This window comes from Perognathus longimembris, chromosome 3 (assembly GCF_023159225.1).
Source record: "Perognathus longimembris pacificus isolate PPM17 chromosome 3, ASM2315922v1, whole genome shotgun sequence".
Classification (NCBI taxonomy): domain Eukaryota; kingdom Metazoa; phylum Chordata; class Mammalia; order Rodentia; family Heteromyidae; genus Perognathus; species Perognathus longimembris.
Genome location: NC_063163.1, coordinates 117,765,657 through 117,902,969, shown reverse-complemented (window position 1 = coordinate 117,902,969; position 137,313 = coordinate 117,765,657). Strand labels below are relative to the sequence as shown.

General features: G+C 57.6%; 6 protein-coding genes across 9 annotated transcripts; 5 read left to right on the top strand and 1 right to left on the bottom strand.

Moving 5' to 3' along the window:
• Nucleotides 1-60,758: 60,758 nt before the first annotated feature.
• On the top strand, nt 60,759-65,963 carry Thy1 (Thy-1 cell surface antigen). Its single transcript, XM_048340992.1, has 4 exons — nt 60,759-60,835; nt 63,774-63,833; nt 64,211-64,546; nt 64,907-65,963. Exons 2-4 carry the CDS (start codon nt 63,797-63,799, stop codon nt 65,017-65,019), a joined length of 486 nt encoding a protein of 161 aa, XP_048196949.1. The 5' UTR covers nt 60,759-60,835; nt 63,774-63,796; the 3' UTR covers nt 65,020-65,963.
• Nucleotides 65,964-71,129: 5,166 nt separating this feature from the next.
• On the top strand, nt 71,130-98,222 carry Usp2 (ubiquitin specific peptidase 2). 3 transcript variants are annotated; one of them, XM_048343992.1, is made up of 13 exons: nt 71,130-71,484; nt 79,059-79,894; nt 92,541-92,591; nt 93,350-93,473; nt 93,910-94,021; nt 94,114-94,224; nt 94,388-94,452; nt 94,651-94,754; nt 94,837-94,917; nt 95,273-95,351; nt 95,539-95,646; nt 95,806-95,926; nt 96,423-98,222. In XM_048343992.1, the coding sequence occupies exons 2-13, from the start codon at nt 79,100-79,102 to the stop codon at nt 96,508-96,510; spliced, it is 1,839 nt and encodes a 612-aa protein (XP_048199949.1). In that variant the 5' UTR covers nt 71,130-71,484; nt 79,059-79,099; the 3' UTR covers nt 96,511-98,222. The 3 variants fall into 3 exon arrangements, with proteins under 3 accessions (XP_048199949.1, XP_048199951.1, XP_048199952.1); XM_048343994.1 differs by lacking the exon at nt 71,130-71,484 and having other exon boundaries at nt 79,052-79,894; XM_048343995.1 differs by lacking the exons at nt 71,130-71,484; nt 79,059-79,894 and adding an exon at nt 88,978-89,368.
• A 3,382-nt stretch (nt 98,223-101,604) lies between these two features.
• On the top strand, nt 101,605-106,222 carry LOC125349658 (membrane frizzled-related protein). Its single transcript, XM_048343998.1, has 13 exons — nt 101,605-102,017; nt 102,106-102,208; nt 102,308-102,421; nt 102,508-102,663; nt 102,770-102,983; nt 103,195-103,325; nt 103,447-103,572; nt 103,789-103,865; nt 104,485-104,633; nt 104,952-105,082; nt 105,194-105,322; nt 105,756-105,883; nt 105,986-106,222. The coding sequence occupies exons 1-13, from the start codon at nt 101,964-101,966 to the stop codon at nt 106,208-106,210; spliced, it is 1,737 nt and encodes a 578-aa protein (XP_048199955.1). The 5' UTR covers nt 101,605-101,963; the 3' UTR covers nt 106,211-106,222.
• A 779-nt stretch (nt 106,223-107,001) lies between these two features.
• Nucleotides 107,002-108,635, top strand: C1qtnf5 (C1q and TNF related 5). 2 transcript variants are annotated; one of them, XM_048343997.1, is made up of 3 exons: nt 107,002-107,076; nt 107,155-107,411; nt 107,750-108,635. In XM_048343997.1, the coding sequence occupies exons 2-3, from the start codon at nt 107,198-107,200 to the stop codon at nt 108,265-108,267; spliced, it is 732 nt and encodes a 243-aa protein (XP_048199954.1). In that variant the 5' UTR covers nt 107,002-107,076; nt 107,155-107,197; the 3' UTR covers nt 108,268-108,635. The 2 variants fall into 2 exon arrangements, with proteins under 2 accessions (XP_048199954.1, XP_048199953.1); XM_048343996.1 differs by having other exon boundaries at nt 107,008-107,411.
• A 1,148-nt stretch (nt 108,636-109,783) lies between these two features.
• Nucleotides 109,784-112,160, bottom strand: Rnf26 (ring finger protein 26). Its single transcript, XM_048343991.1, has one exon. It carries the CDS (start codon nt 111,945-111,947, stop codon nt 110,643-110,645), a length of 1,305 nt encoding a protein of 434 aa, XP_048199948.1. The 5' UTR covers nt 111,948-112,160; the 3' UTR covers nt 109,784-110,642.
• An 11,402-nt stretch (nt 112,161-123,562) lies between these two features.
• Nucleotides 123,563-130,008, top strand: Mcam (melanoma cell adhesion molecule). Its single transcript, XM_048343987.1, has 16 exons — nt 123,563-123,662; nt 125,158-125,285; nt 125,381-125,588; nt 125,678-125,748; nt 125,841-125,928; nt 126,764-126,943; nt 127,054-127,175; nt 127,255-127,417; nt 127,500-127,618; nt 127,691-127,832; nt 127,980-128,101; nt 128,183-128,324; nt 128,413-128,508; nt 128,707-128,854; nt 129,147-129,264; nt 129,714-130,008. The coding sequence occupies exons 1-16, from the start codon at nt 123,596-123,598 to the stop codon at nt 129,741-129,743; spliced, it is 1,944 nt and encodes a 647-aa protein (XP_048199944.1). The 5' UTR covers nt 123,563-123,595; the 3' UTR covers nt 129,744-130,008.
• The last annotated feature ends 7,305 nt before the right edge of the window (nt 130,009-137,313 follow it).

Below are 137,313 nucleotides of genomic sequence, written 5' to 3'. Positions count from 1 at the left end.
CACGGACTATTGCCCCTGACCAGTGAGAGGCCAAGGCGGCCAACTGGCCCCGGCCCCAGGCCTGCCCGGCATGGCCGCCCCGGCCCCGGCCCCTCCATGTGGAGCAGGCTGGGCCCGCACGGGGCTTCCTCACCAGTTCTCACTGCTGTCACCCCACAAAGTGCCTCAGCCACCACCACACAGCCCACCAGGGAACCTCAAGGCCACTTTCACTCTCTGTGTGCGCACGCGCGCCAGCCCTGGGGCTTGAACTCGGGGCCTGGGTGCTGATCCGGAGCTTTCTTGTTCAAGGCTAGTGTTCTAGCACGTGAGCAGCAGCTCTGCTGTTAGCTTTTTGGGGGGCTCGTTGGAGATAAGAATCCCACGGAGTTTCCTGTCCGGGCTGGCTTCAAACCATGACCCTCGGGTGTCAGGCTCCTGAGGAGCTGGGATGGCAGGGGGAGTCTGGCTGACAGCGCCCCCTTTCTGAGCAGAGTGGTACAGCAAACCCCTCCGTGCGCCCATCACCCCGCTTCAAAAGCGATCAGCAGGCTGTCGACCATCAGTATTTCATCTCTTCTCCCCCTTGCATGTTTTCCCCCTGCAGATTTTCAGGCAAATCACAGACATCACCTCACCCCACCTGTGAACGCTTCCCGGCGCGTCTCCGACAGAGCAGGGCTTCCTTTCCTGGAACCTAATTACAATAGCCTCTCCCCGCCCAGCGAAACGCCCGGGGAAGGCGTCCTTAAATGTATGTCATGCCCCAGTTGTCTCAAAAACGATTTTTTTTTTGTTCCTATCAGGATCCACACAGCCTGGAGAGGAACCCCTGGAAGGCTGCCTGAGGGAAGGGGTCCTGGGCTGAGCCCTTCACTGTACCCCCCGCCCCGCCCCCAACTCCCACAGCCGCTTCTGCTTCGAGAGGACCCCGGGGCAGCCCTGCTTTCCAGAGACGGGCTGAGGAAATCAGGTTCTTTGTCTTTGAATAGGTAAAGAAGGAAACTCAGGCTGGACGCCAGTAGCTCACGCCTGTCATCCTTGCTACTCAGGAGGCTGAGATCTGAGGGTCGAGGTTCAAAGCCAGCCCTGGCAGGAAAGTCTGTGAGACTCTTATTGCCAAGGAACCACCAGAAAACCGGAAGTGGCGCTGTGGCTCAAGTGGTAGAGCGCTAGGCCTTGAGCTGAAGAGCTCAGGGACAGCACCCAGGTCCAGAGTTCAAGCCACACGATGGACAAAACAGAGGGAGGGGAGTGGAATTCGGGCCCTGCAGGTGTGACTCCACCTGGATTGGGCGGCCCCTGAAGAGGAAGGAGGGAGACGGTGGGAACCACCACCCCATGGGAACCACCCAGTGCGGTGCGGAGCTGGAGCTCCAGCCTAGGAGAGAGGCCAGCAAAGCCAGCTCGGCCCTGCAGCCGCCGTGCCCGCCCCTTCTCTAGAAGCTTCCCACACACTCTCCAGCTTTCCTACTTTATGGCTTTCGTTGTTTTTAATTTAGACAAAAGACCTCACTTAGCCCTTGGCTGGCCCCATCAAGCCGAGCTTTTTATCTTCTTACTAGAGCTGTCTGTTTTTACTATTTTGATTTCTACCGTTTTATTAACTAATCTTTTAGCTTTTTTAAAAAATCGAGGTGTTATTTATTTTACTTCATTTTTTTATCTTTTGCTTCCAAATGCAGGGAGAAAATAAAATGTAGTATCTCAAAGAAGATACTGAAGTGCCAGACTTTGAAGTCAGGCCCCACTTTACCACGTGAACCCCACTTTACCACGTGAGCCCCATTTTACCACGTGAACCCCATTTTAGAATCAAACCCTGAGCCAATCAGATTTGTACCTGTGTCCTAATCTTGCTTGCTTGAACACCTGATAGCTGTAACCTTGTTCTTTGCCTTTATAAGCCCTGTGTAATTGCAGCTCGGGGCTTCCTCCTAACCTCCACTGTGTCGGTGGGTAGGACGAGGCCCGAGTTACAGCTCGCTTAAATAAAGCCTTGCCTTGCTTTTGCATTTCGGAATGTCTAAGTCTCGGTGGTGGTGGTCTTGTGACTGGGCACAACATTTGGGGTTTCATCCGGGATGGCCCCAGAGACCCCCGAGACCCCAGACTCCGAAGGTAAGAAAATAGCGCTGTTCATTCTGTGTGTCTGTGTCTGTGTGATTTGTAGTTTTGTTTTCTGTTTTGGCCAGCTGCCTGAATCTGAACCTGTAGGTAGTGAAGGACCAGCCGGAGTGGACGCGCTCGTATGGGCAGTCCTGGAGGACTTGGGGGACATCTCAAGCCCTCCACAGGGGGCTCAGGCTTCCCACTACCACCCTGAACCTGAAGGACTGGACCGGGAGGCCCTTCTAACGGGTGCCTGTCTAGTCCACTCTATATTTGGGGTTGTCTGGTCCACTCCTACACAGGAACGGGAGAGAGAGAGCCTCAAGACTGTGTGGTCTGCCTCCTCACAGGGGCAGGAGAGACACAGTGAGACTGTGTGGTCTGCCCCCTCACATGGGCAGGAGAGACACAGTGAGATTGTGTGGTCTGCCCCCTCACAGGGGCAGGAGAGACACAGTCGAACCTGTAAGCCGCGGCTCCCTAAGTCTGTAAGTGTTGTCTGGTCTTTGTGCCTGTGATTATTTTTGTGTGTTTCTTTCTTGCGCTGTGCCTGACTGACAAACGGATGATGGGGAACGTTCCTTCCACTCCCCTGGACTTTTAGCTCACTGGAAAGATGTACAGGTGACAGCCCACAATCAGTCAATCAGTGAGAGTGTCCGCAAAAAAAGAACTCTAGGGGGACCCCCACCCAGCCTTCCTAAGCAGAAAAATGTTTGGTACGCTAAAATGTTTTACTAAGACTAAAAATGTTTTACTAAAACTATCAAGCCCTGGAAAATGAGGCTGGAGAATGCTAAAATCATTTGTTAAAGGTTTTTGTCTTAGAATGTACGGCCGATGCTTATTCTGCGCGCTTTAAGATCTTTTGAAAATGTATGTGTGTGTGCATGTGTGAGTGTGAACATGTTCAAGACTGCAGTATGATGCAAAACTAAGTTTAAGTTTAAAGTCAAAGGGTCATCAAGTTTGGGCATTACCAAATGCTTTAAAGGATTTCTCAGGGTTCTTTAATTAAAATTTAAAAAAAATCAGAGCTAAGTGTCAGAAATTTGGATTTAAAAGGATATATATATATATACTAAACTAATGGGGATAGAAGTAAACTCTCATTAACTCTGTATGTAGGAAGAAATGGCAAAATGGGCCAATGTTTCTCACTAATATATTGGAAAGCTGAATGGATAAGTATTTCTAATTGTAATTCTTGCATTAAGGAAAAATTCAGAGATCTTCATGCCATGCAGTAACTGGGACTGAAGAAAAAAAAAGAGGCTCTTTTGAAACAAGCAGCCTGTAGGCAAAGGGCGGCACCTGGTTTCAGAATGCCTGTGAGCTTCAGTTTTTCCGATGCAGATAAAAGCTAAAATGTTGTGTTAGTGTTAAAAAGGCTTTGGAAATCAAGAATACATTTCGAGATAAGAAATTTGGAAGTAAAATTGTCCTAAATAATTATTGCAAAGTGAGAAAAGGAGAATTATGGCTACCAAAATGTTTAATTGCCATTCCAGCTTCTTTGTAGGTTTTTTGTAACCGTTTCCAGCAGGCCCACAGAGAAGCACAGGTGATTCCTACAAGTTTGTCGAGATCTAATACTGACCCCTAATAAGTTCCAGGTAAGAGAGCATGCTTAAAAATTACTTCTGTGTGGACCACCTTGTTGCTTATAATTGGAGTAAAGTGGCCCCTTATAAGACTCATTGATCTGAATCTGCGGTTCGAAGCCAGCCCGGGCAAAGAAAGGTCCCTGTGAGAGGCTTGTCTCTAATCAGCCAGCAGAGTGCTGGGAACGGAGTTGTGTGGAGCTCAAAGTGGTAGGGTGCTAGTCTTGAGCTGGAGAGCTGGGGGACAGCGCCCAGGCCCTGAGTCCAAGTCAAAAGTCACTCCTCCTGGGACAAAAGTGATGGAGCATCCAGAGGCAGTAAGCCGCTGCTTGGATGGCAGAGATGGTGTCAGATCCTAGAGTCACTCCTGTTTGGCCTTTCAAAAGTTAATCAAAGCCGGGAAGTCCTAGAAGAATAGTTCATAAGCATGCCTTTCCAATGCCCATGTCTATCTACTGGGCAGGAACTTGCCAGTCATCTGTGATAGTGGTTAGTAAGGGTAAGTTTGTCAAATGAGAGGATAGATTAAAATCTCAACCCCCTGCATTTACTCAAAGCTCTGACTGGCAGTGAGAATTTTAAGCTGATACATCTCTTTAGGAAAGAAAGCTTGTAGACCTGAGATTGTGTCCTTATTGAGATCTATCTGTTAAAGGCCTGCAAAGGTAATTTTTTTAGGTCATCAGAGATCAGTTCCCCAGCCAGTCAGGAAAAAGCTTTTACAAACTAGAATGTTAAAAGGCACAAATCTGTAAACCTGAAGTCACCTATCTGGGCTTCATATTAAGAGAGGGCAAGTGTTGGCTGTCAGATGCACATAAAGAGACTGTCCTGAAAAATCTCTGTGCCTAAATCAGCCAGACAAGTCAGAGCTCCTGGGAACAGCAACAGCAGGCTTTTGCCGGCTGTGGATACCTGGGTTTGTTGAGATGGTCAAGCTTCTATGTGAACAGAGGTATTGACTCTAGTAGACCCAGGGCCACGAGCTTTGCCTCCTGTGCCCCAGTATTCCCAAGAAGACTTGGAGTGGATAAAGAAAATTCCCATGGCCCACAAAACCCCGAACAGAGAAGGGAACAATGACTGGTGGAAAACTTGTGAAGGGAAACTTATCCTGCCCCAAGGGCTGGGTAAGGGAATCCTTAAGAGAATACACCGAGCTTCTCACATGGGAACCCGAAAAATGCAGGACTTACTCCAACACTCCAAAGTGAAAATTAGACAAGGAGATCAACTTATTGAAGATATTGTTAAAAATTGCAAGGCCTGTCAGCTCACCAATGCCCCCAATCAACAGATTACTAAAGGAGCTCGCCTCCGTGGGGATAGGCCAGGTGTGTATTGGGAAGTAGATTTCACAGAAATTACAAATATTTGCTAGTTTTTGTAGACACCTTTTCAGGATGGGTGGAAGCCTATCCAACAAAGCATGAGACTGCGAATGTAGTGGCTAAGAAGATCCTGGAAGAAATCCTACCCAGGTATGGCTTCCCATCCACCATTGGGTCAAACAATGGACAGGCTCTCGTCTCAAAAGTAAGTCAGGGAATAGCCGCCGCACTGGGGACGGACTGGAAATTGCATTGTGCTTATAGACCCCAGAGTTCAGGACAGGTAGAGAAAATGAATCGGACTCTAAAAGAGAACTTAACTAAACCGGCCTTAGAGACTGGCGCAGACTGGGTGTCACTCCTTCCTTTTGCTCTGCTTAAAGTAAGAAATTCTCCCTATCAGCTTGGCTTTACTCCTTTTGAAATAATGTACGGGTACCCCCCACCCATTATCCCTAGCCTTCAGACTGAATTGCTTGCTGATTTGGATGATGCTGAATTTTTGTGTAAACTCGATTATTTGCAGCTCGTGCACAAGAATGTGACCCCAACTTAAGGCATTATATGATTCTGCTTCTGTCCCTACCCCCCATTTATTCAGACCAGGGGACTGAAATCCTTAGAACCACGGTGGAAGGAACCCTAGACGGCATCGCCACTTGGGTTCATTGCTTCCACGCCAGGCCAGCTGACCCCTTTGCCCTGGACGACGACTACCGTGGTGGAACATGGAAGGTCTCCAAGCACCCGACTCAGCCGCTTCGCCTTCGCCTCAAGAAAAGAAAGTTAGACTGAATATTGTTATAATTTTCTTTTTGCCTTCTTTCCTTACTACCCTGGCTAGTGTTGATGTTATTTTGGCAGCTCACTCCAAAGTGAGGTGACCCCCTTATCTTAGGTAGTTTTGGGCTTGCTCAGGAATACGGGTATAGCCACCCGACCCTTAGAGCACAGCTGAGAAGTTCATGTATTATTTTGTTGCTTACATTTGGGTACTAAACACTATACAGCTAATGGTAAGTCTGTATAGCTGAAAATTTTCAGTTTGCAGTAATCCTGCAGTCCCTTGGTAAAGTAGACTAAGGTTATAGGTTCCTGGCTAGGTAAGGTCAACGCCCCTGAGTCAGCCTGAAGAAGTTACAGAAGATGGATGATCTTCACCCATCAGCCCCCCTTTAAAACCGAGGGACCAGAGTTGTTTTTGGGAAGGTGAGGCAGGATAAACTAGAGGCATGCAAAACAGAGGTGCAGAGACTGTACTTGTGAGAAATGGTGACAGGCCCTTTGGTTACTACAATGGGCCCTACTGGCCCATGCCTTACCTCTATGTCATCCCCTAGACATGCAAGCCATTGAAATGGACAGAATGGAGCCATGATTGGCTCCCAAGGCACCAGAAAGAAAAAGGGAGAAATGAAGTGCCAGACTTTGAAGTCAGGCCCCACTTTACCACGTGAACCCCACTTTACCACGTGAGCCCCATTTTACCACGTGAACCCCATTTTAGAATCAAACCCTGAGCCAATCAGATTTGTACCTGTGTCCTAATCTTGCTTGCTTGAACACCTGATTGTTGTAACCTTGCTCTTTGCCTTTATAAGCCCTGTGTAATCACAGCTCGGGGCTCCCTCCTAACCTCCGCTGTGTCGGTGGGTAGGACGAGGCCCAAGTTGCAGCTCGCTTAAATAAAGCCTTACCTTGCTTTTGCATTTCGGAATGTCTGAGTCTCGGTGGCCTTCTTGGTGGTGGTCTTGCGACTGGGCACAACAATACTACCAGAAGCTAGGGACTGGTGCCTCACTCCTGTAATCCCTGCTGCCCAGGAGGCTGAGATCTGAGGATCACAGTTCAAAGCCAGCCCAGGAAAACAAATTCTTAAGACTCTTATCCCTAGTTAACAAGCAAAAAGCTGAAAGTGGAGCTGTGACTCAAGTGGAAGAGAGCCAACCTTGAGCAAAAAGACTGAGGGTCAGCACCCAGGCGCTGAGTTCAAGCCCTAGCACAAGATAGATCGAGAGATAGATAGAGAGATAGAGAGATAGATAACCACTTCTCTGTTAATTTTGTTTGTACTGTGTTCTTCCTTCCTTCCCTCTCTCTCTCTCTCTCTCTCTCTCTCTCTCTCTCTCTCTCTCTCTCTCTCTCTCTCTCTCTCTCTCTTCTTTGGCAGTATCAGGCTTTGAACTCAGGAGCTCACGCTCCTGTTCAGCTTGCCACTTGAGCCATACCTCCAGCCTGGCCTCTTTGCTGATCATTTTGGTGATACGCATCTTCAAACTTTGATCCTCTGGATCTCAGCCTCTTGAGTAGCTGGGATTACAGGCGTGAGTTCATCAGTACCCGGCACGTGTTTTTCCTTCCAACAGCAATCTATAATGTCACTGTAAACAAATCATTTATTTTGCACCTTATGGTTTGTGTATGATTTATTGAGTGTAGACCCAATTTAATTTATTTCCAAAAGTGTAGACCATCTTCCCTGAGACGTGCACTAAATAATGCATCCTTCCATCACTGGCTGGTGGTGGTCCTCCATTATCTGCTGAGCTCCCTTGTGGTTTTGTTTATTTAGACTTGTTTGTGTTTATTTATGCATGTCTACATCTGTTTCTGGTCTCCTGCTCCGTTCCTTCAGCCTAGTTGTCTATTCCTATCAGACACACCCTGCTTTTATTATTATTTCTTTGCAATCAGTCTGATTATCAACAGCAGTAGTGTTGCTCTTTGTTCTTGTCTAAATTGGATTAGCTATTTGTGGATCTCAATTCTTCTAGATAGGTTTTTATAATCAATTTAATTCCCCAAAATTCCTACTGGAATTTAATTGAATGTAGAAATTAATTTTGGGTTAATAAGCATCTTTCCAAGATTAAATCACTCCAAACATAGATAGAACATGTCTGTTTTATCTAAGTCCTTTAGTTAATGACCTGCAGAAAAAAATCATTTCCCTTTGTGGTCCTAGGTCTTCTTTGTTTAGTTAATCCCTAGGACTTTTATAATTTTCATTGCCGTTATCGCGTGTGTGTGTGTGTGTGTGTGTGTGTGTTCGCGCGCGCATGCCTGAGTTCCAGTACTCGGACTTGAACTCAGGGCCTGGGCACTGTCCTAGAGTTTTTTTCACTCAAGAATGGTGCTCTACAACTTGAGCCAGAGCTCCACTTCCAGCTCTTTGGTGATTAGCTGAAGATGAGCGTCTCGGACTGTCCTGCTCGGGCTGGCTTTGAACCTCAGTCTTCAGATCTTGGCTTTCTGCATAGGGAGGATCACAGGCCTGAGCCACCAGCTCTCATTGCGGCTCTCAGAGTTTGGTTCACTTCACCTTCCAGAAATCTCGGGGGGGGGGGGAGGGGAGCCTAGAAACACACCCACACTGTGGTGATGCTGTGGAAATAGGGTGGTCTCACCACAGCGGGCGAGGGCTGCTCTCTTTCCCTCCTAACTTCCTCTCCGTCCACCTGCCTGAGGCGGGGCAGCAGCCCGGCCATCTCGGGGTGATCTCAGGTACCCCGTGGCTGCAGAGAAGAGGAATTAGAGCCCCAGGCACTTTTAGCCTGGGGTTGATGGGATGTGTTTATGTAGCTCACGTCGTTTCCTGTACAGCGAAGCCGTTGCCTGGTGTCTTGGAATCTGAATAACTTCTAGGAGTTCCTGAATTCCTCCTTTCCTTCCTCATTCACTGGACACAGGCGCAAAGACAGAGGTCAGTCAAGCGGTGAATGTCATTAGTTAAAAAATTAATGTAGGGGCTGGGGATATAGCCTAGTGGCAAGAGTGCCTGCCTCGGATACACGAGGCCCTAGGTTCGATTCCCCAGCACCACATATACAGAAAACGGCCAGAAGCGGCGCTGTGGCTCAAGTGGCAGAGTGCTAGCCTTGAGCGGGAAGAAGCCAGGGACAGTGCTCAGGCCCTGAGTTCAAGGCCCAGGACTGGCAAAAAAAAAAAAAAATCAATGTAAGCCAAGTGTCTTTTTGTAATCCTAGATACTCAGGAAGCTGAGATCTGAGGATCATACTTCAAAGCCAGTAGGAAAGTCCACGAGACCCTTATTTCCAATTAACTAGGGGAAAAGGCAAGAGCGGAGCTGTGGCTCAAGTGGTAGAGCACCGCCCTTGAGCGAAAAAGCTAAGGGACGGCGCTCAAACCCAGAATTCAAGCCCCAAGCCCAGCACACGCATTTAACAAAACCAGTTCTCCGGGGCCTGCGTCCCGGCAGTGTGGGCCTCCCGGTCCTTTCTGGGTCCCCCACCCCAGCCCCCCGGCTCTGTTCTTGCTGCCCAATGTGAGCATTGTGCGGCTCCTGGGCCCGGGGCCTTCTCACTCGCCACCTCCTTTCCCCTGTCCGGCAACGCACACGCTGGAAGTCCATCCTGAGGTCTGACCCGCCTCCCTCCTAGGACACGCGGCTGTGACCCAGGCGCCTTGACTCCGCTTGCTTCCCGCGGTCTGTGGGGGGCTGGGGAAGCCCCGGCTCCCGCTCACCTCTCTCTGTGTCTTAATAGAGCTATCACCACAGGCCGGGCCGCGGGCAGGTGCCGGGCCCCTCGCTGCTGTCAGCTCCCCAGTGGAGCTTGCCATCGCTTGTCAGAGAAGCCGGCACCGTGTGACAAGCGGGTGACACACGCGCCGCGCCGTCTCCTTCCCGGGTCCCCCGTCCCGTGGCGCAGGGCGGCCGTGTGGCCGCGGCAGTGTCACCGTCCCCGCGGGATCCGTGGCGCACTCTGAGTGCCTGAGACACCCCCCCCCCTTGCATGGGAACACAGTGAGGGGCAAGGTGTGTCCCCCTCTTTCTCCTTTGCTGCCTGATGCCCGGTCCCCAGAACGGGAGGAAGATCAAGACTGCAGGGAGCTGGGGGCGGGGGACGGAGCACAGAGGTCAGGAGGCAGAGAGGAGAGCCAGGGAGACCCGGGTCCAAGGGCCGGCGGCGGGGCTGGGAGCCACGTCCCGGCTGGTTTCCCCCAATGGGTGCCTGTGTGCTTCTGTCTGCCCTCGCCGTCCTGCCGGGCCCCCCAGCTCTCCCAGCGGAGGGGCGTGGGGGGGGTATGATTTCCCTCACTGAGAATGAGCATCAGGCACGGCCGGCTCACGCCTGTCGTCCTAGCGACTCAGGAGGCTGAGATCTGAGGATCAACAATCAAAGCCAGGCTGGTCAGGAGAGGCCCCGGGATTCTGATCCCCAAGGAGCCACCAGAAAAGCAGAAGTAGTGCTGTGGCTCAAAGGGGTGGGATGCTAGCTTTGAGAAAAAGAGCCCAGGGACAGCGCTCAGGCCCCAAGTTCAAGACCAATGACTGACAAAAGGAGGAGGAGGAGGAGGAGGAGGAGGAGGAGGAGGAGGAGGAGGAGGAGGAAGCGGAAGCAAACCCCAGGCCTAGGGTGCTGCTGCAGAGAGGCCCCCCTTGTGACACCCCCAGGGACCCCTATGGCCTCATGAATGCAACACGCCAGGCCCAGGGACTCAGAGGGAGGGTGACTCTGTGCTCCCCCCTCCCCCCAGGGCTAGAAGCCAGCTGAGGACTGGCCACTCCCTGCGGTCCTCGGCAGCAGCCCCAGAACCTAAGTGCTTATTACTTTCACTGTCCAGATAAGGAGGCCGGAGTTCAGGAGGCCACGCGCCCTTCCGAGGGAGTGCAGGCAGGCAGCGGTGGGCTTCTGCCAACTCCAGGCCGGTCCTGACGTGAGCCAGCAGGACCGGCGGATCCGCGGTGAGCCGCTGCCCCAGCCACGTGCGTCAGGAACGAAACCTGGGGAGGCAGCTCAGCGGCAGGACGCTTGTCCAGCCCTGGGTTCTGTCCCCAGCAACACACGCGTGCACACACACACACACACACACACACACACGAGAGTAACAGCGCACATCCAGCCCTTGGACCAGGTATCTCTGAGGGTCCTTTGTTTCCGGCGTGCGTGGAGGTGAGTGTTGACTGACTTAGACACAGTCCCTCGTGAACAATAGCACCGCCCCGCTACACCCACACAGCGTGTGTCACAGCCCTCCCCACCCGCCTCCCCGGGGAATCCATCCCACCGTACCCGGCTCCGGAGAGGAGGAGACCCACCCGCAGCCTCTCCTCCGCGAACAAAAGAGGAACAGCTCAAAGCCTCATCCAGTATTCACGGGGAAGCAACCCGACAAAAGCCGAGGGAAAGCCGTCCCTTTCCAGCCCCGGGTTCCAGCCCCGCCCTCCCGTGCCTGCGAGCGAGCGGCCGGCCGAGCCTTAATTACGATTCACGATTCACGGGGCTGGGAGCTGCTGCGTGGTGGAGATGGTTTAAAGCCACTTAATTAGTGCCGGGATATACAGCCAGAAAGATCCTGAAATATGGCCTAATTAACCTGTGGGAACCTCAGGCCCGCCGCTCCAGAACGCTCCATGAATACACCCAGGCTGTGCTCTGGCACGCTTTGAGGGGGGACACAGGGGCTCGGGGACAAACCAAGAGAATTAGATTTGCCCTGGGTTGGGATGATGCTTCAGAGGACAGGCGTGAAACGCGCGGAAAGAGCAAAACCAGGGTGGCGTTCACTGAGCCCCTAGGAGAGGCCCCAAAGGCCCCTCTAATTTAACCCTCAAAAGAATCCTTTACAACAACTATTGAAGTGCACCTGAGGTCACACCGCCAGGGAGTGGCCAAGCTGGAATTCCTCCTCTAGGCCGGCTGCTCCCAAAGGCCACACTCTGTATTTTTTTGCCACAGAAGACACACACACACACACACACACACACACACACACACACACACACAGAGCACTCCCTGATGAAGCAGGATTTGAGCCCCATCCTCCCCGCTTCCCCCCCACCCCGGACTCCGGTGCCCACAGGAAGCGTCAATGCCCTCCAGGGGGCGCCCAAGAACCAGCCATGCGCTTGCGCCCGCCTGGCCTGCGGGGTCGAGCGAGGAATATTCCAACAACGTCCTCATTCTTCGCTGATCAAAGGAGCCGGGATTGAACCTGCTGTAATCATCCGTCGGGGAGTTTGCTTAAAATCCCCCTAATTACAGGAGAGCAGAAAATTGCTACGCCTCAGACTGAATAGAGAAATCGAAGGCGCTCCGCTCCCAGCTGCCAGTCTGGGAACAGAGAGGCGAGGAGCCCCCCCGGCACGGATGGCAGCCGAGGGAGGGAGATGGCGGTTCTGGTTCCGTGCCAGGGGCGGGAGGAGAAGGGAAGGCATTGGCGGAGACGGGGGCGCCCGGTGGCGGGCTCGGGGGAGACGCCTGGCCTCCCTGCAGCCCTCGCGGGCCGGAGGCTTGTTCTTTAAGAGGTGGGAAGGCCGTTCTTCTGGCTTAGGGAAGAGTATGTTAGCCACACCGCTGGCCCCCGGAGCCCTAGATGCTCTGGAAGCTGAGAGCGGAGGACTGGAGTTCAAAGCTAGCCCAGGCAGGAAAATCCATGAGACTCTTATCTTCAATGAGCCACCAAAAAAGCAGTAAGTGGAGAGATGACTCGAGGGGTAGAGCTCTAGCCTTGAACAAAAGAAGCTTAAGGACAGCTCCCAAGCCCTGAGTTCAAGACTCAGGATCTACACACACGCACACACACACACACACACACACACGAGACACAGGAGTACCTTACAATACCTAGAGGCAGGAGGGGAGATGCTGTTGAAGACAGGAAAGCCACCAGGACCTGGCGATTCTCTCTTGCCTCTCTCCCTCGGCTTCCCCCACTGGCTTTCTCCGGGAGACCTCAGGAATCCCAATGACCACACGTGCATGTAATAGATTAAAGAACTGCACAAAGGGACTGCCCCTAGGCCGACCTTGCACCCCGAAGGTCAAAATCTGTCCAGCCACGTGGGCTAAGATGTCTGTTCCAGGCCATCCCTCCTCCACGGGTCGCTGTGTCATACGGTACAAATGGCTGCCAGTCCCTGGCACCGTTCGTAAGCAAGCAGGACAGATCGGGGCCGAGGAGCGTGAGCTGGTAAGTCTGGCAGTGTTCGTTGAGAAGAGGGGACCCGTGGGCAAGACCTCGGGTAGCCATGGATGGCCACTTGGGCCAGTCAGCGGGTACCTGTGAGGCAGCCGGGTGTTGGGTGGAGCAGGCTCCTCGGTGCAGGTGCCAGCTGTGGCTGACGGCCACCCCCAGGCAGGAACACCAGAGCGGAGGGGCTTCTCCCTGGCCCCCGGCCCTGCAGGGACCAAGATGGCGGGCTAGGCCGGGAAGCAGTGCTCTCCTGGCCCAGGGCCTGCTGGGAAGTGGGGCCGGCCTCCCGGGCTCCAGGGAGGTTGTCTGTGGCTGGGGAAACATGCACTTAAAACGCTGGACTGTGCCGCGCTGTTTGTCTTTTTCTGTAATTGCTTCTCTTTTGTTCTCCCTCAGTGTTTATGGAAGATCTTCGTGGGGGTGCCAGGTGATCTCAACTGTGCAGAGAGGAACTAACCAAGCTATTTATCTCTGTGTGTCTCTCTGAGCTCAAGGTAAAAGACATACCTCCTAGGGGAGTGTGTGTGTGTGTGTGTGTGTGTGTGTGAGAGAGAGAGAGAGAGAGAGAGAGAGAGATTGGAGGCCGGGAGAGGCCGCATCAAGGCTGGGAGGAGGTTCCACCCCCACTCCTGCCCCGGAGGGCTTGCCTTTGAGCCCTCTCTCCATCGCTCTCTCTCCTGACCTGACTCCGAGCTCCTTAGAACAAAGTCCGTTGTCCTGAACGTGACTGGCCCGCTGGCCTACTTCATCCTGAGAGGCCAGGCTGGGACTTGAACTTGTGAGGAACCCACACAGTGCCCCTGAGTGCTCTCTGGGTACTGAGCGGAGCTGGGGGGGGGGGGGGCCTGACCAGGTGACACGGCGCCTGCCCTCGCTCAGCGTGGGGACTTGGGGAGCAGGCCTCAGGTCTCCTGGTCCCCAAGTTCCTCTTCTGCAGCCTGATCTGTGCATCCCAGCCAGGCCCAGAAGGGGTCCTCAGTCCCTCTCCGGGCCCAGGGCCCTACTCTGCGGCATCATGAGAGAGGAGGGGTACCCAGAGCGACCAGAGGAAGAGCCAAAGCGACAGGAAGGACCAGCGACCCAGTCCCTGACTTTGTGATACTAAATTAGGTGTAGGCAAATTGTCGCCAACACATCCCTAAGGTCCTGGTTTTGTCCCCTGCCTCCCCGCCCCCCCCCCACCTCCCGCCATGGCCGTTCCTGGCCAGATGGAGTGGTCCTGGATGGCTGAGCGCAGAGGAGAGGCGAGGTGTCTGCAGACGGAGACCCGGCAATGACATGGGACATTAGGTGCGATGGCTTTGCCAGCGCAGAACTGCAATTAAGGACACGCTCAGCCCCTCTGGGGGCTACCCGGCAAAGATGCAGAGCAAGGGTCAGGAAGCTGAGGACTTAGAGAAGGCTGGAGGCAGAGGGGAGGCCGGGAGGGGGCAGAGGGCAGGCAGGCCGGGTGGGGCAGGGCCGAGTCAGGGGTCTCGGCAAGTCCACCCATCTGCAGCTGCTCCATTAGATCCGCCCCAAACATGCCCACAGGGAGGTCATTGTCCGCACCTTACAGATAAGATAAGGAAGTGGAGCGAGGAGGTTAAGCCCCCGGTCTCCAGCCCTCGAGACGCTGGAGGTGAACTCAGGCCCTGCTCCAGCGGCCAAGTCTGGACTCAGGGCTGCCCGCTGCCCGCACCCGCTTCCCAGGTTGTTCCTAGCCAGTGCCTAGGCCAACTCCACCCCACCAGCTGGAGCCCTTCAGTGGGAAGCCTTGGGGCACCGAGGGCTCGCCGGGACTCCCTGCCGGCCATGCCAAGCATGCCACACAAAGGAGAGGTGCCCTCATCACCCCAAAGCCTGTGTCTGTGCAGCTCGGCTTGCTCAAACCTTCCTCCTTGGGAGCCTCCCTCGTTGGCCTCAGCCATCGTCCTTAGCAAGCTCGCCCCTGTCTTTGCAAGCGTGACTGGAGGAGGGCCACGCCCGCCAGCCATGTTACCGGCCTCCCCCAGCTGACTGCAGAGCTCCGTCCTGGTTGCAGTGAGCTTAGGACGGAAGGTGGGGACGAGATGGGCAGCGAGCGGCCGGGTGCCCACGTCCGGGCAAGGATACTATAGCATGGCCGTGGGGGCGGCTGAATCGAGTGAGGGAATTCAAAAGGAACGGCAGCCTGGCCCCGAACGCTGGTCCTTGCAATTCACTCTCCAGCCAAGCCCTCGCCCACCCTTCACACCTCAGCACACGAGTCCCCCCTCCCAGGCAGCCCTCCGCACCTCCAAATGAGGTCCGCTTCCTCCCTGGGTGACTTATCACATCCACACATGAACCCGGCCACACGCTTCTCTGTGCTGGGTAAACTAAGCTAGACTTGGGGCTCCCCGGGTCCAAGGTAATTGTGGGGTAGAGAGAGAGCTAGAGAGAAATTCATGATGTAGCTGGGCAGAGGACACGCAAGTAGGTCCAAAAACATGAGCCAAGAGAAGGCTCCAGAAAGCTGTTGTTTGCCACCTGAAATCCAGACTGTGTTTAGAAACCAAATGGGCCTGTTTCTATAGAGTCCCAGAGACCTAAGAATACACGCCGCTCCCAGGCAATCTCAGAGCAAGCTCCGGCAGCTGAGGGAATAAGTCTGGGGGGACAATACACCCCCATATTTTGATGACAGCAGCAAAAGAAATAGAATGGTTATTTGTTCCATGCTCTTCGTTTCAGATAATTTATATTCATCTTCATAAAGTCTGTGTTCTCCCATTTATGTCCTCATTGTGTTCACGTTTTTGTCATATTTGAGCACAGGAACATATTTATAATCATTGCTGTCGTGTCTGCTAATTATCTGCTAATTCTGTCACTTCTGTGCTTTGAGTTCTTTTCTCTTGATTGGTTTTTCTTCTGGTTGTCTTATCTTTCTGCTCATTGGCATTACTTAATTATTAGATGATGGGTATTGTGAGTCTTACATTGTTGGGTTCTGGATTTTGTTGTATTCCTTCAAGGAGTACTGGACTTCCTTTCTGGCTCATGGCTATTTGGAATCACTTTGAGCCTTTGTTCTTACTTTGTTTGTTTTCTCCTTTTCGGTGTGTTGGGGACAGCAGTGCCTTTAAGAGGCCACAGCTGGCTTTAGCCTGCCCCCTCCCCTTCCACCTTTAACAGGAAGCGAAGCCCCCGCCCCTGGGGTCGAGCACGTGTCTGATGGCCGGGACCCCAGAACCCAGGCCTTGGGGGGCTGTCTCCGCCCATAGAGGAAGTCCCCCGACATCACTTGAGGGACAGCCCTTGTGGCCAACCAGCGGTCCCTCTCCTGTGCCCGCCTTTGGGGGTCTATCTGTTGGCTCCTCATTTGAATAAACAGAACGCCCCAGAGGCTGTCTCCGAGACTCCCACGCGCCCGTGTCTTTCCTTGGGCCGGCGGGCATGGGGTCTCGCAACCACACGCGAACTGAGGCTACATTGGGACCCCGCTTCCGCGATTAACCTCTACTGGCCAGGAGGCGTGAGAGAGCGAGAATGGATTCCACACGGAAGAGACAGACAAGCCCAGGACCCCCTCCCACGCAGATGGGGGGGAGGTAGAGCGAGGCCCGGCATCGGCGTTGTTTTCTCTTGGAGGCACAGTCTCACTATGTTGCCCGGGTTAGCCTTTAATTCATAATCTTCCTGCCTCAGCCTCTCTAATGCTGGGTTTATGGACATACACCACCACACCGGGGTTCATTTAAGCGTGCATTTAAGGTCTGTAGAATGGATCCAGGATAGGCTGCGGTTTGTGGCTAAAGTGACATCATTTTCCCCCTCGGCTGTCCTGGAGTTGGAACTCGGTGCTTCACCCATGCTAGGTGATGGTTCTACTGCTTGAGCCGAACCCCTCGCCCAACCTACCGTCTTTGTGAGGACCCCACGTGAAGTACCAAATACGACGAGGCCTCCCCACGCACGGCCCTTCCTCAGGCCCCAGGAATTACCCAGCCTACTGCTTCCTGCCACTCGCTTTCTCAAGATTGTGGCGTCTCCCCTAATTCCTCCCGGCACTGGCTGGCTGCATCGCTCAACCATCCTCAAGCCCGGCCTGCGCCTGGCTCCGGCCGCCCCTCTCCGCTGTGCCTCCTCGCTGGTCCCATAGCCCCAGAACCAGAAAGTCCTTCCAGGTAGCTAACCTCTAGCCCTCGCTAGCTTCTGGCCATGTCCCTCGACTTTGAAGCTGGTTCTCGGCAGTGCGTCCGTCCGCCCTCGGGGTCCCTGCGTCTCTTTGTCCTCCAGCCTCCCCCCCCTCCCCTGCATGGCCTCCCCATGGCTTTCTCCCCGCACTGGATCGTGGGTAGGAGGCGTGGCTTAGGAGGGGAGCGAGGACACTGGCTCACTCTGAGAAGACCCGCCCCTTCCTCACCTGGGTGTTCCGGGAGTCACCTCCGCTTCACACCACTGCCTGGTCCTGCTCCTCACTCAGCCTCCTCCACGCCGCCCCCCTCCCTTCAGCTGCCACCCCCTGCTGCCCTCACAGGGACAGAAGGGACAGGCTGGCTCCCCCCAGGGAGACCAGGGCTGTGTAAGACCAGGGCTGTGCCTCCACCGTCACACACACACACACGCACACACATACACGCACACACACGCACACGCACTGCTTCTTAAGTGATGGTCAGGGCAGTGGCCAAGTGATCCACAGCTCCTTTTTCTTCTGCTGCTTCGGTAAAATATGGACAGCAGGAGCCAGGAGAGAAATGAGGCATGAAAATTAATCTGCTTTACAATCCTCATGAATATTTAAAAGCTGATGAATATGTAACTACATTTCTTTTCTCCTCCATTAGTGTCTGCTTTTGAGTTACTCCATAGTTCTGGTTGGTTCCTTCGGGGGCTGGTTGGCTAGACTGATTTTTAAATTGGTTTTACAGGTGCCCGTAGCTCCCGGGTCCCCTCCACCCTCGATCCGGGGGGGAAAAAGAGCTCTCCCTTTAAAATTCCCCAGAAAGGATTTGGCAGGAAGACAGAGGGAGGGAGAGGGAGAAGCCACTCCTCATTCCCTTACACTGAGTGAGCCTGGAACCTTCTCCACTCCAGAGGCCAGAGTGGGAGAATCTCAGTCTGAGGCCAACCCAAGGCCCTTCCTGAAAAATAACTAAAGCAAAAGGGCTGAAGGCATGGCTCACGGGGTAGAGCACCTGCCTGGAGATCAGAAAGTCCTGGCCTCAAACACCAGTACACCTTTTTTTTTTTTTCAATAAAATTAAAAATAATGCATATGCCCAGTACTGGAGGCCCAGCTGCCCTGCGACCCTGGCCGATCATTTAAAGATGGATCTCTTCCTCGACGCATCAGTGAGAATCAGGTGTGCCAGTGCTTTGCAGCGTGCACAATACCGCGTCGATGCCAGCGATCGCTGTAGTGGGTGGTTGAGCTTCCCTGTGTCCCCTTTCAGAAGATCCTCTGGGTCAGAGGGCCTGGGCCCTCTCCTTCCCCTGGCCTGGAAAGGAGTGGGGGCCACCAGGGGTGTCTTGGGAGCCTCAGCTCATTATCTGTGATGGGTTCCCCAAGTGGCCCCCTCTCCCTCAGCCCTGGCCTCTGGGCCCAGCCCCGATGCCTCAGAGCAGGAACAGAGGCTTGTCTGACAAGTCCTGTCTCTCTAGAACGTGCTGGAAGCATCGAGACCCAGGGGGAGGTGTGGGGGCTTACCTCCTTCGCAGAGCTGTCCCTGCTGAGTCCCAAGAAGCAGGGGCCTCACGGGGGAGACCCCGGGCCCTGGCCTGAAGAGCTGGGCCTCTCCACCAGAATCCACCCATATGATCGCCCAGCCTGCTTCTTCCTGTCCTCTCATTCCCTACCCCCCAAAATGCCCACCCCGAGTCCCCACCTGGGCTCCCTGCCCCTTTCCTCCCATTCTTCTGCCCTGACCTGGGACAGCTCTCTCGTCTCTCTACACCAAGAGGCTGACCGTGGTGGCACAAGTCGTTTCAACATGGCGCCAGCAGCAGCCTGGGCACGGGGCGGGGCCTGGAGCCGTAGCTAGAGCCTTAGGGCAGGCCTGGTACCCACAGCCAGGTGTTAGACAAGCCACCTGCCCCCTCCCACTCCCCACCCCCTTAAAGAAAGCCCCCCAGTAACCCTTCAGGAAGGCGCCTGTCTGTTCCCCATCACCAGGAGTCTTTTCCCGCCTGGAAATCGTCCCAGCCTGAGGGCCTAGCAGAGCTCCGCCTCCCTGCCCGCCTGCTTCGAACAGTGACCACTGCAGAGAAGAGGGGGAGACGAAGCCCCCAGCCAGCTGCCTGAACCCCCCCCCACTTCTTCCTCTGGGGAGGCACGCGCCGGAAGCCGAGGATGTTTGGGGGTGCGTGGGGTGCAGCTATCCCAGCTGGGCTGTCGTCAACAGCAAGGCCAGCCTGAGCGGCTGGACTGCTGAGCCTCCGGTGCCCTAATGGAGAGCAGAGGTTCGGAGGGAGGCTCGCTCTGCTTTCCCCTGCCTCGGTGGATGCCTCAGTCCCCTCTGTCCCCCAAGACTCGGCCAGCACCCCGCCCTCTTCCAGGCTAGGCCCCAGGGCGGGGTCCTCCAGACCCTCGCCGGCTCGTCCAGGGGCAGGCCGCCGCCCAAGCCCTCCCTGCGGGCTCCTCCGAGCCTCCACAGCATCGCGCCCCAAATCCAGCTCCAGAGGACCCCCAGGCCAGACCCCCCTCCCCCCCCCAACCAGGCCGCAGGGGGTGGGCCCTGGATCCTGAGCCTCTCACAGAGGGGGCTGGGCTCTCCTAAGGAGACTGGGCCGCCGCATTGAGATAAACGGGGCTGTGATTAGCTAGCCATCAATATCTCTTAAAGGCCCATTCCGTCTCGGGCTGGCAGGCCCCTCCAGGTCCCCTGCCGTCCCCGAGTAAAAGGAGAACTCCCCCGCCCGCCCACCCGCCCTGGACAGCTCCAGACTCTGCCTCTCCCTCTCCTCCCGCCCCGCTTGCTCCAGTCATCGCGGCCAGATGGATTATGTCTTATTTCTCTTGGATTTGGCTGCAGGAACCAAACAGCATTTAAGGCCATTGATTGTTCAAAAGGCCAAGTGTATAATGTACCAGAAAATTAGTTTGGAGTGCCCAGCAGGGGAACGGCTCAGCTCTGGGCTCGGATTGACTCTGCTCTGCCGGGCTTGTTGGGGTGCACGCGAGGTGGGGACGCGGGCCTTCCTCCACGCCCGCCTCTCCTCACGGCCAAGCTGAGCAGCGAGTTCACACAGGACCGCTTCCGGGCCAGCCGGACCCTTGCTTTTTGCCACGCCCCCCCCACCAGCGCCCATCCCTGCCCTCCCTCCCTCCCCGCCCACCCACAGGAACCTCCCACACGTGCGTACGCGCATGCAGTGACAGCAAACCTTCCAACCCACGTAGGTCTGCACGCCGTGAGACACGTCCCCACCGTGAGAACCCGCATGGAGGGCTGGCTTTCTTTTTCGGTTCTCTTCTTATTTATTTATTTTTGTGCCGATACTGGGGTAAGTCTTGAACTTGGGGCCCGGGGGCTGCCCCTTAGCTTGTCTGCTAAGGCTAGAGCTCTACCACTTGAGCCACAGCTTCACTTCATGTGGTTTCTTTTAATTTTTTTTTGGTGGTTAATTGGAGATAAGAGTCTCACAGACTTTTTGCCCAGGCTGGCGTCCATCCATAATACTCAAATCTCAGCTTCCTGACTAGCAAAGATTGTCAGCTAGCCAGTGCCTAGAAAAGTATCCATCTGAGTTTTACTTGGATCAATCCAATTGTCTTCTTGGTTGAATGAATGAATGAACGAATCACTCAATCAATCAAGAACCCTGCACACCTGCCACCCGGCTCCTCTCCTCTCTCCATACGATTAGCTAGCTCATCTGATTAAAACCAGCCCCGGCTCACAGCGGGGTTCATCAAGTTGCTAGTCACCACCAGGACCTTGTCTTCGGGTGACACTGGGTGTGGAACCCAGGGCCTTGGCAACCGCTGGGCAAGCGCGCGCCCCCCAAGTCCCATTCCCAAGCCCTGGCTTTCATGTTTCTACGCCTATCATCCAGCCATGAGTCAAGCTCTCCCAGTGAATCATCTCATCTGGGCTTCTCAATCATCCAAAATAGATGCTATCGTCCCCACTCTACGGATGGCAAACTGAAGCTCATGATTGCTCAAAGCTTTCACCGAGCTTGCTTAAATGACAGAAACAAGGGCACCCACCTCCGGGGTGGGTTACGTTACACATACTTAACACGACTGTAACTTTACAAGACGGCTTTGCTCCTGCCGAGGAATCCGGGGAGAAACCGACACACCTCAACCCGTGGTGGGGGAGCCCCCTCTGCTCGTCTCTGCCAGGCAGCCCGGCCCACCCGAGGGAGACAGGAAGTCACTGCTGGCTTGCTTCCTCAGACTTCCTTGTGGAGGGGCGGGGGGCCAGGAGTTGACAGACACAGGATGGATTGGGATGTAAGTGTGAATCTGTGAGGAGATATAATAATAAAAATCCTCTCCTGGATAAGTAATATAAGCTAATTTTAAAAATTAGTCTTTTATTTTCCCCAGTGGGCTTTGATGAGGTAGAGAGAGAAGGACACAAATGGAGGAAAGGCCTAAATTTAAGAGGTAACTGCGCCTAGGTGAGCCCTTTCTCTAGACTTGTATCAGGCCCTAGGGAGCCATTATTTATCAGAATTAGCATCCGAGCTGAACTCAACAGGAAAAAGAAAGCAAAGTTCCCTCTCCAAAGACATTCTTCAGCCAGGCATTATAGTGCCAGTCTGGGCTGCATAGAAAGTTCTAGAACATACCCAAGACCTAGCGTGTGAAACTGTAACCTCTCTGTACATCCCTCTGACAATAAACAAGTATAAAAAAAATAAAGTTCTAGAACAGCCTGAGCTACCTAGCAAGGCCCTATTGCGAAGGAAGGAAGGAAAGAAGGAAGGAAGGAAGGAAGGAAGGAAGGAAGGAAGGAAGTTGCAGAGTTTGCACTCTCTCGGCTCATGGCTGGTACTCTAGCCACCCCTCCAGCCTGTTTTTTTTTTTTTTTCCCAGTTAATTCAAGTTCCATAGACTTTTCTGCCGGGGTTGGCTTTGAACTGTGATCCTCCAGATCCCAATCTCTGAGCAGCTAAGATGACAGCCAGGAGCCACCAGTGACTGGTTGGAAGACGCTTTTCAGCATCCTTGTGAAGGGTCCACAGAGGCTGCAGTAAACCAGACAGGTAGACCAGAGGAAGAACTTCCACTGTACCCCGCGTCCCGCAAGAAAGGCAGCGGCCGTGCGCAAGGCTGGAGGAGGCGAACGAGAGTGTGGGGACCGGAGCGGACGGGGCGAGCTCTGAGACACAGCGAGGCAGGTCTAAAGCGCAGCCCCCCAGCCTCCGAGGGGGCTCCGCAGAGCCCCAGGAAAACACCAGTGTGGCAATTTCGTGGTGAGCGGTCACGCTAATGAGTGCCAAGAATAACAGCGGCTTCTTAATGGAGCCCTTAATGAAGACTCATTTCAGGTTTTATTAACGTGGAGAAAAGCAAACGTTCCTTCCCCCCCACACCCCAAAAAAAAGCTGGTAGAGGAGGCGGAGTCAAGCCAGCCCCAAACCCAGGCTTTCCCAACTACAGCGGGCAGGAGTTGAGGGGCTCAGAGCCCTGCACCCCTCCTTGGTGCTTTGGACACCCCCCCCCCAGCCCACGCTTTGGACACTTGGTCTTCGAGGCAGCGGGGCCGCCAGGCTTAGTGCTGCAGTTTGAGGACCTCGGTCCCCAGGGCTCATCTGGGGACCTGATCTGCACCGTGAGCGCAGGGAAGCCAGGCAGGAGTGCATCTTCAGGAGCCCCAGAGTTCAGAACCCGGGGAGTCCGGGCAGGTCTGGGGCATTCCTATCTGCCTGGAGGCCAAGGGGTGCCAAGGCCTGAGCACCCAAATGGAGTTCCCCAATGCGACCCCCGGTACAGCACCTGGGCCTGGGACGCGCCTCCGGCCTGGCTGGGCCCTTGGAGGGGTGGAGGCTCGTCATCACGCGCGCCCAAGAGCCCACGGGGAGCGAGGGACGCCCCACACGCACAGCACGCGTGGGCCGCGAAGGAATGCAGGGCCAGGTAATGCCACCGCACCTCTGTCTCCCGCCCCTTTCCTCTCTACCGGGCAGCCTCCTCCCCTGACCTGACCTCCCCCTGGCCCTGGTCCCAGGCACCTTCCTGCCTCAGTGCCTTTGCTCCTGCCGGCCCCTTCCCGGAGAGGCCAGCCCCAACCTCCCTGTCCTTGGCTGTCCCAAGAGACATCTGTAAGGCCCAGGAACCCCAGGCCTTGACCTCTGACCTACAGCTGTGACTGCACATGGCCTTGGGGCAGGAACCTGCTGGGCAAGGCCCAGAGACCCCGCTCTGTCCCCAGCACCCAGCCCCAGAGCCCGGCAGGGCCAGGAGTCATGGCTGACCCTCGGCACCGAGGCCGAGTCTACCGGGTGCAGAGAAAGGACCACGCTGGTGGGTGTCCCGTGACTTCACCTCCGTGAGGGGGACAGGGACGGGGCCTCCCACCCTCCAAGGGGCAGGGCCTCTGCGCCACCACGTTCCTTCTCCCTGCCGGGTCCAAGCCACTCATGCGCCTCCTGGGAGCCCTCCTGCCCCCCTCCCCTCCCCTCCCTCCCGTCCCCTCCCCTCCCTCCCCTCCCTCCCTCCCCTCCTCAGGAGCACTCCTGCCCCTCCTCTCCCTCCCCTCCTCGGGAGCCCTCCCACCCCCTCCCCTCCCTCCCGCCCCCTCCCCCCCCCTCCCCCCCCTTGTAGCAGGAATGTAATTAGGCCTTTCCCAGGACGACGCCCCCTCCCTGCGTGAGGCTGCAGTCCAACGGGGGATAATTTATGGAAATGGGTAAAGGTGTTTTAAATTATTCAATTTAAATGTAAATAGGGGAGATGGTGTCTCTGAATAAATTGTCTTATTTATGTCCCCCACTCCCCTCCCAGGGAAACCCGGAGCCTTTCGGAGCCCTCCGGAGCACAGGGCCCTCCTTTCTCTTTAAATAACGTGGAGTGATCCACGCCTGGAGATGGGGGGGCGGGCGGCTGAGGGGCAGAAGCGGCCCCAGGAACCACTGTCTCAGTCGGGGTACCAGGGCACAGGAGGCTGCACAGACGCCGCGGCACCCCCACTGTCTCCTAGGATAACTGGGACCGACCAGGGCAAATAGAAAGCAACGCCCTCAACTTGGTTTGCTGGGAGGTGGCAATGTCCTGGGGCAGGGGCTCCGAACGCCTCCCTTCAATGCAAGGTCTCTCTTCCTGGAGAGGTCGGTAGACAGCTCTGTGCCTCTCCTTGAGGGACCTCAGACCTCCAAAGCACCCTCGCCCAGACCTTAGAATCCCGCCGCGAACACAGAGGGAGCGCCCGCGACCCTAGCACTCCGGCTAGCTGGCTGCCAGTGGCTCACGGCCGGCAACCCTGGCTACTCCGCAGGCCGAGACCCAGAAGACGGTGACTGGAGGTCAGCCCGGGCAGAGGAGTCAGTGAGGCTCTATTCCCGATTAACCAGCACAATGCCAAACCGGAGGCATGGCTCGAGTGCTAGAGTGTTAGCCACGAGCAAGAAAACTGAGTGGGGGCTGGCAATGTGGCTTAGTGGTGGAGTGTCGCCTGCCTAGCTTGCACGAAGCCCTGGGTTCGATTCCCCAGCACATCCACATACACGTGGGCGTTGTGGCTCAAGTGGCAGCCAGAGACAGTGCTCAGGCTCTGAGTTCAAGCCCCAGTCCTGGCACACACACACGCGCATACACACACACCCACACCAGCCACCCCTGGCTCCTACCTTGTCCCTGCCTTCTCCAGTATCAGCCAGTGGATTCCCATCCGCAGGCTCTGGGGAATGCAATCCCCACCACGTCCCCAGATCACCGCGGGCCATCCCCCTCCCACCCAGCCCGTGCCCAGGTCCTCTGCGCCGCCCGCACGGGGCTTCGCGTGGAATGCGGCACACAGTCCCCAGTTCTGTTCCTGGAACAATTGCACGGGACAGTCCCGGGCTTTGAACTCAAGGCCTCACCATCCATGGGCTGGGCACTCTACCGCTCGAGCGCGGCCTCCAGCTTTGGAGCTGCGGCCATCGCTGTTGGCGGTGGCGTGGGCTCTTTTGATTACTGTGAGGATGACATGGGTCGCTGTAGGGGTGTCTTGGTTCACCCCCCCCGGGGTGGGGGGGACCCCACCCCACCCCCGCCTTGTAAGGTCATCCCAGCTGGTGCTGCTCTCAGGGGAGTTGGAGCTCGGCTGTCACCGGGGCAGCGTGGCAGGAAGAATAATGGAGCTGGGAGCGGAGGAGTTATGTTCAAGTCCCCGCTCGGGTCTATTAGCCATGATTCTCTTTAAGCCCAGCTGGCACTAGACAGACCCTAAATACACACTCGGCAGCCGCGTGGCCCCACAGACGCCACTGCCGCCACGTCGCGGATGGCGCAGAACACCTCGCCAGACAGGACAAGTACCAAGGCGGATCACCGTCTAAGCAATAACCTGCGGCATGGAGCCGATCGGGGGTGCTGGGTGGATTTGGAGCCTCTTGTTTTTTCCTTTTTCTTTCTTTTTGGTGATGACACAGAGTTTGAGTTCAAGCCAAGGGCCCCGTGTTCTCACTCAGCTGTTTCACTGTAGGCGGGTGCTCTACCACTTGAGCCACGCCTCTCCTTCCAGCTTTTCGCTGGTTAATGGGAGGGAAGAGTCTTGAGGGTTTGTCTACCCAGGCTGGCTCTGAATGGTGACCCTGAGATCCCAGCCGCTTTTTTTTGGTCAGTTGTGGGCCTTGAACTCAGGGCCTGGGCGCTGTCCCTGAGCCTCTTTGTGCTCAAAGCTAGTTAGTGCTCTACCACTTGGCCAGAGTGCCACTTCCAACTTCTGAGGGGATAATTGGAGATAAGAGTCTCACAGGGACTTTTCTTTGGGGGCTGGCTTTGAACGGCGATCCTCAGACCTCAGCCTTCTTAGTAGCTAGGATGACAGGCGTGAACCACCAGCACGGGCTGATCTCAGCCTCTTGAGTAGCTAAGACAACAAGCGTGAGGGGCTGGGGATATGGCCTAGTGGCAAGAGTGCCTGCTTCATATACATGAGGCCCTGGGTTCAATTCCCCAGCACCACATATACAGAAAATGGTCAGAAGTGGCGCTGTGGCTCAAGTGGCAGAGTGCTAGCCTTGAGCAAAAAGAAGCCAGGGACAGTGCTCAGGCCCTGAGTTCAAGGCCCAGGACTGGCCAAAAAAAAAAAAAAAAAAAAAAAAACAAGCGTGAGCCACTGGCACCCAGCTTAATCAAACCTTTTGCAATCCAGCAGTGTCAACAGGGAAAGGAGCTCACACTGGGCAACCAATTTGTGCCAAATAGTAGTGAGCTCGTGCCGAAACCAGTGTGCTCTGTCCTGACCACCTTCTCCTGTGGCTGCCGGTGGGGAAATGGAAGCAGAAAGTAGTGAAAGCTACGTGTGGTGGCACATGCCTGTAATCCCAGCTCTTGGGAGGTGGAGGAAGGAAGATCCTAAGTTTGAGGGCAGCCTTGGCTTCATAGTGAGTTCTTGTCTCAACATTTAGAAAGAAGGAAGGGAGGGAGGGAGGGAGGGAGGGCAGGAGGGAGGGAGGGAAAAGAAAAGTAGCCAAGGTCACGCAATTGAAGCCGACAGGAGGACATGAGCTCATCTCCGCATGGCAGGACAAAAGCATCTCTGGCGGATCACATGACCACACCTTGCCAATCCCTTTGCGGGCAATCAGAGCCAAGTGCTCACACTTGACCTCAGAGGACAGGAGACGCATTTCAAAGGCTGGATTTAGAAGGGAGGTTGCAGAAATGCACTGGGAGGGGGGAGGGGCAGGGTGACGCTGCCGAAAAGAAATGTACTGTATGCAACTGTAACCCCTCTGCACATCACCTTTATAATAACCATTTACAATTTTTTTTTACAAAAAGAAACACACCTGGACTAGTCAGAGGACTGATTGCAGAAATGCACCCGGACTGATTGATTGATTGAGAGTGCAGAAATGCACCTGGACTAGTCAGAGGCCTGTTACAGAAATGTGCCTGGACTGTTTAATTGATTGCAGGAATGTACCCAGACTAGTCAGAGGACTAGTTATAGAATGCACCTGGACTAGTTAGAAGACTAGTTATAGAATGCACCTGGACTAGTTAGAGGACTAATTATAGAAATGATTGCAAGAATGCCTGTGGACCAGTCACAATGCAAGACCTGAGTCAAGGTAACTGATGAAAGAGGCCGTATTTGTCTCACCGCGTTGGGAGCTGAGCGTCCCAGTAGCCCCATGCAGGCCGAGGTGAGGCCCCCCCCAAACACACACTTCATGGCAGATTGCAATGACAGGGGTGTGTAGGGAGGGCGGGTAATCCTATCCCCAGGCAGGAGCAGGAGAGCTGGATGGGACCAATCTGCTCATTATCACCACCTTCTATCAGCACGACCTCAACCCATCCCAAGGGCCAGGTCAGCCCAGGTGACCCGCCTTCCCCCCCCCCCCCATTGCCTGGCTCCCTAGCCTGGTGAAGCTTCCAACACAGAGACCCTAAACCACAGCAACCCCCAAGTCCTCCCTCCCAGGAGTTGCACCCTTGGGTTTGTTTGGTTTTGTAGTATCAGTTGCCCCTCCTGTTGAATCTAGGCTGCCTTGGGATCCACTACACTGGTCAGCTGTCATTGTGACAAAACACCAGAAGATAATCCACTTAAAAGGAGGAAATGTTCCATTTAACAGGTAGGCGGGCATGGCCGAGGGAAGAGAGAGAGACAAGAAGGGACTAGGGTCCCAAGAGCCCTTCAAAGCACACTTAAGCCCTTGAAGAATTCACCACAGCCCTGCAGCCCTGGAGACCCGGCCTTTGACGTCCAGGGACACAGTCAAGGTCCACACATACCATCCACTCTGGCCAATAGAATTCAGCAGAATTGACAAGACCGTTCTAAGGCGAAGCCTCAAGAGCTCTAGAACCTTCCGTGCTCGCTGCAGTGGCACGAGGCCAACCCGGCCTGGGCTGGCAGCCACGGGATGAGAAGCCGAGTGGAGAAAAGTCCTGGTTGTCTCGGAGGGGACCAACCAGAACCAGAGCTGAAGTAGGGACGCTGAGGACCCAGCCCCCATCAACACAAGCACCTTCTCCACCCCCCACCCCACCCCCGCAGTTACATGAGAGATCAGCGAAGGCCGGGGAAGCAACAGACCCTGGAGCCGGATGCCCCAGGGACCCGAGGCGTTCACAACCCTTACGGATGTGCAGTACGAAGCCTTGAGATGGTTTGCTCCCAAGGACTCGGTGCAGCACCACTTAAGGACAGTCCCATTCACAGCCGGGGGGGGGGGCAGGTGGGATGCACCCCAAAGGCCTTGCAGATGTCATCTTCACTCCCCAGCGCCAACTGAGCTTCTGCCTCCAGATTCAGCCCTGTCCCCCACCCGGAGCCACTGGGGTGAGCTCTAGCTTCGGCCCCTCGGCGGGGGGGGGGAGGGGGGGAGCCCTTGTTAGTTCCTGGGCTCAGGCAGAGGCTGAGCTGTGTTCAGGGAGAGGCCTGCTGGGCCTGAGCAGCTCCCATCCGCGAAGAAGTCACCTTGCAGACAAAGCTGGGGGTGGGATCTCCACCGAGGAGCAGCATCCAGGACCAAAGCCCCCCCACCCCCCCCCACCCCAGGGGGAGCAATCAGCCCCAGAGCCGAGCTCGGCCGCTTGACATTTGATGGCAGTCATTATCCGACACTTATGCCCAATCAGGCCTCAAGTGCCGCCGAGGGCCCTCGCAGGGCGGCTGCCTCCTTCTGGGGAGCCGGGGAGGGAGGCGGGGCCCGCTGGGGGTGAGCAGAGCCCCTCTTCTCCTGCTGGGGCCCCTAGCAATGGAGCTAAACGAGACCAAAATATGGCAATTGCCAAGCCAGGAGTCTCAGCCCACGGCCTCCGACCTCCCAGCCACGTGCGCCGGCTCTGGAACCGGATTCCTGCTGGACTCACCAAGGACATTGCCTCCCGGGCTCATGGCCGGAAGGGTCCTGAGCCCCTCGGGCAGCCCCCCAGGCCACACACCAGCCAGCGCCCGCTTTCTGTCACCAGGCAGCCCGCCCCTCTCCATTGGTGGCTCGGGAGTCTCCACACCCAGAGGACGGTGGGCAAGTGTACTCACTTCTCGTGCTCTGGAAAGAGCACGCCCGCCCCTCCCAGCCTCCGCCCCTCTCTGCTGGGGGCTGATGACAGACGCCATCTTATTCTGTAACGTAGGAGAAAGTTGCTTGACACACTAAAAAAATAAGCTCTGGGTGCAAGTGTCCCCCACCGGATAACTACCACGTAAACAATATCAGGTGAGGCCGGCTCTGGCCGCATCGCGCGCGCCTCCGTGTGTGCGTGGTCACAAGCCCACCCGTGGGTCTCATTCGATGCCTCGGCAGTCCAATACCCATCCTTCTGGGTTTGGAACGCTCTCTGGGTTTCCGCCATCTCTGTGTCTATTCAGGCAGTGAATGAGCCGTATTGAGGTATTACAGCCTGAATGCACAGCCGTGCGGAGATTGCAAAACAAAAAGAGAGAAGGAAAAAAAAAAAGCTCCATGCTGGCATGTGACAGTCCCTAGAGGAATGCGCAAGCGCGCGTGTGCGTGCGTGCTCGTGTGTGTGTGTGTGTGTGTGTGTGTGTGTGTGTGTGTACACACATGAAACTGTGCTTTGCCTAAGAACTTAAGGACTCAAGCAACCAAATAAGAAATACAGAGGGGCTGGGGATATGTCCTAGTGGTAAAGTGCTCGCCTCGTATACATGAAGCCCTGGGTTCGATTCCTCAGCACCACATATATGGAAAACGGCCAGAAGTGGCGCTGTGACTCAAGTGGCAGAGTGCTAGCCTTGAGCAAAAAGAAGCCAGGGACAGTGCTCAGGCCCCTGAGTCCAAGCACCAGGACTGGCCAAAATGAAAAAGAAATATAGAGAAAGCAATGGATGGGCAGGTATGAACCCGTGGGCTCCAAGAATGGTTGCTGGAGGAAGGCTGGGCTTGGTTTTAGGCACACAGGCAGGAGGAAGATCGGACAGAAATGGAGCCTTTACGAGACTTCTCCTACGAAGCAATGGTGATTCTACTTCACCCTTGCAGAACAATTTAGGCTTTACAAGGCGTGTCCAGATGCGTCTTCATATTTGAGTCTCATCGCAGTCACTTGGAGTAGACAGATCGGCTCTTCGTTGTTGAGAAAGGGAAGGTCAGTTGTGGGGCTTGAACTCAGGGCCTGGGCGCTGTCCCTGAGCTTTTCTGCTCAAGGCTGGTGCTCTACCACGTGAGCCACAGCGCCACTTCTGATTTTCTGGAGGACGTTCCTGCCTGGGCTGGCTTTGAACCACGATCCTCTGATCTCAGCCTCCTGAGTATCCGGGATGACGGCCGTGAGCCCCCGGCGCCCATGGCTGGGGAGTGCTTCTGGATGACAGGCCTGGGAGGGTCTGGGCAGGCAGACGGGAGGGGCCCGTGGGGACCTGAGAGGAAGACAGAACTGAGATGGAACCCTCGCCGTGTCGTTCTCCGCCATCTCGGCTCACTTATTGCCCTCTGAGACGCAGCGGTCCTCGCATTTTGTGAAGGTCAGAAGCACTCAGCGCCAGGCCTGGGACGGAACTCCGCCCCTTAGCATCGCGGCTTAGACTCCATCGTGGGAAGGGGTCCTTCCCGGTGGCCGTTTACGCCAGCTTCTGTCTTCCAGGACAAACAGGTCATTCCGCATCCCCACTGTGACCTCTAGCGACTTCACTCTCCATTCATGGGGGCCCAGGAATACCCCTTCTCCACCAATCAGTGATGAGACTCGCCCCCCCCACTACCCCATGACCAGTTGCCACCCATTTCAGTCGCCAGATCTCTCATTTCTATTAAAACTCCATTTGCCAAGAAAGCAGAAAGGTAATTATGAGTCCTCGTCTTAAATCACTCTGCCACTGAATTATTAAAGGGAAGAATTAAAAATAATCAGGCCTTTTTCATTACACTTCATAGCAAGGAAATGAAAGGTATAAGAACGTATTTTTTCCTCAAATTTAAGTACTCATTTTGGAGATTTATAGGCAAGTTGAAATGATTCCCCTGCATGCCCAGTTCTCTTCTTCATAAGGAAAAAAAAAAGGAGAAAAAAAACTTGTAAAATTAAAAGGGAGATAGAGCAAAGAAGGGATTTAATATAAAAAAAGTACAACCGAGTGTTTTGCATTCTAATGCTTTTTTCCCCCCCAGCACAATTACACCGCAGTGACATGGCAGAGAGAGAGGAGGCTGCTGATTGTGGGGGCTGGGCGCAGGGATGGCCCCCCGGGTTTACCCGGGTGTTGGGTGAGCGTCAGGATGTCAGGACGGGTCCTCCACCGAAGGCACTGGGAAGCGAGCGCTGTTTGGGCCTCGCGTGCTCTCCTCGCCCTCTCTCCTTCGAGGGCCAACATCGAGGGGCCTGGCACCGCCGCAGAGCAGAAAATCCAGGCACCAGAGGTGGGGCGAGCAGCAGCCTGGAGCCCATCATGAGAGATGCCACAGAACTTTCCAGGTGGTTGTCAGGCCTGGAAGAAGGCGGGGGAGAAGGAAGATGGGGTGACTCTCCATCAGCATGCCCCCCCTGCTCTGCTCCTGGCCACCAAGGGGAACTGCTAGACACGAGGCTATCTATATCTAGGGGGGGGGGGAAGAAAGAAAAGAAACATCTGGATGGCCTCGATCCTCAGATTCAAACTCCAAACGTCCTAGCTGGACGGCTATCACAAAAGAACTGGATCCGGTCCGGTCCCAGAGGGAGAACGCCGACCAGCCCCACCGGGCTGGGCGAGAGACAATCTCCCTGGGATTGCAAGTGGAAGGGGGGCAGCCCCGGTGGGATTCCTCCCCCGAGGCTCCCGGGCCGGTGGCAGGAGGGAGGGGCAGCACCTCAGTTCTCCCTGGGCTGTGGCAGCAGGGGACCCCTGCACGGCCCTCTGCCCTCTGGGGACCGAACAAGGACACACACACACACACACACACACACACACACACACACACACGCATCACCCGGCAACAGCTGGGTAGCCCCATGCAGACACGCTTCCACAGCTGGCCTGCCGTCCCGTAGGGAGTCTCCTCCCTCCCCCCCCCCACACACAGCGACTGGTCCCGGGAAGGGGGGAGGGGTGGAGAGCGTTTCCCTCCTCCCCCCCCCCCCCGTGATAATGAACTGCAGGGAAATGCTGCTGAGAGGTGTCAGAACAATTTCTATTAAACATAATTTCCTAATGAAAAGGTTACGAGGGAGCCCAGAGGAGCTAATCAGGATTGAATGTTCCCTCCAACCCCTCTGAGGGAGGGGCTCGAGGGCCGGGCCTCGGCTCCTCTTGCTGTGGACTGGAGAGGAGAGGTCACAGCGTTAGGATGCAGGCCTGAGTGCTTCCGGGTGAATCCCCCCTTCCAGACACTGCCAGTCATTGCGGGGGCGCTCCAGGCTCTGCACTCGCTCAGTGCCCCCACAAAATCGATCCTGTTATCCCCAGTTTCAGGATGGGCAGACGGAGGCTCTGGAAAACCATACAGCCTGCCCAACGTCACACTCAGAAGCCAGCAAGCAGTAGCTGGGAGCCGTGGCTCACACCTGTCACCCCAGCCACTCGGGAGGCTGAGGTCTGAAAATCAGCTCGAAGCCAGCCCAGGCGGGGAAGCCTGTGAGAGTCGTTATTTCCAGTTACCCAGCAAACAGCTGCGGCTCACGTGGTACATTGCTAGCCGTGAGCGGAAAAAGCCAAAGCGCAGTGTCTATGCCCTGAGTTCCAGCCCCACTATCAGCATGCGTGCACACACACGCACACACAGCTCTAGGAAGCAAAGGCAGGATTCAAACCCAGATCTCTTTGGCCGAAAGCCGGGCCTCCCAGACATGGGGCAGGACTGGGGCCACTCCGCACACAATGGCCTGCACAACTCCTGTTCCGAAGCACTGATCTGCCCTTCCGCACCGCCCCGCCCTCTGCCCCGTGTCTCACTAAGAATCGGGATGCTTGAAGACTGTGGTCATCAATTGTAAATGATCATGAGACACCTCGGAAATGCCAGGGCCTTTCCTGGGCTTGGAAGGGGCCCACTTGACATGACAGCCATCTCAGGGTGCTTGTCAACCCTTCATGGCTGTAAACAGGAAGACACTGAGCCTTTTGCACACCCCACTGTAGTCCCAGAAAGGATCCTTGCCTGATCCCCTCCCCCACACGCTGCATGCCCCAGCTACATCCCTAAACGTTCAGATGCCTCCCAAGAGCTCAGTGAGAAGTGGTCCTGGCCTGTGCTGGGCCGGAAGGCGAGGGGGGGGGGGCGGGAGGGAGGGAGGAAGGGGCAAACGGAAGCCCTAGATGGAGACTGAATAGGAATGAGCCCCGCGCCTTTGTGCCCAGAGCCTCTTGATACCACCCAGCCCCGGCCCCACTGAGGGCAGTTTCAAGAACCCGAGGTCTTGATTTTCCCAGAGACCTCGGCAGGGGTTGAACTGAATCCCGTTGGGAGAGGATGCAATGTCCCAGGGCTGGGACCAAAACATCATCTAAAATTCTCGGGGTGTCTGGAGCCCCGCTCCTCCCCCCCCTCCCTCACGGCCATTCCGCAAAGCCCCCCGGGGCCTGAGTGGCCAGCCAGGTGTTCTTTTGCTCTGTTCTTTTGCACAGCGGTCGTTCTCAAAGCATGGACCCCGAGCCAGAAGCGCGGCACCTCCTGAAAACTTATTAAAAGTGCAAACTCCTCTCAAGCCATATTTATTGGGTTAGCCGTATTTATTACGAGTAGGGCCCGGTCATTTGAGATGCAACAAGCTCACCAGGCAACACTGACGCCTGCTAAAGACAGGTTCTAGCCACACAAAATCAGCATGACGGCGTTTTCCGGGATGCACAAAGCTGACGGGATCGGCGGCCAGCACCCTGGAGAGCTCCAGGGAGACGCCCAGCTGATTCGCTCAGCCCCGCCCACTCTCGTGACATCACAGCCCCGGCCCCATTCGCCCAGGACAGTTCTGGGGAGCCAGAGGCTCTCTGCTATGGGTCTTCTTTTCCTCAGAGTCCTTCTCCTGGCAGACCCTCTATCCTTGGGCCTAGAATCGGGGTCCGATTTGAGAAGCCTCTGCTTTAGAAGGCATTCATTTTCCCAACAGCCAAAGTCCCTTCTCGTCTCACTCTTCACTTCCCACGGCTCGCTCTGCTTTGCACGGCTCGCTCTGCTTTGCACGGCATGTGATTCTCCCAATCTCTCTTCTCATGGGGAAATCCTGGGCTCGCCTCTTCCCCTCGTCTCTGTGAGGGACAGGGTGGGGAACAGGAGAAGGACACTTGGGCATCTAGCGCTGATCAGACTAACACTTCTGTTTCCCCTTCTATACTCCCAGACACACCCATGGCAAGAGTTTCAAGTAGAGACAGGATAACTAACACAGGTCATTCACACAGCAATTCACAGAACATTGACTCCACAAAGCATTCGATTTTGCTACCCTACCACGGACTCCGGTTGTTAAGGATGTCTTGAGCTGGGTGTGGTAGTACACACCTGTAATCCCAGCCTTCAGAAGGAGGAAGCAGGAGGATCACCGTTCCAGGCTAACCTGGAGCTACACAGCATGACCCTGCCTCAAAATAAAAAGGGGAGGCCTAGAAACCAACTCGGCAAGAAGTCTCTGCCCCCGTATGGGAGAGCACTGGCAGCCATTAATTGTGGCCCGGGCCTGCCCGCGGCACAGCCACCCGTCCTGGGCCTTCCTCAGGGGTGAGAACAGGAACCTGACTTCCTCCTCCGCCGGGCGGGCGTGGGGACCCCCATGCGGCGCGGCTGGGGTGGGTGCACACAGTGCTTCTTGAGGGCTGCTGACACCCATCCGCCTAGGCTGATGGAGCTGTACGGCCAGGGATGATGTCAGAAATACCCAGCCCGTGCTTCACAGACTTCTTAGGGTTCACCACCACTGGCCAGGGCGGTAACACAGGTTGGGGCCCAGAGTTCCTGTGATCCACCCACGAGGGGACCCCACGGCGGCCCCTCCCTGCAGGGGCTCCTTCCCCACCGCTGTATGTGTGTGCCACAGGACAGCCTCGAGCTGGTGACTCCCGTGAGCAGGTGGGCGGGACCCTGGAGCCCTCGGAAGTGACCTGGAGCCGGGGGCAGAGGGGGAGGCTGGGAACTCAGAAGGGACACCAGGCTGGCGAAGGGTTGGGGACCCAGGGCCTGGCTGCCGCTGGTCCCTCTGTAGTCATTAACAGGCCTTTGTTCCTGTCCCTGATCTCAGCCTGGCAGAGCCTTAATCATCCTCCTCCCCGCAATGAGCAGCCTTCTCATTAAGGCCTTAAGAACCTCTATTATAAACATGTAAATGGAACTCAACGAGGAGGGAAATATTTGACTGCTCCAATTTCCTTTGTGTGGCTGCCAGCTCTGGGCTGCGCTCGCCCGCCCGGGACTTCTTCGCTCGCTCGCTCTCGGCAGCTTGGCGCTGGCCCACGGCCCCCACCGCCCCTCCCACCCCCACCCCCACCCCCGCCGCCCGGCTGTCACCAGCCGCCCCATCTTCTCCTATCGGAATTTAACTACCTTCTCTGGGAAATGCGTGAAGAGCCTTTCTCCGTGCATTGATGGTAACGTCAGATTTTTTCGTCCCGAGATACATGATGGGACTTGAGCCATGGATGGGCATCTGGGAGCAGGTGGGCAAGCACCCCCCACAAAGCCTGGACATAACGGGGTCCAGAAGGGCCCCCCCCCCGGTGAGGCCTTTGTCTCCGCACAGGCCGGTGTTTCAGCAGGCCCAAATGGATGGGGATCTTCTTTAAGGAGAATGGGATTCCTGGGCCTCCTGCTGGGCTGGGTTGGAAGTTCTTCCAGACGTCTGCTTGTGTTGTGTTTTGTTTTTCATCCCAGCCTAGCCTTTGATGAAGAAGCCAGGGAAAGTCATCTGCTGTCCCAGGAGGAAGGGGGCGGTGTGATTCACCTCCCTCCCAGTGGGACAGAGGGACAAGATGGACGGTCACTTCCTGCAGGCCTCAGGAGTCTGCTAGGCCCCACTCCCCTCCCCACACGTTTCCTGCTGGTCACAGGGATACCCCCCCCCCGAGATGTCTGTCCCCCACTTTCCTTCCTTCCCCTTTCCTGATCAGAATCACTCTACACCAGTGGTGCACTCCCATAATCCTAGCTACTCGGGGAGCTGAGGTCTGAGGATCTCGGTTCAAAGCCAGCTTGGGCAGGGAAGTCCATGGGGGGTGGGGAGGAGGGAGGAGCTGGAAGTGGAGCTGGGGCTCAAGTGGTGGAGAACCAGTCTTGAGCAAAAAAACTAAGCCAGGCACCAGGGGCTCACACCTGTAATCCTAGCTACTCAGGAGCCTGCCATCTGAGGATTATGGTTCGAAGTCAACCTGGGCAGAAAAGCCCTCACGAGTCTCTTATCTCCGATAAACCACTAAAAAAACAACAGAAGTGGCACTGCGGCTCAAGTGCTAGAGTGCTAGCCTTGAGCACAAAGAGACTCAGGGACAGCACGCAGGCCCTGAGTTCAATCCCAGTACCAGCACAGAAATAAATAAACAAGCCATCTCCACTCCACTGACTCCTCCAACCCCAGATCAAAATCTCTTCCCCCACAAAGCTGCTCATTCCGTCCCATTAAGCGGAACGATGTTCGGTAGTTGATTAGTGGGTCAGTTGGAGGATGGGTGATTGGTTCGAGCTCTGGGCACGGGGTCAGCATCGTTTCAGAGGAAAAGGAGGGTCCCACCCCTGACCACCCTGAGGGCATCGCGTCTTCCTGGAGCCCGGCTGGCCCTGCAAACCACCTTCCAGGAAGGAGCTAGAGCGGTCAGGGCCAGTCGGGCCTGGCATCGCTGCCTTTGCAATGTCCTGAGACGAGACTCGAGCACGGTCTCCCGCGCTGAGCTCGCCTCCCCTCTGGGAGCCCCAGGGACGCAGGCCCGGGCCTCCCCGCTCAGCACCCAGCTCAGCACCCACGCCTCACGCCCACAAGGGGCGCAGCCCTCCGCAACCCCATCCTCGTGGCTGCCCACGGGCCACGCCTGGCTCCACCCATCCCCACCTCCATTCCTTACCAGTTGCCCGGCCGCTACCCCAGCCGGAGCCACTAGGACACCTCCAAACCGCCCTTCGAGAGTCAGACACGGAGACGGCAGAGGGACGTCGCATTCTTCCTCTCTGTCCTGATGGAGCTATTTTTACTCCTCTTCTCCCCTACCCCCCACCAGCTCGGGAACAAATGAGAGCACGTCTAGAGCTTACCACCCTGCCTGGGCTAGGCTTTATTTCTCCTGAGAGCTTGCAGAGGCCTGAAGACATCAGAGACGGCCATGCCAGACGGAGCCAGGCGGCAGCGGATCCCATCCTGCAGACACACCCTGCCCCAGAGCTGGGGAGCTGGGTCCAGGGGCTGTGGATGGGGGGGGGGCGGGCTGGGGAAGCACCCCTCCCCTTCGAGGTACCTCCAGATCTCAGGCCAAGGGCACAGAGTGATGGCTGTCCACGCTGGGCCTCGGAGGTCGGCCTCCAGAGGGCAGCCGGCTGGCCACCCTGCAGCCCTGCTGGAAGTCGGTCTCCCCGCCTCAGTGCTCCACCCCCTCCCCCCCACACACAGGGCCCGGTGCGTTCACCACCGCCCGGGAACGAGAACGAGGCTGGCGTCCGCCGCCCCGCTGCTTCCCATGCAGGGTCCCTCCATGGCCGGGCCTGCGTGGCCGGGCCTGCGTGGCATCTCCCCTAAGGAAAAGAGAGCAGAACTCAGAGAGGCTTCCCAGCAGCCCAACCGCACGCAGCCGGCCAAACCTCAACTCTCTTATTCTTCACCTGCGTGTGCGTGCGCGTGTGCACGCACTCGTGCGCGCACTGGGGCTTGAACTCAGGGCCTCACACTCTCGCCAGGCTTTTTTCACCCTACCACGTGATCTACAGCTCCACGTGCAGCGTTTTTAGCGCTCAGTTGGAGACTAGAGTTTCACGGGGACTTTCCTTCCCCGGGCTGGCTTTGAACCGTGATCCTCAGGTCTCAGCCTCCCGAGCAGCAGGGATGACAGGCGTGAGCCACCGTGCCCAGCTCAGCCCGTGCCTCTTCAGCGGGATTTGGGAAGAGCCGTTTCCCCGAGGAACGGGCGGAGGGGGACCTCCGGGCTGTGGGGGTGAGGAGACTTCTACACCCCTTCCCTGCAGCACGCCCACGCAAGCGAACCCGCTGCGGAAGGGGGTGCAGCCCGGGTGAGAACCGTGGAGACACCCTTGGGGGATCCCTGCACCCATTGCCCATTCCTGTCCCGCCCCCTCTGCGGGCACTCAAGCCCCCCGGCCCCCGAGATGGAAATGGGGAAGCCAAGAGCAGCACCCCCCACACACACACACCCGGAGAAGCCACCAGGAAGCCCAACCTGGCTGCCCAAGGCCAGGGGGGGGACCCGAAGTCAGGAGATGGTGGGCTGGTGACAAGAATGTGTCCCCAGCAAGCTATGGCAGAGCAAATCACGCTGGTTCCCTGCCAGGGGCCCGTCGGGAGGAGCAGCAGCGAGGGGCTCCTGTCCCCTCTCACGCGAGACAGCTGCCCTGCAGCCTCCTCTCCAGAGCGCCCTCCGGCTGTGCCTGGTCTGCCTCTCCAGAGCCAGCCTGCCACACGCACGCACCCGTGAGCACGTGCGCACACACACACGCACACGCACACACACGCATGTTTAGCTACAACTGTAATCTATGCACATCTTGCTGCCAAAAGATTTTGAAATCACTTAGAACGCTCACCACACGCTTCGATTAAATTTAAATGGTTGATTTCATCAAAGCAGCCGTGCGGGACTCGATCCGGGGGTGTGGGGATAGGGAGCGGTCCCCGCGCCCCAGGAAGGGCTGGAGGCCGGCACAGACTCAAGGCAGAGCTGGACAGCGAGCCGGGCAGGCCTCAGACCCGGGGAGCCCTGAGACCCGGGGAGCCCTGGCCGCGCTACCACACCCCACATTCTGCTCATGAACATCCTCATGACTAGAGAAGAAAGTGGGGTCGTGAGGTGAAATCAGAGGAGAAATTCACACTCAGAAAATTCGCTCCCTGGCTGGGAATATGGCCTAGTGGCAGGAGTGCTTGCCTCGACTACATGAAGCCCTGGGTTCGATTCCCCAGAACCACATATACAGAAAACGGCCAGAAGTGGCGCTGTGGCTCAAGTGGCAGAGTGCTAGCCTTGAGCAAAAAGAAGCCAGGGACAGTGCTCAGGCCCTGAGTTCAAGCCCCAGGCCTGGCAAAAACAACAAAACAAATTAATAAAAAGAAAATTCCCTCCCTCAGCCCAGGGAGCAGCAGAAGCGGCCAGGAGAACATCACCACCCCTCAGGACCCTGGACAGACACCAGCAGAAACCCCTCCCTGCCCGCCCGCTTTCCTCCCGCTCTCTGTGGCCTCTGCCCAGGCCCAGCCAGCGCTGTGAAGACCCCCAGCGAGCGAGCGAGCGGAGACCAGCTTTGCAGCCCTGGCCTGGGCATGGAAAGGACTGTCAACCATGGGTTGTCCTAAGTAAGCCTCTGAGGGATGTGGTGAGCAATTCATTTATTCATTCATTCGTTCATTCATTCTGCAATATATATTGCGCCCTTTTTGCGGTGGGCACTACCACAAATGAATTAGTGAGCAAGGTGTGAACCTTCCCACCCTCTTGGGAGCTACACATGGTAGTGCATGCGTGTAATCCCAGCTCACACAAGGTGCAAGCTCACACAGGAAGATGGAGAATCCCAGGCGGACTGAGAACCTTTCGTGGTTTGTCGACGTTGCAGAGACCCCACTGAACGCCAAGTGCTCTCTCCAGGGGAAATAGTGCCCTTCACATGCATATTCACACACACACACACACACACACACACACACACATTCTGATACTCTTACATATCCATGCCATCTCCCATAAACACACACTCACACTCTGATACTCTTACACACCCATCTCCCAGGAACACACACACATGCACGTATCCACCCCCACTTCATTTTTGCCATTCAGTGGGCCCCGTGGACAGGCTGGTGGCCCTCCTGGTGTCCCGGGCCCCTCCTGAGGGGGCGACGAGGCGGCAGGGCCCTGACGGCTGCTACTTGCTAATCACGTCTAACACGGGCTGCCTGGCCACACGTGGAACAGGCAGGGGAGCCGGCGGGGGGAAGCAGGGCAGAAAGGCGCCGCTCGGTCCCTGCCCACAGGCCGCGGCCCGCGCCCGCCACCGGGAGCGCTTCCTTTTGCAATCCGGCACCCCGGGAAGCCATGCCAACGCCAACCCCGCTGCCGCAAGCCGCCCCGGAGCCCCTGGGGACCCCGAGCGCGGTCTCCACCCCGCACCCTGCCTCTCCCGCTCACGCACCCACAACGTGTCCCCGTGGGGCTCGGCGCGGGCAGCTGGCACCTCAGGGGCGTCCGTGCGGCCGGGGCTCCGGGTCCCAGAGCCAGCGGGAAGCGAGCTCGATGAAATATTGATGCCCGCATCCGGGGAAAGTGGCGGACGCCGCCTGTCCATGCATAAAAGATAAGTCGGGGGAGCAGGCCGGGCAGCAGGTTCATTCATCGGAGCGTGGGCTGGCCAGGCGCGGGGCTGTGGGGGAGGGGACCCCCCCGTGCCCCTCAGACTGCGGGGCGAGGCCGTGGGCAGGACGGCAGCCCCAACTCCAGGCCGCTCAAGCCGTGTCTGAGACACCAGACAAGCGGGGAACTCTCCTGCACACACCCCCTGGCAGCCCCAGGACCCCGACGCCTCCGGCCTTACGGCAGCCTGGAATGAGTGCTGAAGGGGCCAAGGCGGCCAAGCCTCCAGGGTGTGGGAGCGAGGTCTCACCACAAGATGGCGCTCCCGTCTTGTTCTTATTGGTCAGCCACAGGTCATGGCGGTCTGCTCCATTCCTCTGTTTTTTGCTTTTGTTTTTTTGCCAGTCCTGGGGCTTGAACTCAGGGCCTGAGCACTGTCTCTGGCTTCTTTTTGTTCAAGGCTAGCACTCTGCCACTTGAGCCACAGCACGAGTTCCGGCTTTTTTTTTTTAAATCTATGTGGGGCTGAGGAATCGAACCCAGGGCTACATGTATATGAGGCAAGCACTCTACCACTAGGCCACATTCCCAGCCCCTTTTTTGTTTTGTTTTCTGTTTTGTGGGTCACGAGGCTTGAACTGGGCGTGCAGTCACGGTCCCTGAGCTCTTCAGCTCAAGGCTACCGCTCTACCACTTTGAGCCACAGAGACACTTCCGATTTTCTGGTGGTTCAATGGAGATAAAAGTCTCAGGGACTTTCCTGCAGAGACTGGCTTTGAACCACCATCCTCAGATCTCAGACTCCAGAGTAGCTAGGATTACAAGGCGTGAGCCACCAGCTCCCAGTTGTTTGTTTTGTTTCCCCAAAGTGATGTCCTGCTCTTGGTTCATGGGGTCCTGCAGGAAGACATCGGCACCAGCTCTGAAGCGTCCTGGGGGGCGGGGGGGTACCCCATGGAACTCTCTCCTCCTCCGCCGGCCTTCAGTTGGGCCAGGCTGCCCTTTGTTCAGGGGTCACCCTGGCGTGCCCAATGTCCACAGAAATAGAGCCATCTTTTTTTGGATGGCTCCCTGAACCGGATTGCAGTCCAGATGGCCGGGGCTGGTGGCAGAACATCTCCAGCCGCTTCTCTCTTCCAGCCTGAACCACGAGTCACACAGTCAGTGGGGCCCAGCTCCCCAAAACCTGTGGGTGCTGGTAGAGGCGATGGCGGAACCCCCTGCTGACACCCCCAGGCTGGGGTCCCCGTAGCCTCGGCCTTGGCGGGCACCTGCGCCCTGCTAGGCCTGAACCACACGGGCTGCCCAGCTCATCCGTCCCACTGGCCAGACGACAAAACCAAAGCCGGGCCTGAGCCAGGGGGTCTGGGGACCCAGGCTGGGATGGGCAGGGCTGGCCACACGCCCAGGCCCCGGGAGGCCCGGGCTGGGCCGGGCTGGCATGGAGGAGCGACTCCCTGGGCTGGGCTTCCAGAGGTGGGCCGCCCGGTCCAGACGCAGCAGCATCCATCCCCTTGGGCCCAGAGCTGGGGCGGGGCCCGGAAGTAGCCACGGGCTCTTTGGGGTTCTCCAGGCAGCAGGTTGACCCCGGAGGCACCGCCACGGTCGCCACACCCCCACCCCATCACTTTGTCTTAAAAGCAGGGATGTCCACCCCGTGCATCGCTGTGGGAACCAGGGTTCTGCCATCCCCGTGCCCACAGCGCCACCTGCTGGCGCCTTGTGGCAGAGCATGGGGCTGCTCCACCCCGGGCCTGGCATCAACTCCACTGTCCCACAAACGCTGACTCTGCACCTCAATCCCTGTCCATCGAGCTCACACCCGACTGCAAGGAACCGGTCACAATGACCAACACCGAGGCACACACCCGCAGGGTGTGCAGGGGAGCAGGGAGGGAGTGCTCAGGAGCTGTGATTTCAGGAGGCCGCCAGACATGGCCTCACCAAGGCAAATCTGGGAGGGGAAACCAGGAGGGCGCTGTGCGGTTTGGGTGTTTTGCAGTGCTGGGGGTAGAACCCGGGGCCCCGTGCGTGCAGGCTCCACCCCCGAGCTGCAGCCCAGGCGGAAGGAAGAGCGGGTGCGGAAGCCCAAGTCATGCCTGGTGGATCTGATCACCCAGAGGGGGTGGCGGCGGCGATTGAGACGCTGGGGACAGACGGACGGCGTGGGGTGAGCTAAGGCCGCCAGGACTGTGCGGAAAGGGGGCCTCGCCACCAGGCTCAGAAGCCACGGGAGAACTCGCTGTTGGGTCAACGGTGGAAGCAGGGCTGCCAGTCAGGCGGTCGTTGTAACCTCCAAGCGGGAAGAGGGGTAGAGAGGGGGCTCTCTGGGGTGTGGGAGAAAGGGGCAGCGGAGAGTGAACTCCAGGCCTTGGCTGACAAACACTGGGGGACCTGGGGCGAGACACGCTTCTCCCCTGCTCAGCGGGGAGGTGAGAACCACCACGGAGGCTCTGTCAGGTCACGGCGGCCCCTCTGACATCTGGGAAAAGCGGGGCATCAGACAAATAACCCTGTGTGCCCAGGGAAGCCCGCCCTGGAATCACACCCTGAACCATCAGCTCCCAGGTGACTCGTCTCAAGAGACTGAGTGCAACCCCGAGACCTGGAGGGCCGGAGACCAGCCCAGAGCCTCCTGACCTGAGGGTCAACGAGATGCCAAAGACATACAAGGCGGAGTTGAGGAGGAGCCAGGACGAAGAGGAGGCGGGGTGGGGGGGTGGGGAGAGGGCTGGACCCCAGGCAGAAAAAAAGAGAGGGAAGTGAGGATTAACTGTGTGGAAAGTCTGGGCTGAGATTAAGGGTCACTACGATGAAGAAGTCAGACAGTAGGCCTGGCGCTGGTGGCTCACACCTGTAATCCCAGCTACTCATCGGGAGGTTCGTAGTTTGAAGCCAGCCTGGGCAAAAATAGTCCATGAAACCCCACCACCAATTAACCAGCAAAAAAAGCTGGACTGAAGGCATGGCTCAAGTGGCAGGGGCCAGATGTGAGCAAACAATCGGAGCAGGCACAAGGCCCTGAGCTCAAGGCCTCATACTGGAGGAATGTGTCAAGAGTATCGTTACATGCTCCAAGGCAGAAGAAACTGGAGAGCACAGATCAGTGGGAGAAGTCCCCAGAGCCCACACGGTGCGGATCTGCTTGGACACAGTACCCGGAGGAGGTGACGCACAGGCACCGGATTGCTCCACAGAGGCGACTCGGGGGTACCAGGGGCTGGAGGAAGGGGAACGAGGAATGGGGGTGTGGGGGGAGACAGCTCCTGGGCACAAGGGGCGAGGAGGCGGCGGGGTGCTCCAGCGTGAGCCACCGTGGCGGCGAGCAAAGATCAGGCTGCAGAACAGCGCATGTGCTACCGCCCGATTCCCCTTCCTGTTCATGCAAAAACGCGTGCGTGCGTGCGTGCGTGCGTGTGAAGGATGCAGCTGAAATTATTGATGGTCCAACCTCAAGACGTGGGTTCCTCAGGAGGAGGGGAGGGAGGGGGGGATGGGAGCCCAGAGGGGGATTTGCATCTTTCTGCACACCCGGGAGCAGAGGCGCTAATTCATACAGGAAGCACTTCCTGTGCCTTCCCTGGGGCTGGGAAGCCCTGGCAGTGGGCAGCGTTCCCCATCCGTGGCACCCTGCCCACCAGGTCCCTGGATCCCACAGGCTCCCTCACCCCCCCCCCTGCCTGTCTTCACCCTGCACTCCCACCCCAGGGAGACGAGCGAGCCCCGGAAGGGCCCATCTCTTCACGGTGGGCAGTGGGGGCCAGGGGGCAGGACGGCCCCGTGCCAGCCTGCCCGCTCCCTCCTCTCCCCCCTCCACTTCCCCAACTTTCCAGCCCGGAAAGCGTCTGCCTGCCGCAGCCCAGCTCCCTCCCTCAGCCCTCAGGCAGCCTCTCTGAGGTCACTGCTGGGTGGGAGCAGAGCTCTCTGCCCTCCAAGAGCTCCTGACTCATTCCGGAACAATCCACGAGGCCTTAATTGTTCTCAAGAACCAGTTCCAGTACTGGGACTGACCCCGGCTCAGGGACACAGAAAGAGGAGCGGAGATGGCCGAGACCGGAGACAGAGAGAGAGAGCCCACGCAGATGGACAGACAGACACCAGACAGGCCAGTCCACACAAGACAGAAAGGGAGGGACACTCCAAGGGACACAGCACGGGAAGCAGACTAGCAGGTAGCCAAAAACCAGGGTAGAAACACCCAGAGACCAGACGACGGGCTGACTAAAGGCCAGGGAGGGGGCTCGGGACAGCTCAGCACTCCCTGGCACCACCCCCGTCTGCATTTTCAGAAATGACCACAAGGAGGAGACATTGCTCCAACCAATGCCCATCACCCGCCCGGCTTCCCAACTGAGGGCAAGCAAATGCACGGCCTCCGTGCAGGGTGTTAAGAGGCTTCCACAGGAGGACCAAGAGCACCCACGTTCAACTCCGGAGAGTCCCCCTCGCCTCATCCCAGGGTCCCCTCCAAGGTCTCCTGGGAGCAGCCCACAGTCAGCAGCGGAGCCTGTCCCGTGGCCTTAGAGAAGGGCCCCGATGAACCACGGCAACGCAGGAGGAAGACTCCTGCAGAACGTGCCCTCCTCCTCTCGCGCCCACAGGCACACACAGCTCACGGATGGGAACACTGACGGCCCGCCTGTCAGCCTGCAAGCACGGGCCTCTCTCCGGCGTCCACACCAAAGGCCTCTTCTCTGCTCCCTCTACCACATCTCCTGAGCCACAGCCTCTCCCATGACCTCCCTGAAGAGGTAAACGGTGCCTTCAGCTTTCATCTCTGCTCCTTCTTCAACCCCATGGGTTCTTAAGTTTGGTCTCTTGATCATAGACCAAGGTTCTTGAAAGTTAGGTTCAGGTTTACTGTGTTTTTTTTTTCGTTGTGGCTTTCTGAATGTAGTATTTCGTCAGCCTTGTCTTCAATCCCTGATAGTCTCTGTGTTGCCTGAGCTAGTATACTGAAGGAATTTACCACGGTGTCTCTTACTTGATTCATTCAATCTTGCTTTTCCAACATTTCCTTTTGTTTCTCAGAACCCAAGTGTGTTGATTGACTTTCTCATCCAGGCCTTAAATTCCTTCGTTTGTGTGTTTGTTTGAGTCCTCTTGGAGTTCATTCAACTGTGTGTGTGTGTGTGTGTGTATGTATGCACGTGCACGTACGCATGAACATACCAAACCTTGGGCTTGACCTCAGGATCTGGGTGCTGACCCTGACCTTCTTTTGCCCAGGGCTAGCACTCTGCCACTTGTGCCAGAGCTCCATTGCTGGCTTTTTAAGTGTAGTTTACTGGAGATCAGACTCTCACAGATTTTCCTCCCCAGGCTGGCTTTGAATCGCAGTCCTCAGATCTCAGCCTTCTGAGTAGCTAGGATTATAGGTGTGAGACATTGGTGTCTGGCAACATTTTTGAAAGTAAACTTTTGGGCCAGGCTCAAGAAGCTCAAGCCTTTAACTGCAGCTACAAGAGAGCCTGAGGTAAAAGGATTGAAGTCCAAGGCTGGCCTGGGAAAAAGCAAGAAACCCCATCTGGAAAAAAAAATGCCTTACAGAAAAAAGGACTAGGATCATGGCTCAAGTGGTAGAGTGCTTGCCTAGAAAACATGAAGCTCTGAACGCCTCAAACTCTAGTTCTTCCAGAAGAAGGAGAAGAAGGGGAAAGAAGAAGAGAAAGAAAAAGAGGAGGAGGAGGAGGAGGAGGGCATTCCACATTCCACCATTTCGGTATTTGATTTGATTACTGAGAAATCATGACTCATAAATGTAGTGGAACAACACGTACACAGAAGAGGGTGGAGAGCTTAGCAAGAAGAGGGGCCAATCGAACCGGCAGCCTGCATTCTCTGGATTTCCCCCAGGCAATGCTCAGAAGAAAAAAGAAAAAAAGGGCAAGCAGGGGTGGGCGCACTGGGGTGGGGAGGGGAGCCCTAGGCTCCTGTGTTAGCTGCCGGGGAACCTGTGTTAGGAGGTGGGCGGGGCTGGACCGCCTTCCCAGAGCCCGCTGGTCCAGGGCCATCCACAGCCGTCAGAGACAGGCGGAGCCCCAGGCCTCTCCCAGGCGGGCACGGGCGCCTGAGCCGTCAGGTAACAGAACCCCGAGGGAGAGGACCCTCGCAGCAGCAGTCTCCCAGGAGACACCGCCCCCCCCCCGCCCCGGGGAGACAGGGCCCCACCACACCCTGTAGACTCAGTTGAGTGGAGCACGTGGTCCTCCAGGGAAATCACTTTCCCAGCATCGCCACAGCGTGTGTGGCCTCCGAAACAGAAGGAACCCATGGCTGGCTGGTGCCGGGGCTGCATCCTGGGGCTTGTAAAAGGTGTGTTTCCTGGAACTTGGGCCAACATGCTTCCAGGAACGCCCGGCCGCCTCCCCAGCCCCAAGTACCAGCCCTGCAAGCCCCCCTTCCCAGGAGACCGCTGCAGAGGAAGCCCGCGTCCTGGAACCTGGCAGCGGGCTCGTTTCAAGTTCCTTCCTGTGTGTGCCTTCTTTGTCTGCGCTGCTGACAGATGCTGTGCAATACCTCCTGTCCACTCAGCTGCGTTCAGGAGGCTGAGCCGGTGATTGCAGCCCAGCCACCCAAAGCCAGCGGGGAAGAGCCACAGAGCCCTTTGATGAGGGAGCTGAGGGGCAGCCTACTTGGCACGGTAGGTGCCAACCCCAGAGAGCTGGGGCTTCATTTGGTTCTGAGTCAGCCAGCTCTTGGTGTCTTGGTCAGGAAGGTTTCCAGGGTGCCACTGTGCTCCCTGGCTCTTCCCCATCAGGACGGCCCCCCCAGGCCAGGGGCCCAGAGCCCACCTTTGCTTCCCTGCTCGCCGGCCGGGGCCAGGCCTCTGACCACCTTCAGTCCCCATCTGCCAGGCGTGCCAGCCACGCACACGGGACCCTCAGCGGCTGTGCTCCTTTCCTCGAAGCTCTCCCACACACGCTGGGTTATATATGGAATGCCGGGTTTTCCTGCTGACTTCCCAGTAAGTGATGTGTTTCTCTCCAAGAAAACAGGGCAGGAGAACAGAGGCTGGAAGAAAGGAAGTGAGAGCTCATTCCCCCTGAGGACGTGGCTTTAATTCCACCCTTGGCTTCCCTCCAGGCTTGTTTAGAACACCAAATTAAAAACACAAGCCCCTGACTTCATTCCCAGAGACAGCCTGGGGTTGCGCCTGACCACAGGTCTGCCACCGCGTCCTCTCGAGGTCCCTGTAGTGGCCTCGGGTTCTCCTTTCCAGACTGTTCTAACCCACTGGCATAAAAGGAAGAAAGACAGAACCCGAGGAGGCCGCAGTGCCAGTGGCTGCTGTGAGCTGTGATACCGACAGGCCCCGCCACCGCGGAGCTGCAACACCGGCAAGCGATGGCTGCCACCGGCGGTGACCCGCGCGGTCTGTGTGGGCCCTGCCCACCACGAGCAACAGTTCACAGGAAAATCCCGGGTCGGTCCTACGGAAGTCAGGAGACAGCCCGCACTGTGCCATCCCGACTCCAGTGGCCTCATCCTCCAGATCGCTGCTCCCATACGTTTTGTTTTTTGAGATGTCGTGTTAGATAACTCGGGCTGGCCTCTGCGTCAAGAACAGAACTCAATGTAAGATTGCGTTTAAAATTCCAGCCTTAGGAAAACATTTCCCAAGCCAGGCACTGGTGGCTCACGCCTGTCATCCTAGCTACTCGGGAGGCTGGGGTCTGAGGATCGTGGTTCAAAGACAGCCTGGGAAGGAAACTCTGTGACACAGAACCCCAATCTCTAATTAATCCCTAGAAAACCAGATTGGCACTGTGGATCAAAGTGGTAGAGCACTAGCCTTGAGCATAAAGAGCTCAGGGACAGCACCCAGGTCCTGAGTTCAAGCCCCACAACACAGAGAGAGAGAGAGAGAGAGAGAGAGAGAGAGAGAGAGAGAGAGAGAGAGAGAGAGAGAGAGAGAGAGAGAGAGAGGGAGGGGAGGGGGAGGGAGAGGAGGGGGGAAGGAGGGAAGGGAAGGAAGGAAGAAAGGAAGGAGGGAAGATGGAAAGACAGACCTAAACTGAGAAACTACAGTTTGGGCCGGCACATCTCTGATTGGTCAATTGTCTTACACCTCATTTGCATAGAGCACAACAAATCCGTATCTAAGACCTGAGCTTCTGCCACTTAGAGCAGCAGCTTCCTTTGGCCAGGACCCTTCTTGCCTAAACAATACTCTTCTCCCTCATCCTATCTTGTGGATCTCATCCTGGAGTTCACAAAACAAGAATCCAAGAAAGCAGCAGCAGCAGCCGGTGGCAGTGAAATGGTAACACCACACTAGCAAGCATTGCCTAGTGAAGGGCTGCAGTCTAGAATTTCTGGAACTCTGGACTTTCACCGCCTCAAACCCAGCAGAAAAATCTATATCAGTCACCCCAGTCCTGTTGCTCTCCAAGCAAAAGGCAAACCATGGGAGCTCACTCCCACACCACCAAGTGGAGGGGCTGTGCCTGCCTCTACCGCCTGAGTTCTTCCCTCCCCTGGACTTTTGCACAAGCAGTTTCCTTTGGAATAGTTTTTTCTCTCTTTTCTCCTTCACCTTTAGACCAGCCAATAGCGGCCTTCTCCGAGAGCTCTCCCGTCTCTTTGGCTCTCACAGAAGACACCATACTTGCTTTGTGCTAATTCCACCACCCCAGACTCATAGTCACTTGTTTTCTCCAAGTGACATTTCTAGCTCTGTAGCCTCAGGGCCCAACACAGATGGAAGCAGAGCTTTAGCCAGTAGGGATCCCCAGACTTGCAAGAGCAGAAGATAGCCAGATCCCACCACATCCTCTTAGAACCAAATTCCCAGGGGGTAGGTCCTTGCAGGACCTGACCTTTAAATTAGCTCCCTTCAGAGATTCTCTTGTACATTGTAACTGGAGAAGGCTTAGCCCAGCCCAGTGCTGAGACCTCATCCTGTCCTTGTAGGATCCTAAGCTCCGTTGTGTAGCTTCAGGACAAAATTCTTCAGACTCTCATGCATTGGGACACCCATAGAAAACAAGACTTTGGGGGAAATGGCAAGGTAAGCAAAGCCGCCCAGAGTTGAAGCTGAAAGGCCTCTCCAGTCACCCTTCTCCAGACTCCATTAGTGTGTGAACTCAATACCCTAACGTGCCAGGAAGCCATCCTGATACCCCATGTGGGAATCTGACTCTGAGCAAGCTGCTAGCACTCACCTCTGGTGCCTCCGGCCTCCGATGAAACGCAGTGGACTCTGGCTGAAACCACAGTGTGGTCTTCCACAGCTTGGAGCCACTGCCTTTGCAGGACATTGGCTGAGAGTCTTCCAGCCTGAGAGCCACACAAGAAGGGTTCTGAGGATGCTCTGCTGGATTCCACTCGTTTCCAAGGCAACCCCTGAGGGCCAGCCCTCAAACCTCACCCTAACCCTCCTTCCCTGGAGGGGAGACAAATAGTCAGAGGCAGGGTGAGCAGAAGGCTGCGCTTTCCCTGCCAGAAGAACACTGGGACCATGTGATGCTCTTCCAAAGCTTTTTAATTCCATTAATGGCTTAAAGGAATGAGTGGGGAGGGGTTAGCAAGTCAACTGGGTACTCTCAGCCGTTGTGAACTCAAACAGCATCCTGCAAAGTGCTGCCATTTGCCAAGTACAATACGCTCTCTGTGGGCACCCCTCATCTGCAAACTTTTCTGGAGGGTCTGAAAATGTGACCTTATAAATATTAAGGAGGAGCTGCAAGCTAGAAGTTTCCTTAAGCTATTACATATTTCAGTAAGAAGCTGATGGCCGAATGCTCTCTAGAGTGCTCCACTCCTGATTGAAAGATGCAATCTGGCCATTAACACAAGAGCTTTGATGAGGTACCTAGTGGCAAAAAAAAAAAAAAAAAAAATCCTTTTCCCTGGGAGTTAGCCAGTTAGGAGAATTTGTGGGGGACAGCAGGCTGTTTGTTTTGTTTTAAGTGGTACTGGGGATTAAAGCCAGAGCCTCATGCATGCTAGATAAGGCTCTACCACTTGAGCTACACTGCGAGCCATTGTAGCAGGAGGATTTGTATTCCATGATGCTCTTGGTGTCTCTGAGCAAGGGGATCGTTGTCAGGAGCGTTCCTGGTGCCTAGCTGTAAGCAAGATAAATTGACTTTTCACAATGTACGAACCAGTGGATGGATGAATGCATGGATGAACAGATGTCCACATGGATGGACATATAAACGGATGGACGGATGGACGGATGGACGGATGGATGAACAGATGGATGTATGGGTGGAAGAATGTATGTGTGTATAGACATATGGATATACGGATGAAGGTAAAATGTCTTCCCTTTCTGCAAATTCCTCCCCTTCAGCATTATCCCAAAAAGAGCTAAGTTGTTCTCTGGAGACTCTTCCCTGCCATCTTGACACAGATACGGATTGGTTCCGCTGCCATGTTAGGGGAGAGGAGAGGAAGGAGAGGTCTCCAGGCTCCCAAGTGTAGGAAAGGTGGAACATCTTAGCCAGACGAGCCGGCTCCATAGGGATCTTTTTTTTTTTTTTTTTTTTTTTGGCCAGTCCTGGGGCTTGGACTCAGGGCCTGAGCACTGTCCCTGGCTTCTTTCCGCTCAAGGCTAGCACTCTGCCACTTGAGCCACAGCGCCACCTCTGGCCGTTTTCTGTATATGTGGTGCTGGGGAATCGAACCTAGGGCCTCGTGTATCCGAGGCAGGCACTCTTGCCACTAGGCTATATCCCCAGCCCCATAGGGATCTTTTTATCCAACCTGTTGGTGTCCTTTTTCTTTCTCAATTAAAGCAGAAGGACCTTACAGACCAGCCAGTCAGAAGAAGCAAACTAGCCATAGACTTGATGTGTTATGTCCTGGTAGACATTTAAAACTTTGCATGGAATATTAGTATGCAAATAACCCCACAGATTTTATATTAAAATCTAGGATAAAAAAAGATCCGGAAGCTGGGCACTGGTGGCTCACGCCTGTAATCCTAGCTACTCAAGAGGCTCAGATCTGAGGACTGGGGTTTGAGGCTAGGCTGTATAGGAAATCCCTGAGACTCTTATATCCAATTAACCACCAAAAAGCCAGAAGTAGATCTGTGGCTCAAGTCATAGAGCACCAGCCTTGAGCAAGTTTAAAAAACAAAAAAAAAAGTCAGGATAAGTGCCCAGGCCCTGAGTTCCAGCCTCAGGAGCAGCACAAAAAGAAAAATAAATAAAACAAAATAAGCTGGGAATATAGCCTAGTGACAACAGTGCTTGCCTCATATACCTGAAGCCCTGGGTTCAATTCCCCAGCACCACATATACAGAAAACGGCCAGAAGTGGCGCTGTGGCTCAAGTGGCAGAGTGCTAGCCTTGAGCAAAAGGAAGCCAGGGACAGTGCTCAGGCCCTGAGTCCAAGCCCAGGACTGGCCAAAAATAATAATAATAATAATAAATAAATAAAACAAAATAAGGGTGCTGTGCCCATTGGAAGAGCTGCTGAAAGGCTCAATGAGGTGCCGCGCGTGGAACATGAACAGACCCAACAGCAGCCGGGCTTGGCCTCGCCCTGGGCCACACAGCACCCCGCCCTCCCCCACAGCTCCCACCCCATTCCAGGCCATCGCCCTTTACGTGAGACAGCAGTCCAGCTGGAGAGATCTCTAGGATGCACAAGTCATAGATAATGAATGAGAACAGACTCCTAAGTGCCGCCCTGCCGCGCGGCACCACCCTGAAGGTCTGGAGAGGGGGCTGCGCGGGGCACCAGCGCTCCTGGGAGCCTCCCTGCGGGCTGGACACGTGAGGTGGGCCGGCAGAGGACCACGGGAAAAACAAGCCGGCCGCTCCCATCGGTAACCAACCCCCGCCACTCAGGAGGCTGCCGGCCAAGGATCCCCGCGCAAAGCCAGCCCAGGCAGGCGTGTTCAAGAGACTCCCATCATCTCCACCCAACAAGCGAAAGCCAGAAGTGGAAGTATGGCTCAAGGGGTAGAGCACCAGCCTTGAGTGAGAAAAAGCTAAGAGGGAGTGCCCGGGCCCTGAGTCAAGCCCTAGTAACAACACACACACACACACACGCACATACACGCACACTCGCACACGATGAGGGCATGAGAAGCAAGAGCTTGGACAGCAAGAGGGCCGTGGCTAGCTAGGAGCCTAGCTAGGAGCTCCCCAACATTTAAAACAAACATCCTTTTAAAAAGTGGTGGGGGCGGGGGGAACGACAGTAGAGACCAGGTCTGCGAAACCAAAAACTTCTTGTCAAATGGTATTTCCCACAGGTTTGGGTCAGCGACCTTGTATTATGTAACTAAAACCAAACAACTACTCAACATATAAAGGCCAAAAATAGACCTCTCAGTGGATCACAATAGCTCAACAGCTATGCATATATGATCATATAAGACAAGGATAAGCAAACCCTATTGTTGACGTTATATTTAAAGTTCTAGGTGAATTTCCTTTGGCGTAGGCCACGTGGCTACTGTATATGTTTTTGGTACACTGTGTATTGTATATATGTCTACCTGACCTAGGGAAGGGAAAGAAAAATGAGGGTGTAAGATATCACAAGCAATGTACTCACTGCCCTATTATGTAACTGTACCCCTTTTGCACAACACTTTGTCAACAAAATTTAATTAATAAAAAAAAAAGAAACAAAAAGTTAACTTTCAAGATCTGGACTAAAGAAAAGAAAGATATGAAGGTTGGAGGCATGGCTCAGTTGATAGGGCACTAGTCAATGAGCTTTAAGTGTCAGGTATTGAGTTCAAGTCCCAGTCTCAGACTAAAAACAAAGAGAGGTAAGACGTCATTTAACTCAAGTAGCCACTGGGACCACCACTAAGATTTACAAAAGGGATCCTCAAGTTTGGTTATTTAAACAAATGATCTTAATCTGTTTCATTTGGTCTCAAGTGTAATTTGGACTCAACCTTCTTTTAGAACATATTTGGGGGGGCTGGGAATATGGCCTAGTGGCAAGAGAGCTTGCCTCATATACATGAAGCCCTGGGTTCCATTCCTCAGCACCACATATATGGAAAACGGCCAGAAGTGGCGCTGTGGCTCACGTGGCAGAGTGCTAGCCTTGAGCAAAGAGAAGCCAGGGACAGTGCTCAGGCCCAGAGTCCAAGCCCCAGGACTGGCCAAAAAAAAAAAAAAAAAACAACCAACCAACCAAATAAATAAATAAATAAAACTTTAAGAAAGAACATATTTGGGTCTATTAAAATGTGATGGTTTTTGTAAATTGTTATTAAAAGAAACATAAAATTGCTTTCTTCAAAAAAAAAAAAAAAGTGGTAGACTTTCTTTGGTAGAGCAGGGTAAGGATTCCAGCAGGAGAAAGTAGAGGGAGCTCCCGTAAGGCCCCGATACACAGAGCCTCCACCGCCATCGCCATCGCCGTCACGCAGGTAAGCCCGCACGCATCAAAGCCCATCGTGTGCTCTGTGCTTGGCTGTGACACGATTCTATGGAGCTTCACACACGTGCACTGACACAATCCACCATCGTGCCAGAACCACAGAACCACAGAGCCGCAAAAGCGCTCTGCCATCTAACTGCTCCTCCCTCCCTGCCCTCGACCCCCAGTAACCACTGGATTCCACTGGTTAAGAAAAAGCAAAAGCCATCCCGAGCCTGGCAACAGTGCCTGACGCCTGTCATCCTAGCTACTCAGGAGGATGAGATCTGAGGATCGCTGTTCAAAGCCATCCTGGGCAGGAAAGTCTTTGAGACTCTTATCTCCAATTAACTCCACCCCCCCCCCAAAAAAGTGGCACTGTGGCTCAAGTAGTAGAGTGATAGCCTTGAGCAAAAGCAGCTCAGGGACAGCGCCCAGAACCTGAGTTCAAGCCCCAGGAGACACACACACACACACACACACACACACACACACACACACACACACATTCATCCTAGCTACATAGTAAGTTTGATGTGTCTCCATCTTGGCGAACTTATCAAGACCCCACCCCATAAAACTAGGCGACAGCAGGATGTAGCCCAGTGGTAGTGCGCTTGCCTGGCATGTACCAGAGACTAGGTTTGGTCCTCAGTACCCCACACCTTCATTCTTGGTTACATAAAAATAATTTAAATAGTCTCGACATAACAGTCACATTTTTAGAATCCACAGATTGAAACTATGTGAATACAGCAGCACTTTGTATGTATTATTAACTATAATGACCTCTGCATGAATTATTCATATCCTATGTTCTTGATGCTAAATAAAGAGCAAGATGAGAGTGCTTGATACATACATGAATCCACAGATCACAGAGGCAGGCAACCTGAGGTCAGAGACGCTGTAAGAATCCCAGAGCTGGCTAGGGATCATCAAGGGGGGCACAGGACTAGTCAGATTTGCATTTTAAGATGATCCTTCTGAAGGCTGGGTGAGTGGCTCAAGTGGTAGAATCATTGCCTAGCAGGGAGGAGGCCATGGGTTCAATCCCCAGTTCTGAAAAACAAAAAAAGCAAACCAAAGTTTTCAAGCTGGGCACTGGTGGCTCACGCGTGTAATCCTAGTTTCTCAGGAGATTGAGATCTGAAGATTGCAGTTCAAAGCAAGCCCAGGCAGGAAAGTCCATGAGACTCTTATCTCCATTTAACTGCCAGAAAACTGGAAGGGGAGCTGTGGATCAAAGTGACAGAGCACTAGCCTGGAGCAAAAGAGCTCAAGGACAGCACCCAGGCCCTGAGTTCAAGCCTCACAACTAACAAAAGATGATCCTTCTGGGCTGCATCCAAAATTGGACACCAAGATTATCCCCCAGAATCCCTGGAAAGTTATAGCCAAGAACAGTCCCACCACATTCACAGTTGACCCACGCAAAAGATTTGTTGACATCCAATCAAAACCCTTACCCAGGGGCTGGGAGTGTGGCTTAGCAGTAGAGCCCTTCCCTAGCATGCATGAAGCCCTGGGTTCAATTCCTCAGCACCACATACACAGAAAAAGCCGGAACTGTGGCTCAAGTGGCAGAGTGCTAGCCTTGAGCAAAAAGAAGCCATGGACAGTGCTCAGGCCCTGAGTTCAAGCCCTGGGACTGACAAAAAAAAAAGTTACCCAGGTTATACTTTCAAATAAAAACATGCTTTAGATAGCCAACGTGGGCAGATGTGTCTCCTACACATTGCACTTTGGGGGGGGGGGGGAGAGGAAGAACACATCCATCAACATTTTCCTTTCTGTCCTGCCAATGAGCAGCAGGAATGCCTCCAACAGAAAGAAAGTATTTCCGGCCCCCTCCCCCGCCCCCCCAGAAGTTGACTCTGCCTTACTTTGGCACCGCTGGACCACAGTGGCTGCAGGATGCTGCATTTACATACTGCAGTGCTACTGGCTGAAGCCAGACAGCAAGGGATTCTGGGTAACTGCTGGCCTCTTCCCGAGGAACTAGAGGTATCGCCAGCCTATAATTCAGGAGGCACCAGCTTGCTTACAAAGCAGCTTTTCCAGGTGTGGCCTCTGACCACTGTGGGATCTCTGCCTGTTTTGTTTTTTTTTTTTACTCCCCTCCAAATATCCTAGTTATAAATAAAATTATAGAAAAAAGCAACTCTGCTTGCATTCCACAAGGATGAGTCTTGTTCATCCCTAGGCATAGCTGATCCTGCCCCAAAACGGGGGGAGGGGGGGAGTCAGCCTGCTAATTCATTTTCCCTGTACTGCAGAAACGGAATCAGGACTCTAGCAGCTATTCTCATGCTGCACACAGCCCTTCCTGGCCCTCCCGGGCTTGGTGCAGACTGAGACGAGCTGAGCTCAGCCAAACCAAAACCCTGAGGTTAAGACCAATGGGCCAGGCGGCCCCACAGACCGTGTCCTCGAGGATGTCTGCCAGGAGCCACTGCCCAGCGGACAGGCCCAAGGAAGAACTTATCAGAAGGCCGGTCCTGGCCTTCCCAGAACACCTGCAACATCTCTAGGCACCTGGGCTACGGTCGCCTGCAACCTACCTCTCCTATTGGGGGTGATGGGGTGGTAAAGACTGATAGCCCTGCTGACCCACAACCTGCCACCAGATACCTAGGCACAGCTCCCCGGCCTCAGAACAGAGCCCGCAGATGTTCCAACCTACGCATCTATCCTCCGCCATTGCCTTCAACCCACAGGAGAGGCTCCCGGCTAGTTTCCTCCTGCCTGTTATATGCTGCTAAGCCTTCACTTCCTGATCTGGCCCCCACCACATGGCACACCACCTCCTCCCGAGATGGAGGAGGTGATAAACTTCCTTCTCCCGCAGCCACCTCTGAGCCGGCGATCGGGCCGCACCCAAGGGGTCACAGCTTCCCAGGGAGAAGAGCCGTGATTCATTATTCATTACTGGGCTCTGTCATTTATAATAATCCATAATGAATAATAAAAAGATATCATTGTGACTGATAATGCTGCCACACTGACTTCGGGCTTCGGCTCCACCTTCTTCCGGAACCGGCCTCACCAGATTGCCACATTTCCAGGTTGCCACATTTCCCGGTTGCCAGATCTAATGGATGCACTCACTTCCCATCGCCAGCCGCTCCCTCCCTAGGCCACGCCCACGTCCGTCCCCAGGAGCCGCGCCTCAGCCGCCTCCCTGGCAGATGGTCCTGTCCAGGCTTTTTAGGGTCCTGTCCTGTTTGTTTCTGGACCCACACAAGCACTCCAGGTGATCCTTCCTCACCACTGAGTCGGCAGTCACCAGAGGACACCTTCCCTCCCTTCCACACCCCCCACAGAGTCCTCTCTTTCCCGCATCTGCCCCATCTTCACTCCCCTCTGCGGCTCACCCCTGGCCTGGTCGCTGGCCGGCAGCCACTCCTGTCACCCAACCCCAGCCTGAGGCCCAAGCTCCCACAACTCCATGCCAAATGCCCCGCCACAGTGCTCCCTGTTTTAGGAGAAACCGCCCTTCTGGCTGCGTACTGCTTCCTGGAATGTCTAACACCTGAGCCTTGGAATCCAGTCCTGTTTTAGGACCTGGCTTCTCCTCCTTCCGCAGCCGCACCTCTGGCCCTGCCCGGTCCCTCGCTGCAGTCTCCAGCCGCACTGGAGAACCTGAGGACGGGCAGCGCAGTTCCCAAGCACACGCCAGACTTTTATTCCTGCTTCCGAGAGAGACAGCTCTTACTTACAGGTAATAGAAAGGTTGGTGTATGGATAGACAGATGGACAGATAGATAACAGATCTGTAAATTTCATAAACTGGTCACCTTTTTAAAGAACCCCGAGGATCAACAGAAAGTAGCTTTTGTTTTTCCTTTGCCAAGATATTAAACACTCATCATCATCATCATCATCATCATATCACTACTTCAGAACAGTGAAAGGAAAGCTCTAGCCTGAGAGTAAAAGTGCAGGAAGGAGAAAGGTGTGGTCTCAATTAACCGAAAGTTACGGCTCGGTATTATGTGTTGTCTTGACATCTGATAAAATCAGAAAGGCCTCAAATGTCTTGACATCTGATCAAATCAAACATCCCCTCCCCTGATCAGCTGATAAGGTCCCCAAACAACCTTGGTGATCCTGAGGACTAAGTGTCTGCTAACCATCCTCCCCCCCCCCCCCCCACACACACCCTGTGAACTTGTGTTCTCTGCCACTGTGCAGAATTAGTCAAACTGCAAGTCACAGCCTCCTACAGGAGGCTACGGAGGCCCGCCTCCCACAGGGCCTGCCTGTCCGCACTGCTTCAGAGTGTGAGGCGTGTGTGTGTGTGTGTGTGTGTGTGTGTGTGTGTGACCACTCCCTGTGTGCAGCGGCCCCCTGCCTGGACTGCACTTGTGGACTGCACCAGCAAGCTGCCCCTGATCTCATCTGTCTGTGGCTGAGTGTTTTCTGCTCTGCCCTCCCCAAAATCTCCCTGGAGAGCCAAAGAAAGTGGCGACCTGGCAGCTCCCCCAGCTGGTAAGACGAGTGGGGCAGAGGTGTGGGGAGCCGGGGCTGGGAGCCCTAGGAGCCCTGCGCGCCACCTCAGGGTGAGGTGAGGGGTAACCGGAACTCGGGCAGCTCTGTGAGACTGTCTGACAGCATCGTGAATGTGCAGCATGTCCTGGCTGCTCCGCCTGGCTGTCCCAAATACGCATGCCTCTTCACAGAGGCCTGTGCTCCGTGTCTCTCGCTAGAGCAGGAGATGGTGCAAGAAGGGTCTTAGGGGCTAACGAGGCAGCCTGTCCGGAAATCTTGCTTCTGACTGTTTCCTTCCTGCTTTGGGGGCTCAGCCCTGTCCATCAGTGAATGGGAGCTGTTACATCTCCTCCCGTGTGCCACGCGTGTGTCCCTTCCCAGATCCCGGACTGCCTCATCTGAGCCCTTCCAACCCCTGGACACCCTGCTCTAGCAGACACACAGCTGCACGCTCTGACAGGCACGTTCCTCCTCCCCTTCCTGAAGGCAGCGTGCCTGGGGACCCAGAAAGGAGGCCAGGTCCTCCTAACCTCATCAAAGTAGCACAGCTAGGCCTTGCACTCAGAGACAGGGCTGCGGGGTGGGACGTGAGACACCCAGGGCCTCGGCGTCTGCTACAGTTAGGAGGCCTCTGGGAATCCGCACCCAAAAGGAAGGAAGGAAAAGGAAAGGGAAGGGAAAGGAAGGAAAAGGAGGGGAGGGGAGGGGAGGGGAGGGGAAGGGAGGGGAGGGGAGGGGAGGGGAGGAAAAGGGAGGGGAGGGGAGGGAAAAAAAGAGGCTGGAAGGGTATGGCTGAAGTAGTAGAACACCATCCCTGGGCATACAAGCTGAGCACGTTGGAGGCCCTAAATTCAAACCTCAATGCTAGAAGAAAATCAACTACAGACACTGCAAAGCCAGGCCGGCTGGCCTGTCGTGAGGGGTGGGCTTCAGAGCAGTCAGCGCCACTTAGCCCCCATAGGCTCCATGACAGAGGAGGGGAGTATGAGGTGCCCAGGGAGGCAGCTGCAGTTCCTAGGAGGCATTAGGAGCTTCCGTGGCTCACCAGAACTGTGGTGGGAATGGCCCCTTTGGGCTGGACCCTGCAGAAGACTCACTCCAGCTAGAATGTTCCATCACTCTTCGGCGCTGGGAGACCCCCTAGCCCTCCAAGGAGAGGGAGAGCAGTGAATCTTCCCTTGCCAGCCCAGGATGGCTTCCGATGGTGCCGGGACAGTATTGGAAACTGCAGCCACGGCGCCAGGACCGACTTCGATGAAGAAAGAGCAGAACCCGACAGGCAAATGGCAGGGAGGTCAGGGCAGCCCATAGGATGCCCCAATCAGAACCCGGAGAGGCGGGAGGACCAAATCAGATAAACTCTTGTTTAAACATCACTGCCTCTGCTGGTGCGAGGGATAAGCCATCCAGAGCTAGCTGGCTAAAAAGAAAAGAAAAACAGACTCCTGGTGACATTTAAATTGGTGGGGTAGATGGGTGTACTCCAGGAGACCGAAGGCGGGGTGCGTGGCGCGGCCGGGGCCTGCTCCTTTCCGGCTGACCAGCCCTGTCCCTTGCCACAGGGTCCCCTCTTCCCTCTCGCATGGGGCCCCTGGGCGGACGGGAGTGGTTCAGCCCCTGGGAGCTTCAGTTCCAGGGCCACCAACCAGCCAGCCAGCTCTCTGCTCTTACCTGCCTGAAGTGTGAAGGGCTGGGGGGTGTGTGTGTGAGCCATTTGTCCTGGGGTGACATGACCCTGCATTGCATGTCAACAGTGCAGTTGGCTGCAAGCTGGACAGCTCCTTCCTTGTCTGGCGACCAGTCAGTGCTCTGGAAAGGGAGAAGCTTCTAGCTGGTGCTAAGCGGGAAGGTGCCAGCCCAGCAGCCAACGGAAGCACCTGCTTGTCCTCTGCGGGGGGGCTGGGCGCCCGGGGTACATCAAGGGGTGGAGTAGGGCCTCTGGGGAAGGGCGGGTCTTGCTTTCCCCAAAGACTGCCCCAACTCGGAAAGCACCGGGTCCGCTTCCTTTGGAGAGGGTCGGGGACTTTCTGATGTCAAAACCTCTCACTGGGGGTGGGGGTGGGGGGGTGGAGAAGGGCTCCCGCCCCCAAAGAACCTCCGGGCTGGCCCAGCTCCCTACCTGCAAGCGCCCCTTATTTTTAGGTCTTTCCACAGATTTTCTAAAGACTGGGTGGGAAGAAAGGGTTACAGCTTTAAAAGCGTCGGCAACCACGCGGGGCTGAGAGGAGGCTGGTGTTTTGGGGTCCCAGACCCTCCCCCGCCCGGCCAGGCCCACCAGCCGCGGGGCACCCAGATGCAACCTCCCCCTCCCGCTCCCCCTCCCCCGGCCTCCCCGCCGCTCCCTCTCCCTCCTTCCTCCTCCCTCTCCTCCTCTTCCTCCCCGCCCCCCCCCTCCATCCTTCCCACTCAGTCTCTGATTGGCCGAGGCCCGGCCCTCCCCGCTCCCCCGCGCCCCCACCCGGGTGAAAACTGCGGGCTCCGCGCAGGACGCAGCTCCCGGAGGCTGCAGCGGCGGAGGCCGGGACCCGAGCCCAGGTGAGAGGTGGGGCCGGAGGGGACCCCGACGTGCGGCGGGCGGGCGGGCGCCCCGAGAGGGAGGCCCGGGGAGAGCGGGGCGCCGCGGGGGCGGCCTCTCCCGGGGCCCGCGAGGCCGTGCGGGGGCCCGGGCCGCGCTGCACCCGCCCGCACCCCGCCCGCCCGAGGACCTTGGTGTGAGGCCGGGGCGCGGAGGAGGGCCGGCTGGAGGACACCCAGGTCAGCCTCCGGTGCCGCGCTCCACGCGGACGTTCCCAAAGCCACCTTGGGGGGGGAAGGGCGCTGAGAGCCGGGGTGGGGGCCGAAGAGGGAGCGTGGCAGGCTGGGGGGATCCCCACCCGTGCCCTCGCGGGGAGCCGGGTGCGAACGCCCGCGCCACGAAGCCGCAGTGCCGCGGGAGGGGGCCGGGGCGCCGGGGGAGGGGAGCCTCCCTCGGGAAGTGGGTCGGGTGGGACCAGCGGGGCGGGGTGGGGGGGGCGGGCCGGGGGAGCTGGAGGGGGCCCCGGACGATCGGGCACGGGACGGGGACGGTCTGCCCCTCCCCACGCGCGCCCGGCCCCTCCGCTCCACCGCAGCCCCGGAGTCCTCGAAATCCAAGCCCCGTGCCAACTCGGGCCGCCCGCCGCGGCGGCGGGGCATCCGGCCGGGGCGGCGGCTCCCCCCTCGCTCGCCCCAGAGGACCCCGCGGGGACCCCGGCCTCAGCCCACCCCGAGGCGGAGCGCCCGCGGTTTGGGGCTCCCCGAGTGGCGCGTGCGTCCTGCACCCCGGGGCGCGCGCGGCTCTGAGGGCGCCTCTCCCTGCCCCCCCCCCCCCCCCCCCGCGAGCCCTGGGCCGGCTGGGCTACCTGCTCCGGGTCGCCGACGGGTGGGTCCCGTCCAGGCTGGGAGGGGAGGCGAGGTGGGGGGCGGAAGACAACGGAAAACTGCAGCCCCAGAAGCCGCAGAGAACTGGGCATGCAGAAGCGCCGTGGGCTTCCAGGCCGAGTCTTGGGGCTTCTCCTGACCCGGCTCTGGTGTCCAGCGCGGGCCTGCCGGCCAGGCAGACACACCCCTGACGTCAGCTCTAGCCATGCACTGCTGCGGACCATTTACAAGGGAGCAACATTTGTCTTCCCCACCCCAACATTTTCTTGGGGCGGGGGGGGGGGGGGGGGGGAGGGAGACTGGTTTCAGGGCTCGAACTCAGCGCCTCTGGCTCGTGTCTCTCTCTCTCTCTCTCTCTCTCTCTCTCTCTCTCTCTCTCTCTCTCTCTCTCTCTGCATCAATTAGGGTTACCATTTTTCTTAATCTCCACCACAATCCAACAGATATCTAAGGTTCAAAAAGGTTCATCCATTCCACAAATCTTTTTCCCAGGACTCATTCTGGAATCCTGAGTTCCAGGTCAGATCGGGATATATAGGACACTGTCAAAAAAAAGCAGCCAAAGGTTAACACATTGAGGAGATGGAGACGGAGAGGATCTTGGCTCCAAGCCAGCCCTGGGGGAAAGGCCTCCCGGGGGTCCACCTCAATAAGCTGGGCCTGCTCAGGCTCCAGTCATCCAGCCATCCAGCCATCTTTATAAAGAGGAGGATTCTGGGCTCCATTTGCATAAACGGCTTGGGTGTGGCTCCAGGGGTAGAGGGCTTGCCTAACAAGTATAAGGATATGAGTTCCAACCTCCAGTGCTGCAAAAAATATAAGAGAAACCTGTGCATTCAGAATCCATTAGATGCCAGGAACTGTTTGTTCTAGGCACTGAGGATTTTCTTCTAAACAGGAAAATGAAGTTCCTGAGTGAGGTTTTATTTAATGGATATAAAATTTTGGTTGTGAGAGATAAGCTGGGCATCTCAGCACTTAAGGAGAGAGAGAGTGTGGGCAGCCTGGGCTATGTCGTAAGGCAGATTATCGCACATAAAGATAAAGAGTTCTGAAGATTAACTGCACAGACGTGTGAATGCAACCTTACATTGCTGTGCACTTATAAAATGGCTAAGACAGTAAATGTGTGCTTTTTTAAGTTTTTATTTGATCATGTGGCACTGAGGAGTCGAACCCAGGGTCTCATGCATGCTAGCTAAGCACTCTACCGCTAAGCCACATTCCCAGCCCAGTAAACGTGTGTTTTTACCAAATTAAAAATTTTAAAGCAAAGCCAGGCGCTGGTGACTCATGCCTGTAAATGTGTTTTACCGAATTAAAAAACCTTAAAGCAAAGCCAACACAGGAAGAAAAGTCTGGGAGACTCTTATCTTCAATGAATCAGTAAGAAGACAGAAGTGGAGCTGTGACTCAAGTCAAATGAGAGAACACAAGGCCCCAAGTTCAAGCCCCAGTACCAACACACAAAGAACTTTTAAGGCACAAACAGTCCCTGCTCTGACAAAGAGTAGTCAATGTAATCCCTTAAAGTCACTCAGCTAGGAAGGGCTCCATGGCCACAGACAGACAGACACACACACACACACACACACACACACACACACACACACACACCACATCCTTCTATGGTGTATTCCCTCTTCCCTCGCTTTCCCTGATGGCACAGCCAGGACTGACGTCACCTTCAAAAGCAAGTGGCACCAGTGGCTCACGCCTGTAATCCTGGCTATACAAGAGACTGAGATCTGGGGATCACGGTTCAAGGCCAGCCCAGCCAGCAAAGTCCCCATGAGGCTCTGATCTCCAATTCACCACTCAAAACCTGGAAGTGGCGCTGTGGTTCAACTTGGTAGAGTGCTAACCTTGAGCAAAAGAGCTCAGGGACAGTGCCCAGGCCCTGCATTCAAGCCTAATGATCGACAACAACAAAAAAAGCAAGTGGCAAGGAAAAGGGTTGGAGGGAAAGACTTTGATGCCCACCATGAGCTCCGGGGCCCCAAGCCCCAGCAGCAAATGTGGGCGCGCCTGCCCCACCTACCTCTTGGCTGATTCCCAACTGTTCCCATCCCAGATCCAGAACGGAGCTCGTGCACCATGAACCCAGCCGTCAGCGTTGCTCTCCTGCTGGCAGGTACTGGGAGGGGGCGGGGTGGGCAGCCTCCTCCTCAGCCTCAGAAGTGCAGGGACCCCATCCCAAAGTCAGCTCCAGCCTAGCTGCCCCGCCTGCCTTGGGGGGGGGAGGGTATGGGGGACTTGAGCAGGGCCCCGCCCTGTGCTAGGTAACTGAAGTGGGAACCAAGAACAGAACTCCCCTTCCCTCTCCTGCCCTTGCAACTGGGATCCGGGGCCTGCAGGGGGCTGCTCCCCCCCTCTGGACCCCAGGGTGGGGCAGGAGATCTTCCTCCAGCCTGCAGGCCCCACGCCAGGCCCGTGTCCACTCTTCCGGAGGGGAGGGGGCTCCGTTCCAAAGGCCCTCCCCCAACTCGGAGGACGCCCCGCCGGTGCCAGTCTTACAGGTATCCCAAGGGCAGAGGGTGACCAGCCTGACGGCCTGCCTGGTGAACCAGAACCTCCGTCTGGACTGCCGCCATGACAACACCACCCACCTGCCCATCCAGTACGAGTTCAGCCTGACCAGGGAGACGAAGAAGCACGTGCTGTACGGCACGGTGGGCGTGCCCGAGCACACCTACCGCTCCCGCACCAACTTCACCACCAGGCACAACATCAAGGTCCTCTACCTGGCCGACTTCACCACCAAGGACGAGGGCGTCTACACCTGCGAGCTCCGCCTCTCCGGCCAGCCGCACACCGTCTCCAGTCAGAACGTCTCTGTGCTCAGAGGTGAGACCAGTCCTCCGCCCGCCCGCAAGGCCACCGGGGCCAGGGGCGCCGCCGTCGGGGGAGGGCCGCAGGGGAAAGAGGCCGCAGCCCTTTCTGTTCCCTCTGCCTGCTGCTGGGGTGCCGCGGCCCGGTGGGGGCACCCTTTGGGCTTTCCCCATCCTTTTCTCCAGCCCACACACAGGAATGTGAGCCCCGCCCTCGCCTGGCTTTCTGGGGATGATGTTTAGTACAGTTTTTTCTAAGCCACAAAGGCCAAGGCCCAGGAACCTGGGAAGGAGAATGAGCGTTGGAGGCTGGTCCAGGCCTTTGCCCGCCCCGAGGCCCATCCCTTGCTCCTTTCACCTTATGCTCTCTCCACAGACAAGCTGGTCAAGTGTGAGGGCATAAACCTGCTGGCTCAGAACACCTCATGGCTGCTGCTGCTCCTGCTCTCGCTCTCCCTCCTCCAAGCCACGGATTTCATTTCCCTTTGACTGGTTGGGCCCCTTGGAGGATACAGGAAGCCTCAAGCCCAGTGCAGAGAGGCTGCTTCTCTGAGCTGGCTGACCCCTCCCCTCCGTCCCCCACACACCTTGGGGAGAAGTGGGGACCCCGCCCCATATGAGGAATCTCAGCGCTGCATGCCACCACCTCCCCTGCCACGCCGCCACTTCCCTCTCCGCACACCCCTCCCTGGCTGTCTTTCTGTCCTCCGTCTTCCAGAGCTGCTTCTGTCTGGTTTCTTTCGAATTGGTCCTTCCTCTTCATTGGGAGTTTGTGAACGGGGAAGCCAGGGCCGGGGGCCTGATGGAAAGCGAGGTCATGTGACACGCGGAAGGTGGGGGCCACCGGGTCAGAGGGAGAGCCCCAGAGAGGCGGGACGGGCAGGGCTGGGGTGTGCTTGGGCCTGGCACATGCTCGAGACGGGAAGGACACCATGAGACCCCGGGGGAAGAGACCACCAAGCGTCTGTGTCCTGTCACAGCGTGCTGAGGACAGAGTCCCCAGAGACGCAGACCCCAAGAGAAAGGCCCCTTCCTGCCACTGCAGAGGGCCCGCGGGGAGTTGGGAGGGCGGGCAGGGCAGGGGTCCGGCCTGCCCCTCACTGAGGATGGGGAGGCGGACAGGCCCCCTCCCAGGCCCCCCCAAGCCTCAGAACTCTGTAAGTGGGGGAGTCCCCTAACTTTACAGCTGCACCCCAGTTTCTAAGGGAGGCTCTTCCTTCTCGTGCCCCACAGCACCAGAGCTCTGGCTGGGCCTGCGTCCTAGACAGCCCTGCCCCGCGGCCTGCCTTGGGGGCCTCTGAGGGGCCCCAGGGCCATGCACTCCTCTGGAGACGGCTCCCCCCCCCCACCCCGCTCCCCTCCCTAGCGGCCCTGCCCCCACAGCCCACAGCATCTCACTGAGGAAAAAGAAAACCGCACAATAAACGCAGGCCTCTGGAGTCCCTCCGCCTGCGCCTCTCTGTTTTGCGCCTCTGAACCCCCCCCCAGGCTGCCTGGCTTTGTGTCCGTGGCAGAGGGGGCCAAGCCTGGGGGGCCGGCAGCCCTTCCTCTCCCATGCCTTCCCCCCTCCCCTCCACCGCACGCGGGGGTCAGGAGACGTGAACCCCAAAGGAGCGGGCGTGGCCTCTGCTGACTCACCACCGGCCACCAGGCCCCCCAAGTGGGGAGAGGGGGCATCTTAGCCTCTCGGCCCTGGTGCTTCTAAAACGCCCCCTCCAGTCCCACCTACGACTGGGAAGACACGTCACGTCCTACCAGTGGCCATGGCACTCGGTTCCTCCCATCCAAAAGCGGAGGCCAAAGAGGGGGAACACTGGCCCCACCCCTGGCTCCCCTAGGAGCAATGAGGAAAATGTGAACAGGCATGGGGGTGGGGCGGAGGGGGACCCCAGGGTGGGAGTGGGTTCTAGCTGTGGGAGGGTGAGCAGCCTCAGCCGGCGGTCCTGCGGCCTGGGATGCAGGAGAGGCTGACGCACGCGCACTCAGCTCCCGCAGCATCCGTCTCTCCACACGCTTTTCTAAGTGAGCGCCACCCGCTCCTCCCGCCCTGCCACCTCCTTGCCTCTGCCTTGCACCGGCCCCCTCTAGTGGCCAGGCCCAGAGAGAGCAGGACGCTGCCCATCACAGGGCGGGAGGCTGGAGGAGAAGGTTGGGATCCTCCCTCAGTCCTCCAGCCTTGGCCAGGAGGGGAGGCGGACGCGCTGAGTAAGAGCTCGAGCTCCGAGGTCTTTCTGGAAGGAAGTAGGTGCCAGGTGGGGGCCTGCCCCCCCCACCCCCGCACCGCCTCCTGCTGACAGATGGGCAGGGGAGGCCCTGTTCAGCCTGCCGCCCATGATGCCTGAGCTCTGGTCCCATCCTCGGGGCCCACCGTGGCCTTCCACAGCAGCCCACCCTCCAGCAGCCGGAGCCCCGGCTCAGTCAGAAGGCCGAGCCCTTCGGGGAGAGGGCCTGGGGGGGGGGGGCCTCCCCGCCACGGGCACGGGTATGGCTCACCGTCTCCGGGCCTCTGTATCCTCCGGCCCAGCTTTGGAGCTCTGCCACTCGAGGGTGCCCTGCCATCGCGTGTGTGGTGACCGGTGACTGCGGGCCGTGTCACCCACACACACGCTCACTAAACAAAGAAAGGAAAACGTCCGCCCCTCGGTGGTGCCAGCCGCGGCTGGGGACCCGGGGGTGACACACCGGGGAGAGCGGCCACGACCGCCAGCCTCACAGAACGTTCCACGGGGCGGAGTGGAGCCGGACTCCACTGTGGATAGGAATTATCCAAACTAACACACTTGACGAGTCTCAGTTCAGGAAGGGGAGGCAGAACACAAAAGTTCTGGACACTTCCCAGTCCAGCCACCTGAGGTGGGGTCACTGGCTTCGGCCGGCGAATGCTCTGAGCTCAGATACGGTGTCCGGATACCAGGGACGGCCAGGCTTCGCCTCGCGGCTGGCCAAGGGCCCATCGCCGCCCTTCTTTTTTTTCTTTTCTTTGCCAATCCTGGTGCTTGAACTCAGAGCCTAGACACTGTCCCTTAGCTGCTTCTGCTCACAGCTAGCACTCTACGACTTGAGCCACAGCTCCACTTGTGGCTTTTCCTGGTGGCTAATTGGAGGGAAGAGTCTCATGGACGTCCCTGCCCTGGCTGGCTTCAAACCACGATCCTCAAATCTCAGCCTCCTGAGGAGCTAGGATGACAGGCGTGAGCCACCGGCCCCCAGCTACCCCTATTCTTTATTTCCTTCCTCTACTTGCGCCAGAGGTACAGAGACACCCCCATCCACGGGGCTGGGTGACGCCCTTCACCTTGCAAGCCACCCACAGGCCCGGGGCACAGGTAGATCGGCACCTCCGAAGACGACTGTGCTGACCGTCTGCCCCGGGTTCCAACAGGCTGGGAGGAAACGTATCACAGACTCAGACCTTTCTCACCCTGTGCCTCTGCGCCCCGCCAATGTCCTCCTCATTCTCTATCTGAGCATCAGCTGGGTCAAGATGCCTTTCGCACAGCCTTGGATGACACTTTAAAAAAAAAAGGGGGGGGTGGGAGAATGGGGTCAGGGGAGGGCAAGCTGGTCAGCAGAAAAACCAGGAAAGCACTGCCACGCCCCCTACAGGACCAGAGGGGGAAACCACAGGTCAAACATTGCTTATAACTAAAACGTGACCATTGGGCTGAGCACCGACGAGATCAATCACAGCTGGGCCAGAGAAGGTTCCTGAAGTCTGAGAGGAGACATGTAGATATTGCATGGACTTGAAAGGAGGAAAATAGAGCATATAATTCTGCCAACAGAACTGTGAAGAAGAGAGGGCTGGACCTTCACTTAAAGAGCGTCATGGGGACAGGATGGTGGTACCTGCCTGTAGTTCCAGCACTCAGGAAGCTGAGGAGGGTTTGAAGGCAGGCTGTGCTACATAGGAAGATGCTGTCTCAAAAAAAAAAAAAAAAAAAAAGAAAGAAAAAGCCTAGCGCTAGTGGCTCATACCTGTAATCCTATCTACTCAGGAGGCTGCAAGCTGACGACTGTGATTCAAAGCTAGCCAAGGCAGAGAAACACCTGTGAGACTAAGAGAGAGGACAGTAAGCACCCTGAATTTAAGCCCAGTGTCAGCACAGAAAGCAAATAAAGAAGGCTGTCTCTGCCATCTCCATCCCTCTCCTCCCATTCATTCATGAACTCAATCAGTCTTTCACCCATCATTCCACCAGAAGTATCTGGTCAAGGTCACCAACCTTCAATGTCACCTTTCAGACCCACGTCACTTGACCTCTGTGCAGCATCTTGACACAACTAATCTTTCCCTCCTCCTTGGTACACTCCCTCCCACCCACCAGCATCCAGCACATACCAATTCCTGGGGCTCTCCCCCACTACACTGGCCATTCCTCAGTTTCCCAGATGGTTCCAAATCGAAGCCACTTCGTATTGGAAAGCTCCAGGAGTCAAGCCTCACCCATCTCTGTCTACACTTGCTCCCTTGGCAATCTCTTATGGTTTTAAATAGCTTCCATATGCTGATGATTCAATTTCATATCTCAGCCCAGACTTGAACATCAACTGCTTTCTTGATATCTCATTAAGTGCCTAGCAGACATCTCAAATTTAATTCAACCAGGCTCCTGATCTTCTACCACCACCACCACCACCACCGAAACTCACTTCTTCCATAGCTTTGGCCCTCCTCGGTTAAGGTTCAGGAGGAAGCTTCCTCCTTCCCTCTCAATGGTGCATAAGAAAACCCTGAGATGCTTCATTCAAAACACATCCAAAGTACAACCCCCTCCTCACCATTTTTTTTTGTAATGCTAGGGATTAAACCCAGGGCCTGGCGCATGCTGGGCAAACACTCTACCACCGAACTACATCACCTGTCTTTTAGAATCCAACCACTTCCGGTATCCCCGTAACCCAAGTCACCACCATACTTCACCAGATGAACATAGTAGCTTCCTCAATGGCCTCTGGCTCCGTTCAAATCTGTTCTCCACACCTTAGCGAAAGGTCCCTAACCCACTTGGCTCAAAACCTTGGAGCCAGAGTAAAAGCCGATGTCATAAGAAGGCATCCATCTCTAGGCTCTTATTCTCTCCCTGCTCCACCCCTTGCTTGTCCCAAACCAACTCCAAGCTGGTGTGTAAGGACTGGCCCAAGACCCAATGAGACGAAAGGAAAGCCAGCAGGTCCAGAAGTGTACATTGTACAATTTACTAGGGAATTTACTGACAGAAGCAGGAGAAATTAAAAAAAAAAAAAAAAGCAAGTAGCGCCCTGCCATTTGGGTCCAAAAAATGGATATATTTATGGATTAAGACAACAGTGACTTCATCATGAATGGAAAAAAACCCTGGTTTATCTTAACATCACGTTCTTTGTAGAGCTAATATATGCTAGTAAATGTTTTAAAACAAAGAAATAATATCAAAGAGTCGAGTGCCTCCCTGGAGCTAGGGTCTGATTATAAAGCTCTACAAATGACTCTAATAGTTTTATTCTATTTATAGTTTGCTGAGAAACCACACCAGCACATTCAGCTAGGATGACTCAGGGGACAATCATGGCGGTTACAACTCAAGATGGCTGAAGTCAGGTCAAGCTGTATTATTAACCACTTCTGTCACACCAACCTTATTCTCCCCCAAACACAAAGTCTTTAAGCTCCCCCCCTTAGAAGCTTATAAATTACCTCCCTCCTGCCTAGAACATTCTCTAGGAGCAGATATACACATGGCTTGCTCATCTTCAGATCATTCCAACGTCACTTTCTCACTGGGGCGCCTCTGACCCTACTTTACACACTCCATGTCACCTTCCTATGCTTGCCTGGCCTCCGTAGCTCTTAGTGCCCTCTAGTGTGCTGTCTTCTCTACTTTTTGGTTGACATTCTGTTTCCGGTAAAGTGTGAGTTCCTGGAGGGTCAGGGATTGTGCCTGCTGGAGACACACACACACACTCACACACACACGCCTTTTAGAAGAGAGGCTGGTAGGTTCAATATCTATTAAATCAAGTGATGGAATGTCTGCTCAAGAAATCCTAAGGGGTGAGATCCCCCCAGGGAATGGTCTTGGACAAGCAGGTCACGTCTTTCACCGCTCCGCTGGCAAAGGCCAGAACGGCTTCTGATATGTGTGTAAATAGAAATGTAAATATTTTCCTCCCGGTGGCCTCTGGTTTCTTTGGGAAGCTCAAGGGAGAGGAGAGGGGCTTGGGAGTGGTGACCATGAGAGAGATGGGGGCGTGGGGGGGGGGGGAGGCCGGGAGGCGCTGCTAAGATCACCTGAAAGGTTTCCTTGCCGTTTCCACCGAAGCTGAAAACCTGGATTTGCCTCGGTGCCCCGCGCACCGGGTCCGCGTGGAGGAGCGGACGGGCGGTTCTTAGCGGCAGCAGAATCTCAGCTTTGGCTTCTGCACTTTTCTTGACGGTCCGAGGAGAATCCCGTCCGCGAAGGAGCGGGCTGCTGAGGAACGGGAGCTCCCCGCGGGAGAAAGCGGAGCCCGCCCAGGTCCCCGGGACCTGCCCGCGCGCGGCCCGGGCGGGTCCCATTCCGGGCGGCCTCGGTCCGGTCCGCGCCCCACCCACTCCTCACCCGCGAGCACTCCCGCCACGTGGTTCTCTGTGTATGTCGGTTGCCAGGGAGCCCCGGGTCGGGCGGGGCCCGGTGACGTCACAATCGGGGCAGGCCAATAGCCGCGAGGCGTGTCAGTGATGCGAGGCGTGGGGCGTGGTTTCGCGGGTCCCGGCGCGATGAGGCGGCTGCCCGCTGGGTGGCGCCCATTTCCCGGGAAGGTCCTTTCTGGGCCCCCGGCGGAGGCGGGGGAGAGGCGGGCGGGAGCGGAGCGAGGCCCGGGAGCCCTCTGCGTCAGCTGCTGCTCGCCGCGCCGCGCCAGGACCAGCCAGGACTCACCCGCAGCTCCATGCTTGTGCCCGGTTCGACTCGTCCATCCTCCGAGAAGAGGCAGGTACGGTGACCACCACCTGTCGGAGGTCCGGGGCTCCGGCGTTGGGGCGGGGGGGGGGGGGGCCGGGAAGGGGAACCCGGTGCACGCGGGGGGTCGGTGCGGGCTCATCAAGTGAAGTGTCGGTGTCCGCGGTCTGGGCGGGATGGGCACCAGAAACGTGGGGCGAGGGCCAGCTGCGCGGGGGAGCCCCAGCTGCGGCGGGTGCCCGTGTGCGAGGGGGGCTGCCAGCTGCCCGCCCGGGGTGCCAGCGGGAGCCATCTGCGCGCGGATCGCGGTGTTCCGCGGAGACGCGGCTCGGGCGGCCCGGGGCGCTGATCCCGGGGCGGGCCGCGCCCGGGACCCGGCGGCCCCCTCCCCACGCGCGCCCGCCGGGGGGGGGGGGGCTCGCCTCGCCTCGCCTCTGCTCCGGGAGGTCCGGGCTGGGCGGCCGTCTCTGGCTAGTTTTCCGAAGGGGGGAAGGGGACTTAGGGGAGAGACAGCAGTTAAGCGGAAGGAGAGATTTTCCACCAATCCCAAATCAGAAAGAGGCAACTTTGAAATTCTCACCAATCCTATAGCGAGAGTAGATATTGGGGCTCCGGGCAAGCCACCGGCCGTGGGAAACCCCGGCCAGGCAATCCATCCTGAGGAAGGAGGTCTTAGCCCCTGACTCTGATGCTTCTAGAAGGGGGCTGAGTTGGAGATGAGGAAGAGGCTGCTGTGGTCCTCAGGCAGGGGCATGAGGTCAGCCGCCATCGCCACTGCCACCACCACCACCACCCCATCCGTGTAAAGCAGAGTTTGGAAAGGAGGGCCAGTGGGTGGGCAGCGTTGGGGCATCCCTGACTCTTCTGATGCTTAAGTGCATACCGGACAGGAATGAGGGCTGGAATGAGGGCGTCCTCTGAAGTGCATCACCAGGTCCAGGCTGAGTCAGGGGCCTGTGCTGAGACAGGGTGGAGCACCAGCCTGGGTCCTCCCAGTCCTCGGGGGAGAGCCATCGAGAAACAGGAGAGGCGTCCTGGGAGCAGACAGGTGCACCAAGGCCAGAGAGGCCAAGAGCCCTGCTCCTTCCTCTAGTGGCCCTGCCAAGCCCAGCTCTGCCACCGGGAAGCCTGAGCCCTGCCACAGGTAGAGTGGAGCCACCCCAGAGGGACGGGGGGGGGGGGGGGAATCCCTGGCGGCCTGGGGAAAGCTACTTTTGCTATATTTTTCTCAACAAAGGGGAAAGGTAGCCCACAAGGACTTGGCCTGTCTTGCCTTAGTGGACCAGATATAGAGGGAGATGACAGACTGCAACTGCTCTGCTCCTTGGGGGACATGAATAGTTCACAAACTCATGTGGATGTTGGGTGGCATACCAACAGGGCATTCCTTGAGGGGGTAGTCTGAAGCTCTTTTCCTTTAGAGAGGGTTGCCTGATACTACTAATACTGCTTCTAACTAGAATAGGTATTCAATAGGATTTCCTTTTGCTGAGCTCTTATAGTACATTTTACTTCACCCTCACAACTATAAACTATTATGTTATTATATTATATTGTTATTGTTGTTATATTTTTATTTCCCTGTTTGACAGATTAAATAACTAAGGTTCAAACAGCTTAAGTGACTTGCTTACTGCCTGAGAGCTAATAGGAAAAAGAGGTAGAATTCAGGCTTACACCTGAATTCAACCCATTGTAACAAAGTAGTGAGTTGGGTGCTAGTGGCTCACACCTGCAGTCCTAGCTACTCAGGAGGCTGAGATCTGAGGATCACGGTTCAAAGCCAGCCTGGGTCTGCGAGACTGTCATCTCTGATTAATCACAGAAAACGCTGGAAGTGGCACTGTGGCTCAAGTGGTAAAGCCTTGAGCGCAAGAGTTCAGGGAGGGCTGGGAATGTGGCTTAGTGGTAGAGCGCTTGCCTAGCACGCATGAAGCCCAGGGTTCGTTTCCTTAGCACCACATAAGCAGAAAAGGCTGGAAGCAGCGCTGTGGCTCAAGTGGCAGAGTGCTAACCTTGAGCAAAAAAGCTCAGGGACAGTGCTTAGGCCCGGAGTTCAAGCCCTAGGACTGGCACCAAAAAAAAGAAAAGAAAAGAAAGTAGTGAGCTGAAACCGGGGTGCTGTCCCAACTGCCTGAGAGCCCTGAAGCTGGTCTGCTCCATCACAAAATACCAAGAGCTGGACTGTTCACTCTGCTAACCGAAGAATCCATCTTCTCAGTATTTTGCTCTTGAGTTCCATGCCAGCCCTCTGCCCTCTCTCAGCCTGTTCCGCTTCCAAATGTTGATTCCCAAGAGCCCTGGAAGATCACCTTGGCAGACACCCACCAGCAGAGTGGGCATGCCACTGCCCCTTTAAGTCTCCCAGGGCTTGGAATGCAAGCGAGTGGCCATCTCTGAGAGGTCAGATAAGATACTATATATATCGGAGCAGTAACCTGAGCTCCGGATTACCCAGCCCGAGTCAGTTTCTGGGCTCTCCACGCTGTCCCTGCCCTGCTGGGGAGAAGCCCCCCGGTCCCCTCGGGAGCCCCTGGATTCAGGTCAGTAGCTTCCCCTTTGGTATCTGAACTCCGTAGGGTGGCTGAGTGAGCAAGTACAGAGGGCCCTGTGGGAGCCGCCTGCGGGGCCTGGAGATACTGTGGCCAGCCTGAACTCCTCCAGAGCTGGGGGCAGAGGAGGCCCCAGCGGAGAGAGAGGGAGACACAACCGCCCCCAGGTGCCCCGCAGAGCGGCTGGGAAAGAGAATCTGGGGGTACAAGGACTGTCTGGAGGCCCATTTCTTTTGCCTTTTTCTTAGACCTGGAGAGATGGCCCACCTGCTCCCAATTCCAAACCAAGGAGCACCCTATAGTGGGCCCACCGGCTTCTCCACCAGTCAGGAGGCCGGCCTTCCTCTCCATTCTCGTTGTCTTACCTTCTCACCCCACCCCTGCCACACAGACAGACACACAGACACACACACACACACACACACGCATGCATGCATGCAAGCACGCCAGCGTCTACTAGGAATAAGAGAGACAGACATGGACGCCAATGCCTCCTAATAACCCCCAACCTGGAAGACAAGCCGATCCTGTCCTAAGCTGGTGGGCTATTGGGCGTTACCCCTCGCAGAGAAAGCTAACAGTGACCGATCAGAAAGGAGGGGGCCCCAGGAACCAGAGGGAAGTCTCAGTGTGCCCCAGTCCCTCCTTCACCCCCAGCCTCCATTCTCCATGCCAGGGCTGCACGTTTGTGTGCAGTTAGAAGGAAAGGTCAGAGAGCGGAGGCACGGGGAGACGGGGCCTCTCTCTCGCCCCTGCGCCCCTCGGGTCAGCACATTCTCATGTGGTTAGCTAGCAGCTTTGGGAAGCTCTGAGGTCACCCTGTGGAGGTTCCCAAGCACCTGCTGAGACTGACTGTCGACTCCCCACTCACCTGCCGGAGCACCTGGGTAGAAGGAAAGGGACTTCCCCTGATTGGGAGTGCCCGAGGCCCAGGCCCAGCCCCCCTCCCCCCCCTCCGCCACCCCCCCTCCCCCGCCCAGCTCCAGGCCCTGTATCCAGGCAGTGGCAGGCCACAAAAAGCTGAGCACCTCTGGGCAGGGAGGAGCAGGAAGGCTTCTGGGATGTAGGCCATCCCCATCCCCCACCCCCAGGGCCAGGAGTGCCTGGGATTCTTGGGGAGCAAGTCCCTCCCCTGGCTGGGCAGGTTGGGGAGCCCTTCACGTGAGCCACAGGAAATGACAGTGGTTGATAGTTGATGACAATGGCTGACGCAAGGAGCTAGACTGTCCCCCAGGGGACATACCTTGGGGAATAGGCTGATCTATAGCAAGAGGAGGAAGCTGGGGCCGAGGTCCCTGGGTTGGAGGTTGGGGCCAGTGCTGGGGGACACAGGAGTTTGGCATGGCCTGTGAAAGGGAGCCCCCCACCCCCACCCCACCCCGGGCATCTCAAGGCTGATCTGCATTGGTGTGGGCTCAGGTTGCTCCTGGCTTCACTTTCATTCGTCTGCTGTGGAAAATCCAGAGGGCCTATCCCGCCGGAACTTGTGCTCCTCCAGATCCCATGGTTCCGGGGCCCCTCCCCCTCCCTGCCCAGCCTCCGAGAGCCCGGGAAAGCGTGGAGTGGGAGGCCTGGCTTCAGAGTGACTTTAGTGGACAGTACGCAGGTCCCAACCCAGTTCTGTCACTGCGCCCAGCAGGACTTTGGGAGTCCCAAGAGCCTCTTTTCCTTACCGGCCAGCCGGCCTCCTAAGAACACCCATGGCTGAGAGTTCACAGCTACTGGGAAACTTCTGTGAGTCAATATACAGCGTCCCAAGTCTTGGTGCCCTTTTGTTGGTGGTGGTGGTCGTAGGCTTTGAACTCAGGGCCTGGGTGTTGTCCCTGAGCTCTTCCACTCAAGGCTAGCACTCTACCACTTGGAGCCAAAGTTCACTTCTGGTTTTCTGGTGGTTAATTGGAGAGAAGAATCTCGGGGGCTTTGCTGCCCAGGCTGGCTTCAAAAGTTGATCCTCATATCTCAGCCTCCTGATGTTCTCGGATTCTAGGTGTGAGCCACCAGCTCCTGGCTTTAGTTTTTGAATTGTAGATACATGTTGTTGTTGTAGTTGTTGTTGTTGTTGTTGTTGTTTTTACTGAAAACCAATTTCTTCTTACATTATGACGTCCTGCATAATCTGAAAGGTTGCCAGCTCCCGCGTGCTTAGGACTTCCAGAACACTGAGCCCGTGGGCGTCCAGAGGACGCGGGATGCAGGGCCAGGGCCCCCTGAGCGTGAGAGTCAGGCTGCTGAGCCGAACTCAGCCGTAGCAGCCGCTTGGAGTCTGGCCCCTAGATGTGCAGCCCCTGCCGGCCAGGTGCGGGCGGGCGGCTTGGCTCAGGTGTCCCAAGAAGCTGAGTGCCTCTGTGTGGAGGAATGCTGGCCTCCTCCCAGGAGGGGACACGAAGCAAAGTGATGGGGAAGCGCGGGCACCTAGAGGACTAGGATGGCATGAAGGAAGAACAGGGGCAGGGACTGCCCTCCATTGTCCAAGGTGGCGGGCACCTGGGAGGCACCGCCTGGAGCCACAGGCCTGAACTTGCCAGCTCTGGGTAAACAGCGAAAGGAACTGGGCAGCAAGGGCCCCACGCTGGGCAGGGAGGGGGACGAGGGCATCCCAGCCAATCGGCGGGCCTCCCACTGCCCCATGAAAGAGCCATTCAGTCCAGGCGGTTCCTGTGGCAACAGGGAGACTCGCGGCCATGTGAGGGCCGTCCTGTCCCTGTCGTGCACAGCAGGGCCCCGGCCGGAACTCCTGCCGCCCTGCATTCTGAGACCTCCTCTGGGGACTGCCAGGTAACCACAAGGGGTGCCAACCCAAGCTGCCCTCTCTCCGGGAAGGCGCTGGGACGTTGCTGGAGGGGAGAGGCGTGGGCAAGGCCTCGGCCCCAACAGGGCCCCTCTCCCCCATCCCCCACACCCCCCACGTGGGGACTGTTGTGAGCTGGGCCGGGGCTCCTAGTGATGGAGTCACTCCCAGGGCTGGAGGAGGAGTAGGGGAGAAGCTGGCAGGTGCCTGCCAGATTGGAGAGCCAGGATTGGGGTGTCCTCTGGTGATTCTGGGAGCCAAAAGATGGGGCTCCGCGTTTAGCCCCAACCCTTCCAGGCTCGTGTGTCTGCATTGGCTGCACCTTGTTTGGCCCCTGACTCTCCTGCGTCATCTGCCGGGCCAAGAGAGGTCATGGGCTTGGGTAACTGCCACCAGAATACCAATTCCCCCGAGTGGAGGAGGGGAGGAAGAGCCGGGGGGAGGAGCCATGAGCTCATCCCCTGGGGGTGGCCCTGTATCCGATTGGCTGTTAGTTGTCCCAGAGCCCAGCTCCTGAGACTGGGAGTCTCTTTGACTTTGCATTATTGATGGAGTTCTCCAAAGTGAAATAGAGCAGGACTCGTCCCCTGCCCCCACCCCTGAGCCTCCATCGGTCTCCCTGTCTGTTTTGTGTCGTTTGACTCCCGCCCTGTGCTCCATGTCGCCCAGTTACCTCTTCCCAGAGCAGAGGGAAAGTTATGCTGGATACAGCGACAGTCAGTCCACAGGACAGTGTGTGCCTTGGGCCAGACAAGAAGGCAGACTAGAAGACAGACAAGCCCTCCTGATGCCTGCCTGCAACAGAACTAGCTGACGGTCTCTGGCAGGGTTGAGGAATGTCTTTCTGGAGCCTACAGGAAAGCCGCCACCTGTTCATCTCCCACCCTTGCACCGATCCCAGGCCTTACGTGGCTTGGGTTTCTCCAGCTTTCGGCCAGGCTCTTTGCACCGGCTCCTCTCTGTCCAATGGGCTAGGCTCTTGGCCTCAGGCAGGCTGTAGGCTGTCCTACCCAATGTCTGTGGGACAGCTAGATGTCTGCCCCCTGCCCCCTGGCTTATCTCACTGGGGGCAGCAAAGGGAAGCCTGGCGCCTGGGCTGAGGTCAAGCTGGCCTGGCCGGGAGGTGGCCAACCCTGACATTATTATAGATTGCCAAGGGAGGAGCCAGGCTGCCTGGCAGGGACTGGCGGAGGAGATAATAACCAGTCATTGTTAAGTGCTTTCACGTGTTATTATGTCATTTATTCCTCACAACAACCGTGGGAGATGGGAATCGGTATGATAATTATTAGACTCGTTTACAGGGAAGGAAACTGGAGCTCAGAGAAGTTAAATAACTAAAGAAAAATTGACCAGCTAGTCTCTCACAGGGAAAGTCAATAAACGGCCCTGTACACGCTCCTCAGAGTGTTCAGGATGGGTCTGCCTCCTCCCCCACCCTGGAGGGAGCCCCCAAAGACTCCCAGGAAAGGGGCCTGATCCTGCTTGCTCCTCTCTCCAGAGAAGCTCTGCCACTCCCTCTCCCCTGGAGATACCACCAGAACGTTAGATAGGGCGAGGGAGCGACTTTTGGGGTCGCCGGGTGAGCCTAACTTGGATGGCAAATCAAGGTTCCCTGGGCCAGATTCTGAAAAGACTTGGATTCCAGTCTTGACTCTGTTTGTGTGTAGCCTTGGACATCCGTGCGACAGAGGGCTCCTGTGCATGATCCCTCGGGGCCCTCCACGCTCCCCGATCCAGGATTTCTGCCTTCCTTCAGCAGACCCTCCCCAGCTACAAAGCACTTGAGGGGAGAAGGGCTGGCAGTGCCAGCTGCCGTGCAGGATTTGGGCCTCTAGGGGGCGCGCTTTGCACAAGCTAAGCATCGCTGGGAGGTAATTTGGCATCTCTGTTGGGAGGGGGCCTCTCCTGGGGAGTCACTTCAAACAGAAGGCTAGGCTCACTGAAGAGGGTAAGTTCTAACATGCTACTGTCCCCCACTGGGAGGGGTGGGGCGTGGAGCAGTGGGTGCTGGTGTCCGGAGATGGAGTCTTTAGGACATTCTAGGAGACAGTGATAACATAAACCCCTGCACTTCACACAAGCCAGAGGACCGGAAGGGGAGGGGAGGAGGTAGTGGAGCACCTGCCTGGCAAACGTGAGGCTGAATTCAAATCCCACTATTGCCAACAAAGACACCGCCGGACGGTTCCTCCTGAGCCCTCCGCAGGCCGGGCGGGGACCTGCACCCAGCAGGGCCCTTTGGTAACTATGCTTCTTGTCTTTCAGCCCATGAGGCTCCCAGTTCCCACTGAGTGCCGCCCGGAAAGATGTCCCAGCTCTCCTCCACCCTGAAGCGCTACACAGACTCGACCCGCTACACAGATGCCCCTTTCGCCAAATCGGGCTATGGTACCTACTCCCCCTCCTCCTACGGGGCCAACCTGGCCACCTCCTTCCTGGAGAAGGAGAAACTTGGTTTCAAGCAGGGTACCCCCAGCAGCTTCCTCCCCCGGCCACGCACCTATGGCTCGTCCTCCATCCTGGACTATGATCGAGGCCGCCCCTTGCTGAGACCCGACATCATTGGCAGTAGTAAGCGGGCCGAGAGCCAGACCCGGGGCTCTGAGCGGCCTTCAGGCAGCGGACTCAGCGGGGGCGGTGGATTTCCTTATGGAGTGACCAGCAACTCCCTTAGCTACCTGCCCATGAACGTCCGTGACCAAGGAGTGACTCTGACCCAGAAGAAATCCAACAGCCAATCCGACCTGGCCCGGGATTTCTCCAGCCTTCGGACCTCAGATAGCTACCGGACTTCTGATGGCTACCGGATAGACCCCGCAAACCTAGGCCGCAGCCCCATGCTAGCCCGCACGCGCAAGGAGCTCTGTGCCCTGCAGGGGCTCTACCAGGCGGCCAGCCGCTCGGAGTACCTGGTGGATTACCTGGAGAACTACGGTCACAAGAGCAGCTCGCCACAGGTGCTCACGCAGGCCTCTCCCTCGCGAGTCCCTGAAGTCCTCAGCCCCACCTACCGACCCAGTGGCCGCTACACACTGTGGGAGAAGGGCAAGAGCCAGACCTCTGGGCCCAGCCGCTCCGGCTCCCCCGGGCGAGACACCATGGTGAGTTTGCCCTCGGGGATGTGGTGGTGGGCCAGGGAGACAGCCATCTTTGTAGAAGAGCCAGGCTGGGAGCAGGACGGAGCATGGCTGCCATCCGCCTGGCTCAGCGCCAAGGGGAGGGGTGTCCCGGACTCCCCGGGATCTGTGCAAAGATGCTGCGGAATGCTTGGCTGCCCCCACGTACACTGTTATTCTCGCCTCACCACCCAATCTGCCGGGGTTTCTGCGGGGCCCAGACCACCAGGGCTCCCTGTGCGTCCCAGCTGGGCAGAGGCGGGGGGGGGGGGAGGTGGGGCACTGTCACACTCGGGCCTGGGGCCTCTGACATCCAGACTTAGGAGACTTTGGAGAAAAGAGTGGAGTCTGGTTTGTGATTGGTTAGGCTAGCAATAGTTCAAGGCATTCAATTATTTTGAAATCTTCTGAGTGTAAGTCAGATGCTTTATTTAAGCTGCACTTTGATTAATCCAAGCGCACTTTCCAGTACGCTTACCTTGTTACGACTTACCTCCTCTTAATTTTTTTAGGGCGGGGTTGCCTCAGATCTAATCCCCGCGCACGCTCTCTGGGGCACCCGCTGCCTTCTGCCTTTTCTTCTCTTTTTCAGTTGTGGGGCTTGAACTCAGGGCCTGGGCGCTGTCCCTGAGTTTTTTCACTCAAGGCTAGCTCCCTACCACTTTGAGCCACAGCGCCACTTCTGGTTATCTGGTGGTTAATTGGAGATAAGAGTATCACAGACTTCCCTGCCCGAGCTGGCTTCGAACCGTGATCCTCCGATCTCAGCCTCCTGAACAGCTAGGGTGCCGGGCGAGAGCCGCCAGGGCTGGGCGCCTTCTGCCTTTTCTGTAGTTATTAATGTGCCCAGTAGGTGGCGAGCTCCCAGAGCTTGAGAAAGATCTGATCTCCAGGTGCCCGTGGCAGTGCCCAGCTCAGCTGCCCTGCTGATTGGATGGATGGAAGTGCAGGTGGATGAATGGATGGATGGGCAGGTGGATGGGCAGATGGACATTCCAGCATGTGTTCCAGAGGGTTGGGTGCTATGTGTTCTCTATTTTCTTGTCCCTCCCCCCCCCCATCACCACTGTAGAACCTGTGAACAAAAGGAGCTGGGCCATAGCAAGACATTTTGCTCAAAAGGGCTTGTCCAGACAAATGGGGGACGGGCTCGCGGAAGGGAGTGGGGAGAATGTGTCCACACAGCTGGCAGGGGGGGTGGGGGGAGGCGGCGCTCTGCCCCCCACCCCCAGCACCACATGCTGTGCTTGCGCCCAACCCGAGTCACTGGGACATACTGGGTGTTGTTCATGGGGGACGGCGGGGGGGGGGGGGGGCGAGGGAAAGCAGCTCCCCAGAAGTGGATGTGGCTCACGCGCTAGAGCGCCAGCCTTGAGCAGAAATGGCTAAGGGAGAACGCAGAGCCCTTGAGTTCAAGCCCCAGGACTGGCACCCGCACGCGTATGCGCATGTACACACACACACGCACGCGCACACACGCGCGCACACACGCGCGCGCGCACGCAGCTCCCGGTGGTGCAGAGGACCAGTGCTCTTTCTGGTGAGCACTGCTCCTCCAGTGGGGTCTGCTGCAGACCAGCCACCTCAGAATTACCCACTGGGCTTCGTTCACTCCGATCACGGAGCCCAGCCCCCTCAGGATGGGGCCTCAACACCTGTCCTGGTCACAGCGTGCTGAGACTGAGTGCCTCCTCGCAGCCCCTTCCGCCCCTCTGGGGGTCCCCGTTGGGAATCCACACCCCCAACCTCCCTGGGGTCTTCTGCCCTCTGCCTCTTCCCCGGGGGACACCCAGCCCCACCTCCAACCCAGGGCCAAGGAGAGGTGAACTTAGAGAGGAGGTCTCCGAAGGGTGACACATTGCCCTGGGGCCAGTCCTGGGCCTTGGACTCAGGGCCTGAGCACTGTCCCTGGCTTCTTCCCACTCAAGGCTAGCACTCTGCCACCTGAGCCACAACGCCACTTCTGGCCGTTTTCCATATATGTGGTGCTGGGGAATCGAACCGAGAGCTTCATGTGTAGGAGGCAAGCACTCTTGCCACTAGGCCATATCCCCAGACCCACAAGGCTAGCACTTTGAGCCACAACATCACTTCCAGGTTTTGAGCGGTTCATTGGAGATAAGTGTCTCACAGGGACTTTTCTGCCCTGGTTGGCTTCAAACCGCGATCCTCAGATCTCAGCCTCCTGAATAGCTAGGATTATAGGCGTATGCCACCAGCGCCCGGCTCTACCTACCACTTCTTTTTGTAAACCAAGCCATTTCCTTTCAGATCTCTGTTTGAGGGCCTTGTCTTCTCATTCACTCACTTGCCAGTGAACCCCTAGCTTTCTTGAGACATCGTTTAACTTCTGACTCTGTTTCCTCTTCTGTAAATTGAAGATGCGCACGGCCCAGCTTCATAGATTATTGGGAAAGAGCCTGACACAGGCGCAGTGCTGGGTAAATGGCTCCTCCTTGTGCCCTTGCAGTGCCGCGGGCAATGGAGGAGCCCCGGTCCCTGCCCTTGTGCCTTCACGGTTCACTTGGGGAAATGCGCTCTTAAATAATTACGGTACGAGGCGGCTCTGGGTGTTAACAAGTGCCTGCAGTGGTAGGAAAGGCAGAGGTCACCTGAGGCTGCGGCAGGCTGGCTGGACCTCTGGGAGCCATGGTTTGCCTCATTCACCTTGGACACCTGTCAGCTGAACTTTGTTTCCTCATCTATAAAAGGGTGTACGGTCACACCTGCCCTACCTGCCTCGTGGGGTGCCATTAGACCCAAAGCAAACAATGAATGTGGACCAACTGTAAACCAGTAAGAACACTGCAGAAGGGTTTGTTTCAACTTAAGAGGGAAAAGCTGGCGATGTAGCAGCGTAGGGACAGAGCGCTTGCTCATCCAGCACATGTGAGGTCCTGGGATAATGCAAAAACACGTCAACTGAAGAGGGTGTGTAAAAGGCACTGACTGGACAGGGCCCGCCCTGCCGGAGAACAGGAGACGGTGTGTCCTGTCGCTCGGGGCTCTCAGTGACTGGGAGTTTGACTTTCATAAAGGAAGATACAGGCCCTGACCAGGAGCAGCAGAGTTCTACCCAGACCACATGAGCTCGGAATATCACAGGGAGCGCAAGGGAAAATCTAACTGGGGAGGTCGTGGACTCAGAACACCCCGCCTTCACACCGGCAACCAGTTGGTGGGGGTGCAGCTCCGCACTGAGATCATGAGGGTCTCCCTTGAGCCCCCGCCAGCCTCTGAAAATGCAGGAGGTGAGCTAGGAGGGGGGACAGAGATGGAGGGGGAAGAGCTGTCACTGCCCCCCACCCATCCCGGTGGGAATTCCAAGCCAGCCCAGGTGGCTGGGCTCTGTAGCCGGCCAGAAGCCAGAGCAGCAACCAGTCGCCTCCCCCTACCCCACCCCGCCCACCCCCCACCCCCGCCTCCTGTGCCCGGGGCCTATGGAAGGACAAGCTGTTCCCACTGAGCCCTGCCAGGGCTCTGCTGTAACCCCTCCAATCCTTCCTAATCCTCCTCGGCCCCACCCCTCCAGCTGCTCCCTGGCCGGGCCTGGCGCTCCGCCCGCTGGCCCGAGCCCCGCGCTAGCCCCGCCCGGGCCTTCCCCTCCTCTCCAGAGGTTGGCCCGGCGGGCCGGGCAGGCACCTGCTGCTCTCCCGAGCCAGCCACCGAGCCTCCGCGCCCGGCCGCCGGTTCTCCTCGTCTCCTACCCTTGCCCTCCGCTTGGGGACCTGGTTCTAGAAGCCACACAACTTGAGTACCTGGCTCCTCTTTGTCACTGGGGCTGCTGACTCATCTTCTGAAGCTGTGTTTCCAGCTGTTCGCTGACAGGGAGATTACATAAACTCGAGTCACGTGACTTGCCTCTTGAGGGGGGAATTTGAACTTGAACGCTGCCCTGCGGTGAGCAAGTGCGGGCTGACAGGAGCTGCCCCGAGCTCCGGGATGGGAAGCTGACCTTGCTCCTCCGCCGCTGGCCTTGCGCGCCACGCTGGGCGGGGTGGCCGCGGTCCTGTCCGTCCGGCGTGGTACCCAGCAACGCTGGGGCCCCTCCCCGCCCACTCCCACTGAGGAGGCCACGCTTCCTGAGGGCTGCCACACAGGAGGGCCACCTGGGGACGTTAAGGGGCAGGGTTCCCACGGGAGGCCAGGACCAGGATCTGGGAAAGGATGGGCAGCCGTTGGGCTGGTGATGCTAGTTAGCGAGACGCCGGTGGGGACGCGCTGGTTAGAGCCCAGCCACCCCCCTGCCCCCACCCCCACCCTCCACTCCGTCCCCCCGCCCCGCCCCTCCACCCCCACTCCAGGACGCCTCCAGGAGTTAATGCCGCGCTGGGTGGGGCTTGGCTGGCTAAGCCTGGCAAGGTGTTCCCTGCCCCGGGGGGAGCCGCTCCGCTGACCACCGGCTTCAGAAATGAACACCGTGTTCAGAGCCTAGAGCTGCCCACGGGGCTCCTTGCCCCCTCTTACCTCAGTGCGTACGTAAAACCTGCACCCCGGAGGTGGGAGCCAGAGAGAGAAGTGTGTGGGCTTCTGGAATCTGGCTGGTTCGGGCCAGATTGCCTGGGGCTGGGCGGGGTTGAGTTATTTGGCTCTCGAGTTCCAGGTCATACCGGGAAGCAGGGCTTCCTGCAGCCGGTGGGGTCCGCTCCCCTCTTCCCCATGGGCTCACTACAAAAGGCGCCTCTCCCCAGTCTCTCCGTTTGCTGAGACCATGGCAGGCACATGCAGGGAGCTGGGCCAGTGACCTTGAGCTGTCCGCCTGAGCCCAAGCGATGTCACCAAACCCTGAATGAAGTTGCCACTTGGATCTGGGAGACGTAGGATCGTCTCGGGTCCTGCCCTCCTGGCACCAGCCTTGACTTTGAGCAATAGACACTCCGGGTCATGCCGGAAGGGATCTGAGGAGAACCTGACTTAGGTTCAGGGCGCCATAGGCAGAGCCCGACTCTGAGAAAGGGCGGTCTTGGGCTAGGAATGAGGCATAGAAAATGTCAGAGCCCGACTGAGCCAGATTCAGGTCCCAAAGACTACCGTGTTTGTACCCAGCCCACTTGGAGAAACGGAGCTTGGGAGAAAGGATCTCATTCAGACTTGGCTACGTAAGAAGTGAGCCGCCTTGGAAGTGGAGCTGTGGCTCAGGTGGTAGAGCACCAGCTTGACTGCAAAAGTTAAGGGACAGTCTTGGCCCTAAATTCAAGTCCGAGTACTGAAGGAGAAAAAAAAAAAAGACCACACATTTCTTTTTGGCCTGTGTCCTGCAGTTGTCAGACATTCTGGACGAGACAGGGCCTCGCGTGAACCTCTTCTGTGCCAACACTCCCCAGACTTCTCCAAGTCCTCACGTGACGGCTTCCCCATCCAGCCCTTCAACTCCCAGACCTCCCCGGCCTCCTGCATCCCAGGAACGAGAGCGCACTGCTAGAGTGAAGCTATCCTGGGCTAGGAGTGTCATGTCTCCGGGTCACAGGGCTATAGACCAAATGCTACCGTATTGGAGCATCTCTAGGGCACCGCGCCCCCCCCCCCCCCCAGCACCCGGGCTCAGCATGCAAAACCAGACTCACACCCTGCCTTCAGAGGCTCAGTGAGACGTCTGGCCCGGCCCCCTTAAGACCTCACTAAGAGAACCCACAAGGGAGCTCACGCCTGTAACCCTAGCTACTCAGGAGGCTGAGGTCTGAGGATCACGGTTCGAAGCCAGCATGGGCAGGAAAGTCCTCCAGACTCTTATCTCCAATGAACCACCAGAAAACTAGAAGTGGGGCTGTGGCGCAGAGTGGTAGAGTGCTAGCCTTGAGTGGGAAAAAAAGCTCAGGGATAGCAACCTCAAGGTCCACGACCAACCACAAAAAGAGAGAGAGAGAACCCACAGCCCTGTCCTGGAGAAGCCTTTGGTGTGTGGGTACCACCAAGACCAGCCACCATCCCACCATTTACAATCATTTTACAGACACTTAGGAAACAGAGACGAAGATATTATGATAAGTTAACAGGACTGAAATGCAGCTCTAGTAGACTGAGTATAAGCTAAACAGTCGTGGGCTGTTTAGAGCTGGGTAGAGTTAATGGGAAAGGCTTCGTGGAAGTCCTGATGTTGGTAGGTTTGTTGTGCTGTGGATCAAGATCAGGGACACATGCTAGGCAAGTGCTCTACCAAGAGCTACACCTAAAACCCCAATTTTGAGTCAATTTTTTAAGTAGGTTATTGACACAGAGAAGGAAGGGCATCCCAGAATATCTTAGGATTTGGGTCTGGGTTCAAAGCGCTATATTTTTATTAGTTTTGTGGTTCTGGTAGGTTATTTTGACCTCTTAGCATAAAGTCCCTCCTCCGTAAAGTAGAGATGATAGATACCAGTTCATTATGTAAATATGGCAACGAACTGGATATATATCTATATATTTATATCTATCTATATGTGCTATATATCTATATACCTGTATTCATATATGTAGATATTCATATAGATATTTATATCTGTATTTTACGTATGTATATAAATATATGAATTATAACTATATATATACACATCTTAGAGATAAGTGTCTGGTATTAAATAAGGACTTACTTAATCAGTAGCTTTGCTCTGATTTAGGTTGAGGTTGCTGTTTTTAATACAAGGTCTCGCTGTGTAGCTCAGGCTGCCCTGGGACTCCTCCTGCCTCAGTCTCCTGCGTGCTGGAATTATAGACACTCGCCACCCTGCTCAGCAGCACTTTTAGTTTTCAATCGGAAGAGCATGCAGGTCAGAGGGTGGCATAGGTCAGGGAGATGGGAGGATGGTGGCAGTGGAAGGTGGTGTGGACTGGCAGCCTTACTCCCAGGCTGCATGAAAGATGCTCGAGTACTTTCAGATCAAGGTTGAGGCTTTGAAGGCAGAGACCAGAAGTGTCACAGTTTGAGGACAGCCACGGCACAAAGTTAGCAAGACCCCCATCCCAACAAAAAAGATAGGTATGAGCCAGAACACTAGTGGCTCATGCCTGCAATCCTAGCTAGAATGTGAGGATTGAGCCAGCCTGAGCAGGAAGACCTGTGAGACTCTTAAAGTGGGAAGGGAAGCTGTGGCTCAAGTGGTAGAGTGCCAGCCTTGAACAAAAAAAGCTAAGGGACAGCACCCAAGTCCAGATTTCAAACCTCAGTATACACACAGACACACAGACACACACACACACACACACACACACACACACACACAGAGCTATGTATGGTGGCATGTGCCCATCATTACAGCCAGGTGGGAGGCTTTAAGTAAAAATAATGATAGTTTAGGCAAATGGGGGGTGGGGGGGCGAATGCAAAGTCTCACCTGAAAAAAAGGCTAAAAGAACTAAGGCTAAAATAAAGCTAAAAGATCACCAGCCTAGCAAGAGCAAGACCCTTAGTGCAAACCCCGGCACTGCCCAAAAGACAAATACAAGGGCTGGGAACATGGCCTCGTGGCAAGAGTGCTTGCCTCATGAAGCCCTGGGTTCGATTCCCCAACACCACATATATGGAAAATGGCCAGAAGTGGCGCTATGACTCAAGTGGCAGAGTGCTAGCCTTGAGCAAAAGGAAGCCAGGGACAGTTGGGGGGTGAGAAGGGGAAGAGGAGTGGCTCAAAATGGGACTAGGGATGTGGTTCAGATGTTAGTGTCCACCTAGAACACAGAGGCCCTGAGTTCAAACCCCAGTAGCACACACACACACACACACAAAAAAAAGGGGGGGGGGAAGGGAAGGATACAGGATGGAATATAAGCATTGTAGCAGAGGGTGTCCTACAGCTGGGAAGGGTGTGGCTGCAAAGAAGGAAGCTTCCAGAAAGAAACCTATTGCCCCTGCTTCCTGGCTTCAGGTTGGGTCAGAGTCTGAAGATCATGCCTCTAGCATGATCTGACCTCAAGAATCACTCCGAACACCTCGCCTAAAAAGTCATGTGGTCCCCGCCAAAGCAACCTCAGGCAGGACTCAGAACCCAGTAAATCTAGGAGCAGCATACATTTATATTGTTATAAAGACCCATATGGTCCTTGGCAGGAAGAAAAAAATGTTCCCACACGGATCCCAGTGGCTTCTGCCCTTGCCCCTCTCCAGCCACCGGTGCTGGCCAGGTGCACGGCGGTGGGGGGGGGGTGACCGGGTGACACTGCCCCCCCCCGCCTCCCTCCCGCTGGCACAAAGTTGCTGCCCCGTGGGTGGCCTCGAGCCCAGCCCCCGCACGCGTCCAGGTGGCGGTGCGCACGGGGCGCGTGTGCGTGCGGGGTGAGCGCGCCGGGAGGAACAGAAGGAGCCCGCAGATGAGTAACGGCACACGCTGCTGCCTCTCCGAGTATTTTTAAACGCTCAAAATACGAGCTAAAAATAGCCCGTAAGCTCCAAACAAGATACTCGGTCCCCGCAGAGCAGATCCGCGCGCTCCCCCCCCCCCACCGCGGGCTGGGCGAGGGGCGGGGCCCGGGAGAGGAGCCCCTCCCCCGCAGGGCCCCGGGTCACCGGCGACACCCCCCACCCCACCCCCAGCGCAGGAACCCAGCCGGGGGTCCCCACCTCCCCCCAGGGGCAAGCCAGAGCTGAGGTTCCGGGAGGAAAAGTTCCTTCCTGGAGCCCCAAAGGCCAACGACCTACTGCGCCTCACCCATGGGTCCCTTCCTCCCCGGGTGACGGGCCGGCCTAGGGCGGGGTGGGGGGGCTCGGTTCCCCCGGGTCCTCATCCAGGACCAGCGTCCCCAGGACTTCCGCCGCGCCCCCACCCACGAGTCCGGAACGGGGTTCTCCGAACCGGGCGCCCCTCGTGCTGGTGACCAGCCTCGGGGAGGCCAGCTCGGCGGACCCCCACTCAGGGTCCCCCAAAAGCCAATCCGACTCCGAAGCCGGCCCCAGACTGCGTGCCTCGGCGTGGGCCCGGGCCCTCCCGCCCCCCTTCGAGGCGGGCCGGGCCGCGGGCTGGGACCCACGGGGCCCGGGGCCCGCGGGCGGCCTCGCCGGGTCCGCGTGCGGCCGCGCGGGGGCGGGGCGGGGCGGTCCGGGGGCGGGGCCGGCGGCAGGCCCCGCCCCCCGCGCTGACGTCGCGCGGCTCCAGCCGCCCGCCGGGCTGCCAGTCGTTCGGAGCGCGAGAGCCGGGCCGGGGCGGTTGGTCGCGCGCCGCGGGGAGGTTGAGGCGGACGAGTGTACGATCGGCCCCGCGGTAACGGCTACGGCCGCGGACGGTGTCCTGTGGCGGCCTCGTCGGCCTCGGTGTCCGGGCCGTGGCACCGCGCGGGGACTTCCGTGCGCCCCCTTTGGCCAAGCGCTGAGCGTGGGGCCGAGCCCCTTGCCCGCCCCCCAGCATGCGCACCTCGTACACCGTGACCCTGCCCGAGGAGCCCCCCGCCGCCCCCTTCCCTGCCCTCGCCAAGGAGCTCCGGCCGCGCTCCCCCCTCTCCCCGTCCCTGCTGCTGTCCACCTTCGTGGGGCTTCTGCTCAACAAAGCCAAGGTACGCGGGCTCTTCCCCGGGGTCCCCCCCGCCCCCCGCGCCGAGGGTCTGGGGGCCTGCCTCCTCCCGGGGTGCCCTGGCTCACCCCGCGTCCCCGGCGAGGGGCGAGGTGTCCTCCGCACCCCACCCCCACCCGGCCTGCTGGGGGGGGTCTCCCATCAGGAACGCCCCCCAGGTGGCCTCGGGCGAGCCCCGCCCCCGCCCCCTCCCCAGCTTGGCGTGCGCCCCCCCCCCCCCGCCCGCTCAGCCCTCTCCCTGTGCATCCCGGGCACCAGGTGGCTCTGGGCCGCCTAACTCGGGCACCTATCGGGACAGGTGTGGGAAAGCGTAACCTTGGCCGGGCTGCTGGCTGGCGCGTGCGGGGACGCATGCGGCACGCGGAGCCTGAGGGTCACCCCTCCGAGGCCCCGACCCCCAGCCGCGAAGGCTGGCCCGGGGGGTGCCTCCGCTCAGCTCTCAAAAGGGGTCTCCTCCCACGGGTCGATGCCAGGGCCCTGCGACCCTGTGAAGGGCAGAGGAGTGGCAGACAGGTGGAGGGGGGGGTTGGCTTTCCTTCTGTCCCCTGTCCTCACTCGCCGTGCCAAGTGGACAGTGGGGTCCTCCAGGGAAGCAGCGGAGCGAGGCAGGGCCCCGTCCTCCGGGGAAGGGAGAAGGGGCCCCGAGTGTGACGGGTCTTATGTAACAGGCACCAGCTCCCGTGCCCTGCCCCGTGCCAGGGCCACACCAGGCTCCTTGGCTGCAACCAGGACACATGGCTGACCCTCGTGGTGCAGGTGAACCAGACAGGAAAGGCCTGGACCGGGGTCTCGGGTGTGAAGTCATGTCCACCTCAGATGGCCTTTCCCTTGCAGTCCCATTCCCAGATGCCACCTCCGCACTGACCCGGGGAGAGCTCCTTGAAAGGTGGCATCTGCCCTCTAGAGCCATGCTCGGTACTTAGACAGCAGTACTTTTGCTGTGGCCAAGGGTAAGGAAATGCCAGGTTCAAACTTGGTCAACTCCTGGCACCCGAGTCACAGCCCAGCAGCTGGGGTCATTTCCTTCTGCTTTCCAGTGAGCCATTGGCTGTGCCAGCCTCTGTCCCACCTCCTCCAGTTCTAGCCTTTCTCTCTCGCTCTCTCTGCCAGCTCTGAGGTAGGATTGTTTGCCCTGTAAGAAAGGTCACTCCTGGGACATTTTGTTCCTCTCTGGAATGGAAAGTGCTGACTTTCCCTGGAGCTCCTGATTTCCTATTCATGGCAGAGGACTATCTGACTGGGCAGGCCCAGCTCTCCTCTCTACCCCCCCCCCCCGATTTCTGTAATCCCCCATTTTCTTCACAGAGCCCTCAGAGAAGGGCATGTAATTTTGAGCCTAGGACATTTTAGACAAAAACATTAACTCTATTAAAACACACACACACACACACACACAACAACAACACTGAAATTGACAGGAGGTCAAAGTCCAATGATGCCTCCCCCTCCTCCTCACCCACAGAAGGTATACACCAGCCCCAGGAAGGAACCTGGGGGAGAGGGGCCCCTGTGGCTCCCTGCTCTGCAGGGTCACAGTGAAACCAGGTGTGCCTCCACGGACGAGCCTAGTCCCCTGCCCCCACCGGCGCCGAGGAGGTACCTCGGCTGAGGGGCCAGCTCTGGTGGACACGGTCACCAGTGGTAGAGTACTTTACATCTACAGTCTGTTCAGACAGATGCCGGCTGAGGAACAGGGGGTAAGAACCAATAAAGCACTGCCAAAAATAGGGATAAGTGGGCATTCTGTGTGGGCATGCTCTCACTGTTGGTTCCAAATGGCCAGCATGGAGATTTCTGCAGTGTTTTTTCTTTGTTGGACCCTGGGGCTGTCTTTTGCAAGTTCACCAGAGATAAATTCCCTGGGAATTATCTCCCTGGTGGCCCTCTTACTGGACCCATTAGGGTTCAGACGACGGGGCATGGTTCGTGCTGTGTTGGGGGACCATACGCTGCTAGCTCTAGCAGGTTCCCACAGGGCGCTCACACACTGCCTGCTGCCAGTGCCTTTCTGTCCAGCAGCAGGTTTAAACCAGGTCTCTTCTGGGTATGTTTCCTTCCCCTACCTGTTAGTGCTGGCCCTGACCGCTGGCCAAGGAAGGGATCCTGTTACTGGTGGGATGGGCCTTCTTGAGCCTGCTCCTCCCCGCCTTCCCCCCACCCCCAAGCTGACAATCTCCTGGGCTTTGCTGACAGCCTATGGAGGCTGTCAGCACACACGGCATGAGTAATTTTAGCTGAGTTATTTCAGGCTCCTGTTCTGATCAGGGCTGAGCTGGCCCCACGCATGCCCCAGCCAGCGTTGCTCCAGAGTTGCCTGAACCCAGACCCCCTTCCTGAGACACAGGGTGGCAGGGTCATCTACCGAACGGCTTCTTTGACCCTTTGGGCCTGACGGTTTTCTGACGTCTGGGAGTGACCAGTATTGGCCAAGAGGCCTTGGCAAGCCAGGGTCGGAGCCCCGACGTAGTGCCTGTTCTCTGTCCAGCCCCCTCACCAGCCTCCGCCTCAGCCAGGTGCTCGCTTCTGCCTGGCGCAACCTGCCCTCGCGGGGATTCCCAGCCAGTGGCTGGTCAGGATGTTGACACCCGAGTCGGGCAGGGAGGATTCTCCCAGCCTTAAATCAGCCTCTGGAGCTGAGTTCAGCTGGAAGGAATTCCACCTGTCCCCGGCAGGCCAGCTTGAGGTTTTCCCAGCAGAAGATGGAAACTGAATCAGGGTGTTTTATCATTTAACTTTTCATAACCTCCTTGAGGTGCCTATTATTATAGCTGCTTGATATATTGAATTTGTACTGAAAATATAGGTCATTTGAGATAGTGTCTGCCTTTGGGACTTGAAGTTTCCTGTAGCGTGGAGTCAAATCTGTACCCAGATAATACCTTTCCTTGTGTCTAGTTGTAAATCTCCAGCCCGCACCCTAGCATAGAATGATGAATCACAAAGACAGGGGAAAATACGTGGTCAATACAGGAAAACAAAGCCCTGAAGAGTATGTGGGGCCGGGTTCAAGTACAAAGCAGTTCTCAGTTCTCCCGGACTGGGTGGAAGGCTGAGTAACATGGCTGCCGGCTGGCTCGCGGCTCCAGTTGCGTGAGAGCGCCTAGTGTGAGCCAGCCTCCGCCCCACGCTCACAGGCCACCTGTTCTTGCTTACAGAATTCTAAGAGTGCCCAGGGTCTGGCTGGTCTTCGAAACCTTGGGAACACGGTAAGTTCTTCCCACTCCTTTCCTGAGGCCAGCCCCCACAGCCGACTCCCACCCCCAGCTGACTTCTGACCCTCCAGGGCAGTTTAGTGCTGGTCACAGAACGCTGGGCTCTGCCTCACCCATCCCCAACAGGAAGTCCTGCTAACAGGAAGTTGACCTGTAACTCCCAGCAGGCTACTCCTGGATCCTTCTCCTCCAGGATTCCCATCACGTCCCACCCCCTCTGTCCGTCTTTTGCATACTTCTGTAGTAAATAACCAATTACATCACCTGAGCCCGTCGTAGAAATCGGCCTCGTGTCACCCTTAGGAAAAGAGGAACCTGAGGCTGTGAACCCGAGGTTCTGAGAACCTGCAGTAGGTGAACCGGAGGAGAGAGCATTTGGTCCTCACTAAAGGAATGCTGGGAGGGGGGTCCCCTCCACGGGATTAGGCAGCTTTCCACCCCTATAACAAATAGATGGGGTAAATTAACTTGTAAAAAATAATCAGCCTGCTTGATTCAGCTTTGGAGGTTTCAAGTCCATGATCCCTTGTAGTGAGGCAGTTCATGGCAGACGTGGCATGGTGGAGTGAGAAAAGAAAGGGGGAGACGAGCTCCGTGAACCCCTCCAAGGGCACATTCTCAGTACCCGAAGGCCCCCCATTAGGCTCCACCGCCTAAAACTCCTACCACCTCCCACTTCCACCCTGGTGGGGAGCAAGCTTCCCAAGGCAGGGGCCCGTGGCTCCCATTGACCGCGCAGGGGTGTCTTGCAGTGCTTCATGAACTCGATCCTCCAGTGTCTGAGCAACACACGGGAGCTGAGGGATTATTGCCTCCAGAGGCTCTACATGCGGGACCTGAGCCACACCAGCAACGCGCACACAGCCCTCATGGAAGGTGCGGAGCCTGAGTGGACGGAGCCCTGCTCCCCCCCCCCCTCCGCCCCAGCTCGATTCAGTGGTCTCTGCTTCACAGTTGGGGGGCTCGCGGGACTGTGATGGGTGGGGGCTTGAGGTCCTGGGGATAAGCCCCAGGCTTTACGCATACAACCTGCTGAACTGCAGCCTCCGCCCCTGCTTGTGTTCTACACGTACATTTCCCTGGTTTTCTTTCTTTGCCTACTTTTTTTGGCTGGGATTCAAGTTTCAGATCTAGTTTCTGACAGGATCTAGCTATGTGGTCCCAGCTGGCTTCGATCTCGAGATCATCTTGCGTCATCCTTCTGAGAGCTAGGATTGCAGATATGTCCGCCGTAGCCGGCGTTCGTTTCAGAGCTTCTATAGAAAATATCACCTCTCCTCTACAACCTCTCTTTGGTGTCTTCCTCCAACAGAGTTTGCGAAACTAATTCAGACCATATGGACTTCATCCCCCAATGATGTGGTGAGCCCATCTGAGTTTAAGACCCAGATCCAGAGATACGCACCACGCTTCGTTGGCTATAAGTAAGGGCCTTGCACGTGTGTCCTTTTCAGGGTGCGCGGCAGCATGAGCAGGGTCTCGGCACAGATTTTGCTTACTTCTTCTTTGGGTTCAGTCAGCAGGACGCTCAGGAGTTCCTCCGCTTTCTCCTGGACGGGCTCCACAATGAGGTGAACCGGGTAACCGTGAGGCCCAAGTCCAACCCAGAGAACCTCGATCACCTCCCGTGAGTGCCAGCGGGACGCCGTGCGAGCATTGTGAACATGAGTTTTACCTACTGCGTTGGGAGTCCTAATTTGGGCCAGAGAGTAAAGATCTAGAATGATAAGCCCTTAAACTCGCCATGGTTGTAGCCCTGACCCCATTGATTTCCTGTCTCTGATTCCCAGTGATGATGAAAAAGGGCGGCAGATGTGGAGGAAATACCTAGAACGGGAAGACAGCCGGATTGGGGGTGAGTACGTGGACGGACAGAATGCCCGCTTTCACTATTGGTTACCATTGTGCTTGAGCAGAGCACGCAGCGCCCTGAGGACCCTTCTCGAGAGCCCTGGATCCGCCTGTGTCCCGTGCACCAGGCGGAGCAGGAGAGGGAGACGCGGGGCCCGCCCTCGCCCTCCTGTTCCAGCCTCTCCTGGCCTTCTTTTCCCAGATCTCTTTGTTGGGCAGCTGAAGAGCTCCCTGACGTGCACAGACTGCGGCTACTGTTCTACAGTCTTTGACCCCTTCTGGGACCTCTCCCTGCCCATTGCTAAGGTAGGCGCCACTGCCGCCACCCCGCTGCAGAAGCCCCCCTCCTGCCCTTCCATGTCACCGACCGCTCGCCCTCTCCCCCCAGCGAGGATATCCTGAGGTGACCTTGATGGACTGCATGAGGCTCTTCACCAAAGAGGATGTGCTCGACGGCGATGAGAAGCCGGTAAGTCCTCCTCTGGCGATGGCAAGGACAGATTTCCATGGGCCCTCGGGGGAATGCCCAGCCGAGCAGCCACAGGCTTGACCTATCGACGTGCGTGCGTGCCCGCGCGCTGATACTAGAGCTTGAACTCGGGGCCTAGACATTGTCCTTTTAGCTTTTTCACTCAAGGCTGGGGCTGGTGACGCTTCAGCCATACTTCTAGCTTTGTGGTGGTTACGTGGAGCTAAGAGTCTCACAGACGTACCTGCCTCAGATCCTCAGACCTCAGCTTTCTGAGCAGCTAGGACAGCAGGTGTGAGCCACCAGCACCTGGCTCCGTTGACTTCTTTCTAGCTCCATTCATCTTGCCTTCCAGACCTGCTGTCGATGCCGAGCCAGGAAACGATGTATAAAGAAGTTCTCCATCCAGAGGTTCCCAAAGATCTTGGTGCTCCGTATCCTTGCGTTCCCTCCGGGCAGGGACCTGACTGGGGAGGGCCTGACTAAAGGCTGAGAGGAGCGGTGGGGACTGGCTTTGTGTCCTTTGCTCTTCGGCTTCCCCAAATAAGTTGAGTTTCCCATGTAGAGCTTGGTTCTCTCCAGTGTGCTCCTGCTGCGTTGTCCTTGACTCGGCCCTCCCAGACCTGAAGCGATTCTCGGAATCCAGGCTACGAACCAGCAAGCTCACAACATTTGTGAATTTCCCACTAAGAGACCTGGACTTGAGAGAATTCGCCTCAGAAAACACCAGTGAGTATCTGTGAGCAGGCCCGAGTGTTTGACACGAGCAGGCGGAAGCGAGGTTGCAGGACGCTCGCTTGAGCGAGGTGAAGATGAAGGGGAGACGGCGGGGGGGGCAGCGCGGGGCCAAGGAAGAGCTCAGGGCCCCCCCCACCTGTCCCTCCACAGACCACGCTGTTTACAACCTGTACGCTGTGTCCAATCACTCCGGAACCACCATGGGCGGCCACTACACAGCCTACTGCCGAAGCCCGGTGACAGGGGAATGGCACACTTTCAACGACTCCAGGTGAGCGAGGGCTCCGCGGGGCTCCCGGCTGGCCGGCCACGGGCACCTCACCCGTCTGCAGGGCTTCCTTCTTGAGTGGACAAAAAGAGTCAGGGAAACCGGGTGCCCGTGGCTCACGCCTGCCATCCTAGCTACTCAGAAGGCTGAGATCCCGAGGATCCCAGTTCAAAGCCAGCCCAGGCAGGAAAGTCCATGAGACTCCAGTAGACTACTCCGGAAAAAAGCTGGAAGCAGCACTGTGGCTCAAGTGGTAGAGCGCTGGCCTTGAACACAGAGAGGCTCGGGGCAGCGTGCAGACCCTAAGATTAAGCCCCAGGACCAGCAAAGAAAAGAATGGGGGCCAGAAAGCAACAGAATCCACGCGGGAGTGCGGCGTGCTGAGCAGCTTGGGAGGCCCGGGCGGGCGCTGGGCATGCCACACCGGAGTTAGAAGCGGGGGGGGGGGGGCTTCCTCAGCCATTCCTGGGGCGCTCACGGCGCTGGCTTCTCTCCACAGTGTCACACCAATGTCCTCCAGCCAAGTGCGCACCAGCGACGCCTACTTGCTCTTCTATGAACTGGCCAGTCCACCCTCCCGAATGTAGCAGTGGGGCGCTGCTCCCCTCCCCCTCCCTGTGGTGGCCCCTTTTCTGTTTTTTAAAAAGACAAAAAGAAAAACCACAAAAAAAAACCAACAACAACAACATACACACACACACACACAAAAAAAAATCCTGACAAATAAGAGAAAATAAATTAAAATAAAGCTGCCGAGCAGGAGTTGATGCAGCCTGTGGAGGTCTAGAGCGGAGGAGCCGGGCCTGAGCCGGGCCTGGCAGGGAAGATGGACTGGACACGGAGACGCGGCTGCTCTTGTTTGCATTAAGCGTGTGGTGTTGCCCTGTGTGTCACAACCACCGTCTGTGGGGAGCGGATCCTCGTCCACCGGCGCCCTCTCCAGCCCCCACGCCCTCGGGAAGACAGCGCCCTCTGGAGCCCGCGGGGAGCACCGCCGCCCGCCGCCCACGACGGAGGCCCCCAGTCTCTGCAGGGACCTGCTCACCCGTCCACCCGGGAGCCGAGAGCCCTCTCCACGCTGCTACGCCCGCCCGGGGGCACCGCTAAGGGCACATGTTTGACAAAAGCTGGCTTGGGTTTTTAGAAGCCCAACTTTTCTTTTTTTCTTAATTACTGTAAGGAAGAACGAACTGGAAAAGCTCGACTTCACACCTCTCCGCAGCTGGGGCTGACTGGTTTTTCTTTTTCATTCAAGTACCATTTTGTTCATGCCAGCCCCCCTCCCCTCCCCTCCCCCCCCCGCCCCGTGGTCACTTAGGTGGGTGTTGGCCAGGCCCAAACATAGCTACAGTAGACCTGGGATCTAAGAGTTTTTGTTTTGGGGTGGTTTGGGATTTTTTTTTTGTTTTTGCTTTTGTTTTTGTTATTGTAATGTTTTGGATGGAATCTAGTTGCCTCCAAGAATTGTGCCTTATAGCATTTGGGGACCAGGGGGTAACTGCCCCTCCCTGAGATATAGCCCTCAGCTTCTCTGTTTCCCCAGTGCCATGTTGAAGCCCGCGGGGAAGTCGGGCCCTCCCCTCGGCCCCGGGCACGCTGTACGACGCCGCAGCGCGGTCAAGGGAAATGGACCGAAGGAGATTTCTTAAGATAGTGTATCACGTTCTTCCTACCCAGCTCCTCCCCCTCCCCTGGTCTATTCCCCGGCTGTTTGAAGGCTAGCACAAGCCCCTGTCCCCAGAGCCGCCCTCACCTTTAATTTATTCTCTTAAGTCCCCTCTCCCTGAGGCTCGCTGCCCCTGCCCCTTCTCAGAGCCTCCTAGACACAGGTCCTCTGGACTGAGTCTCTCAGGGATGCCCATGCGCCCCTCACGCTCCCCTTGGCATCGGTCTTTAGTCTTCCCCGGGAGCTGGAGCCTGGGGGTCTGAGGACATCTTGCCTCCATCATGGGTTTCTTTCCATGGGCTTGATACTTTTTTGCCCTGAGTCCTTAGAACTCCGTGCTGTCCCAGAGAGCAATGCTGTTGGGCGCTAAGGCACGGAGCACTGTGTACTCTGCACGTGGCCTCAGCCAGGCGTGGCTGGGGCCTTCCCAGCCTGGAAGGCCCCAGCGGGCCCAGGCAGAGACGCCAGAGAAAGATCCCCGAGTTGACCCGGCCTGACACCCTTCTCTAGGGAAGACCTGTGAACCTGAGCCCAAGGGCTGGTGTCCACTTGTTTACTGTGTAAGCAAGAGTAGAAGAATGTCCGATGTACAGTGCAACCTTGTACAGAATAAATCGTAGCTTTGAGAAAGAAGCTGGCAAGTGGTGGAATCTTGATTTGGGGGGGGGGGGAGATTGAGCCTACAAAGGGCCCCCAGCATAGCAAAGGCCATATTTATCGCTTCAGCCTGCAAGTGCAAAGTTGTGGCGAAAGTTGCCTACTCGTTCTGAAATAGTATACCTATCAGGCATTATTTGATTCTCAGACTTTTTTACACTTGTTTTTAGACTTGATTAGAGGGTGAAAGGGCGTGTCCCATTTCTAAAGACCTCTGCATATTCGGGTATATTCTAGTAAGGACAATCACACCTGAGAAAGTTGACCCCACGGGTCCGAATTTCTCTTGGCGTGGGGATCTTTGTATAATTAGTGGTCACTCTGAACTGGTTTGGGTATCTGGTTCTTGGCTGGCCTGACTTGGATGCGCCTTGGTTCTTGGAGTGGAGTGGGCATGGTGGGGGCCTGGTTCTGGATAAAAGGCTCAGCTTCCAATAAGACTTAAGAACAAGTGTCTGTGATAAAGGTTTAGTTCCCTAAGGGGTTTTTCTGGTGACTTGGGTTGGGGTCTGGGGGTATTTCATTTTTGTGGTGCTGGAGATTGAACTCCGTGCCTATGCATTCTGGGTAAGTACTCTACCATTGACTGACACCCCTGTCTACTAAAGACCTTGTTTCAAGACTCCAGACCTCACCCCTAAACGCTCACTGAGACACTCCTTTCAATTGGCAACACCGCCTCGCTTGCCGTTGCTGCTGCCGATGTTAGAAATGAGAAACCGAGGTCTCCAGCTAAGCTAGCGTGAAAAGGCAAATCTCTCCGGTCCTCGCTAGGCCAGAAGCCTACGTGCCGTCTGTCATTCAAGGCCTGGATGGGTCAATAGTGAGGGCCTGTCTCTGGACACTGCCCGAGAGTGGAGAAGGATGGGAAGTGGTGACACAGCCCCTGTGGTTCTTCCCGAGGGGCTCACACTCCCCCGCCCACGTTAGGAGGGACCCGAACCAGGAAATGATTCTTGTTATGGGGTTTTGAAAATTGTGACTGTAAAGGTAACATACAGAGGGGTTACGGTTACATAAGTCGGGTAATGAGTACATTTCAGGCTATGATTTTAAAAGCCAATGATTTCCCACATGCTGAAGGTGAACAAAACTGCTTCAAAATGGAATAAGCTTAGAGCCGAGTGGGTGATGTGCCCCAAATAACCAGTTCTAATGCCTCCGATTAGGTTTGCACTGGCAGTAGAAGCCCCCGGACATTGTCTCCCTGGGGAGCACGGTAACCAGCAGGGACTCAACACAGGCCCTGCACTCTTGCACCCAGCTCTCCCTTCAGCTCTTAACCTGTGGTGCCTTCTCACTCCCTTGGTAACGGGGGGGGGGGGGGGGGGGCGGGCAGCCCAGACCCCTGAACAGAAGCAGATTTGTCCTCAGGGTTCTTTGTCATCAAGCTTTGTCTCCTAGCAACTTGGATTGCTTCCCTCATCTGTGCTGGCATTCCTGCAGGCCTGGGGGGGGGGGGGGAGGTGCTCCCGCCCTGCAGTTTCTCTTGTATAACCTTGAACTAGAACCTCCCCCTCCAGGGGCCGCGGTGCCTCATCCACAAATTGGATAGGTCTAGCAAGTCCTGAAGGCTTTGGCTCAGTTGTTTGCATTCGAAGTCATTCTTCCTCCAAATATATGTTCAAGATGAGACTTCTACTTCCATGGTTCCCTTGTTCTCATTTAAAGAACTGATGTGTGAGTGATCAGTGCTCTTCTAATTTGTATTCCATTCTCTAAAGCTGCTGCGCTACAACCATCGCTGTGACCTTGTCTGTCCTGCACTCACGCTGTCAGTGAGGATGCTGAGCTGGGGGCCGCTTGGCCCGGCAGGGGTAAGGGCTGGACGGAGCCATCTGAGCCCTCTGCTTCTGACTGCATCACCACCAGCTTTGTGCAACACGCGCTACAGAACCCAGCTGAACAGCAGTGTAACACTCACACACCCAACAAACCCACAGAGGCTACCTGCGCCGTCGTGGGTCAGTCCCAGCTGGACACCTCGGGATGGATGTCCTGGTGCTTCAAGCCTCCCTGAGCACAAGCAGCCAGCGCCTGGGCAGGAAGCCAAAGGCAGCAGGGAGCAACCAGGAATCCTAGGCCAAGAGGACTTCTCTGAGCCTCGGCTTGCTCATCTGTAATGGGAACATAACTACCGACTCAGAATTAACCAAATCAGAGGCCAGTTAAAAAGCAGTAGGGCACACCGCAGATACCCAGCAGGTGTCCACGTGGCTGCTATTGGGGTTTGGGGGTTTTGCAACTCAGGACCTCCTGAATCTCAGCACACAAAATCCCCAGGGAAAGGCAGGAGCCCTAGGAGGAAGCAGCCCTGGCCGTGAGGGGGATGGAGAGGGGTTGGGGGGTGGGGTGCCTCTCCCGGGCGCAGAAGAGCCACCGTGGGATTGCAAGCCCCTCTCCCTGTGGGGTTCGTCCTGTGCTCCCCTCTACCACTCTGGCCCCTCTGCTCTCCCCCCTACCCCCCTCTTGTGGGTGAAAGTATTTGCCATAGAATAAAACACACTGGATTTGCTTTAGGTCCAGCTCCCGCCGCATCTTTTCAGCCACGTGACCCAGAATCTTTCGAAGACTGGCTCTGGAAGGAGAGAAACGCGCGATGCCGAGATACTTCGGACCCTCTTTGCGGCTTGATGCTGAGCTTCAGCGGGACTGACACAAAACTGATCTGCGAGGCCACGGGGCCAGACTGGGATTTTCCTGGAGTACTGACCCTGTGGAGAATGGACGAGAGAGGCTCATGCCTGTAAGACCAGCTCCACAACACTCAGATCTAAAGGAATGAAGCCCAGGCAGAACAGTCCACGAGACTCCATAGCCAAAATAATCGGCAAAAAGCAGGACCGGAGGCATGGTTCAAGCGGTAGTACGCCAGCCAAGCAAGCAAGCTGAATGAGCATAGACCCTGAGTTCAAACTCTAGTATTGGCCACAAAAAAGGAAAAAGACTTGAAGCGATCTGGGCATTACAGGCTTACGGCAGACCCCATGACAGCAAAGAGCACCCACAGGAACAGGAGAGCTACCCGACCCTGCCACCCCACCTTCTCCCCTGCAGGCTCGGGAGCCTGGGGGTGGGGAGCTCACACTCTGCCCTCCCTGCAGTGGCTTCTTTTCTTATCCTGGCCACACAGGTGGCATAACAAGGGTCCCCCCAAAAACCCAGGCTGGGTTTGTCCACAGCCCTTAGGAAGTCGAGGCCTTGAAGCAGCCAGCCCTGCCTACCACTGCTTTTCTCTCTCCGTCTCCCAGAGCATCCGAAGCCGCCTCATGCTGTCTCCCGGCACCCTGGGAACTTGCTCGGCACCTTGGGGTGAGGAGTCAGGGGCTGGCTGGTGAGCTCCCTTAGTCCTGGACCTCGGCATACCTGGCTTCCGCACGCGTGTGCCCAGTCACGGCCTGTACCTTTAAGAACTTCCACCCTTCGCGGGGTCTTGACCTCAGCATCCTCAGCTGAGTTGGATTAAGGGACCATTTCATGCCTTTGCACATTCCTCCACACTTCCATCCCCTCCCCGGGGGGCTGAGCAGCCAGTGGCCCCAACCAGTCTGCCAAACGCTGCTCAAGGATTGGTCTAGCCTGGCAGTGCTTTCCTCTTAGGAAGTAGAAGGCTTCCCCTTTGAGAGGGGGGCTTGTGGCCAGGGAGTGAGCCCTCGGGGGTCCCAGGGAGGGGCTGCTGTCAGGGAGAGTCCAGAGAGCCATGCAGGTCTTTGGGCCATGAAGAGCCACTCAGATGCCATCCTCTACACGGAGGTCACAGAACTGAGCAAGGTAAGGGCCACGGGTAACGGCGCTCCCAAGACCCTCTGCTCACGCTGGACACGTCTGGCCTCGGCCCTCAAGCCCCTCTCCCTTCCAGAATGAATTCTGCAACCCTGCCTTTGAACCAGAAGCCGGGCCACCTTGCCTCGCTCCAGCCTTCCAGCAGGACGATAGGCCCAGCACCCAAGTTCCCTGGCGTGGTAACCGTCTCTCCTGGGGACAGGGCCGGGGGCTGGGGACAGAAGAGGGACGTCCAAGAGAAGTGGCTCTCAACCCTCACCCCGCCCGCCCGCCTGCAGACCGGTGTCCCCGAGGGCCGAGACCCGACTGTCACTTCTCCTGGCTCTGCATCCTCCTGCTCAGCAGCCTGCTGCTCCTGCTGCTCGGGCTGCTGGTGGCTGTCATCCTAGCTCGTAAGTACCCAGGGCTGCTGGGGAGAAGGTCCCCCCCACCTCGAGATCCAGCCTCTCCAGATGCCATCTTCAATCCCTGTACCCAGAGTTGCAGGCTGCGCCTCTACCGAGGACTACCGGGAGTCCACTACCCACCCTGGGCCTCCCCACCGTCGACACCGTCTCCACCACCACCACCGCCGCCACCCCTTCCCCAGCGACAGGGCGGCAGGCGGCGGACACAAGCCCTGCGCACCATGCCAGTGAGTACTGAAAAGGCCCAAGAAGGCAGCAGGAAAGCCAGGCTGGGGAGAGGGGGAAAGGACCTCCCTCCTTTCCACGTCTAAGTTCTAACCTCCAACTCTGCAGCCTGCGGAGGCCTCCTTCCCGGCCCGAGCGGCTTCTTCAGCAGTCCCAACTACCCGGACCCTTACCCACCCAATGCCCACTGCGTGTGGCAGATCCAAGTGGCCAAAGACCACGCCACCCAGCTCAAGATAGAGGCCCTCGGCATAGAGGGCGTGGCCTCCTGTCTCTTTGATCGCTTGGAAATCTTCACAGAGCCTGAAGGGCCCCTCCTCAGGTGGGACTCCCTTCCCCCACCCCCAAGAAATTCTACCCTTTCTACAGGCTAGAACTGGGAAGATACAGGAAAAAGCCTAGGCTGGAAGGGAATGGAGAGACAGGACCCCTGGGACCTGGCTCTGTCACCGCCTTGCTGTGTAGCCTGGAGGAAACTCCCTTGGTTGGCCCTGAACTCAGAGCCCCATCACCTTCCACCTGGACTGTTTCAGGGTGTGTGGGAGAGTGCCCCCCCCAACCTTCAACACCAATGCCAGCCGCCTCCGCGTGACCTTCGTCTCCGACAGCAGTGTGGAAGGATCCGGCTTCCAGGCCTGGTACCAGGCTGTGGCCCCCGGACATGGTGAGTGACCTCCCATGGTGTCCCCAGCTGCCCGTCCCCCCCCCCCCCCGCCGCCCACAGCTCCAGCCACTCCCAGATGTGCTGGAAGGGGAGGGGCTGGACTCCAGATGTTCCGCCGCAGGGAGCTGTGCCCAGGATGAGTTCCATTGCGACCAGCTCATCTGCCTGCTACCAGACTCGGTATGCGATGGTTTTGCCAACTGTGCTGACGGCAGCGATGAGACGAACTGCAGTGCCAAGATCTCGGGTAGGAGCCCCGCCGGGCCCAGGCGGGCGCCATCTTAGGCCCCCGAGCCCGGTCGGGCCGGGATCCCAGTGTCCCCGGTGCTACTCCTTGCCTGGCCGTTCTTCCTGCCAGAACGCGCTGCGCGCTCACGGGCATGGCCTAAATGTGTCCCCTGCAGTCCCAGGCCTCGCGAGGCCCGGATTCCCGCCATTCATGAGCCCTTCTGCTCGTCCACAGGGTGTGGGGGGAACCTGACCGGGCTCCAAGGCACTTTCTCTACCCCCAGCTCTCCGCAGGAGCACCCTCCCCAACGGGTAAGCGCAGGGCACCTTGGGAACTGGTGTAGCAGGGCGATGCCGGAGCCGCCCAGGTTAGGACGACTGGGACTAGGATGGTGCACACGCTCTTGTGCTTGCTTGGGAGGTCAGAACAGGCCGGAAGGGACTGTTGTTATTAAGCACTAAGGCAAACCCACAGGTAAACTCATCCATCTCAGGAACCGGAGAAGTTACAAGGCGTGTGTGTGCGTGTGTGTGTGTGTGTGTGTGTGCGTGCGTGTGCGTGCTTGGGTTTGAAAATCTAGGTAGGCCTCATCCCTCATTAGGCTTTTTCCTTCACGGCTGGCCCTCCACCACTTGAGTCACGCCTCCAGTTCAGCCTTTATTTCTGGAGATGCGGTTTCACAGACTCTTCTGTCTGGACTGGCTTCACGCCATCATTCTCAAAAGGCCTCGGCTTCCCACACGGCTAGCGTTACCGGCGTGAGCCTCTGGCTCTAGCTTCAAAGGCCCCGTCTCAAGACCTAGCGGCGATTCCCATGAAGATGGGCTGCAGCCATTCCCCCCCACCCCCCCCCCAGCTTGGCCTGGGGGCAAAGGCGCCCCTTCTGGAGCTCAGTCCCCGTGAACGTCTCCATCTGTTCCCCCCACCCAGCTCTGCACCTGGCGTGTCTCGGTGCCAGTGGGACACGGCATAGAACTCCAGTTCCACAACTTCAGCCTAGAAGCGCAGGAGGAGTGCAAGCTGGATTACGTGGAGGTGTATGAAGGGCGCGACCCAGGACCACCCAGCCTCCTGGGCAGGTACAGAGCAGGGGAGGACCGTGGCCCACCCAAGCCTCCATCGGCCTGGGCCAGAATCCCTACACAGGGCTGGGGCTTCCTACCTCAAAGCCTCCCGCCATCTCCCTGCCTGGAGGCCCTTCCCACACTTAGGGGGGGGCCCCCCTCACCTCCCCCTGGCCAGCCTGGCGCCTCAAGCTTCATCTCCTTAACACTTACCTGCTGGTGTGTGTCCTCCTCCTGCCTATAGAGGGGCTACACCCCCCTCCTCACCGCCCCCCCCCCAGCACGGCCCGGCTCAGAGCCCGTCTGTGCCCAGGACCCCTCTGCTCCGCGCAGGTTCTGCGGGGCCGAGCCGCCCCCGCTCCTCATCTCCCCGCGCCGGGAGCTGGCTGTGCTCTTCAGGGCGGCTCAGGGCTCCAGCGGCCGGGGCTTCTCCGCCACCTACCGGGCCTTCAATGCCACCAAGCGTAGGTTCCTCTGGGAGAGTGGGCGTGGGCAGCGGCTGTGGGCATGGCCGGGGTGCCCGGTGGGCAGTGGACAGAGGTGGACAGAGGCACGGGGTACCACTGCGCCTACAGACCCCTGTGGGCCGAGCGAGCTCTGCCCGGATGGAGGCTGCGGAGCCCTGCGGCTCGCGTGTGACCTGTGGAGAGACTGCACCGGAGACAGGGCCACCAACTGCAGCAGCCCCCCGCTCCCGCCCCCGGGTGAGGAGCCCGCCCCCGGCAGGCGGGGGACCCCAGGGAACCCTGCAGCCTAGTTCCCAACACAGTCCCTGTCCGAGAGGGGCTGGCCCTCGACGGGTGGGGGCATGGGACTGTCACCTCAAGGGATAGGGCCACCTGGGGACAACGCTGGGGGCTTTGCCAGCGACCTGTCGCACAGCGTCTCTCTTCACTGCCCACTTCAAGATGTCGGGGAGGTGTTTGCACCCTAGGCCCTCCCTCGGAATGGCCCCCCTTTCCCCGAGGCAAAGAGGTGCCTGCCGGCGTGATGCCCAGGGTGGACACTAGCTCGGAGCTGGCTCTCCTGGATCGCAGTTCTCCACGTTGGCTCCTCCCGCCTCACGACCCCATCTGACCCCCGCCAGGCGAGGCCTGTCCTCGCAGTGACCCCCCCCACCCGCTCCCCGCCCCCCAGAGCTGGCCTGCGAGCCCGTCCAGGTGGAGATGTGCCTGGGCCTCAGCTACAACACCACGGCCTTCCCCAACATCTGGGTGGGCATGGCCACCCAGGAGGACGTGGCAGAGGTGCTCAGAGGCTACAAGGTGAGGGGCGGAGGCCCGGAGGGAGGTCCTGGGCTCCACGAAGTGGGGGGGAGGGAGCCTGGGGAGCGGACCCCCCTGAGGACAGCTCTCTTCCTCCCACAGAGCCTGACGAGTCTTCCTTGCTACCAGAACTTTCGGCGGCTCCTCTGCGGGCTGCTTGTCCCTCACTGCACACCGCTCGGCAGCATCCTTCCTCCGTGCCGCTCCGTCTGCCAGGAGGCGGAGCGCCAGTGCCAGTCCGGCCTGGCGCTCCTGGGCACCCCCTGGCCCTTCAACTGTAACAGGCTGCCAGCAGCAGCTGGCCTTGAAGCGTGTGCCCAGCCCTGACGCCAGCCCGGCCCCTTCCACCGCCGGCTTCCTCTACCTGCACGGGTGGGCGGGAGGAGGGCAGAGGGGCGGGCGTGGCGCGGGGTTCTGTCCATCCTCTGGGGGCCCCCCTCCCCCCCTTCCTTCATTGAGCGGCCCCAGGCACTGGCCCTGCCGTCGGACCATCTAGATGGCTCCCTCCCAAGCCTGTGACCTGGATTTCCTCTTCTCTGCATCCCGCTTTCCTTCTCGCCTGCTCTGCCGCCTTTGCCTTTCGGTCAACACAACTGTTTGGAGAGGCTGGTGTGGCAGGCCTGCTGCGTTCCCCCTCCCCAAGACCCTCACCCCCCAGCCCCCCCCCCTCCCCCCGCCCCCCCGCCCCCCCGCCCCCCCCCCCACCCGCAGCCTCCGCTGAAGAGCCGGACGCCTTCGCCCCGGCCTCTCGCCCTCCCTCCCTCCCGCTCCCGGGAGCAGGGGCGGGCCGGCCCCCCCACCCTCCTCTTCCCCCACACTTTGGCCTGACGCCGGGCGACACCACGAGTTATTTCCCTGCTATTTCCCGGCCCAGAGCCTCTTGGCCTGGGAACAACTGGTTTCCTCCCGGAGCCTGGGAGGGGCGGCGCGGAGCGGCCGGGAGCAAACCAGGACCCGGCACCGCACCGGGGAGGGCAGGGGCGCCAGGCCGGGCGCCGCGCGGGGGTGGGGGGGCGGCCAGAGGGTCCCGCGTAGCCGGGAGCGGCGGGGGGGGGGGGCGGAGGGGCAGAGGGGGGCGGGCGGGGGTAGGGCCTGTGGGAAGGCCTGGGCGCCAGCGGGGGCGGGGGGGGGGGGGGAGCCTCTCCCGGCCCTCTATCGTGCGCTCTCCCCGCGCGCCTGGCTGCCAGCTTCAGGTACAGGACGGTGGGGTGGGGCCCGGCGGGCGGGTCCTGGGGTTCGGGGCCCCGACTCCACTGCCGCCCGGCCCCCAGGTCGCCGGAGGACCCCAGCGTCCGGGCTCCGGGCACCCGCACCATGAGGCCGCTCCTCGCCCTGCTGCTCCTGGGCCTGGCGTCCGGCTCGCCCCCGCTGGACGACAACAAGATTCCCAGCCTGTGCCCGGGCCATCCCGGCCTCCCCGGCACCCCGGGCCACCACGGCAGCCAGGGCCTGCCGGGCCGCGACGGCCGCGACGGCCGCGACGGCGCGCCCGGAGCCGCGGGGGAGAGAGGCGAGGGCGGGCGGCCGGGTAAGAGGGCGGGCAGCGCGCGGGGTTCCCGCGGGGAGGCGCTGCGCGGGGGTCGGGGTGCCCTCCGCCCCAGGGCGCGGGGTTCCCGCGGGGAGGCGCCCTCCGCCCCAGGGCGCAGCGGGGCGGGAGGGTGACAGCCACGGGAGCCACACCTCTGCAGACCTGCCGGGAGCCCCGAGCTTGGGGCGGGGACGGCCGGGGGGGGGGGGGGGGTCCGGCGGGGGCAGCCGGCGGGGGTGGGGGTGGGGGTCGAGCCGGGCGGCCGGGGCGCCCTGGCAGCCGCCCTCCCGCGCCCCGCCGCGGGCTGGCCCGGCCTGCACACCTCCTCTTCCCCGCAGGACTTCCCGGGCCGCGGGGGGAGCCGGGGCCTCGAGGAGACGCCGGGCCCGCGGGGGCCCCCGGGCCGGCGGGCGAGTGCGCGGTGCCCCCGCGCTCCGCCTTCAGCGCCAAGCGCACCGAGAGCCGCGCGCCGCCGCCCGCCGACGCGCCGCTCCCCTTCGACCGCGTGCTGCTCAACGAGCAGGGCCACTACGACGCCGCCAGCGGCAAGTTCACCTGCCGGGTGCCCGGCGTCTACTACTTCGCCGTCCACGCCACCGTCTACCGGGCCAGCCTGCAGTTCGACCTGGTCAAGAACGGCGAGTCGGTCGCCTCCTTCTTCCAGTTTTTTGGGGGGTGGCCCAAGCCGGCCTCGCTGTCGGGCGGCGCCATGGTGAGGCTGGAGCCCGAGGACCAGGTGTGGGTGCAGGTGGGCGTGGGCGACTACGTGGGCATCTACGCCAGCGTCAAGACGGACAGCACCTTCTCCGGGTTCCTGGTCTACTCCGACTGGCACAGCTCCCCCGTCTTCGCGTAGCGCCCCCCCCCCCGGGGCCGCCCCGACACCAGGAGGGCTGGACCCCCTGGAGCACGGCGGGTGACTGGGGAAGGGGGGCGCCGGCGGGCAAGGACCAGGCGGAGGCCGTCCAGGGGTCAGGAAAGCAGCACGGGGCGGGGCGGGGGGGGGGCAGCCGCTGGATTTCTGCCCAAGACCAAAGCAGCCGCGCTGGAGCAGCCGATGCAGGGCCCCTGCCCCCCCCCACCCCTCATCGTCTCTGGCTTAGACCCCCAAAGTGGGGTGGCGTCTTCCTGCCTCTCTGAGCCCTCCTCCATCCCTCCTCCTCCTCCTCCCCCTCCTCCTCCTCCTCGCAGGGCCAGCCCTTTTCTCAGAGGTCACTCAATAAACTTAAAAACCTTGCTGGTGTGGGCCTTTCTGTAGTGGTGGGGGTACACAGACAGACAGACAGACAGACAGGAAGGAGGGTCCTCCGGCGGGGAGGGGGGGGGTGGAGGGGAGGGGCCCGGCATGGGGCTCCGGCCATGCAGAAAAAGGGGTGTCTCTTTCTAGAAGAGGCCACACCACAAATACCAGGCCCTGGGCCCGGTCCCCGGGTGGCGGGAGCGCCGGAGTCGTTCCCGGGGCCACCGCCAGGGGGCGCGCCAGCACCAACAGCTCAGCGGCGGCGGAAGCCCTCAAGTCCTTAAGGGATGATGTGGAGGAAGGTTATCCAGGGCTGCGAAAGGAATTCCAGACGGAGGGGGGCTGGGGGGAAGAGAAGGGGGTCTTCTGCTCCCGGCTCAGGAAGTTTATCTTCCCTGATAAAATGTTTATTCCTACGCTAAACAGACTGGAAGGAGCCTAACCTCCCCTTAGCTCAGGCCCCTCTGCAGGGCTGGGGGCGGGCTGGGGGAGGAGGGAAGAGCGGACCCTGCCTCAGACCTCCCAACTGAGGCGGAGGAGGCGGCTGCTCCCCCAGGTGCCCGACACAGCCTGGGTGGGCCAAGCCATTAAGTCTAAGGGCCCCCCCCTCACCTCCTGGGACCCACCCCCAACTTGCTGGTGTTGGAGGGGGCTCTCTGCAGCTTCTTCAGGACCCACTCGTGGGAGAGGGGTGCTGCTGGTCATGTGAGGGCGGCTACAATCTGGGGGGGCTGGGCCCCAGTGCACTGGAGACAGGCCACAGCCCAGTCTAGCCCATCGCTGCACCAGGCTCTCAGCCAAGAGACACAAAGACAACCACGGGCTCCTGCAGGGACCCCGCGTCCCCCCCCCCCTCCCGGGAAGCCCCGAAGACTGACTCCGTGAAGTTCACCGTTGGCTCCTTGAGGGCTGGACTCTGGCAAAAATGGAAGAGGTGGGGGAGGCATGTCCAGAGCCATGTGTGCCACCCAAAGAACAGACCAGAAAGTGTTAACACAAAGCCGGTCACGCCTGGCAGGACCCCACCCCCAGCTCGTGGCCTGGTCCCTCACATACAACAGGTCTGAAAGACCCTGCAGGGGCGTCTGCCGCGGCTCCGCTCGCTTTGCAGGGAAGGGTGCGGAGACGGTCGGAGCTGTCAACAGAACTTTATTCATCAGAAACTGGCCCCGTCCATTTGGACCCTAGTGAAATGTGCAGCCTGCCCTCCCCACTGACAGGGAGAGACAAAGAGAAATGCCATTTTTCTATGCCAGGTGGGGAGTGAGACGGAATGAGTAGAAATTTGGTTATTCCTCCTGAGGTTCCCTTTGGAGTCAGGGAACCCCAGGGTGTATGGTCCCAAAGCCAGGTGCACACACACATACGAGCACACACAACTACATACATACACAGGTACACACATACACACACATACACATCATAAAAGAACACTGACCCCAGCTTTTGGATTGAGTTTGGAGGGAGTCTCATCAGATCGTGACAGGCAGAAGTGGCTCTCAAGAGCACCTGAGTCTACCCCCAAACCTACCAGGACACAGGGATTCTGGCTGAAAGTTCAAGACCATCCCAAGGCCCTTAAGTTATCAAAACACACAAGTGACACAAATGATGATGGGTTGTGGCTGCAGAAGCTAGGAGGAAAGCGGGGAAGGAGGCTGGGAAAGAACTGCAAATCCCCAACAGAGAAAAAGAAACAAACAGGAAGCAAACAGGATGGCCCCAGAAGCTGACCTCTGGGTGCGGCTTGGGGGCAGGCTGAAGGAGAGGCCGCTGGGGACGGTCTCGGAACCCTTGCATAGTGAACTATCACCACCCTCAGGATGAAGGGACCCATGTAACCTGCCCCACCCAGATCGCCGTGTTCCAGGGTACCCCATCTCCACCTATGGCTTGACGCTTCGCCGGGCAGCCACAGGGACAGGGGTGAGCCAGGCCAGAACCCGGGGGTTTCTGCGTGGAGCGGGGAGGGTGGGCGGGCAGAGTCGCTTTCAGAGGTAGACGTTGAGGGTCTGCAGGATGCCGCGGCGGCAGAGCGGGCAGTTGCGGTGGTAGACGGGGTGGCGCATCAGGATCTCCGTGCACGCCTGGCACAGGCACAGGTGCCGGCAAGGCAGGAGCAGCACGGTCTTGCTCTGGTCCTGGCAGATGACGCACTTCTTGCGCTCCTCTTGCTCCTTCAGCAACTTCCACGGGTCCTGCCCGGCGGCGGGCTCCTCCTCATTGAGCCGCTCCCGGCCCCGCGCAGGTGCGTTTCGGATGGCCGTCCCCTCCTCCTCTTCCGCATCTGCTCTGTGGGGCCCCCCTTCAGGAGGAGTGTCCTGTCCCTGGGTCCTGGCGAAGAACACCCTCCTAGGGCCACCCTGGGGGGCTCCAGGTGCCCCTCCCCGGTTCGGCCAGCTGGCCAGTTGTAGGCTTCGGCTCCAAATCCGGTGCCAGGCCTCCACGCCGAGCGCGAGGCGAGACAGCCGGAGGACATCCTCCCGCAGCCGGTGGTAGGAGGGGCGCGCGTGGCGCTGGCTGAGGGCTCTGGTGGCCAGCCTCAAGATGAGGTCCGGGTGCAACACCGTCACCGTCACCGCCAGCACGCAAACCAGCAACACCAAGCCAGTGAGGTTGACGAGCACGAAGCCGGCCAGGAGGCGGGCGGCGGAGGTCAGCAGCTCCAGGGCTAGCTGGCAGGGTGTCCAAAGGAGGATGGCCATGGCGACGGCACTGCTGGAAATGTGGGCCAGGAAAGCGGCCATCACGTCCGTCATCCTCCACAGGGGGCCCGTCACGGCTTCCCACAGGGCCAGCACCAGGGAGAAAAGGTTCTGCGTGCCGATGAGGCAGATGTTCACCAGGCTGTTGACCACGTAAGCCACCAGGCTCATGGCGATGGCGCACACGTCACAGGCCTGGCGCAGCAACGCGTGGCCGTTGGCGATGACGTTGAGCACACCCCGGTGCAGGATCTCCCGGCCCCGCAGCGCCCCGTGCGAGGCCAGGTGCCCCAGGAGCTTTAGGCTCTCCAGGCCGGAGCAGCAGCTGTAAAGCAGGGTGCACACGGCCTGCAAGCCGCCGGAGATGACCCGCACCACCGCTTCCGCCAAGGCCAGCAGCGACAGCAGGACGCCCCGGCCCAGGTGCAGGAGGCTCGTCAGTACCGTGTGCGGCAGGTTGTAGAGGAAGGCCAGGAGCCAGGCCAGCGAGGCCAGGAGGGAGGACACCAGCAGGAAGTTGAGATCCAACACCAAGGTCAGCACGTCCAGCACCAGGCCCGCCCCGTTCACGACGACGTACACAGCCTCCATGGTAAGGACGAGGGGGGCTTGGGCCAGGCCTGGCTCCTCGGGGTGGGGGGTGTCGGGACCAGGCCGGGGGGAGGGTTAACCTGGAGGGAGAGCGGGCCGACGCCCCGAAAGGGACCCGCCGTCTAGGGAAGGCGCCGGCCGGAGGGAAGGGGGGCCGGGGGCCACCCCCAGGGTCCCTGTGTGGAGGCTGAGCCGGCTCGGAGGAGGAGGCCCCACATCCCCGGAGCGAAGGCGAGCCCCGGCCGGACGGCAGACCTCGGCTTCGGAGGGCTGGAGCGGCGGCGGCGTACCACAGCCGGGCAGCGGGTCAGACCTGGAGGGACCGGGGGCCGACGGGACGGGACCGGGCCGGGCCGGGGCCGGGGCCGGGTGGGGGCGGCGCGGGCTGGCCGCGAGCTCGCGGCCCCGCCCGGCCCCCGTCCTCCCGCTCGCGGCGCTCGACGCCCACCGGAGGAGTGGGAAACGGAGTCGGCTTCAGCAAGGCCCGACCTCGGCCTCCACTCCGCTGGGCGCCGCCATCTTGAGAGCGGAGGGGCGGGGCAGGAGGCGGCCTACGGAGGGCGGGACGGAGACCTCCAGCCAATCGGCGAAGCCCGGCCGCACGACCCGCGAGCGCTCATTGGCTCCTTTGAAAGGCGCCCAGATGGATGCACTTTCCGAAGAGAGGAGCGGACGCCTACCCAAAGCCCCGCCCCTCCGCGGTGGCGATTGGTCCGTTGGCGGCCTCGTGGCCCCGCCCCCTAAGGGAGCCCCGGGTCTGAGCGCGGCCGCGGGCCCCTGCACCGCTGGTGCTCCACCACTTGGACCACGGGGGGGGGGGGAGTTCATTTCCGGTCCCTGACGAGCTGGTTCCACTGGCGCCGAGGAGGGAGCTGTCCACCTCCCAGCGGCCCGGAGGCCCAGGCGGGAAGCGACCCTGGCTCCGTCCTCTCTCCTAACTCCCGCCTGCTAGGCCCCATCCCGCAACCTCTCCTGGAACCCTGCTAAATACTAATAAACCCAAACCCCGGGTCAGCGCCCTGGTGGAGGTGCTTTGGCTTTGGCCAAACAGACGCCCAGCTGCCAAACCGTCAGGGACACTTCCACATCCAGCTGGGGGCTGGCTGGCGGAGGGGCCCGGGGTGTACTCTGGACCAATGGAGACCTGTGATTAGTACAAACGAGGTCCTGCATTTGCCTAACAGACCGTGTCCAGTGATTGAGATCTTCACTGACATAATAAATGGGCTGTCTCGTAATTGGTGTAAAGCTAACACGAGCAAACTGTGCTTGGTGCAGGTACCAGTGCATTCCAGAAGGGCTGTTCAAGCTGTGTGTGAGCTCCAAGGCCCTGCCTCTCTGGGACCTGCTATCTTGACTCCTGAGGCCCAAACTCAGGGTCGCCACAGTAGCTGTCAAAGGCCTGGGGCTGGCTGATACTGTTTACTGCCATCTCCTCCACTTCCTGCACTATGATTTCTATGTAGGTAGAATAGAAAGGCTCCAGCCCGCTGGTTTATAACAGACTAGGGACACATGGACCTTTGAAGAATATTCAGTTCAAAGTTTATGTTTACAGTGCTGGGTACCCAAGGCTTCTTCCTAAACGAGTGACCTCCTGAGCTACACCCTTTCAAGTATCCAAACTATAGCAACCTCCTAATAAAGTTGTCTTGTTGCTGTTTGATTTTTTTGTTTTTCTTTTGCTAGTCCTAGGGTTTGACCTCAGGACCTGGGCACTGTCCCTGAGCTTTTCTGCTCAAGGCTTGTGCTCTACAACTTGGGCCACAGCTCCACTTCCAGCTTCTTGTTGGCTATTTGGAGGTAAGAATCTCATAAGTCTCATTTTTTTTTGCTCAGGCTGGCTTTGAACCTCAATCCTTAGATCTCAGCCTCCTGAGTACAGATGTGAGCCACCATTACCTGGCTTTTTTTTTTTTATGGTACTGGGGCTGGCTGAGAAAATACTCTCCCACTTAACCACAAGGCCAGCCCAATTTTTAAAATGCTTTTGTTTTGTTTGGCAGTACAAAGGATCAAAGCTAGAGCCTCACACATGCTAGACAAGTGCTTTAACTACTGAGCCACATAGGTGGCCTGAAATTAATGTTTGAAGACTTAAGAGCATAGTTCTCAGCCAGGCACTGGTAGCTCAGCTAGTCAGGAAGCTGAGTTCTGAAAATAGTAGTCAAAAGCCAACCCAGGAAGCAAAGTCCACAAGACCCTTTTCTCTAACCACTAAAAAGCCAGAAATGGAGCTGTGGCTTAAGTGGTAGAGTGCTAGCCTTGAGCAGAGCAAAACAAAACAAAACTACAACAATAACTAAGGGACAATACCCAGGCTCTGAGTTCAAGTTCTAGTACTGGCACAAAACATAATTCAGTCAAGAAAGGTATATCTGGCATTACTAGACTGGTAATTCTGAGGGAAAAAATGTATTTCCTTTTATACAGTATCTCTCTGTGGTTCCGTCTCAAACTTGTGAGTCTCCTGTTTCAAACTACAAGTGTGCTGGGATTATAGGTGTGTCCTACCAAAATCAGTTGAGTTTTCTATTATAACAACATTAAAATTTTTGCTGAAGTGACGGCAAGAACAGGTAATTTCGATATATAATACATATGACAATGATTTGCATATGATTTTAGTTGGTTTGCTATACTTAGGAAATATTATGATCAACAATAACTAAGCTGGCTGGGAATATGGCCTAGTGGCAAGAGTGCTTGCCTCGTATACATGAAGCCCTGGGTTCGATTCCCCAGCACCACATATATAGAAAACGGCCAGAAGTGGCACTGTGGCTCAAGTAGTAGAGTGCTAGCCTTGAGCAAAAAGAAGTCAGGGACAGTGCTCAGGCTCTGAGTCCAAGGCCCAGAACTGGCAAAAAAAAAAAAAGAAGAAAAAAATATATATCCTAGCCATTACGCCAGTGTATAAAAGTTGTCCTTATTCTATTATTATTGGCCATTCCTGGGGCTTGAACTCGGGTCCTGGGCTCTTATCCCCGAGCCTCTCTGTACTCAAGGCTAGCACTCTACCACTTGAGCTACAGCACCACTTCCGCTTTATCTGTGTATGTGGTACTGAGGAGTCGAACCCAGGGCTTCATGCATGCTAGGCAAGCGCTCTACCGCTAAGCCACACTCCCGGCCCGTCTTCATTCTTTTTTTGAAGCATGGTATTCCTCTCTTCGGAACTGCTGCAAGCATTGCTTCTATAGGCCTGGGTGAAGGGTTCTGTCCCACCTTGAGTTGGATATGGAAAGGAAGAGAGGCTGCCCAGAGCTCAGTCACCCGTGGGAGACAAATGGTTAAAACGAGGCCACCCCTTGTGTGCAGGAGGCAGCCTCCCCAGAAATGTCTGGTCCTTTCCAACTTCCACCATCCAGGGGAGAGGAGGGGCTTGGCAGGGGAATGGACTCTCTCTTTAGAAAGTAGGGCCTCGGTTCCGTCTCTCTGGGGCCAGAACCCTGATGGATTTTAAATGGGTTGTGATTGCTCCCCCTGCCATTCACATTCACACACACACACGCACGCACGCATGCACGCACGCACGCACACACGCAGCTGCCGCTGATAACCCACCATGGCTTACAAATCATCTGAAATCTAGCCTCCTCCCTCCCTCCCCTCCTCCGCTCGCTGGGATGGAAATGAGAGCTACAGCTCCCACGTGGTGTGCTAGGCCCGGCTTAACTTCCTGCTCTCTTTACCTGGTTTCCCACCCTTTAGCCTTTAAATGGGGGCTTGCCATCACTTCTCCATGAAGCCTTCTTTGACTACACAGGGCTGGGTTAACTGTCTTTTTATGTTAAGTTCTAGCAGGGGTTTATCTTAGTATTACGGGTTAAGATAGAAAAGAAACCCCATACAGAATGGGGTTGTTAAAGACTCCATGTGCGCATTTGCTTCTGGTACCCGGGCAAGTTGTGATCTAATTGTTTACAGTGCTTGCCTGGGTGCCTTTTCCAAACAAAGGGACCTTATCTCCACTGCCATCCTATCTCTACCCCCCCACCCCCCACCCCCGTGTAGTGACTAGTTGACCTCTGTGCTATATTCCCAGTGGCAAGTACATGGTTGTGGAGCAGACAGAAGGGAGCCACTACCAGGCCCTTGCCTGTCATTTCAAACCTTCCCAGTCTCTCACCTTGTCTTGCTGAAGTTCTGTCATCACTGAAGATGATGTGGAGTGAGACTCAAGAGTCAGGGCTTCTGTAACGCCCTCATCCTTCTCCAGCCGCCTCCTCCCAACTCAGTCATAAAACCAAGGGAATAATTCGGATTAGCCGATTAGGAGCACCAGAGGGCGCTCATGGGCCAAGAAGAAATCAGGAAACCATTGTACACACATTCCAGTTTCAACACACTATTCTGTCATTGCTTAAGAAGCTGCAGTGGCTTCCCGTTGCCTAACCTATAACCTATCTCAAGTTCCAAGTTCTTTCTTCATAATCTAACTCCACCTCATCTGCATGCACCCTCTAGTCTAGCCTAGTCACCCTTGGCATTGAATCCTCTTCACCAAGCCTGCTGTCAAGTCCTGGTTGGGTAGCCAAGTCGACCTAAGGCCTCCAAGTAAACACAGTGGAAATGCGTGGGCCTGGCTGGATGTACGCGTGCGGCTGTACTATAGGTACTGAGCTGTAGCCGTGGGCATGGCTGTAGGTACATGGCGGTACATGCGTGGTTATGCGTGCATGGTTGCATGTAGAAGCATGGCTGTGGGAAGTTGGCTGTAAGTACAACCAAAGACATGTTATACACCGATGTGCACGGATCCTCCTTTGCGGATGCGTGGCTATGGGCGCACAGCCATGTATAATGACATTGACACACTCCGTTCTGAATCCCTGTCCTACTTCCTGTTTATGCCATGACTTCTAGCTCTTAAGATAGCTCGAACAATTACAGCTATGGTGCAGAAGTTTGGGAGTTAAGTCTTCCTTCAAATTTCAGAGTGTTGTTTTTTTTTGGGGGGGGGAGGGTCATGGGGTGTGAACTCAAGGCCTGGGCACTGTCCCTGAGTTCCTCTTGCTCAAGGCTAGCGCTCTACCACTCTGAGCCAAATTGCCACTTCCAGTTTTCTGGTGGTTAACGAGATAAAAGTCTCACAGAGTTTGCTGCCTGGGCTGGCTTTGAACCGTGATCCTCACATCTCAGCCTCCTGAGTAGCTAGGATTACAGGCGTAAGCCACCAGCACCCAAATCTTGGGATTTTTTTGTTTGTTTTTAAGCCATTACTGGGGCTTAAACTCAGGCCTGGGCACTACCCCTTAGCTTTTTTGCTCAAGGTTGGCACACTACCACTTGAGCCACAGCACTACTTCTGGCTCTTCTCTGCTTACTGGAGGTGAATCTCACAGGTTTTCTTTCCTGTGCTGGTTTTGAACCAAGATCTTCTGATCTCAGCCTCCTGAGTAGCTAGGATTACTGGTGTGCGCCACCAGCTTCCAGCTTGAAACTGGTTTGGGTCCAAATACTGTGTTCTCTCTACTCCTTGAGTTCCCTTCATGCCACAACCCTTGAGTCCAGGGTGACAGCAGACTCCAGTCTTGCCTTTCCTCTTTCTTCTTCCCTCCCTCCTCTTAGCACAGCTCCTAGGTCAGCTCCCCCAACAAAACTCAGCTACCGAATGCCTCTCCTCTGGGGCTCTTTCTAGGCCCCTCAAAGCTAAGGGCAAAGAAACAGGATGTTAGCAGAGTTCTAGGGTAACAGCTCAGCTCCCAGAGGCTCAACAGACAGGGCCCAGCCACCCATCCTTGTCCTTGAGGCAGGGTAGGTAAGAGAAAAGGCGGCATGGTAAACAGGTTAGGAATTCAAACCTCAGCTTAAAGCAATACAGGAGACTAGTCTTCACCCATCAAGTTCCCTTAAGATTAAGGGATCAAAGTTACTTTCAGGGGGAAATGAGACAGGAGAAACTAGGGAAAAAGAGGTATTTGGATGGCAGCCAGGAATTTAGAAACATAAACGCACTATCTTCTTTGTTTTAACCCTTGCACTCCTTAATAAGCTGCAATATTAAAACAAAGGGGGGGTGGGAGCGAGAACAGCTTCTTCCATCTGACCTTACCTGATGTCCCTAAACAATGTGCTATAAAGTGAGAAAGGACATTTAAAAAAAAATTATATATATATATATATATATATATATATATATATATATATATATATATATATATAGCGGGGCACTGGTGGCTCATGCCTGTAATCCTAGCTACTCAGGAGGCTGAGATCTGAGGATTGCGATTCTTGCCCAGCCTGGACAAGAATCTTCTCTCCAATCAATTACCAGAAAAGCAGAAGCGGCACTGTGGCTCAAAATGGTAGTTCACTAGCTTTGAGCACAAAAGCTCAGAGACAGTGCCCAGGCCCTGAGTTCAAGCCCTAAAATGGACAAAAAAAAAAAATTTAAGAAAGAAACAATACCATGTATCCTGGAGAAGCAAATACTTGGAAAAATGGCTCCTCCTGGCACAAAGTGTTTATCTCAAAGGATAAGCATTTGTGGCATTATGCAGTCTTTTTTCTTCCTTGTCAGTCATGGGGCTTGAACTCAGGACCTGGGCACTGTCCCTGAGTTCTTTTGTTCAAGTCTAGCACTCTACCATTTTGAGTCACAGTTCTACCTCTGTTTTTCTGGTGGTTAACAGAAGATAAGAGTCTCACAGGCTTTCCTGCCCGCCTGGCTTTGAACCTCGATCCTCAGATCTCAGCCTCCTTAAGTAGCTAGGATCACAAGTGTGAGCCACTGGCGCCTAGCAGGATACATTCTTTATCTCAGGGATAAACACCAGTTTTCAAATATAAGGCAGAATGCATTCTTTCCTAAGAGGGATGCCTAAACATTCTGGTGATATGTTTAAAGTAACAGTCAGTGGCTCATGCCTGTAATCCTAGCCACTCAGGAAATGAGAACTGAGGATTATGGTTCCAAACCAGCCCAGGTAGAAAAAAGTCTATGAGACTCTTATCTCCAATAAACAACTCAGAAAAAGCCAAAAGTGGCATTGTGGCTTAGGTGAGGCACTAGCCTTGAGCACAAAGAGGCTCAGGGACAGTGCCCAGGCCCTGAGTTCAAGTCCCAGGACTGGCAAAAAATAAGAACTCAGTGTCTCTCCCTTTGAGCACGCCTATCCTCTGCATCTGCCTTTCTGCTTGTCTGCTTGCTTATTTACTCCGTAGAGCGCTGCCATTATGATGTGTCTAGCAATTCCTATCCTGTGATGGAAGTCAAGGACCCTACGTGAAGCGTTCCTCCCGCTTGGATCCGGTAGCATCCTGATAGGTCAGACGGATGGTAGTGAAGGGCAGGGAAAGCTGATCCTAACCACGGTGGCCACGTGGGGAAGAGGAGATAACCCCGAGTCCATCTCAGGGGCGAACAGGGCATTGGGAGTGTACGGACAGCAGCAGAGGGCTGGGGCGTGCAGAGCAGACAGGGCAGGTGAGCTCTGGCCAGGGCTCGGCCTCCTCCTCCCGGTCTCGGCCTCCTCCTCCCCGTCTCGGCCTCCTGAGAGCCCCTGGAGCAATCGCAGCTGTCTGCACTTGAGGAGAGCAGTCTCGTTCCCGCCACATGCGTGCTCCTGGCCCAGGGTGCAGCCCCCCCCCCATCTAAGCGATTTTGGGGGTGGGGGTGGGAGGGTGATCTGTCTTATGGGGCTGGTCTTTACTTGGGGGTGGTTTCTGTCCCTTAGCATAAAGACCGCTAGGGCTCAGCCCTGCTCCAAGGTCACCGCGGAGACTCAGGAGGAAAAAAAGTCAAGCGGGCAAAGCCAGAGTGAAGCACAATGGAGCCGGTGAGGCCACGCGCGGATGCCCTTCGTTAGGCCCGGGGCACGCGGGGCTCGCTCGGGTTTCCCACCCCCGCCTCGGCTGGAGCCCGGCTGGGTGCTCCGCAGGGGCGGCCCGCTCGCCCTCCGGGGACAGGGACAGGGCCCGGGGGCCGGGTGGCGTCTTTGGGGGAGCGGATGTGCAGGGCTCCCCGGGGGTGAGGTGTAAACTCCCCGCATCCTGCCCCGCCCCCAGCATCCTCCATTCCCCGAGAGCAGCCGGGGAAAGGGGGGGGGTGCGCAGAACCGGGGGGGGGGCTGCTGCCCGGAGCAAGACGGCTGCAGGGTGTGGGCCAGGGAGCCCGGCGCGAGGCCCCCACTCGGGGGCGGCGTGCGCTCTGCCCCCGGCCCCACTCCTGGGCCGCGGGGTGACGGGACGGACGGAGCCACCGCCCCGCCGAGGGCCTGCAGTCGGGGCCCCGGGCTTCCGGAGCGCCCCGCCTCCCCCCACCCCCCCCCCCCCCGGCCCGCGGCCCGGCCTGAGCATTTATGGTAATGTTTGGGCTGGTGCGCGCGGCCGGAGGCGCCGCCTCCCCCCCCCCCCCCCCCGGCCCCGCGGGCAGGACCCGGGGGGCCCGGACTCCCGGGGCCTCGGCCCGCCCTCCTGGATCCCCGGCCCCGGGCCGTGCGGGCAGGTGGCCTGTCCCGCCCAGGGGAGGCCGCGGGGATCGGATCGGCGGGGAGAAGGGAAGGTCGTGACCCCCTCCCCCGCCCCCCAGGGCCGCCCCCCGCCCCCAGTAGCTGCCTTGATTCATCCACATCCTCTCCACCCCACCCCCCTTCCCGGCAGGGAAGTGGCCCGCCGCTCCCAGGGGAGTCCCCGGAATGCCGGGGGCCTGGGAACAGAACCCGCAGACCCTGGGAACGGCGGGAGCCCGCGCTCAGCCCCCTCCCCAGGCCCCAGGCCGGGCCGCCGGATGCCCGGGACCCCCAGCTCCCAATGGGAGCCTTTGTGACCGTGGAAGCCCCCCCCCCCCCGGGGCCGCCGCGGCCCGGCCCCGCGAGCCGCTCCTCCCCGGGCCTGCGCTCCGGGCCAGCCCCGCGCCAGCATAATCCTCCCCTTTGTGCCACGCACCCCGCCCGCCGCCCCCCTCCCCGGACCCCTGCACAATGGGGCCTTTGCCGCGCCTCCAGGGTGGAGATGAACTCACGGCTTTTCCAAGTTTAAAAATAGCCCCCTCCCCCCCCCCCCGGCTTTAGGATTGCGGGGTGCACCCCCGGCGGCCTGCACCTCCTTCCTCTCCGGTCCGGTCCCGGGTCAGGTGCGGAGGACGTGGGTGAGACGGCGCTGCCCCCATTCAATCTCCCCCCCCCACCCCGCGCCACCCACCCAGCCCCCTAGCATCCGGCTTCCTGGCTCCGTGTCCCCAGCAACCTCGCCCCACTCCTACCCCGGTATTCCCGTGCCTCAATAAGATCTTGGTCAGCACCCCCGCCCCGCTCCAAAGACGCAGGCTGGATCCTGTTTTCCGGCCAGGTCAGGGGGTTCCCCAGCCTCCACCGATGCCAAGATCGCCACCCCCCATCTCCTGGCCGCAGCTGCACACACATCTTTATCAGCTTCCTTCCTCGGCCAGCCCACCCTTTCCAGCAAAGGGGGGGGGGCTTCCTCATCTTTATACCTCCAGCACGATTCTTCCCCACGTCTCCTTACAAGGAGTGGAAAGTGCCACCTACCCAGGGGACTGGAGCTGAGGGACTGGACTGTAGCCACCACTCCATCCTGCCTCAGTTTCTCTGCCTGTGGTCAGACCTAAACCAGAGAGATACACAGGGAGCATGTTGCAAAGGCGGGAGTTTTCTTGGGGGGGGGCGGGGAGGGTGCCTAGGCCTACCATGAGTGGAGGAGGAAAGCGGGGCAGGATTAGAACTCTCCCCTTCCTCTGGCCTTGGCTTAAGTCAAGTAAGATTGCTTGCCAGCCCAGGCGATGGCATTTCTGCCTGGTGGAAGGCTGCACTAGCCTCCGTGGAGGATTGTTCTGCCCCCCAGCCTTGCCTTGCCGACCCATTCCTTCTGAATCCCCTCCAAGGTCCTGACCCGTCTTTGGTGTGGAATCCCAAAGCGCCCACCCCCCCTGGTCCCTAAGCTGCGTGTCCCCTGCCCCCTCCCACCCACTGTGGCTGCCCGGGGCTACTGCTTCTCCAAGGCACAGACTCAGCGCTTGTCCGCCGCGGCCTGGCTGGCGGAGGAGGGGCTGTCACCCTGGCCTCTAATCTTATTTCCCTTTCACTGCAGAGCCTCTTCCAACCCCCACCTGGCTCCTCTCTCCAAAGGGCGGAAGAAGAATCCAGAACCGACTGTCCTTGGTGGTTAGCTGTCTTTGTTTTCTGGCCTCTGGAGAAGAGCGTGATTAGTTAATGGTGTTAAGTGGGGTGGGGTGGGGGGGCAGGGGAGCTGCTCCGTGCCCAGCTCCTGGCCTGCCAGGGCACCCAGCATCCTTCAGCCATTTCCACTCCGGCCCCGCCGCCAACAAGCCCGCTCTCCTCGGTCCATTCTGCTCTGGGCCTGGGGCCAGCGTCTGTGTGATCACTCCGGGCAGTGGGGGCCCGGGGGCCCTACGCGTGCTCTCCCCCACCAGGATCTCGGGCTAGAGATGAATGGAGGGAGGGAGGGAGGGAGGGGGTCAGCGGGGCTCTGAAAGACCAGGCGGCCGCGGTTTGCCAGTCATCTCTGCGTCATTACACCACCGCCCCGCGCGCTCCCAAGTCACCTGGCCATCTCCGGCCTTGTTTGCCTCCCTTGGTGCCTCCCCCCGGCCAGCAGGAAGACTGTCTGAAGCCACGACGAGGCTAAGCCCAGGCCCCCGCTTGACTCCGGTGAAGGGGCCACAGGAGATGGTTGGGGTCTTTGCAGCAAGAGCTGTGCACTTTTCTTTGGAGTCTTAGCTCGAGAGGCCAGGAGACTCCAGAAGAGGCTGGGGCCTGGCGGGGGAAGAGAGGCTTTAGAGCTCCCCACACCTGGCTGTGCAGACGGGGCTGGGGAGCTGCAGGTGATCAGATCTGGCTTGGAGAGTTGGGAGGAACGGCCAGAGTTGAGGACCCCGCGGCCCCCCCCCCCCCACTAAGTCTTGCCTCCCCTTTTACCATTCACTCAGAGAACGGAGTCTGAGGCCGGGCTGAGTGAGGAGGCAGGCACGGAGCTCCCCAGGCCTGGGCGTGGACGATGCCCACCCTGGGCCTGTGAGTTCAGGCCCTGCCCTGCCCCGTCCAGGAGCTCGAGTGCGAAGGGGCGGCCCGGGCGCTCCGCAGACACCTCTGGGGCTGCGGGACCTGGCGCAGAGTCCCCCCCGGGGCTGCGGGGCAGCACCAGGCCCCCGCCGCCGCAGTGGATCGATTACCCTGGGAGTCACAGGGCCCCGTTCCCACATCGAGGGGCGGAATGGGAGACCCTCCACCCCCCCATCGGGGCCACCTTGGACTGGGTCCGCTCACTCCTCCGCCAGGGGGTCCCCCAGGGCGACACCGGCTGCCAGGCGCTGAGCCGGGTAGGGCGCAGCTGCGGCGCCCGGGTTCGGCCCTGGGCAGGCCTCGGGCCAGCCGGTCCGGCTCCCCCACACCTGCCACGGCCCGCTCAGCCTCCCCGCGCCCGCCCGCCCGCCGCGCCGCCGGGGGCCGGGGGGGCGGACGCCGCCCTACCTCCGCCGCGCGCAGGGGCGCCGCGCCGGGCCGGCGCTCGCTCGGGGCCCGCCTCCCCGGGCGGCGGGGCGGGGGCGGGGGGCTGCGCGCGGCGGGGCGGGGCGGCCGCGCTCGGGGCCCCCTCCCCGCCCCCCTGACGTCAGCCCCCGGCGGCCGCGAGCTCCGCACTCGGCGCTCGCCCTCCGGCCGGGAAGCATGGGGTCGCCCGCGCTCGTCCGCGTCCTCCTGGTCGTCGCCGGCTGCTGCTGGCGCGGCGCCTCGGGTGAGTTCGCCGGGGCGCCCGTGCTCCGGACGGGCCCGGGCCGGGGGTCCGGAGCGGAGACTGCCCGGGAGCGGAGCTAGAAGCGCGGTGGGGCCGGGGCTCCCCTTGCGCCCCGTGGGGCGCTCGCTCCGCGTGCCGGGGTCGCCGGCGCCCTAGCGCCCCGCGCGCGCGCGCAACGCTGGTTTGCCGCGGGGATCCGAGTATCCCGAGGGGCCGGGCCGGCGGGAGCGGGGAGGGGCGGGGCAGAGCCCTGGGGGGGTCTCGGGGGGCTCCCCGCAGGTGCTCATTCTGCGGGGACCCCCGCTGCCTCCGCGGCGGGACGCGCAGCCGAAGCGCACCCCCGAACCCCGGCCTCCGCGCCGCCTGTTGCTGGGCCGAGCAGCGCCCCTGGCCGGGGTGGGTGGGGGCGCGCCGACCCCTTCCCCCCCTCCGGGCCTCGGGAGGGCGGGGAGGGCGGGGGCCGCGCGGGGCGTGGGCGCGGGCGGCGCGCCGGCTGGGGCGCCCGGCGCCGGGGGTGACCGGATCACAGGTGGCGGGCACGGAGCGCCGAGCACTTCTTCCAGAAGCGTCTGGGGGCGATGGGAAGGGGAGAGGCCCGAGCGCCGAGCCGCCGGGGCCACAGCGGCGTCGCGCGGCACTTCTGGCTCCTTCCCCGGCTCCCCGCCGCTCGCCGCCTGGGGGGGCGGGGGGAGCCCGGGCCCTGCCAGCCGCGTCCCTGGGGCGCCCCGGTCCCCTGGCGCCTGGCACGCCCGCCCTTATTTCTGGGGAAAGGGCTAAGCCCGGCTCCGCAGCTGCCGCGTCCGGCGGCCGCGCCCTTCCCCGCGCCTGCAGCCCCGGGGAGCGAGGGATCCACGGCTCCGGCCCGGCACGGGCAGGGCGGCCTCCACCTGCCCCCCGCGCCCCGGCCAGATGGCGAGCGGTGACCTCACCCCCTCCCTCCCGGCCGGCGCGGGCAGCGTGCTGGCACTGCTGACGTCACCCCGCCCGGCCCGGGCCCTGACCCCTCCATCCCTGCCGCACCCCCAGAGCCGGGGTCTCCTGACTGTGCATTTGCACATTGCCGAGATAGATGGGAGCGTCTGGCTGGACTTGGCTCACTGAGTCTTGGGGGGGGGGGGGGCACGGGGGGAGGGGACTTGCGGGAGGGGGGAGTAGAAGAGTGATATCTTCCCTTGAGGGTGGGGACACAAAGGGGCCTGTGTGCCCCAGCCTGGCACATGCCTCGCATTCCCACTCTCTGAGCTCACTGGGAGAGGAGAGGAGGGGGCCAGGAGCCAAGGGGACTTCCTCTTGGACCACAGCCCGTTTGCCTCCCTCCGTCCCTTGCCAGCCTCTTCTGGGAGGTGCTGGGTGCCCCATCTTGGCTCCCAGGCCCAGGGATGGCCCTGGCTGGGACGGCAGGGGGAGGGGGAGTTTAGGGAGGACAGGGCCTCCCCGGAACAGCTGCAGAGCTAGGGCTGACGCAGCTGCCGGGGTGCCCCCTCCCTCCCCCCAGGTGTGCCTGGAGAAGCTGAGCAGCCAGCCCCAGAGCTGGTGGAAGTGGAAGTGGGTGGCACAGCCCTTCTGAGATGCGGCCCTTCTCCCCATGCCCTGGGCAACCTCAGCCAGGTGGACTGGTTTTCTGTGAGTGCTTGGGCTTCGGAAGGGTGGCGTGGAGTGGGGAGGTCTGCCCTCGGGGAGCCCAGGACCCTCACCCCCTTCCCCTCCTCTCCCTTCAGGTCCACAAGGAAAAGCAGACAGCCATCTTCCACGTGCGCCAGGGCCAGGGCCAGAGCGCAGATGGCGAGTACCAGCAGCGGCTCAGCCTCCAGGGCCCAGGGGCCACTCTGGCCCTGCGGCAAGTGACCCCCCACGACGACCGCATCTTCCTGTGTCAGAGCAAGAACCCCCGGCTCCAGGATCACCGCATCCAGCTCCGTGTCTACAGTGAGCACTGCCCCCCCCCCCATTTCTCCCCGAGCAGTGCGGGTCAGGGGCGTGGGGACCGCCACCCCGACCGTTTCCTTCCCTTGTAGAAGCGCCAGAGGAGCCGACCATCGAGACCAATGCGGTGGGCATCCCTGTGGACAGCAAGGAGCCGGAGGAGGTGAGCTAGGCCCCGGTGGCGGGGGGTAATAAGCAGGGGCTGAAGGGGCCTGGGGGTGACAGGCAAGGGAATGCACCCTCTGCTCTCCTCAGGTTGCCACCTGTGTGGGGAGGAACGGGTACCCCATTCCTCAAGTCATCTGGTACAAGAACCGTCGCCCCCTGAGGGAGGAGAAGAACCGTGAGTAGGATTTGCTGCACTGTACACACCAGCTCACGCTTCCCTTCAGTTTGCAGGCTCAAAAAATTTAAAAAGCCATGCGAGGGATGCTCGAAACGGTCCCATAACGGTTTAAACGGTACGCGGGCCAGTGGTTCTTAACCAGGGGTGAGTTTGTAAAGGCACGCTCTCCAGAGGTACTTGGCAGCGGCTGGAGGTGGTAGAGATTGCCGCATGAACACGGAGCGCGTAGAGGATAGAGGTCAGAGATGCTGCTAAACACCCCACCGTGCAAAGGGCGGCCCTACCCACTGAGATACTAGGAATGGAACCCAGAGCCTATTTAATCACGTGTTCTACCATCGAGCTTCGGTTCCACCCAACCCCTCATACTTCTTTACCATTGAAACATTATCGAGTACACTCCATTGTACATGAGCTTGCGTGTCATTTTTTTTTTCCTCTTTGTGCCAGTACTGGGTTGAAATCAGGACCAGGGTGCTGTGTCCTTTAGCTTTTTTGCTCAAGGCTGGTTCCCTATCACTTGAGCCACAACTCCACTTCTGGCTTTTTGGTGGTTCATTGGAGATAAGAGACTCAAGGACTTTCCTGCCCCAGCTGGCTTCAAACTACAATCCCAAAATCTCAGCCTCCTGAGTCGCTCGGATCACAGGAACGAGCCACCAACGCCTGGCTTGTTTTTCTAGGACAGGCAGTGATCAGTAAAGTGCTGAAGGGTTGCCGGTTTGCATCGGACCCTGACTCTCTCTCCGGGGGCAAGGGTCTGCAGGTGCCCGGGTCACCCCTCTTGGAGGCCATGGGTGGGGCTGAGCCTTGCTCCCTGCTCCCTGCCCAGGTGTGCACATTCAGTCATCCCAGATCGTGGAGTCGAACGGCCTGTACACCTTGCGGAGTGTGCTGAAGGCTCAGCTGGTGAAGGAGGACAAAGACGCTCAGTTTTACTGTGAGCTCAGCTACCGGCTGCCCAGTGGGAACCACATGAAAGAATCCAAGGAAGTCACTGTCCCTGTGTTCTGTGAGTGCCCGGGAGTTCCTCTGCTTGCTCTCTGGGGGTGAGCCTGCCGGCCTCTCCCCGCCCAGCCCCAGGCCGCCCGCCGAGCTGAGCTCCTCCCCGGTGGCCCGCAGACCCAGCCGAGAGCGTGTGGATGGAGGTGGAGCCTGTGGGAGAGCTGAAGGAAGGGGACCACGTGGTGATCAGGTGCTTGGCTGATGGCAACCCCCCGCCCCACTTCAACATCAACAAGCAGGTCTGGAGGGCCCCAAGCTGGGCAGAGACACAGCCACACCGCTGAGGGGTGCTGTGCTCACCCCTTCTTGCTTTCCTAGAACCCCGGCACCCAGGAGATGGAGGAAGTGAGAACCCCGGACAATGGCATCCTGATCTTGGACCCCGCCCAGAAGCAGCACAGTGGACTCTACGAGTGCCAGGGCCTAGACTTGGAAACCATGATATCGCTGCCGAGCGCCCCCCAGGAGCTGCTGGTGAACTGTGAGGGGCAGGGGGGCCGGCTGGGGCGGTGGGGGCCTGGCTGCACCCTGCCCAGGCTCACCCCCAACGCTGTGCCCCCCAGATGTGTCGGACGTTCGAGTCAGCCCCGAAGCCCCCGAGGGCCCGGAAGGCAGCAGCCTCGAGCTGACCTGCGAGGCCGACAGTAACAAGGACCTGGAGTTCCAGTGGCTGAGAGCAAAGGTACCCCGCGGGTCCGGAGCTAGGGTGACGGCGGCTTGCCCCTCGGGCTCTCTGACCCGCCTCTCGCCCTAGACGGGCCAGGTGTTGGAGGAGGGCTCTGTGCTCCGGTTTGGCAGCCTGAGGCGGGAGGCGGCCGGCGGCTACCTGTGCGTGGCCTCCGTCCCCAGCGTTCCTGGACTGAACGGCACTCGGCTGGTCACCGTGGCCGTGTTTGGTAAGGCCCTCGGGGCAGAGACCAGATCACCCCCGAGGAGGGCGGCCTGGAGCTCTTTGGGAGCCAGATCCACCTGCTGTCGTGGGAGCTCCAGAGGGGGGCAGGCAGGCCCCGTTGGCCACCTCGCCCTTGCTCGTCACCCCCCAGGGCCCCCGTGGATGGCCGTGAAGGAGAGGAAGGTGTGGGTGAAGGAGAACGCGACACTCAATCTGTCCTGCGAGGCCTCCGGCCATCCGCAGCCCACCGTCTCCTGGAGCGCCAACGGCACGGTGAGGGGGCCCGGCCCGCCCTCCCCTCCTCCCGTCAGCCGGAGATCCTCCCCACCCCCTGAGCCTCGTCCCTGCTCACAGGCGAGCCAGCGGGAGCTGGACCTGCAGACCGTGCTGAGCACCCTGACTGTCCTTGTGACCCCAGAGCTGTTGGCCACGGGCGTGGAATGCGCGGCCTCCAACTCCCTGGGGAGGAACGCCACGCTCCTCCTCCTGCAGCCGGGTGAGGGCTGTCTCCCTGCAGAGCCGGCAGGGCGTTCCCGGGGCGCGCCATTAACACGTGCTGCTAACAACCCCCCCTCTGCTCCTAGTCAGCTTAACCACCCTCCCACCCGACTCCAACACAACCACTGGCCGCAGCACCACCGTGGTCAGTCCTCATGCCAGAGCCAACAGCACCTCCACAGGTAAGCCGGGCCTGGCAGGAGAACTGTGCCAGGGCCCCCTTTCCGCCCCGCGCCCCGCAGGGGGTCCTCCGGAGGAAGGTGAGTAGCGGCCCCTCTAATCGGCTCTGGGCTGCGTGGGGCGGCCGTGGCCAGGGGTGGGGGCGGGGGCGAGGTAGAGGCCCAAAGCCCAGCATGACGAGGACCGTCTCCTGGCGACAGAGAAGAAGCTGCCGGAGCCCGAGAGCAAGGGCGTGGTGATCGTGGCGGTGATCGTGTGCGTTCTGGTGCTGGCCGTGCTGGGCGCCGTCCTCTACTTCTTCTATAAGAAGGGCAAGCTGCCCTGCGGGCGGTCAGGCAAGCAAGAGATGTAAGCCTGGCTCCCGGCCACGCCCCCTCCCCGCCTCCTGTGCTGCTAGCTGCCTCCTCGGGGGCCCTGGCCTTGCTGCCCCGTGTCTGCTCCGCCCTCAGGCACAGGAATGGGACCCTGGGAAGGGGCCCACTGCCCAGCCGCCATCGAGCACGCTTTCTCGTTTCCTTACCTGAAATCCTCCCCAAAGCTGGCCCAGAGCACCCACGAGCCCATGCCCGTCCAGTGTCCTTCCCAGCGGCCCCCCCCCGCCTCGCCCCCCACCGCCAACCTCTCACCTCCCTCCTCCCAGCACGCTGCCCCCGTCTCGTAAGAGCGAATTTGTAGTTGAAGTTAAGTCAGATAAGCTCCCAGAAGAGACGGGCCTTCTACAGGGCAGCAGCGGAGACAAGAGGGCTCCAGGCGACCAGGTAGGAGGTGCTTCCCGCAGCCAGGGCCCGACACAGCCTTCAGGGATTGGGGGTGACGGGCTAACGGGGCTCATCCTCTGAACACTAACTCTTTCTTGTCTTTCCTCCTCGGTTGGAGAGGGGGAGCAGGCTATCTTGCTTCCTTAATACCACTGACACACGCAGGGCAAGGCAGTGGTGGAGGGACCCCCGAGATGGGCTGGACCTTTTCCCGGCCAGGGCCCGTGGCTCCAGCTGCCAAGCGTAAAGCGTGACTGCCACTTCTCCGTGCAGAGGCTGGGGGGGGCTCTGTCTCCCCCCTGCTCTGCCCCCTTGCCCGCTTCTTCCCTCCAGCCTCCCGCACCTCAGGTTCATCAGCTTCTGCTTTCCTCCCTCCCCTCGGCGCTTACACCTCACATTCTGCTTGCACGCGCGTGCTCTGCTCTTCATTCTCCTCGCCTCGCTTTCAGGGAGAGAAGTACATCGATCTGAGGCATTAGCCCGAGGCCTCGCTCCGCGTCCTCCCGGCCCGGAAGGTGTCCCGGAAGGTGTCCGGCTCCCTGCTCACTCTTCTCCTCAGCCAACACCCCCAAAAGGGACCGCAGAGAAAACCCCAGCTCGCCGGAGGAGCCGCCGGCTGGGACCCGCCCCGTGCTGGGAAGGCCTTCCAGGGTCCAGTCCCTCTGCGTCCCCGCGCCATGACCCCCCCAGCACGGTTCTGGGCGTTTCCTCCTCACACATGCTATGGCTGCCAACTCGTGTCCTGGCCCACAGCGGTGGGCCAGAGCTGGGGTGGCCCGCCGAGCCGGCGTCCCGGGTGCATCACCAACATGGCAGCCCGCGCCCCGCAGAGTGGCCGCTCTGCCCTCCCCGTCGGCCCTATTTTCCCTTGGACAGAAGCCGGGCACCGGCGCCCTTCCTTCAAAGATGCGTCCCCGTGGTGAAGGTGGGCGCTGCTTTCAAGGGAAGGTGTCTGGGCCTGAGCCCCGGCATTCTCGGGGTACCCTCGGGGATCACGAGGCAGGCAGATGGGACACAGATGGCTTCCAGATGACCGTGCTTTATGGCATCAAAACCAGTTACATAGCCACCAAATTTCTCTAAGTGAGCTCGAGTGGGAGAATGACTCTTGGACGAAGAATGGGCCTGGCTAGAGCTTGGAGATGTTGCGTGTGTGCGCGTGTATGTATGTGTGCGCGTATGATTGGTAGGTTGTAAATTTGCAAAGCGCTTCCTTTTTTTATAAATATATATGTGTGTATATATAAATATAGAAGGAAAATAAAGCTTAATTGTCCCCAAAGCCTCACATTGCTCTCCTCGTCTCCTTGGGGCCTCTGGAACTTAAATGCCTTCAAGGGAGCCACTGATGGTGGTCTCCCTTTGAAGTGGGCAGCAGAAGGTTCCCGTCCCCCCCCCCCCCCGCCATGCCCCTTTTTCTTTTGCCAGTCCCGGGGCTTGAACTCCAGGAGTGGAGAGGAAGGAGGTCCTGTGTTTTCTCCTTTCACATGCGATGACTGTCAAACCCACGTCTGAGCCAGTGTCCTGTCCACAGGTTGCCTTCAGCTGTTCACCAGCCTCTTTTGCTCAAGGCTAGCGCTCTACCACCTAGGTCACAGCACCACTTCTGGCCTTTCCTTTCCTGTTTGCGTGGTGCTGAGGAATCAGGTACAGGGCTTCATGCACGCCAGGCAAGCACCCTACCGCGAAGACACCATTCCTAGCCCTGGCTTCCCTACTTTTGAGCAGATGGTGTCAGCTCTAGAGCTGACAAGGCATTTCCTCTACCTCTCCGGGCACTCAGGACAAGCCCCCACCTCCCAGTGGGTGGGCAGGCTGCTGGCCAGGGGCCCCTTTACTCGGCAGGGCCCCGGAAGCCTCGGCAGCAGTACCCACCAAGACCTTCCGCCCTACAGCTGCCCCAGGCATCTCAGTTCCGTAGGCGCCACAACTCAAGTCTGCTACAACAAAAGAAACTTTATTTAAAAATACTTTTTTTTTAAACAGACACGGGTGCTTTGAAAAAGCTCTTTAGTTAAATTGTGTATGGAAATGAAAAAAAATTAATAAATAACATTAGTATAACAGACCTCTAAACATTAATACATTGGCAAAACAAAATGGACTTCAAATGAAAATGAATCTTAAAGCTCTGCTATTCTCTGTAAGAATATTTACCTTCTGTTTTTTTTTATTCTTTACAGGTGAGAATGATTAAATACTGCTAATATAAATTTTTTTATATTAATGACATTTTTAAAATAGTCCACGAAAATCTAAGTGTCTGTTTCATTTTCTTCTTAATACTGATATACAAATTGGGACTCTTCTTCCTGGAGAAAACTTCAAGTTCTCTCTAGCCCCACCCAGGCCAAGAATTTCAAAATCTTGAATAAGGAGGGCCTTTAAAAAAAGTGTTTCTGCCTCCCGATTCTTTATTAAAGGCAGGAAGAACTGAGGGGAGGGGAAGGAACGAGTAAAATGTCGCTGTGTAGAAGACCCTTTCTGACAGGCTTCTGGGGGGTCCCTTGCCCCTCCCTGGGGAAAATCAGACCCCGTAGCGGGCACCTGTTGCTTAATGCTTTACGTCTGAAACTATGGAACGAAAGGAAAGCCAGGTCTGAGGAGAGGCAGGAGGTTGAAGCTGGCTCGAGGTCCAGCAAAAAGAAAAACAAGATGTACGACCCTCTCCTTCGTGGGAGAGCACACCCTACATTGCTGCACGAGGCTGGGGGGCCCGGAACGGTCCATCCCTGGGACGCTGTGGAATAGTCTCTTCTAAGAGACAAAGCTTCCAGCCTGCGAGCGAAGGGACCTGGACCCAGTCACGTGACTCCAGGGCACAATGCTGCTGCTGGTGGGGGGCGGGGAGGACACCGCAGACACGCCCACCCGTGTGCCACCTCTCCAACCACAGAGCCACCCCTTGCTGTCCCCAGGACACGAGGGCTGAGAGACTCAAGGTACAGGAGCTCAGACTCTGGTATTTCCATATTAAGTCCTAAAATGCAGCCTGGGATACAGTGCTGCCTTAGAAAGGCACAAAACATTTGGTTTCCTTTTTTTTTTTCTCAGTGTGCTAAAAATTGTTTTGTTTTGAATAAAGGAAAAAGATATATAAGGTTAAAAATCTCAAGTCACCACAGCCAGAAAGCAGATGGAGGAGGCGCGCCCCCAGCCGCCATGCTCACCCACATTGCCACCCAAGTCAGACCACAGCTCGCCAGCAGTGGGCAGGGGAGGCCAGGAGGCAGCTCGGCGGGCAGGGGGGAGCAGGGCCAGAGGGAGAAGGGAAGCAGAGGGGCACTCGCACCCCACCCGAGGGCCCGTGGGGGAGGCCGTGGAAGGCCAGGGAGCTGTCCATAGAGCAGCACTGGACAACGCTCTTCTCTGGCCTGGCTCTGGGCTCGGGCCAGGCAACGTGCAGGCCTGCCTCCACGGAGTGCTAGGAGCGCGCAGGCTCACAGGGCCAGGCAGTGACAAGCCCGCCCGCCCGCCGATCCCTTCAGCCACTCGGTCAGTGGGGAATCCGGGCTCGGCTTTCCACACCGGCTCTGGACAGCACAGGGAGTGGTCGGTCCGCTGCATGTTTCTCAAGCTTTATGCTAGGGAAGAGGCTGCAACATCTCCAAACAGCTGCTAGTCAGCACTGGCCTTCCATCCGTGTGGAGCTCGCTCTTCCTGCCCCTATTTCCCCATCTCTTACTCTTGTGCTACTTCCTGGAACCAAGAAATACTAGTGCTTCCCTCTGGAACCAACCCCCATTCCCTAGACGCTGAAGGCACGCGGCACCACGCTCCCTCCCTCTCCCAGGAGCCTGCACTAGACTACTGAGGTCTGAGGACCTGCCTTTCCTGTGTGCCTCCATGTATATCTTTGGATTATTAAGTTACTTCTGTGTATACCAAATGACTCTAGTAGTTTAAAAAAGTTATAAGCAGGGCAGTATAAAATGCCTACAACTCAGGACAGGCTCTAAGATGGGATAAATAAGATCTGATCATTCAGGCAAGTTGAAGCATAGTTTAAAAACAAAACCAAGCCAAAATAAAACAAAAAAGTCACAAAAAACAAACACTTCACAATATAGGTCCAAAAAAAAGAAAGGAAGGAAGCAAGCGAGAAAGGGACAGATGTATTCTTTCTCAAGAGCTCATAGGAAGAGCCCTGTTCACAATGGAACGGCAAATGTCCCAACGACCACCTCTTCTCAGTGGCCAGCAAGGCAGTTTCTGTGGTGCGGAGGAAAAGCATCGCCTCAGAGGCCCCTCCCACACAGCAAGACGAGACAGGCGAGAAGGGAACGCAGGACACAGAGCGGGTTCGTAGATGAACATGGATTCAACACGAAAGCCTGAAGAGACAAGAAGCCCAAGGGGTGGCTACAGCGAAAGCCATGATCTCCAAACAACTGGGAAAGGCTGAAGACCTGACCTGAAGGGTGGCTAAGAAATGCCATTGCAGAACAGACCAGGCCACAAGATGAAGGGAGCCATCTTGGACTCTACAGAAGATGACAGTGAGGAGAATTAAGCCTAAGGATTTTCCTGATGACTCATTACGTCTTCTCAGGTCTGCCTTCCCATTCTTAAAAAGCAAGACAGTAGGGCTGGGGATATAGCCTAGTGGCAAGAGTGCCTGCCTCATATACACGAGGCCCTAGGTTCGATTCCCCAGCACCACATATACAGAAAACGGCCAGAAGCGGTGCTGTGGCTCAAGTGGCAGAGTGCTAGCCTTGAGCGGGAAGAAGCCAGGGACAGTGCTCAGGCCCTGAGTCCAAGGCCCAGGACTGGCCAAAAAAAAAAAAAAAAGCAAGACAGTAACAGCTTTGCTACTAGCATTATGGAGTCTGTTCCTCTGGGAACCCCCAGCTTCCAACTGAAGGATTTTTGGATGCTGTCTGTCTGCTTCTTTGTTCTCCATGGAAGGCCCGTTGGTGGGGGACTGCTAATCAATGGGCTGGGTATTACTTAAGATAAGAACTGGGGGCATATATTTGTTGGGGGGAGTGTCCCGTGGTTATGTAGATTTGAGCCTGGGTGCTATTTGGGGACCTTGTACACAAACAGGCTGCGAAGTAGGAGGAAGGACCAAGTGTAAAGCTTCCCAGATCGACAGCATGTAAGAACCAGAGCAATTTCCTATCCTATGGAATGAAAGCCGAAACCTTCTGATGACAATACCCGCTTCCTTCAGCTTGACTAGTTCTTATATCCAAAGGTCCTAACCAGGAGAGGAGAGTTAATCTGGTTCTGCCACCAGCAGTCCTCCATGCGCTAAGTATATTCCTATAGAGGGATTGCTGTGCGCAGGCTGAAATCGGAGTTACAATACTTCAGGTTGAAAGTTGAAGCTTTAAGGTCTAGGAGAGTAATGATGTACGGACAGTGCGCCACTGGGAGGGAGGCACGAACCCGCTAAGTATCCCAGACTAGCTCTTACAAAACCAAACCAAATTGACAACTCCTTCAGCCTTTCTAGTACACAATTAGCCACTAAGGTGTCAAAGGATAGGAAAACAAATGCCACAAAGGTGGAGTAGGGACACCAAAAATGCAGTGAAAAGATCAAGGAAGGCACTAGATTGGAAAGGGGACCATAGGCAAATTCTCTGATTAAATAAGCATTTCATGCCTTACTGTACAAGGCCAAGCAGATTCCACTGACATATGTAACAAAAATACAATCAAAGGGGCTAATAAACAAACAGTCTGGATTTTTTAGTCAGGACAACTCTATAAGAAAAGGTAAGTCTACATAAGGAAAGGTAAGTCTACATAAAAGAGCTGTGAATACAAGTTGCAATCGTATTAAGAGCTATTTCAGGGGCGAATGTGTTAGACAACTCAGACACAATCCAGTATCAGTTGCTAATGGTTTTGGCAGACAATAATCACTCAAACATTTTATTTGCTGAATGAACAATCAAACCGCTGTAGTCACGCCAATGGTCAAATACATTTTGTTCAGTCATTCCAGAGTCAGAGAGGCCAATAGCAGCTGAGCGCTGGTGGCCACGCCTGTAATCCTAGCTACTCAGTTGGTTGAGATGTGAGGATGGCAGTTCAAAGTCAACCCAGACAGGAAAGTCCACGAGACTTTCATCTCCAATAAACTACTTTAAAAAAAAAAAAAGCCCAAAATAGAGCTGTGGCTCAAGTGGTGAAGCACTAGTCTTGAGCAAAAGCTCAGGAATAGGGCTCAAGCCCTGAGTTCAAGACCCAGGACTGGCACCAAAAAAAGGGGCGGGGGGAGCAATAGCAAGTAAATTTGAAGGTAATTACTATCTGACTTTTATGATGCGAGGTAGGAGAATATTCTGTAGTAACACCACTGCTGATGGCCTACAAAAATGTTCATGGTACCTTAAGGGAACAGTCAAGATGGTCCATAGCACGCAACCAACCTGTGGTACAAAACTTAGTTTGGACCATATTTTATTTTCCTAGAGAGAAAATAACTATTGTGAGAATAGAGACCTCCTAATTTTTCAAAAATTACAAACAACGGAATGATACTAACAGTACTATTACACACCAGAGCCCCTGGAGATGTCTGAGTAAGGAGAGAACAGAAGAATGGCAGAGCACGCAGGGTGGGGTTAGGGAGAGAAGGTGAGTGGAAATGGCCAGCAAAAGGCAGAAATCACTGCTGAAATAAATATTTACAGGCAAAGGCTAAGACGATAAGCTGCCTAGTCTATTTTTTTATTTAAAAGGAGGTATATATCATAGAGACCACAGGGTGATTTATTTATTTATTACCACTTTAAGAACCTTTTACTTTAGCAGAAAGAGAATGGGATAAGCAGATTAAAAAGTCCAGTCCTGTACTCCCCCCACCCCCCACCCATAGTCTGCCATGAGCAGAAAATGTAAGAGTACTAGGCTGTCAGTTCAAGTTCCAGTACCGGAAAAAAAAAGCTGGGTGATGGTGGCTATGCCTGTACTCCCTGCTTCTCAGGAGGCTGAGACTGAGGATCACGGTTCAAAGCCAGCCTGGGCAGGAAAGTCTGTGAGACTCTTCTCTGCAGTGAACCACCAGAAAACTGGAAGTAGTGCTGTGGCTCAAAGTGGTAGAGTGCTAGCCTTGAGCTGAAGAGCTCAGAGACAGCGCCCAGGCCCAGAGTTCAAGCCCCACGACACCACCATCACCAAAGAGCTCAAGAACAGCACTCAGGCCCTGAGTTCAAGCTCCACAATTAACAACAACAACTGAAGTCTAGTCCCTATTAATGAGGCAGGCAGACAGGATAAAAGCAGGAAAGGGGGTTGATTAGAATAGCCTAATGAATTAAGAAAAGAAAAAGGAAAACGTTAAAGTGGTTTTCTTGAGTATACCGACAATTTGTATTTAGGAGAAGGAAAAAAAAGGGGTTGTCAAAATGTGAAAACTCAAAAAACTAAAGCCTGGTCTTTTAGTAAAACCCAGAAGAGCCAAATAATTAAATACTGCTATACAAAAGGAGGATGAAGAATGAATTATTGATGCCTCAGAAGAAAACAGACGAACTCCAAGTTTTGGAAATATCCTCAAGATGAGAGCGGCACTAACCCTTCCCACGGGCTGGCACTGTCCTGGGAAAGGACCTCATGTAATGGCCAATCCTTGAATATCAGTGACCCTCATCTCACAAAGCACCCCCCCCCCCAAGCAGCCAACGATGCACATACTCAACAAAGGGACGTGGGCCACACTTTCAGAACGGACTCAAGTTATTACATGGGAGCTCAGGAAAGGAAAAGAGATGCCTTGAGTCGAGAAGGTGTGAGCATTGGTCTCCACACAAGAGTTGGGTACACTGAAAAGGCAAAAACATCCGTGGCCAGTGCTTTTTCATGGATCTTCACACTATGGGCAATGTCTGCCAATAAAGAAAAATTAAAATATGGACAGGCCTGGAAACTGCTGTCACTTCTTTTTCTAGTTCTTTGTCCAGGCCAGCCTTCAATGTTTAAATAAAATACAAAACTCAATGTTACCAGCATGTTGAAGTTGAGGGTACACTACTGTTTCTCTTGGGCCTTCCTCTACCCCAACACAGGACTTCTGGCACCTGCTGTGTA

Coding starts and splice junctions, on each gene's coding strand:
- Thy1 (XM_048340992.1), top strand. CDS start 63,797: ATGAACCCAGCCGTCAGCGTTGCTCTCCTGCTGGCAG. Junction 63,834..64,210: donor CGTTGCTCTCCTGCTGGCAG/GTACTGGGAGGG, acceptor CGCCGGTGCCAG/TCTTACAGGTATCCCAAGGG. Junction 64,547..64,906: donor GAACGTCTCTGTGCTCAGAG/GTGAGACCAGTC, acceptor CTCTCTCCACAG/ACAAGCTGGTCAAGTGTGAG.
- Usp2 (XM_048343992.1), top strand. CDS start 79,100: ATGTCCCAGCTCTCCTCCACCCTGAAGCGCTACACAGACTCGACCCGC. Junction 94,022..94,113: donor CCACGCTTCGTTGGCTATAA/GTAAGGGCCTTG, acceptor CTTTGGGTTCAG/TCAGCAGGACGCTCAGGAGT. Junction 95,927..96,422: donor CACACTTTCAACGACTCCAG/GTGAGCGAGGGC, acceptor TTCTCTCCACAG/TGTCACACCAATGTCCTCCA.
- LOC125349658 (XM_048343998.1), top strand. CDS start 101,964: ATGAAGAGCCACTCAGATGCCATCCTCTACACGGAGGTCACAGAACTG. Junction 104,634..104,951: donor CCACCCAGCCTCCTGGGCAG/GTACAGAGCAGG, acceptor TGCTCCGCGCAG/GTTCTGCGGGGCCGAGCCGC. Junction 105,884..105,985: donor AGGTGCTCAGAGGCTACAAG/GTGAGGGGCGGA, acceptor TTCCTCCCACAG/AGCCTGACGAGTCTTCCTTG.
- C1qtnf5 (XM_048343997.1), top strand. CDS start 107,198: ATGAGGCCGCTCCTCGCCCTGCTGCTCCTGGGCCTGGCGTCCGGCTCG. Junction 107,412..107,749: donor AGGCGAGGGCGGGCGGCCGG/GTAAGAGGGCGG, acceptor TCTTCCCCGCAG/GACTTCCCGGGCCGCGGGGG.
- Rnf26 (XM_048343991.1), bottom strand. CDS start 111,947: ATGGAGGCTGTGTACGTCGTCGTGAACGGGGCGGGCCTGGTGCTGGAC.
- Mcam (XM_048343987.1), top strand. CDS start 123,596: ATGGGGTCGCCCGCGCTCGTCCGCGTCCTCCTGGTCGTCGCCGGCTGC. Junction 123,663..125,157: donor CTGCTGGCGCGGCGCCTCGG/GTGAGTTCGCCG, acceptor CCCTCCCCCCAG/GTGTGCCTGGAGAAGCTGAG. Junction 125,589..125,677: donor CATCCAGCTCCGTGTCTACA/GTGAGCACTGCC, acceptor CTTCCCTTGTAG/AAGCGCCAGAGGAGCCGACC.